The sequence below is a fragment of the Lytechinus variegatus genome, chromosome 2 (assembly GCF_018143015.1).
Source record: "Lytechinus variegatus isolate NC3 chromosome 2, Lvar_3.0, whole genome shotgun sequence".
In the NCBI taxonomy this organism is placed as follows: Eukaryota; Metazoa; Echinodermata; class Echinoidea; order Temnopleuroida; family Toxopneustidae; genus Lytechinus; species Lytechinus variegatus.
The window spans coordinates 81469040-81613218 of NC_054741.1; the positions used below are offsets into that span (position 1 = coordinate 81469040).

General features: G+C 36.2%; 5 protein-coding genes across 6 annotated transcripts in view; 2 read left to right on the forward strand and 3 right to left on the reverse strand.

The window, feature by feature from the left end:
- Nucleotides 1–623: 623 nt before the first annotated feature.
- On the reverse strand, nucleotides 624–30838 carry LOC121409240 (gametogenetin-binding protein 2-like). 2 transcript variants are annotated; one of them, XM_041601111.1, is made up of 14 exons: nucleotides 30746–30838; nucleotides 29931–30075; nucleotides 20134–20235; nucleotides 18913–19025; nucleotides 17968–18114; nucleotides 17370–17465; nucleotides 13986–14096; nucleotides 13263–13466; nucleotides 12849–13023; nucleotides 10928–11158; nucleotides 9867–10095; nucleotides 8693–8841; nucleotides 3999–4115; nucleotides 624–3055 (listed from the first exon to the last, which is right to left on the reverse strand). In XM_041601111.1, the coding sequence occupies exons 1-14, from the start codon at nucleotides 30772–30774 to the stop codon at nucleotides 2852–2854; spliced, it is 2052 nt and encodes a 683-aa protein (XP_041457045.1). In that variant the 5' UTR covers nucleotides 30775–30838; the 3' UTR covers nucleotides 624–2851. The 2 variants fall into 2 exon arrangements, with proteins under 2 accessions (XP_041457045.1, XP_041457044.1); XM_041601110.1 differs by lacking the exon at nucleotides 30746–30838 and adding an exon at nucleotides 30212–30569.
- A 17530-nt stretch (nucleotides 30839–48368) lies between these two features.
- Nucleotides 48369–62414, reverse strand: LOC121409241 (selenoprotein M-like). Its single transcript, XM_041601113.1, has 4 exons — nucleotides 62156–62414; nucleotides 54165–54235; nucleotides 52454–52532; nucleotides 48369–50297 (listed from the first exon to the last, which is right to left on the reverse strand). Exons 1-4 carry the CDS (start codon nucleotides 62264–62266, stop codon nucleotides 50154–50156), a joined length of 405 nt encoding a protein of 134 aa, XP_041457047.1. The 5' UTR covers nucleotides 62267–62414; the 3' UTR covers nucleotides 48369–50153.
- Nucleotides 62415–67513: 5099 nt separating this feature from the next.
- On the reverse strand, nucleotides 67514–98187 carry LOC121409242 (rabankyrin-5-like). The gene is made up of 23 exons (XM_041601114.1): nucleotides 98109–98187; nucleotides 90592–90787; nucleotides 90048–90166; nucleotides 88553–88688; nucleotides 87744–87867; nucleotides 87291–87440; nucleotides 86162–86327; nucleotides 85550–85754; nucleotides 85087–85155; nucleotides 84024–84175; nucleotides 83133–83230; nucleotides 82046–82412; nucleotides 80782–81034; nucleotides 80007–80175; nucleotides 76326–76444; nucleotides 75792–75948; nucleotides 75272–75472; nucleotides 74713–74889; nucleotides 73754–73901; nucleotides 73075–73165; nucleotides 71893–72164; nucleotides 71203–71293; nucleotides 67514–69427 (listed from the first exon to the last, which is right to left on the reverse strand). The coding sequence occupies exons 1-23, from the start codon at nucleotides 98122–98124 to the stop codon at nucleotides 69298–69300; spliced, it is 3606 nt and encodes a 1201-aa protein (XP_041457048.1). The 5' UTR covers nucleotides 98125–98187; the 3' UTR covers nucleotides 67514–69297.
- Nucleotides 98188–98224: 37 nt separating this feature from the next.
- On the forward strand, nucleotides 98225–116502 carry LOC121409243 (NFATC2-interacting protein-like). The gene is made up of 8 exons (XM_041601115.1): nucleotides 98225–98367; nucleotides 106979–107117; nucleotides 108101–108254; nucleotides 110098–110226; nucleotides 111000–111183; nucleotides 112243–112387; nucleotides 114396–114529; nucleotides 115003–116502. Exons 1-8 carry the CDS (start codon nucleotides 98281–98283, stop codon nucleotides 115162–115164), a joined length of 1134 nt encoding a protein of 377 aa, XP_041457049.1. The 5' UTR covers nucleotides 98225–98280; the 3' UTR covers nucleotides 115165–116502.
- Nucleotides 116503–128465: 11963 nt separating this feature from the next.
- The window catches only part of LOC121409244 (cyclic nucleotide-gated cation channel alpha-3-like), a 16249-nt gene continuing 535 nt past the window's right edge, over nucleotides 128466–144179 (forward strand). Inside the window, exons 1-10 of the mRNA XM_041601116.1 lie at nucleotides 128466–130811; nucleotides 137353–137411; nucleotides 137784–137845; nucleotides 138378–138466; nucleotides 139210–139312; nucleotides 139798–139952; nucleotides 141399–141485; nucleotides 142023–142119; nucleotides 142620–142756; nucleotides 143030–143240. Coding sequence (XP_041457050.1) covers nucleotides 129370–130811; nucleotides 137353–137411; nucleotides 137784–137845; nucleotides 138378–138466; nucleotides 139210–139312; nucleotides 139798–139952; nucleotides 141399–141485; nucleotides 142023–142119; nucleotides 142620–142756; nucleotides 143030–143240 — 2442 coding nt within the window. The 5' untranslated portion in view covers nucleotides 128466–129369. The remainder of the gene's footprint in view (nucleotides 130812–137352; nucleotides 137412–137783; nucleotides 137846–138377; nucleotides 138467–139209; nucleotides 139313–139797; nucleotides 139953–141398; nucleotides 141486–142022; nucleotides 142120–142619; nucleotides 142757–143029; nucleotides 143241–144179) is intronic.

The following is a 144179-nucleotide window of genomic DNA, read 5'->3' on the forward strand; positions in this document are numbered from 1 at the left end:
CCCTAGGAAACAGCAATAGCACTAACGCATGCAAAAGGTGTCGACTTCTTCCCATGAGGAATTGTGAATTTCAGCCTGTCAGCTCCAACAATACACTGTATGGTGCATCGTATTGTGAATCCACCAAATGGCTCGCATTGATTCACGTGCAATGCAGCAGTGAAGAAATGAACGAGCAGCTGCCATCTTAAAGAGGGCAAAAGCATTTAGTTTATAGCTAATGGAAGAAAGTTAGATGTATCAACATTTTCAACAATTTTCACATGAGGGACTACAAATTTTGATATCTATGTAATCTGCTGGACACTGGTAGTTATAGTTGGCAAAAAAGGTGGGGGGGGGCATTGGCGCTTGAATATGCAATAATGTAAATGATTTTATACGCTTTAACCCCCTCCTAAAAAAATCTTTACAAATAAAGCACTCATCCCCATGTTGCAATAATTCTGTGTATGATTCTTTTTAAAGGTCTAATACACATTTTTATTTTATCTGGATCTTTAAATTTTCCTAAAAATTTAATCAAACTTGCTGATATTTGGCAAATTGGGGGAGGGATGGGCCTTATGGATGTCAATCCATAGTTGATGCCCCATTCTTTCAAAATTACCTTTTTATTTATGTTCATATCCTTAGTCCTATATCAGGCAAAATCAGATTAATTCAACTCTAATTTTGACTTTATTGAGATGATTCCTAATGAGTTTGATCACAGGCTAGTTGCATTTCATTAAAAAAACCCAACTGTCCCAGAGGCACTTTCAGTAACTTCCCCTACAAGCTAATTGATATTTATAATATGAAATATAGAATTATGATCTGTATTGTTAAGATTTAGAAAATGAACATTCGATTATAAAACGGGCACTATGTAGGTGGTCTGTCATATATATGATAGATCATCTTTCTTTATTGTTTACTTTAATATATAAATTTTGTTCCTACAATATCTTGTAATTGGGCGTGGCAATTTCCTTGATTTTCACTTCATGTCATAGTGGACATGTCCTGCCAATCTTTTCAAGGTCATTGGCATATGTGTACACGTGTCTTTGCCCATGATATCATTATGCAGCATGAATCTGTCCATTACATTCTGAGCAATTTGATACCACATTCAGCTTTTTTATGATCAATTATAGGAAATGTGCATCCATAAAGCATGCATGTGAGCTCTAATAATAGGTCATATATAGGCCAAAATATGCCTATATAAAATTCATTACATAGCTCATCAGAAAAATGGGGGCCCCAATTTTTTTTTTTCAATAACATCATGATGGCATCAAAATCTGATTTTGAAAATACAGTTTTGCATTTTATGACGTCATCACATTTAGGTAAATTTGATTCTAATGAATTCAAATGCTCTCAACTTTCTTACTATTCATTCAATCTTCCTCAAACTTTCTTCATTCTGTTATATAAATTCAAGTGGTTTCAGGGGTTTCATTCTCCTTAAAAAATATTTTGGTCTTTATGTGGGTTACACAAAGGACCATGGTCTCCTGCAATACAATTAAAATGTCATCTTTTCTTTACCAATCTTTTGTCTCTTGTTAGCCCTTTTCTTCAAGTTCCCTAACATGGACAAAACAGACTGTTCTTAAGTTCAGCTGGCTATGTTTGCAACTTAGACACATGATGCAGACTGGAATGCATTTCAACCTTATAACACTGTATTGATTTGTTTTACATGCTTTAGCTTTTCTTTAATCTTTCTACAGAATCCTGCACTGCTTTTATAGTTCAAGAGAGGTTTCTTCTTTTCATTCTTTTTTTTTTCATTGCACATGGAGTAAGAGAGACATAATAAGGTGATGAGAAGGCAAGGGGGAGGAGGTTAGAGAAAGAGAGAGAGGGGGAGGAGAAAAAGAGAGAGAGAGAGAGAGGAAAAGGGGGAGGAGACAGAGATAGAGGAAACAGAATAGTAGATATAAAATAAGAAAAATAATAGAGGAACACATTAAAAGACAGAAAATTTACTTGCCTGTAAGAAATACACACTTCTTTCACTGCAAAAAGTCATACTCTTCATAAATATCTGTTATAAATTTAATGCATTGCTCTTTACAACCATTCATTTCATTTCCATAACTACATTATCTTTCACTTTACCGACCCCGTTTAAATTTAAAATGGAAGCAAGTTTATCCATGGAAAGTTTATTTCTCACGTTATTCAGTAAGTACAGTGCCTCTTGCTCTTCAACTCTTGTCCTCCTTATATCCTGATCACAATGGAATGTAACAATGTTGGTTTTCTTGAACTATTTTTTTTCATAGTTTTCTATGAATCAGACTGTAAGTAGTCATTACATGATCATTCATATTACACACAAACTTGGTTTGAAAGACACAACCTGCAATAGTGTGTTACATAAGGCTTTTCTTATGTTAAATTTCAAAATGACTTGGAATTGAGAAGAGGTGCAAATACTGAAGGATATTTCAGGCTCAAGTCAGGATATAATTCATTTGTTTTACTAACTGAAAAATATTTTCAATGAAATTTATTCATTTGCCACTTTGAACTAGGGCAATCAGATACTTTCTAATAATATTTTATTTGTTTTATGAGTAATTTGTAAAGCTGTGTGTTGGCAACATAAGGACACCATGCATGCTTTGTGTCGGTCTTGTGGCTTCCAAAAATTAAATTCATGATTGATAATATTTATATTATATCATTAAAAAGAGAAAAGACCATAAAATCCCCCATGTATGAAATTCTTTTATGCCTTTTACCAGTACTTAATAAATAGTCTATGCTAAATTTGGAATTACATTTGCACATGAGTAGATGAAATTTGTGTTTCAAGAGCCCTATCCTAATCTTAAAAACTTGATAATTAATCAACAGCGATAGTTAGCTGACCCAGCCGATAGTCTGTAGCACACAAGGGTTCCCGCCCCTGGAAGCGTCGGTTAAAGCGCTGTTGGAGTTTGGCCCGTAGCTGCTGGCGCTGCCGGTGAACAGATTTGTGATTGGCACGGAAGTCTCGGATCTCCTCCTGGGAAATGAGTATCTCCTCCTCAGCCAACACAGACTCAGGCTGGAAGATAAAAAGATCATATGTCATATGATTTCTAACATTTTTATGATAATTTCAGTTATTTGCAGACGATGGTGATGATAATAAAATAAAGACACAACAGGCCTAACAATGCAAGATGAATCTGCTCTGACTTACAAGGAAACCCAACTCTATTGACTAAGATCTTTCGTCCCTTCTACACTTTCAAGGATGGAACATGGATCATCAAGGATATCAATACATGGTGATCCAGGGTGCCAAATTGTTGTTTCCTAGCATTGCCAGAGCGAAAGCAAAATTAACTGGATATTTATATGCTTGATACGCTCCCGAGATTGAACACTAGAGCCTGAATTTTGCCACTTCTTATCATCGGCATCTTGTTAGATTGAAGTTTCTTTCCTTTACAACATCTAAAGCACATGGCCATGAACACAGACTAATGTTCACATACGCAAACGAAAGAAAAATTTTGGCCCCAGATACACCCAGTGTCATTAAGGGCCTCCTGGTTCTTACACGGAGCCTCCCAGATGCATTCGGTAGCTATACGGGATGTACAAGGTAGCTACAAGGATGAACACAGATGATTATCTGCCTGTGTTATCCAGAATGAAAAAGTGAACATGTTCTATTTTTCTCCCAGATATGCTGGTACATCAAGGATGGCTCTAGATGAGTAGCTGGTATGTAAATGTTAACCCCAGACAGTAACACAGATGACCCTTGATTGACAATCCAGAATCATCTGTGTTCCTTCCGCGAAGGTGGCTTAAGGGGCTACATTGTGTGACTTTGTTAATACTGTTAATTCATGCATTAAATTGGAATTTAACATCCCATCAATTTTTTTTCGCAATTTGGATTTATTGCGCAAATTGTTGATGGAGAAGGGGGGAGCTCTAAGCTTGGATTGTGAAAGATCCATTTATAAGACTGGAAATTCTCTCTCTAGTCTTACCTCTATCAGCATGTCCTGTAACCGCATCGTCCAACCTACTGCCCTTCTAAGTTGGTCTTCATTAGCGCACTGACATATTTTCTGTATTTGGGAATTCTCTCCCCTGTCCTCTTGAATCTGTATGATTAAAAGTAAATATTCAGTAACTAGAAATATCACTAAAGTGATATAATACCCCCATCCTTTGTTGTTACCATGGTTATGCAGTTTCCAACTCATTGTATGTCTTTACCCCAAGAAGAATATTTAGGTCAACTTTCACAAAAATTGTGGAATGCCTCTGGCCGTCTCACCTGCATCACGCGGTTCAATATAGCAGCAGTGCTGACTTTGAATACTACTCTAACTCGCACAAGATGTTCAGTGATACATGGTTACTCTTATGTCCACTTTTTATGAACTAGACCAATAAACTTACAGAGATATGATGGTTATTCAACAAACAAGTGGAATGCCTCTGGCCGTCTCACCTGCATCACGCGGTTCAATATAGCAGCAGTGCTGACTTTGAATACTACTCTAACTCGCACAAGATGTTCAGTGATACATGGTTACTCTTATGTCCACTTTTTATGAACTAGACCAATAAACTTAGAGATATGATTATTCAACAAAAAAAAACAACATGGCCAAAGTTCACTGACCTTACATGACCTTTGACCTTGATCATGTGACCTGAAACTCGCACAGGATGTTCAGTGATACTTGATTACTCTTATGTACAAGTTTCATGAATCAGATCCATAAACTTTCAAAGTTATGATGGTAATTCAACAGATACATCCAATTCGGAGAAAGTTCATTGACCTTTGACCTTGGTCATGTGACCTGAAACGCGCACAGGATGTTCAGTGATACTTGATTACTCTAATGTCCAAGTTTAATGAACTAGACCAATAAACTTTCAAAGTTATGATGGCAATTCAACAGATACCCCCGATTCGGCCAAAGTTCATTGACCCTAAATGACCTTTGACCTTAATCATGAGACCTGAAACTTGCACAAAATGTTCAGTGAATCTTGATTACTATTATGTCCAAGTTTCATGAATCAGATCCATAAACTTTCAAAGTTATGATGGGAATTCAACAGATATCCCCAATTCGGCCAAAGTTCATTGACCCTAAATGACCTTTGACCTTGGTCATGTGACGTGAAACTCATGCAGGATGTTCAGTGATACTTGATTAACCTTATGTCCAAGTTTCATGAACTAGGTCCATATATTTTCTAAGTTATGATGACATTTCAAAAACTTAACCTCAGGTTAAGATTTCGATGTTGATTCCTCCAACATGGTCATGTGACATGAAACTCTAATAGGATGTTCAGTAATACTTGATTAACCTTATGGCCGAGTTTTATTAACTAGGTCCATATACTTTCTAAGTTATGACGTCATTTCAAAAACTTAACCTCAGGTTAAGATTTGATGTTGACGCCGCCGCCGCCGTCGGAAAAGCGGCGCCTATAGTCTCACTCTGCTTCGCAGGCGAGACAAAAACCCCAACATGGCCAAAGTTCATTGACCTTACATGACCTTTGACCTCGATCATGTGACCTGAAACTCGAACAGGATGTTCAGTGATACTTGATTACTCTTATGTACAAGTTTCATGAATCAGATCCATAAACTTTTAAAGTTATGATGGTAATTCAACAGATACACCCAATTCGGCCAAAGTTCATTGACCTTTGACCTTGGTCATGTGACCTGAAACGCGCACAGGATGTTCAGTGATACTTGATTACTCTAATGTCCAAGTTTAATGAACTAGACCAATAAACTTTCAAAGTTATGATGGTAATTCAACAGATACCCCCGATTCGGCCAAAGTTCATTGACCCTAAATGACCTTTGACCTTAATCATGAGACCTGAAACTTGCACAAAATTTTCAGTGATGCTTGATTACTATTATGTCCAGTTTCATGAATCAGATCCATAAACTTTTAAAGTTATGATGGTAATTCAACAGATACACCCAATTCGGCCAAAGTTCATTGACCCTAAATGACCTTTGACCTTAATCACGAGACCTGAAACTTGCACAAAATTTTCAGTGCTGCTTGATTACTATTATGTCCAAGTTTCATGAATCAGATCCATAAACTTTCAAAGTTAAGATGGGAATTCAACAGATATCCCCAATTCGGCCAAAGTTCATTGACCCTAAATGACCTTTGACCTTGGTCATGTGACGTGAAACTCATGCAGGATGTTCAGTGATACTTGATTTACCTTATGTCCAAGTTTCATGAACTAGGTCCATATATTTTCTAAGTTATGATGACATTTCAAAAACTTAACCTCAGGTTAAGATTTCGATGTTGAATCCTCCAACATGGTCTAAGTTCATTGACCCTAAATGACCTTTGACCTTGGTCATGTGACATGAAACTCTCATAGGATGTTCAGTAATACTTGATTAACCTTATGGCCAAGTTTTATTAACTAGGTCCATATACTTTCTAAGTTATGACATCATTTCAAAAACTTAACCTCAGGTTAAGATTTGATGTTGACGCCGTCGCTGTCGGAAAAGCGGCGCCTATAGTCTCACTTTGCTTCGCAGGTGAACTTTGACAAAAATTGGGGAAGTACTTTGATCCAAAATGAGTTTTCCTGGATTTCTTGCCATAATATGTGGTCACCATGACGACACACTATCTGACAAATACCAAAAAGGCGTCTTGCACATCTTTAGCTCAAGAACAATGTATGTGCAATATCTCATGGGCATAGGCCATGAAATGAAAAAGAAGTTCAATCTGCATGTTTACACATGAACAAAATAGTGTCTTACCTATCTTCATCATAAGACATATGTGAGCTAAATTTCATGAGAATTGTAATTGCACCAAGTTCTGATAACAACAATTACTTCTAAGTACAATTGCATCGCAGGCCAGCGCACCTCCCCTTTTACGCGAATGTTGTCAGCGCTGAAGCAACGCATCAGATCGGTCTTGATGTCATTGTCTACGGTAAATCTGATTGGCTCAAATTATCAAATTCAGAGAAGAATCACAGGAAAATTTTGCAGTTACAATGCATTGCAATTGGCTCTCATTGGAATTGTGCAGCATAGAGTGCACTGGGCTTAAAAAAACTGAAGGCAAAATAATTTGATTTGTTTACTCCATACTAAGATGAGAGGTGAACGATATAACAGGAATAAGGAAACATGTGACACAGGAAATTAAAGGAAGACAAGGAAATTATTTCATTTCCTGGGAGAATCTGTTTGCAGAAAAATAAACCATGTGAATTATAAGAAACCATCTGCAGTAATTCAGGGGGCAATGAAGAAAAATGGGTTTTAACCCTAGGATATTTTAGTATCACAACTAAGCCACCACACAAAATTCTATGACTGTCTTGCTTGCCAACTTTTTATTTCCAAGTCTTGCTCATCTTTCGAGACCATTTTCCTGACACACTGTCATGACGCTGTGTCACATTTTATACATGCATGTCAACCCTAAATTGCTCAAAAATGTTTTTCATTTACAAAATTAATATTAACTGTGTTTTCAAACAAAAATACTAAATGTATGATTTTTACTTTTGTTAGTTCAAATGGATGAATTTTATGTTGCTTATGATCACAAGAGAGTCCCATACAAAGCTCATCAAAAACAAAACAAATCAATATACAAAAAAATCAGCCTTTTTGGGGGGGTATTTGTGTCAAAATGAAAATTTTCACCGAAAATTAGCATTCTCCAACTGTGAGTTTAAGGCAAAAATTCGTGCAGTTATTGGGATAATTAATTACTTTAAAAGTATAAAAACTTTTACTTCACTTACTAAATAGTAGTTTACATTCATCTATTTTCATACAATTTTTTTTGTGGTGATTGACAGCCAAGATGAGGGGGGGGGGCTCAAATCAACCCCACCCAACAAAGAACCCAGTTAAAATACGGTTAAGCAACATTTTCAAAAATAAAAACAATCTTTTTTTTAATGTGAGGGAGAAAATCAGTATATCTGAATAACCGTTGATTAAAATCACAATCATAACAAATATTTGTCAAACAAATAAATGAATCTACATCTCTCACTATTAATGTTGTGGTCCTTAAAGAAAATTCATGTACCGTATTTGTCATTTATATCTTAGAATGTGTGGGTGAAAGTCAGGGAATCAGATGTTTAAATTCATTTTCTATCAAAATTATAATACTTGCTATATGAAAAAATTGTTTGTTCCATCTCTACTTTTACTACATAAAACCACACATGTATGTACTTGTAGGATTCAACTAGGGGAGCTAGATACCATGCTGTGTATGATGTGTACTTTTCAGAATATGTGGGGGTGAACGTTAGGATATCGAAATAAATAAACATTGGTTTATTTGACAACACAATTAAAGTCGCTGGGGTATTAACCCTAATAGTCCAGGGGTAACATGATTCTTGTCATTCCCTTAAGATCTCAGTCGCACGATTGTTAACAAAAAATTTGCAAGATGGTAGACAATGACATAATCTATGTGGTTGCTTAGGTGAATTGCATCAATATACTTTTTTAAAAATGAATTATGCAAATTAATTAATGAAATCATTTTGATTCCTCTAATTCACTGAATAAAGCTCCTAGCATGCTATTTTTTAGTGAAAATATACATTATATCATTGCTATTTCCCAACTAGACTGTATCAAAGCAGATCAGGCCCATACCTCTGAATGAGAACAATGTGTTGTTGGTAATGGTTGACCACCATTGCATTTGAACCGTCCATTGACCACAGTAGCATCACCATTGCCTTGGTTGACATCACAGTCTGCACAGATCTCATCGTCACCATTACATTGGTCTACATCTTCACCTGGTCCATAGAAAAGATAAAGAAAAAGATTAGGGGTACCTTGTACCTTGAAGAGTAATCCCTTTCAGCAGCTTCAAAGCTATCCAGAACATAAACAGACCTGTATTTCACCAATAAACAGGTATGATACATGAACATTATGCACAAAGAAATTTGTTTAACAATCAATAAATGTCATGTACTGCTCTGTATATTCCACACTTTGCCCCATATGTTCAAGTCCTAGTATTCCCGCAGCCAGCGGGGTCAGCCTTCCTAATAGTCCGGTAGCCAGTGGGTTCAGCCTTGCTATAAAGGTTACAAATTTTCATCTTCATGGCAATTTCGTATGTATGTCCCTTGGTAATGAAATGAGCGTCTGGCTGGTCGTTGATGGTGGTGGATATGGCCAGGAGGGCCATGAAAAGAACCTCTCAAAAACTAGGCTAGCCTAGCTGAAAAATTAACCTCATGAAATTAGTGATATTGTTGTGCATAGCGTCAGGGTCATTGAAAAAAACATTTTTTTTATGGTGGCGGGAAGCCAAAAGATGCAAAAAAGCGGTGCGTCAAAATTTATGAATCTTAAGTGGTCTGAAATCGTTGACTAGCATAATGCAAGACCTTTCCAGCTAGGTGACCCCTCCCTGGCTTGTCAACGCCTGGAGAAGGCTCGTTTGTCCTCTGCCTGTATAATTGGCTTAGCCCTACAGTTTGCAGCTTAACGTAAGTCTAGTGCTTTTTCACAAGATCTGATATAATAAAATAATAATCCATTACCAAAAAGCTAAAAAAAAAGAGAAAAAAGAGAATGCCTTGAAACATTCTCAACCCCAAATATGAGTAAAATGGATATTATAGAAAATAACATAAATAAAAAAGATACACATTTCCTATGAATCTACACAGAGATAGAAAAGGATGGTTCTTTTAACCTAATAACAACTTTGAAAATTGTTTCATGGGTGATGTACATGCCATCATCCATGATATAAACTACAGAATGTATTCAAATTAATTGATGATATATCAACTATGCTACTTACCTTGCATGATATCATCATCACAATGATTACACATGCCTTCAGAACAAGCAATATCTGAACTGTCTCTAGAGCTCTGGCCACAGTCTTCTCCACACTCCACACCACTGGAATAGTCTACATTGTCTGTACGATAGGTAGATAGATGATGGACGGCATCCCCTTGGCTTAGGGAACATGTACTGCATTCTAGGTTGGCTGTGTTATCATTCAAATCATTGGCAGGATCACACTGGAAAAAAAAACAAGTGAAAATAGTCATAATTAATGGTTCTTCTCTTATTCAATGGGGCTATATTTTAAAAATACCAACAACATGGTCAAATTGACCCTAAATGAACTTTGATCTTAATCATGTGACCTAAAACTCATGCAAGACGATCAGTGATACTTGATTACCCTGATGTCCACATTTCATGAACTAGGTCCGACTAATTTTTAAGTTAGGACATTTCAAAACTTTATCTTGGTTTAGATTTCAGTGTTGATGACTGTGCCACTGCTATAGTTTTAACTCTGTTATGCAGGCGAGACAAAATGACCATGAAAATTAAAAAATCCTATTAAACCTTTGTTTACTTATTTTTATTGATCGCCTAGTGACCTGAAATTACATTAATCTATTTGCCGATACTAGATAACCATTATATGTACCATATTGAAATAGATGGATTATCAGTGATACTTGGAATACCTATATGTCCATGTTTCATGAACTAGGTCCATATAATTTTTAAATTATGATGACATTTCAAAAACTTAACCTTGATATCAATGTTGATATTGCCCTCGCCACCGCCATATTTGTAAAAGTGGTGCCTATAGTCTGGCTCTGCTATGCAGGTGGGACATAAATAAAAATGAATAATTTTGGACCAACCAAATATCATATACAATATATAATATACATCACGCGTGTCAATTTTCATTGCTTTTATGCAATCAAAAGCCAAGATATGAGTTGATGGTGGGGGGCATTCCAAGTCTTTCCAGACTCCCAAATAACAGTCTTATTAAGGTTAATGTGAAAAGGTGTATAAATGATAAAGAAAAGTTTTAATTACCTCGCATGATCTTTCCTGAGGAATGATAGAAACTTCCACTTCCTTCATGACCTGTGACCTTTGACCCAAGTTCTTCTCCGTTTCAGGTGAAGCGTTGCTTTTGTTTTTCTTACGAGCTTTCTTCTTGAGTTTCTTCTGTTCTTTCTTCTCCCTCTTGGCTCTGTCAGCCTCTGTGATTTCTTCACATACCAGCTCTAATCTAGACATGCCTTCCTTGGATTCTAAAGCCATCTGTTGAAGAGATTAGTTTTAATTACTCCATTGTAACTGCATCATACATTATGAGGGTACATTCAACTTGGTTAAAGATCTAATCATTAAGTACACTTATTTATTATCCAGAGCTGTGTTATATATAGTAGAGGCTTTGTGATATGCTGTATTGGGATGAAAATGCAGAAAATCATACACAGAGATGCCAACTTTTGGAAATCAGAATTAGGGAGGATTTGCAACTGCCACCAAATTATGTGCGCATAGCGCTCGACTCTTGCGGCCGGGGTCTAGATGGGTTTCTAGATGCTCTCTGGTGCAATCTGACCCTTATTTTGGGGCATTTCACGTGTTTTTAAATAAACATTGTTCCCACTTTTTTAACATAAAAAATATCAAATATGCATTTTTACATGTAAAAAAAATGAGAGGACAAAACTCAAAAGAAGTACCTGTTCAACAATTAATAATAAGGAGGAATTATCACTATCGGCTATAGGCAGGTTATGTTCCACTATAAATCCAGTAAAGAAAAGCTCAGCGCTGGTCCCTTGCTTGGTGAAATAAAGACAACAGGGTACTAGTGGAGCTCGAAGATCTTGTCATCGCAATGTCCGTAGGCCTACATCTAGCATCTATGCCGTTTGCTCCCGAACGAAAGTGCTTCCGAATTATCATCACGACCTCCCTGCTAAACTGAAATGTCCACGCTGCAAATTGCGCAAAATGCATGGTAAATTCCTCTTTCCGACCACACAGGTACTGGAGACTGTATTCAGTCTTATACTTCTGAGACCATTTCTTGGTCTTCTTTTGTTGATTTTCCGCCATTTCGTGTCAATATCAACCCATCAATACGCCGAAATCACACACCGATATTCCACCGCACGACTCGACAAATCCAGTGGCCGCGAGCGCACACGCCTCGCGAAGCTAGCCGGGCCTACCGGCCTGGTGCACAGTGGATTCCCGTTGGGCATATCACATGCACCAGCTTTTCGCTGCTCCTTATTTGTCTACTTTTCACACAGAATTTAGTAGCAGCGAACGTAATGGAGTTACTACATGCTAAAGTTAGCAGACGATACATGTCCTTCCAAACCAATTTGATCAATGCAAAAAAATCGTAATTTCGGGAGGATAAGGATGGTAATCGTAAGGGCGGGAGTTGGGATGAATTTTCGGGAGCCTCCCGATGAAATCGGGAGGGTTGGCATCTCTGCATACATAAGAATGCACATTTATTCGAAAATTTGTGGATTCTACTCAAAGATTTGTGGATTGAATACAGTTGAAACCAGCTGTATTTCTTACTACACACAGGCGAAATTTATCCCTCTCTCATTGCCAGATCTGTACTGCATACTTTGTTCTGATATAAAGGATGTTCCCCAGTTATGTTTGTGCACATCCCTATCTGTGCACATTTTACCCCATGTGCATTGATGTTATAATAAGTGAACAGGTGTTTAATCAGCTACAGGTATTAGCTGATTTTCCAAGCCTCTGCACTCTAACAGCAAATCTTGCTGAGTAAATTTACAAAGCTGTTAGCTGAAAATAATATATGGACCAACTTTTAAAATGCCTGTTCCTCCTAAGAATACTTTAATCTGTAGTGCTGCAAAGGATGACAAATATGACCTCCAATTTGATGAAATGGGATAACCCCTCCCCGGCTAGTTAGAGTTAAATAAAGGATTAGTACCTCAAAAGATTTTCGCAACTTGATTTTGCCGAAGGTGAGGAGTAGGTCCCAGGTTCGCTCCTCTGCTTTCAGCTTTTGATGAATCTTCTGGAGCTTCTCAAAAAGATGAAGACCAAGACAAGTTAACACCTCCTCCTGGGCGATATCAATGGTCTTTGCATGCCGCTCACGCCGTCTAGGATATACAGAGAATCAAAGATATAAAACATAGTTGAATGAATTTCCATTGGGGTACCATTTTTCACAAACTTCACATACACCTTGGGAGTGCACATGAAGCACCCAAAAAGCAAGTCAACTATAACTGTTCTTGAAAATAGTTTGTTGATACCCTACAAGCTATGCAATATTTAGCTGATTGATGTGTATAGTGGAGTTTGTCATAACCTTTTGAGTCTTTAAGAAGATACTTACACTCCATGTAGGTCTGGTTCAGCCCTGCTGATGAGCCTAGCAACAAAGTCTGTATCTGTTGATAGATGGATATGTCTCTCCTCCCGACACAATCTCAATCCTTCATACACTGCTGGATTGTAACCCTTCTCTGAACACGGTTTCACATCTCCAAATAGAATGTTGAAAGCTGTCATTACCTTTGCTTTGCAGTCTGTGCAGAACCTAATGAGTTGAGAAATCATATAATATAGACTACTTGTAAGTTACCTGAAATCACATTCATCCAATCACCAAAAATTATGTAAGTTTTTTTTAAAATAGACATGTAGATGACGATTTTTCTTAATAAAACACAATTTCAAAAAAAAGAAGAAGAAAATCCATAGTGCCATATTTTGGTTGTAGAAACATAATGGTTGGCAGGTCTGTTGTTCTGTGTTGGAAATTTCATCAAAACTTTATAAATATTTTGATCTGTTTTTCTACTTTATGAAAACCACCTTATCGTTAGGTGAATTACCCCAGTAAGCAAATCTGCCCACACGCAATTCCAAATAAATGTGTTATCATATCATCCTTATTCACAATCCATGGATCTTTTTAATATACATGTATTAGTACTTTAACCCATTATGATACTAGACTACAGAGGTGTATTGTGATTTGTACATATGCCATGGTTGCATAAATCTCTTGGTTCTACACATGAGTAAATTTTTGGTACTAATTTTTCATGCTCACCTATGTTTTTGTAGGTAACTCTCTGTTGTTTGTAGAAGCCCTTTTTCTGATAGTATGGTTACTTCTTCTCTACATGGTTTCTTCATCACCTCCCACACATCTATCCATACTCTATTACAAGAAATAACAAATCAAATCAAACACTATATACTCCATATAAAGAAATCAAATATGAGGTCTTCAGAAGAGTTCACAAGTGATGCACAGGGTAACTATGGAAGCTAACAATGGAAACTGAGAAAGAGGGGCAGCAGAAAGAGTAAAAAGCATTTCCATAATGAATGCATGCTCACTAGTCCTACCCATGCACAAACAAACCTGTGTATAGTGGAATAGTTTGTGAACAAGTGCAGCGCCTCTTGTAGTCTTGCCTGCACTACGTGATTCAATACAGCAGCAGTGCTGACTTTGGAAACGAATATAGAATAATCATTCACAAATACACCATTCACATGATGATAAAATACTAAAACTTCAATTGACCTTAAATGACATTTGATATTGATCATGTGACCGAAGAATTTTGCAAGACAATCAGCGATACTTAATTACCCTTATGTCCACATTTCATGAACTAGAACCAAAAACTATAAGTTATGATGGCAATTCAACAAATACCCCCAACACGGCCAACGTTCATTGACCTTGGTCATGTGACCTGAAACTCAGGTAGGATGTTCACTTATGCTTGATTAGACTTACATGTATGTCCAAGTTCCATGAACTAGATCCATGGACTTTCAGAGATATGACATTTAAACACTTAACCTTGGTTAAGTTTGATTCCCTCAACATAACCTAAGTTCATTGACCCTAAATGACCTTTGACCTTAGTCATGTGACCTGAAACTCACATGGATGTTCAGTGATACTTGATTACTCTTATGTCCAAGTTTCATGAATAGGATCCATAAACTTTCAAAGTTATGATAAAAATCATCAAATACCCCCAACGTGGAAAAAGTTCATGGACCCTAAATGACCTTGGTCATGTGACCATGAACTCTGGCAGAAGGCCCACATAATAAAAATTATAATGACATTTCAAAAACTTAATCTTTGGTTAAGACTTGATGTTATGACACCGCCTATGTTGAAAAAAGAAGCACCTGTAGTCTTGATCGGCTATGCAGGCGAGACAAAAATCTTTTTTTTTGCAACCATGCCAAAGTAATAATACATGGCTAGCCACGCATCTAGTAAATTTACAATGCATTGATTACCGGATGCATGACAAATTTACCAGGTGCACAGTTAGCCTAAAATTATACACAGACCCTTTGTGAGAAAATGTGACCATGAACTGATCATATCTATGTCAACTGATAAACCTTCCTTGTGAGCCTATGCCTTACTGCACTCAGAATACATACTCTCACCTAAGCTAGGTCTTGGGGCTTAAGGCTAAGGACAAGCTCAGGTTGCCTGGCTCCCAAAGTGGCTGGCGGCTCCGAAAGCCTTTGCAATGCCAATTTCATCCACTGGTTAGCTACAGGTAGCTATACGTAGCTGCAGGCAAAGCCTGTACATGTAGTTTGTCCCTTTATGTTACCAGTACTTACATGTTGCTACACCATAGCATAGAAGGGCCTACTCATAAACAGGACAGTGGTAACAAGGCATAAATGATTTTACTTAGACTTAGTACTGATCCCGGCAAATATGAGTTCCTCAAACCTCATTGTGAATCCTGCGAAACATATATCATGCCCAATGATATCACAGTATAAAATATATTTTTGATAAAAATTCAAACTCTTAATTTGACATGCATATTTAGGTCTGATTACTTTGATGATACAAAATGGCTGGATTCTCGATTTCAAACGGACAAATCTATGCCTCTGTCATTGCTAAATCAAGAGTATATGTCACACCTACCAATTACCTCTATGACCTCCAAAATCATCATCACCCACTATGCATACATGAACCAGCTTAACATGGTTTGAAGATATTTCAATATACAGCATGTTCCCAAAAAAATTTTCATGGTACTCTAAATACGTATAATTTGAAAATTACGGAACAACATTGTACATATTGTTGTAAGCTGGGATTTTTATTTTATACAACTGGCTTAAATTTATGTGATATAGGCGTAGAACACAGAGATATGAGCCTTCTTTCAGCATTAATCAGGATTTCTCTCAATCCAAGTTTTGTATTTAATAGTATGTGGAGCCAGGTTCAGCTAAGATGATTTGTTTTCTATTCAAGTGGTTCAAATTATATCTATTCATGTTCAACTTAGGGAAAAAATATGAAAGACATATCTATTCATCAGAGGGGGATAAGTGAATAGGTCATCTCTAAGTAGTGAACAAAAGAAAATCCTTGCAGATTTATGCCCTTGGGTGCATGCGAATCGATATAATTTGCACCAATATCGTAAGCTTAACATGACTACACAAACTACTTAATACAAATCTTGAATGGAGAGGTTGACCATAATACATTAAATTCAATCCAGTTGTAGATCTTAAGATACAAACAATACAATCTTGTAATTTTAATGTTATACATATCTTGATTGCCATTAGCAATATTTGTGGGACACACTGTATGTAGTGAGCTCTGTGACCTTGGACCTCTTGACCCCAAACTCTAATCAGATAATTGTTCCTCCTATACACATACGCATACATCTAAATCCATATTTTATTGTTCAAAATAGACATCAGAAATGAAATACTCAAGAAAATTTGATTTGCCCAATTGATCTTGGGCCCAGCAAGTGCTGTGCAGCGCCAGATCAATGAGTCTCTATCCCTTTAATCGTTGAACGCCAAACAATGAAGCAGCAACTTCCATCTTTTAACGTCTTTTGGTCTGACGAGGCCGGGTTTGAACTCCCAACCTCCCGGTTGTGAGTCAGACACTCTACCAACTGAGCTAACACACCAGTTGATCCGAATGATCCACAGTTGAATCCTCACACAGTTTTTTTTTTTTATTGTTGAACCCAAAAATATTTTTCTTTATTGCAAGAACATCATCAACATTTGATGTCTGACAAATTATCAGATCTGATAATTTTCCTTGACTTTGTTTGGCTGAGAAGCACTGTTACTGTAGCAACTGTCTGTTAAACTCATTTCGTAGGATAAAATATCTGACAAGCCCTTTCAAGAAATGCTCCCCAGGTATACAATGACATCTGTGACCTTTGACCTTGTGACTCTCAAATCTAATCAGATCATTATGGCTTCTATATGCATACTTGGACAAATTTGATTCTTCATATGGTTTTTTATTTATTGTGAGAAACAAACAGGTCAGATGGATCACCCCCTCCAAAAAAAAGGCCTCTGTAAAGCACTTATGGTTGGTGGAGGCACTGAAATACAAAAAATGAAGAGAAAGGAAAAAATGGCTACTTACGATATTTGTTTTATTTTATGATTGTCTAGAGAGTGAAGTGGACATCTACGCTTCTTATTTTTCTGCAAACTTTCCAAAAGTTGTTTCTGTCTATCCCTGAAAGGTAAAGAAGGAAAAGGGTAGTATTAAAGAGGTACTCTACTGAGAAGACATGGAGAAGGAACAGAAGAGTAATGTCACATGTGAACAACTTTCCCTTTGATGGACTGTAAAATACCCCCAAAATGTCTCTTCTTGCTTTTTGGTATTGTGATACACTCCTTATCCATGATGCATTCTTTAAAACTCTGTATTACATGCCCTCCTATAAAAAGAACACATGATCTACTGATAGATGCAATATAAGAGGCAGTTTAAGTGAAATATATACTAAAGTAATAGGGAGAGTTGTTAACAAGTGACATCACACATCTTTGTCGCATTGCCAATGTGAGGATCTCCATAGCATTAGTGATTACAATGTTCAAATGCTCATAACTTTCTCATTATTTGTCCGATTTTTCTCAAACTTTCGTTGATCTGTTTCGTTGATTTTTCTGTTTTCACACAAGCTATTTTATTCCAAAGTTTTCATTCTCCTTTAATTGAGTATACTGACCTTTGTACGTAGAGAATGTTATGCAGCATACGAAAGTCGTAGAGCGTACAAGAGGTTACAGAAAGCTCCGAGTTTGGAGTAATGACCAGGGGCTCTAATACATGCACATGTTTCTTGTCTCGTAACCTTGTGAACATCTCCTCCATGCTAAGAACACAAAAAGAGGTAAGAATGAAAGTAAACAGGAGGTAAAAATGACAAAGCAAAATGTGAACTAATGAAAACCCACTAATATCCTGTTTAGATCTACCTCATTCTGTGTCACACCAAATGACTGTCTGGGATGAAATTCCTTATCAGAACACAAAGTGACAAAGGCAAGAACGTATGTCTCCCTGTAACCAGAGGCACTGTGTCATGGTAACAAGTCCTTTTTCTTTTTCATCTTTTCCTTAGTAATTTCTTCCATCGAATCGTATGTTTTTTTTTTTTTCCACCTTCTATCAATCATCAAATTTTAAGTACATAATTTTACAATAATATTGTTGTCTGATCATCAAAAAAAAAAAAAAAATCCTGTTTTTTTTAATTTTGTCCATCCAGTGGAATTTCCACCCATACCTTATAACCTAAATCACCTTTCAAGCAAAGGTATCTTTTGACGTAAAAATTCTTAGATGAATTTTTAACTTCTTTCCGCATGTTACTCCCACAGATTTTTGCTAGAATTTTAATCTAGAGATTCTGATCTGCACAGTGATAGCAATGAATTCTTTGTGTGATTGCATGCGATGTACTTCAAAAATACAGAAATGGAAGGCTGTTTTCTTGCTTAAATGTGTGGGAGCAGTGCGCACTTCATTTTTCCTGTCGGTTAGTGACAGCATGATTTACAGCTTCATTGAGGAGCATCAGACAGTTGCACTTTGTTGATAAAAGGACGGTTCATACATCAAAGGAGCGGATTCAATGTTTGTTGTAGGTCCATGATACAAGCAGTATTACCTTCTTCTGCACCCGACACATGTCACAACGTCTTGTAAGGATGAACCAAACATCTCTTTACTTGGAACCATGAGTGCTGCAGCAAGTTCATCTCGATTTAGCACACTACATTTCTGAAAAAAGAAAGAATTAAATGAAATCATATATATAATGCCACACAACATATTGTTTCATACTATAAAACATTGCAAAAATGCAATAACACGAGTCCACTGTTTAAAGGTAAATGCTAGTTTTGGTAACGATATCAAAATGAGTTCGTACAGAATCCATTGAAATGACCACCAAAGTGTCTGTTTGTATAAATAAAACGCATGTGCCAAAGGATTCTGGAAGAAATTGTGTAATTGCTGAGAAATAAGCAAATAAGCACAAGATTCGGGTAGAGCGTCAGGCCCGACGCTCTAAGCAATAATTATACATTGTCCCATGTGTGCTTATCCGTGTTGAGGATCTTCGGTGTGAACATTTTCAGCGTAGATTTCAAGATTCACAAAGTTCAGTTAATGTAACTGTACCAGATCTATCTAGATCCTTGATGATATATTGACAATTAAGCCTTGTTTTACAGACTTTCTCATATCAGTACTGCAACTACTGGAATTTCTCTTTAAAGAGTGGACTTATGAATAAAATAGCGTATGTGACAAAGCACACTATCAGCATTCGACAGTTTTTAATATACATGGTAAATAAGCATAATTTATACAGGAAATCTACATAAACCATGGGTTCAAGCAATTTTTATACAAAACACCTTTGTGAATTCTAGCCTAAAAGTTTGATATCACTTTAATTCAATGAAATGAAGAATAATTGTCAGAGTGTGCTGTAAACCTGTAATAAATATTTGTTCAGTAAATGACCAAAATGACCAGCCATGCCAATATCTGAATTAAATTTGATTGTTTCATACATACTGAAATTATAGGGAATGCAAAATTAGACATCTCTAATAACATGCTAAAATTACCCGGTAAGAGCAACAGAATCACCCAAAAGGATGATAAAAGTAAATAACACATGTAAGGTTTTACTAGCACAACTCCTGATTTATTCAAGTTCAGTTATCACTCTTGAAGTACACTGTTCATCATAAAAAATTTTATGAAAACAAAAAAACAACAACAGTAGAATGCAAGAGCTGAAATACAATGTAGTTGCCTGTGCAGAAAATGGCTCACAGGTGAACAAATGCTGAAGCATGCATTATAAACCTACCTGACGGAAACTATCAATGACAGCATGTTGGTTCTTGCTCTGTCCTTTGGAATGGTTGCAGGCAGATAGAGGCGGTTCTAAGTCAGGAAGCTCCACTACCATCTGAAGAAAGACAATGAATCCAAATCCCCAATTTAAATTAAACTCTTTAACAAATTTAATATGGTTTCCACATAGATCAAATGATCAAATCAAAAGATCTCTTGCAAAGTAATCTTTTCTCAGCCATGGTTAATGCCTGGTGTAGACAGTCCCATTGTACCATTGATAAGAAAGTGATTAACATTGACATGATTTTTAAGGGATTATAATGGTGGATACTTATTCAACATTCAAGAAGATCGCCTCTTGCAGTCTTGCTTTCTCACACAATTTACATTTGTAATATAGCAGCAGTGCTGACTTTGGAAACACCACCATATAAGCTGAATATTTTCAAGGAAAGAGTAACAAGTGGAATGCCTCTGGCCGTCTCACCTGCATCACGCGGTTCAATATAGCAGCAGTGCTGACTTTGAATACTACTCTAACTCGCACAAGATGTTCAGTGATACATGGTTACTCTTATGTCCACTTTTTATGAACTAGACCAATAAACTTACAGAGATATGATGGTTATTCAACAAAAAACCCCAACATGGCCAAAGTTCATTGACCTTACATGACCTTTGACCTTGATCATGTGACCTGAAACTCGCACAGGATGTTCAGTGATACTTGATTACTCTTATGTACAAGTTTCATGAATCAGATCCATAAACTTTCAAAGTTTTGATGGTAATTCAACTGATACACCCAATTCGGCCAAAGTTCATTGACCTTTGACCTTGGTCATGTGACCTGAAACGCGCACAGGATGTTCAGTGATATTTGATTACTCATATGTCCAAGTTTAATGAAGTAGACTAATAAACTTTCAAAGTTATGATGGTAATTCAACAGATACCCCCGATTCGGCCAAAGTTCATTGACCCTAAATGACCTTTGACCTTAATCATGAGACCTGAAACTTGCACAAAATATTCAGTGATGCTTGATTACTATTATGTCCAAGTTTCATGAATCAGATCCATAAACTTTCAAAGTTATGATGGGAATTCAACAGATATCCCCAATTCGGCCAAAGTTCATTGACCCTAAATGACCTTTGACCTTGGTCATGTGACGTGAAACTCATGCAGGATGTTCAGTGATACTTGATTAACCTTATGTCCAAGTTTCATGAACTAGGTCCATATATTTTCTAAGTTATGATGACATTTCAAAAACTTAACCTCAGGTTAAGATTTCGATGTTGATTCCTCCAACATGGTCTAAGTTCATTGACCCTAAATGACCTTTGACCTTGGTCATGTGACATGAAACTTTAATAGGATGTTCAGTAATACTTGATTAACCTTATGGCCAAGTTTCATGAACTAGGTCCATATAATTTCTAAGTTATGATGTCATTTCAAAAACTTAACCTCAGGTTAAGATTTGATGTTGATGCCGCCGCCGCCGCCGTCGGAAAAGCGGCGCCTTCGCAGGTGAGACAAAAATATGTTCATATAAAAATTCCTAAGATCATTCACCTTAACTAAGAAACTAAATAGGGTGTGTCATAGTGCAAGAAATATAAGGCACACAGTGCTAAAAATGAAAATTTTGGCTTTTAATGTGTTAATTACTCTCTTTACTAAATATGAGCAAATTTGGAGTCGGTACAATTAAATTTTCACAAATGATTTGCCATAGAATGATTGATATTTTGGAGTTCAAACTTAGCAAGGGTCATAAGAAATTTAGGAAGTATCAATTGAAATCATGGATTTTGCAATGCCCCTGGAATATTCTTTTCTGATGGGAAGGGGGCAGCAATCAGGGTCTGCAGTACAATAGAAGACAAGTTTATGTATCATATGATAGCATGAAGGGGGCCCCCCATGTCTCATTCATTTAATGTACAAGGTTATGCTATAACTTGTCCTCAGTTAGGACAACTTGAGTATACAATTACACATGTATCAATTATGATTTTTTTTTGCAATATAAACTTGGTGATCATATTTGATTTATTCACCAGAGCGCTCAAGTAATCAAATTTTGATATTAATTTTGTGTGGGCCCTCTATTGGTGGAAACTAAAGTTGGTCTGAATCTGAACAAACACTCTCTTTTTATCTAGTAACAAGTGGATCGCCTCTGGCAGTCACGCCTGCATTACTGTACGTAAGAAAAAAGTAGGCCTATTGAATAATAATTCACAAAACATACCATTTATAAATACTTTGTTCAATGACCCATAATGACCTTTGACCTAGATCATGTGACCTAGGACTCATGCAAGACAATCAGTAATACCTGATTACCCTTATATCCACATTTCATGAATTAGTTTTATGGTCATGTGTTTTAAGTTGGGCCCATTTCCATAACAACTCAAATTTCCCCTACCGTTTTACAATTTGATATATTTCTTATGTTTGACATCATATACCAATATATATTCTGAAAAGAAATTGTCTGAAGAATTCAAAAATGCAATCAGAAAAGGCATAGGGTAATGTCATAAGAAGAGGTCAAAATATGTCGAAAATTGCGAAAAAAATTTTACTTCACATTCACAATAAATCTTAGAATCAGAAAATCTTTACACCCTATTGGAAAATAACATGCATATTTCAACTCTTTAAATTGAGACCTTTCCAAAAATTGATAAAACTTGTTAGTCCTTGTTGTTTGAAGGTTTTCATGGTGGCATGTACAATTGCACAACAAGAGAATCACCGCATAGAATGGGAGAAGAGCCACCTAATCACCAACATCCAGCACTGGAATACCAGAAGGGTCAGGGAAGCCATTGAGATACATCAACACAACGCTGTGCCTCAAGACCCTGGCCTCCACATCAACAGCATCTGGCATCCAATCCTACGCCACCATCAAACTTCTAACCAATCCACAAACAACCCGCCGCCCACTGTCACCCCTCCTACCCAACACAGCAGTCTGATTGCATCACCAACTCAACCAGGGACTCCGCCGACGCACACACCGCCGCCACCGACACCTCGCTACAACCTCCGCCGACGACCCAACACCTCATCCGTACACCAGGCCACCCACTCACTCCCGCCGAAGCTTACCCGACGAGTCCGCCGACCAACACGCACAGAACGCCACCATTGATGTACCTACCACACCGCCGACACACACACACGCCGCCGTCTACTCACCGCGTCCGCATACCACGCCCACTCGTTTCCCGCCAAACCGCCGACCCACGCACAGAGCGCCACCTACGACGTCAGCCCGCCGTGACCGCCGGCCTAGAGCTTTCCCCCACGTCCGCACGCCACAAGTACCGCCGCACGCCGAGCGAACACTCACTCCTGAAGACGGACAGTCAACCTGTCCGAAACGTTGAGTCTCTCTACTACTCATCATCTCTACTCGCCGACTCAAGCCAGCATCTCCTCATCAGCTCTACTACTCAAGCTGTTCTCACTCAACATTCCTTCTGGTTTACAGTCCTTTTCAGGACTATTTTCAAGAAAGAATACTCTACTCTCAAATCTCCACTTTCTCGCCTATCCACTTCTTCTCTTCTTCTATCCACTGTTTCTATAACACTTCACATGGTGTACTGTAAACCACATCAGCAATTGTTAGTCCTTACTAAAATAATTTTGCACGATCATCTTTTAAAAACAAAATTTCACGTAGCAATTTTTCAGGTAAATATGTAACAATACCAGATTTACCCCCATAATGTAGTTTTGCCTTTAGTTGCATGAATATACTTGCAAACCCCTTTACACTACAGTGCGTATCAAAAAAAAGTTCACACTTTGAAAAAAGTCCTGTAAAATTATATATTTGCAATATCCTGAAGATTTTTCCACATTTTAACATTGGCACGATCCATTTAAGCAAATAATGATACAACTGTCGAAAAATATTTACGCTTGAGTGAGCACCACTTACTTTTGAAAAGTTAGTGAAAAATGATTTGCGCAGAACTTTGAAATAGTTATGCGAATAAAAGTAGACCTTGATCACGAAGAACACGTGGAATTTAGTTAGAAAAATTGATTTGAAGATATCTTTTAACTTGTTTTCACTTGTTTCCTTGCCAAAAACGCTTCGAAAAGTGCATTGCGCCCCACCCACTACCCCACACACCGAGGCCATCGTGACAATAATTTGCTTTACACTGAGCTGTGATTTACATGAAATGGCTAAGGCTTGATTTTTGTTTTGATAATCATTGTCAAGCTTGGAAAAGTGTGGAGAAGCAAGTATTCAAATGAAAAATTAAATGTAAACCCCTTTTAAGTTATAACAAGTGGAATGCCTCTGGCCGTCTCACCTGCATCACGCAGTTCAATATAGCAGCATACTACTCTAACTCGCACAAGATGTTCAGTGATACATGGTTACTCTTATGTAAACTTTTTATGAACTAGACCAATAAACTTACAGAAATATGAATATTCAACAAAAAACCCCAACATGGCCAAAGTTCATTGACCTTACATGACCTTTGACCTTGATCATGTGACCTGAAACTCGAACAGGATGTTCAGTGATACTTGATTACTCTTATGTACAAGTTTCATGAATCAGATCCATAAACTTTCAAAGTTATGATGGTAATTCAACAGATACACCCAATTCGGCCAAAGTTCATTGACCTTTGACCTTGGCCATGTGACCTGAAACGCGCACAGGATGTTCAGTGATACTTGATTACTCTAATGTCCAAGTTTAATGAACTAGACCAATAAACTTTCAAAGTAATGATGGTAATTCAACAGATACCCCCGATTCGGCCAAAGTTCATTGACCCTAAATGACCTTTGACCTTGGTCATGTGACATGAACCTCATGTAGGATGTTCAGTGATACTTGATTAACCTTATGTCCAAGTTTCATGAACTAGGTCCATATATTTTCTAAGTTATGATGACATTTCAAAAACTTAACCTCGGGTTAAGATTTCGATGTTGATTCCTCCAACATGGTCTAAGTTCATTGACCCTAAATGACCTTTGACCTTGGTCATGTGACATGAAACTCTAATAGGATGTTCAGTAATACTTGATTAACCTTATGGCCAAGTTTTATTAACTAGGTCCATATACTTTCTAAGTTATGACGTCATTTCAAAACTTTAACCTCAGGTTAAGATTTGATGTTGACGCCGCCGCCGTCGGAAAAGCGGCGCCTATAGTCTCACTTTGCTTCTCAGGTGAGACAAAAACTTAGCGAAAAAATGCTTGAGATGTCTGATATAAACTTTTGTTCAGATTCAGTTATGTCCTCAGTTCCAGCTGGCACAAAATGGGTAAAGGTTGTGGTAAAAATACATGTATTTACTTCGTAGGCTTACTCCCCAACGACGCCTGGTAGTGGATCCCATTTATCTCTGTGTAGGGATGAGATTCCCACGATCAAAGTAAGGCTAAATCAACACTTGTCCGTTACGTTTGGAGCCCAAACTAACGTAAATGGGCCCAAACCATATTAACCCCCCGTTAATAATAAATTTCCTTATATTTATTAAATAAATAGTATGGTCAGTTCCCCCATGTCTGCGCGGTCTCCCAAGTCTGCGCACCCGCGTATCTGCGCGATTCTAGTAAAAGAAGATACGCAACGAGCGCGAACTTTACACATGCAATACATCGACAGGTATTCTTTAAAAAATCTGACTCAAAATGGTGGAAAAATATTGAATTCAGGGCATCTCATGTGACAGCCTCAAAATGCAGCCTTTGTCATCAAAATTCCCGAATCGTGTGCAAAGTGAATGAGTGCGCAGACATGGGCTACCATTTTTTTTTCAATCTGAAAATGACTGCAAGAGGTTTTTTCCAAGAAAATCATATATTTCTTTCAAATTTTTATGAGATATTTGGCACACTAACTCATTATGATGTAAGGAACATTATCATTTGTGAAATAGTAAGAAATTCATGTTAAATCCTAACTCAAATTGTTAGGTGCGCAGACTTGGGGCCCACCATCATACTAAATTTGAAAAAAACATAAGAGCACGAGCGTTAACTTACCCAGTCTCTTTACGTCGCCATTTTTTAATCTCTTGTTATCGATACCAAGATACCACACGCGTGTAGAGCTGCAGTCTAAGATTTAAAAAATACTAGCATCGGCTAATAAATATTACGAATTGTAAAATATTTGTTTCAGTCAAAAAATATCATTTAGCACTTGTTCTGATATTTATTGACAGAAAAAAGTATTTTACGATTCATGATATTTATCGGCCGATTCAAGTATTTTTTAAAGGAGAAGGAAACCATTGGAACAAGATAGCTTGTGTGAAAACAGAAAAATCAAAGAAACAGATCAACCAAAGTTTGAGAAAATTCGGACAAATGAGAAAGTTATGAGCATCTGAATATTGCAATCACTAATGCTATGGAGATAGCAAATTGGCAATGCGACAAAGATGTGTGATGTCACTTGTGAACAACTCTCCCCATTACTTTAGTATATATTTCACTTGAATTGCCTCTTTTATTACAACTATCCATAGATCTGTGTTCTTTCTACATGAGGGCATGTAATACATATTTTTTAAGAATACATCATGGATAAAGAGTTTGTATCATCATAAGAAAAAGCAAAAAGAGACATTTTGAGGGTATTTTATAGTCCACCAAAGGGAAAGTTTATCATCAGTGACATCACACATCCTTGTCACATTGCCAAGGCAATAGGAGGATCTCCATAGGCATAGCATTAGTGATTGCAATATTCAAATGCTCATAACTATCTCATTATTTGTCTGATTTTTCTCAAACTTTCTTTATTCTTATTCTTTGATTTTTCTGTTTCTACACAAGCCTATTTGTTCCAATGGTTTCAATCTCCTTTAAAATCTAAGTTGGCAGCTCTACACGCGTGTGGTATCTTGGTATCGATAACAAAAGATTCACTCAGTATATAATGCATAGTGGGTATGTGCCGCAGAGGGGACCCCCATTTTTACACTTGAATTTTCGTTCCAAGGCATTTTTGTCTTATACATTGAGAAGAAGAACAAAGAAAGCCGCTCCAAAGCTTTTTTGTTAAGCCATTCCGATCGCATTGATCTGCTACAATGAGCTGCAATTTTGGTGAAAAGCGGCGCGCACTGTCCTACCATACCATCGCCTCAGCTCTCCGCGAGTGCACCCGGCACACATTCCATCGGGATGCATACGCACTCATACGCTGGCGATCCGTTCCAAGGACCCCCATTTTCACAAACATTTGATTGTAGTTCCGAAGCCCGTTCTGAGGCACCCATGGGTTCATATCGTCTCGCGAGCGAAGGATTATCAGTCATACGAACGCGACACACCACTACACTTCGAAAATACAGTGGGCTTTTGCCCACATAAAATATTATGTATAAATAAATATTCCACATCCTGCTATGACACTTACCGAATCATTTAGATCCTTCCGTGACTTCTCCTTGAAGTTTCTTTCGAAAAATATGTATATTTTCTTGATCTTTAGTGAAGATTTTACGGAGATAGAAATCAGTCAGCGTTGATATCAATTTTCTCCTGAAGAGGGCGCGCGATTTATATTCATATCAAAGACACGACAAGGGAAAGAATAGGCACCTACACTATTTTACACGCATATCGACGCAAGGCATTACGCAAAGTCCGTGAAGTGTCCAATCTTTTTCATTGTATAGACTTTGGTATACCGTATACGTATTATTGACGTTCGTCAAAGCTTGTACTGCTGGTTTCTTTCCAGGCACGTATATTATTTCATTTTTTTTTATCAGTCATCTTTTTAAATTAATGCAAATGAGTGTTATCATCACCAATAATAATCATTAATTATGTTTTTTGAAGGCATTTCATTAATTGGTGCCCATAATTAGTAAATTAATCATGAGGATTGCGCATTCAAAGAATTTAGATACAGTTATAAAATTATCGAGGAGCTGAATCAAGGTTGTGAAATTATTAGCGCCACCAACGGGCTTCCTTGTATTTCCGTGGAAGAGACAAGCGAAGTCACTTTCGAGGCCGAGGTAAGCAAAATGTGCTTTTTTTATCGGATTATTATTTTATTATTATTATTATATTCAGCAAAATCTTGCTACTTACCGGCAAGAGCCCCGGTACGTAGCGAGGAGCTTCGGCAAATATTACTTCAGCAATGAAGCGATGTTTGCCGACTACTTCGAAATCCAGGGTCAAACACGGTCTATTGTACGAGGTTAGTACTAGGGTGTCTGAAGCCACACTGAAAAGTGTCAGCATAAAACAGGCTGATTTAGGGGAAAATGTGGCACATATTTTTCGGGAAGTTCAGGCTATTAGAAAAATGTGATCTGAATTGATAATTAACTTGTGTTTGGCATGTATGGAAAGAGAAAATTCAGGGGCTTCTTTTGACAGTAAGGACAAGTTTATATGATCATTCTAACTAAGGATTTAGAGATAAATTGCAAACCCTTATTTTTGTGTGTGTTGAGATTGCCATTTCCCCATGCGTTTTCTATGGGAAAATGAAATTTCTGTTTTGCACAATTTTTTCACTTTGTCGCAATTTTTCATTGTGATCTGGTTTCCAAATCTTTATAAAAATCATACCATCAGAAAGAGCATAAAAAATCCTATTTGACTCTTTATGGACAAGTTTTTGGCATAAACAATAAATTTATAACAGCCCTTGGAAGCTAAAAATTTGGATTTGTGTGTGTCCATTTCTTAACTACACAGTCTATGGCAGAGAAATGCTGAAAAATTACCTAATTTCATTCTTCTTTTTTGCAGCCAATAATTGGATTTGTTTCAAAAATGTTACATTTCTGTAAGTCTGAAGGTCATTTCTTTTCAAATTCACAAAGAAAATGTGATATTTTCTTGAAATAAGAAAAATAATTTTTTTCTCCAGACACCCTATTAGTATGATGGGGTGTCCAAACTTCGCGCACTTTTCAAAAATATTCATCAGGCTTAATTTTGTCCACAAATTATTGATAATTTATACAAAACCAATTCAAGAAATAGTTACCACATTGATGGCAAGATCGTAAACTATAAAATCATGGACGAAAATGTAAAGTAGGTCACGGGGTTTCGCCGGTATCGCGATCTCAAAATTCTATTCCGATCGGCGAATGCGGGCTGTGCTGGAAAACCGTTCAGAAAAAGTGTGACCTAACTTCGCGCACCAAAGCTTTTGTGGAGATTTAAACAAAGACTCGAGCTCAAAAAGTGAAATATTTATATCAGATTGATGGCAAAATGCTATGGAATCGGTTAGTACTACATTTAACTCACATTTTTTATGATTTCTGCTTGTAAAATGGTGATATCGTGATGCTTGTTGCTTTCTTCAAAACGGGCGCTAACGGTGACAAATTTGCCGATCTTTTGCCAATATTTTCATGAATACTGGACTAATCCTAAAGAAACTTTCAACGAAGGGTAATTTTAGGTCGCTTTTCACATTGATGATGTCAGATTTTAAGGATATTGGCTAGTTTTGGAGATAATGACCGTCCGCGAAGTTTGGACACGCGCGAAGTTTGGACTCACTGCCATACATACTAACCTCGTACAATGTGTGAGTGGTTCTGAGGACCCTCCTTTTTACAATTTGCCAGCTCCAAGGCCCCCGTTTTTTTTCTCACCCCCGGCACACCCCTAGCATTTTTTTGGTCAAACGCCCCCCCCCTGGGCCTGGGCTCACTCCTCAGACTCTCTCGTCATAATTTAATTAGGCCTAATTCATTGGAAAGTGCATTTTCAAGGAAATAAACTTACCGTAGTATTGCCTTCTGTTGTAAGAGGCATCTGTCTTCTCAAATACTGATAAATATTCTCTGATCCCGGAGGACAGACTGCCACAAGTTGAGCTGTATTTTCCATTCTAACTGCACTGGCACAGTCCAATTCGGGACACCTGTGACTGTGTATTAAACAACACGTAAACAAATGGGAAAATTCATGACAGTGACACATTATCACACTACACTAAACGTTAGACACGTAAAGAATTACACAAGCTAAACTGAAGAAATAAAAAATAAATGATTTATATTCACCTTCCCCCGCAACTTGCACACGTTGAAAGGGGCATCTGGCGAGACAAATTAACTTTTACAAGGAAAAATACAGTCAATATTTTCAAACAGTACGCGATTCAATGGAACACTTGGCGCGCCGAAGCACAATGTAGTTTAAGAAAATGTACTTACGCAAATAAAATAGTTTTTTTTTTAATCAAAGAAAACAAAAGAAAAAAGTAAAAATATGTCTAATCCAAATACTATTATTCATGTCAGCAAAAATTGTGTAACCATAGATGTTGTTTTACATTTTAGAAGGTTTCATCGAATTCTAACAGCAAAAAGAATTAATATCATTCCGCGGAAGGAGTCATTACACGCAGTTCAATGGAGCTAGATATGCGCCATTTTATTTTTGCACACGACACTAAAATTTTCTTGAAAAGTGGGGAGTTCCCCCAAACTTAAAGGGTAAACGAAGCGAAAATCAATTATACTTCTTTACACATTTCAATAAATTCATGTATCAGGCTAGAAATATGCATTTGAATGGTTAAAAAATAGACTTACCTAAGAGCTGCACAAGGCCTATGCCGCATCGTTGTGGCGCGAGACGTGGATCATGCAATTGACGCGTGCATGCACTTCAAATTCACATTACATGTATGAGTTTTGCGACCCTGAAACTTGAATAGGAATTTCGTGAATGTCCAATAGGAGCGCTGCAATGCATGGAAATGGGTCCGCCATGAATATTAAACAGAGCGGGACGGACCTGGAGGGGAGGCGTGGAGTCAGATTTGCATCCAGGGGCGGAACAGGCCCAGTGGCCAGGGGGGGAGACTAAGATCCAAAAAAATTCTGGTCATCATGGAACAGGCAATGGCACGTCATGAGGCAAACACTTTGCTTTGCTTTTATTTTTTTATTTTTATTTATTTATTTATTTTTTTTGGGGGGGTTACCGTTGGTTGTAGAACTTTTTGGGGCCATGGTCCAAACTCATTCATACAGCAGTGCTTTTAAATTGATGAGGTCCGGGGCAGTGCCCCGGAATTCCCTCTTGATATTAAAGTCATTTTGAACAGATGGCCACTATATTCAAATTGCGTGTATATTTATATAGCTTTCACACAACACAAAAATTCAGTGCAGTTGTGTACCGTAATCATCCAATATTTTGAGAGGTCACACCAGAGCAAATGTGGGGAAATTTGTAAAAAGTCGCCAGCGAGCGAAGCGAGCCAGAAAGAAAATGGCCTTTTGAAATGAAAGTATAATAATGTCATAGATTTTACATCATAGCAAATACATGTATTTTTCATTCATCTCATTTCGCTGCCTGCTTTATTTTCTTTTATCCCCTTGGCTGTGGAACCCCCCCCCGGCCACTGCTTCAACGCAAATTAAGCTTAATACAGGAAGGGTCCATACTGAGGCCTGTTGTAGAGACTTTTGAATTTTACAGATGAAGAGTCCACCGCACGGGGTCTTGACTCTTGGACCCGGGGCGGGGGGGGGGGGGCACTCGACCAAAAAGTGGTGGGGGTGTGCAGCCGTCGACCCCCCCCCCAACATTCATGGCCATCGGCACAATCATGTACCAGTTGGCAAAATGAAGGAGAGGGGAGAAAAAGAAAGAGGGAAAGAAAGGAAGAGAAAAAAGAAAGAAGGAGAGAGGGGAGAGAGAGAGAAAGAGAGAAAGACAAAAAAGGAAAGAAAACAGGAAAGAAAAATAGAGGTATTTACTTTGAAGGTTACGACTTATAGAGTAAAGACAACCAGTTGAGTTGGCAAATCCCGGGGCAAATCCAAGTCCATGTAGCCAGGCTTAGAGCCCTACTAGTCAGCAAAATACAAAGGACAAAACAGATGGAGCTATAATAAGCCCCCGGTCCTCCCCCAATATAAACAAGCTTGTGAGTTTGCAAATTATACCACAATTATTGACGATTTAACAAACACATTAGTTTTGTAAAATTAGAGGCAAGACTAGGTAAAGAAATATGGGGTGGGATGAATTTCCAAGGTTTAAGTTGAATAATCAAAGCCAAAGTATAGTTGGCAAATTATAAAGTGGGCCTATATTAAAGTGGCAGAACACTATACACTCTACCAGTCAGCAAAGTGATGTACAAGTACTGCCCCGTTTCAGATCTGAAAAGAACAGAACACACGGACTTAAAAAACTGGTAACTCTGCAGTTGGCAAATTCATGAAGACAAGTCTACAACTTGATTCCCACTTGGTGCACTAGTGCCCTTTGGTAAGGCATTAATCCTCAGTACCAGGTCCTTCGGAGAGGACCTTAAGCCGTCGGTCCTCTGGTTGCTTGCTTACAAGAATTCATGCTTTCTTAGCAATCAGGTAAAAAATCACCACCAATCAATCAAGTTATTTTTTACTAAATTCTGTCTCCGAAGATTTTTTTTTTATTTATGGTGTTAGAATGGGTTTGGTTACAGCCCGATAGACCGCGGGTCCGATAGACCGCGGGCCCGATAGACCGCGGGTCCGATAGACCGCGGGTCCGATAGACCGCGGGCCCGATAGACCGCGGGTCCGATAGACCGCGGGCCCGATAGACCGCGGGTCCGATAGTCCGCGGTGTGTGAAAAATTATGATCAGGACAATATAGTGAAATCCATGTCATCGAGAGGTCAAAAGGTCATCGATACGAGTCCATGGGGTTCTATAACGATGACCCACAGGACAATCGCCCCCTGACATCTACTTCAAGGAAAATATTATCTCTATATTTTTATCGTCGGGGACTGTTACCCCCCCCCCCCGGAAATATGCCCTCTAGACGCCATACGGAGCCTCTAAAATGCCATCGACTTGACGACATGGCGAGATACTTTATCTTGCCATGTCGACTAAATAAGCTTATTATGTCCGCATGGCGAGATACGTTATCCTGCCAAGTCAGTCCACTTATAAAAAGTTATATGTCAACATGGCGAGATATTGTATCTTGCCAATTAAGTCGACTTAAATATGTTACATGTCAACATGGCGATATATCGGGATTCTTGCCGGGACTTGTACACTTCATATCTCGCCATGTGGACATATCGACTTGACAAGATAGAATATATCGCTATGTCGATATAATAAGCTTATTAGTTACTTAGGCGGCGGAAGCGGGGGGGGTGGCTTTCCCCCCTAAATTTGAGGTGGGAGGACGGTCCCCCCTAAATTTTTAGTTGAGAACTTTTTTTTTCGGTCGTCAATTTCTTTTCTACTTCTCCCCCCCTAAATTGAGGGAGAACACCCTTAAATATTTTGCCCCCCCCCCCAATTTTGGTTGATAACCTTTTTTTTTTCCTTGTCAAAATATTTTGGTGGTCCCTCCTAAAATTTTGGTTGATTTGCTTGTCAATTTTTTACCTGTGTCCATCCCAAAATATCAGGTGGATCCCGCTAAATGTTTTGCCTTCGGCCGCCAATGATTAATTAAGACATGGTAAGAAAAAAAAAATTTGGTTGATTTGCTTGTCATTTTTACCTGTGTCCATCCCAAAATATCAGGTGGATCCCGCTAAATGTTTTGCCTTCGGCCGCCAATGATTAATTAAGACATGGTAAGATAAAGTACCACGCCATGTCGTCACGTTAAGGCATTTTCACAATTATTATTTTCATAATTATCTGGGGTAATTGTCTGGAGAGTAAATTTCCGGGGGGTAACAGTCCCCAGCGGTAAAAAAATATGGGGATAATACTTTCCTTGAAGTAGTTGTCAGGGGGTGATTGTCCTTATTGGGTTATTGTTATAGAACCCAGGCGCGGATCCAGGATTTCAAGGGGAGGGAGGGGGAGCAAATTTGACCTGATGTTTGGCGCCCATGTGTACTTTTCGAAAAAATGGTGCCCATTCCCTCCCGGCCAGGCTAACTTAAATTATCTTATAATCACATTAAAAAAATGAAGACCACTTTTTAATGTGTTCTTGAAAAAAAATCCATGAATACATAAATACCAAAAGGTAGGGGGACACAGGGGCGGTTCCAGCCTTCGCCAATAGGAGGGGGGGTGGGGCGGAAATATGTTTCAGCCATATTTTCCCCGATCGGCAGCTCGAAGATAATTTTTTTTTGTTTCTTTGAAGGGGTAGTCCTCATTAGTCACTTCTTGGCTTTATTCTTATAAATTAATACATAATATCATAATCCTCATTTATATGATGCGAGCGCGAAGCGCGAGCTATTTTTTGGGGAAATTTTATGTATTTTTTTCCTAAAATTTGAGCTGATTCTGGGAAATGTTTGTTATCCTGAAAAAGACATGTATGCAACTTAATAATTGCTACGAACAAAAAGCGCGAGGGGAAATGAACTGATGAAAAAGATACCTGTTAAAGTAACATTTAACAATCAAATAATGCGAGCGCGAAGCGCGAGCTGAATCTTTTTGAAATTTTCACCCAAAGAAAGGAAATTTTAAGCACTTTTTTTTCAAGCAGAATAGGTATATGAGTAAACAATTAAAGCAAGCACGAAGCGCGAGCGGAAAATTTCTAGATTTAGTCCTATAATATTTACTGAACGAGACACTCTATTCATGATTTGTAAATCCTAAAAAATATGAGTATTAATAATGCGAGCGCAAAGTGCGAGCAAAAAAAATTATACGTTTTAAACTGGTACCTGTTAAGGACTGCTTGCACTTAGCCATGAAGGCGTCACATATTTCAACAATCAAAAAAATGCGAGCGCGAAGCGCGAGCTGAACATTTTTGAAGTTTTTTAAAGAAAGAATGGAAAATTTCAATCAGTTTTTGTAATCGTGAACAGGATAGCTATTTAATTTAACGATTGATGTGAACGCGAAGCGCGAGCAGAATTTTTTTTTTTTGACATTTAGACCTAAAAGTGGGCCACTGTGTTCATGTTTTGTAAATCATCAAAAGGATGAGTAATATGGGGCAAGGGCGCCGGAAGCGGGGGGGCAGGGGGGGCACTTGCCCCCCCAAATAAAATTTTTGGGGGGCAAAACGAGATTTTGCCCCCCCCCCCCAATGTGCCCCCCTGAAAGTAGAAAAAAGATAAATTATTTAAGGACAAAAGCAAACGAATGCGCTTTTCTGCCTAAAAATTGTCATTTCCATTGTCAAAAATGAAAAAATTTTGCCCCTGACGGGGCAAATACATTATCATAGTAACCCTCGCGTCTTTCGACGAAAAGTTCCTCTGTGAAACATACCTTTGATAAGCCCCTTTTCCATCTTATTAAAGTGTAATAACGTTTAACTTTTAATGAATACATTCCAGACTAAAAGCGAACGGCAAATTGATAGTGGTCCACCAATGATTAGGCTTATGACTCTATGATGCTGGCTGTGTCGTCTAACAAACGCGCGGTCGCCCAGAAACGCTCAGACCGGACCCGATATCACTAACGCGCGTGAACACTAGTTACTCGAGCAACATATGGAATCTATGTCATAGCTGTCAAGCCCAGAAACCATAACATCTCGAGAAACTTGTTTCAATTATTTCATTTTCAACTAAATATAAATTGAGTTAGTACAGTGCTAACAAGTCAGTGCCCTAAAGAAAATACCAAGGTCATTTCAACTCAATATAGACATGTTATCAGAAAATTACACGCAGAATAATCATGTGTAGAGGATTATAATTTATAATTTGTGAAAATGGTGAATCCCACTCGAAAGCAACTTGAGATAAAGTTTAGACATGAAAAAAATAAAATCATCTGTGAAAGTGTCTTCTTGACCGGACTCATATTATCCGAGATATGAATAAAAATGTAAATAAAGAATATAAAAGAAAAAAATAAGCGTTACAGTACTGCTCTACTATAAAAAAAATCTTAAGATATTTTCACAGCCCCGTATTTTCCTCTAGTCCTTTTCATTGGCATGATTGGAAGGCGCTTTGTCTGATGTATTTTAGATTCCAAAACTTCTTCCCATTACCTGTTACTAATCAGATCGAGATGGCAGCTATGTTCTCTGGTTCATCCCAGCTTTTGTTATTCATGGACGTTTGCAAAAAAAAAAAAATCCGGGAGTGGGTGGGGCTGCAAGACCTAAATTTTCGAAGAAACTTAAGAGCGAGGGGGTTTGTGATGGGGGAGCTTAAAAATTTCTAGAATAAAATTGAAGGATTTCGTGCACACTTTTGGTGAATTTTGTGAATTTTGCCCTCTCGATCGGCGGCCCCCGGCTGCGTACGGTCATGTTTGTCATCTTAAAGTCTTTAAAAGGCCTATATTACATTGGTTTGAAACAATTTCGTTTGCAATAAGGCTCGTAATTTGCTGGAACTACGACCCTGATCATGAAGAAACACCAGTCTGGGTCAGAAGGGAGGAAACAGAAGGAGCAAAAAGAACTCCAATACTGTTTAATTCTCAAGAAATTTATTTTGAATGCTCTTAGAAACGCAACTTTTATACTCCATTTTTACACAAAGTCCTTACAGTGGGGGGGGGGGGGGTCCCACAGCCTCTTCCGCTCGATCGCTTCGGTATCTCACACTGTCAAAAATATTGTGCCCCCTTCGGGATTTTGCCCCCCCAAAACTGAAAGTGTTCCGGCGCGCCTGATATGGGGTCTTCCTACATTAATAATGCGAGCAGAAAATTTTGGATATTGTGATCTGAAACTGGATAATGATTTGAAATAGAGAACAAGTTGGGTATCTGAATAAACATGCGCGAGCGTGTTTCATATTTAGACCTAGAATCTAGGCATTCTAAATACAACTTTAATCATGAAAATCATGAAACTTTGATAGTCCGATCTGAAAAAAAGAGTCAATTTCAGCTTTATATTTCTAGCACTTTGTAGAAAAATTGTAAGGTGGATATGGTTCGCACTTAAAAAAGAGCTGATATTATTATTACTTTTAGTTTTGACATAGGACCGGGACATCCTTACGACATGCCATCATATGAAAATGATGACTATCTTCCTATTCATCTTGCTAAGCGCGAGATGAAACAAAGGGACAATTTAATTATTAAATTGATATCATATTTATTAATGCCTAATGAGGGCGCGAAATCTGATGATATCATGGCATAAAAACTGGACATTTCACTTTTGTGATTATGAATACGATGCATCAGTTTATATATTTTTAACCATTAATGCGAGCGCAAGTCGCTAGCTATAATTTTTGATAAACTGTCATGAAAAGTGGATTTTAAGTAGTTTGTTGTATAAACAATATTGAAACATTTATATAACTCGCCAATCAAAATGCGAACGTGCAGCGCTCTAGCTGATGCGCCTTAACAATCAGACCAGAAAAGGGATATTTTGAAAACTTTATGGTATGCACGAAAATATAGGTACCTGATAAATCAAAATTTGCGAGCGCGTAGCGCAAGCAGCAAATGTTAGCATTCAAACCATAAAATTGACATTTTTACAGAGCACTTTTTAAAAACCAATTTGTAAATTACACAAAATAATGAAAGTTCGATTTCCGAGGTGAAATATGTGTTGTATATTGACTTCCAAACTTGATATTCGAACTCTATATTGAACAAGATATGTAAATCACCTAATAGGCAATGTGAGCGCGAAGCGCGAGCGAAAGTTTTATATAGTTGCACGAAAGATTCTTTTTATTTTCCAAGTCTTCCCTTCATCTTATTTTATGCCTTCGTCGTCCTTCTCTTCCTTTTCTCCTCTCTTTTTCCTCCTTTTTTCCTTCTTTCTTTCCTTTTTTTTCTTTTTTTGCTCCGCCAAGACGGGGGGTGGGGAGCTCGGCCCCCTGGATCCGCCTATGGGGACAAGGGGCGGGAAAATATGACAAGCAAAAAAAGGTTATCATCGCCAAAGTAAGGTCATCTCGTCCCAAAATGTTTTATTTCGATTTAAAATGATGTATTTCTATGATTATCAAAGACCAAAATAGTAGGTGGACATTTGATATCCCCCTACTATTTTGAGTAGGTGGGACACGTCCCCCCTGTCCCCCTGGGATTTCCGCCCATGATGTAATATTAATGGGAGCGCGAAGCACGAGTGATTTTGGGGGGTTTCAATTTGGTTTAACTTCTAACCAGAGTAGGCCCTACTAGAATATTGTGAATGGGAGCTGTAGTTTCTGTACTGTTGTGTTAGAATACCCTTCAATAATATTAATGATAACCTCTTGGGAATAATGCAATCTCGACTTATCCTCATCAGTGGCGTATTTATTCAGCATGGGTGCAGGGGGGGGGGGGGGGCGAGGGCACCAAGATAAAAAAATAAATGAAATGGGAGGGGGGTAGACGTTAAAGAAAATCTGAGATTTTATTCTTGAAAAACACACTGAGGTATCTCACAAGGCCTAAATAAATAATGAGAACGCGAAGCGCGATCTGATTTTTAAAAGAATTTTCCTGTATTTTATCCTGAAGCCTAAGTCAGGGGCAGACCCAGCTTCCGCCAATGGGGGGGGGCATTTTTTCACCCATATTTTCCCCGATCGGCCTCTCAAAGTTGATTTGTCCAAGTGCCGTAATGAGCCAACAATATCGAGGGGGTTCGATATGGCGTATTGTATAAAATTGATAAGAAGTTGGCAGTGAGCAAAGCGATCAAGCAAATATGTTGACACTTTTATTACAAAAATACAAGGTTGTGATAGATTTTGACATAATATTTGGAAAATAATAGTATATTTCATCCTAATCCCTTTCATTTTCTCTCTATTTTTTCTTACCCTTCATTCTCTCTCTCTTTTTGTTGGGGTGGGGGGGGGGGGGCAAACACCCATGTCCTAACAGTCATTTCCTAAATTTACTTTATAAGCAACATAAATGTGTTATAATCTCATAAGCAATATGCAAGCTAAAAATTAAATTGCAATGTTTGTGAACCTGAACAGGACGCGTATGTAACTAGATAATTACCACGAGCGCGAAGCGCGAGCAGAAATGTTAAATATTATGGACTGGTCGAAAAGTTAGTCATTCAGACGTTACATATTTCAACGATTAAACTGAATTTTTTTTTATATTCCAACCTAAAAAGATGAGATTTCAAATCCCCCAATGGGACATTCGACATTCATTTCCATCTCTCTTTTTCTTATCTTTCTCTCTTTTTAATATAGGTTTTCCCGTCCAATTTCATCAGAGTTGCATTTAAATTAATGACAGGACGTTTAAATTCGAAATATTTTGTCAATCCTCTGCACACATGGTTCATTTTCATTTATTCAGCATTCAATTCGGTTCTATATCATTCCTTTGAATTTTTTTAGAAATTCAATTTAGAGAGAAATTCGTTCAAATTAATGGCTCAAATTTGTCATTTAATTTCGCGACGACGAACTGATCGTTTAATTCCGCCTAAAATGCCATTTTCAGTTTCATTTATCGGAACACATATTTGCACTTTAAACGTCCAAATCAAGATATCATGTTTCTGTCTTCAATTTGTATTACGTTATACAATATTTTTTTCCAAACTTTACTTTCTTTCTATTTTTTCTGATCTTTTCAGTTAAAATTATTTTATCCCATTATGTTTGATAAAGACGTAATTCAAGTAACCCTTATAGGATAAGGTTGTAAACGATATTTGATGAGTGGATACAGGGGCGGATTCAGGATTTTCCAAAAGGGAGGGGCGCAATTTGACGAGCAAAAAAAAAGAAGGTTTTTAACCAAAGACTAAGGGTATTTCGTCAACGAAAAAAGCAAAAACAAACAATTGAGCCTCTTAAGGGCAGCCGGCAAGTATAAAAAAACAACTACGAAAAACACTGTCCATATCCTATGAGTGATTGCATATTAATGAATTTGAAAACCTAAACGTTCGCAAGGAGGGTAACGGTGCGAATTTGAAAACACTTCTTCAGCTACTTTAATTTGATCGTTCTTTGTTCCTGTTTGAATGGGATAACCGTGAAATCGCATACCAATAGAATTAAATTGAATTAAGTATTTGGCTATTCAAATGTTGATCTCATAGGTCATTCAAATCAGTTGCAAATTGAATTATTACATCATTAAATCGGTTGAAATTTTGACGAAATTGGGCGGGAAAACCTATATTATTCTCTTCCTATTTTTTCTTCTTCTTTTCATTTCTTTCTTTTCCCTCTTCCTCTTTTCTCTTTCCCCCATTAATTATTCCTCTTCCTTTTTCTTTCCTTTCCCTTTTTTCTCATTTAAATCTTTTTTTCTTCTCTCCCTCCCCCTTCCACTCTCTCTCTCTCTCTTTTATTCTCTTCTTTTCCCCTCTTCCTCTATCTTTCTTTTTTCCTATCTTTCTTCCCATCTTCCTCTCTATTTAAATATTCTTCTCTTCCTTCCTCTTTTTTTCTTCTTCTTTTTCCTCCTTTTCCTTTCTCCTAGCTTTCTTTTCTTCTCTTCCTTTTCCCTCCTGTCTTTTTTCTCTTCTTTCCCCCTGTTCTTCTCCCTTTTTCTTTGTCTTTCCTTTCCCCCTCTTACTCTCTTTTCTATTATCTTCTTTTCCCATCTTCCTCTCTCTTTTTATTCTCTCCTTTTCCCCTCTCCCAATCTTTTTTGAGCGGGGGGGGGTGGGTGAGGCAGTTCCCCCTCGCCCCCCCCCCCCCACGGATCCGCACCTGATAGAACCCCATGGTCTCGTATCATTTGACCTTTGGACCTCTCGATGACATTTGATATATCTGATCATAATTTTACACGCACTGCGGACTATCGGACCCGCGGTCTATCGGACCCGCGGTCTAACGGACCCGCGGTCTATCGGACCCGCGGTCTAACGGACCCGCGGTCTATCGGACCCGCGGTCTATCGGGATGTCCCCGTTAGAATGTGCTTGGGGTGGGGATGGGTAGGAATGGGGGCAGGTTGGGGTTGCAGTCAATACTGCAATTCAAGGAGAAAATGCAGCCAACACTTGACAAAGTGTAGACAATGTCACGTTTGCTCTTGCCTCCAACGCCAGCAACTCCAACTGACTATGGCAGATGTTGTTGACTTTTGTAAACTCTTTCCAAAAGAAGTAGATCACGAGACATTGAAAGTGGAACTAGAATGCTTCCATGACATGGAAGTGGCAAGAGATCTGCAAAGTGTTGCTGACGCAGCCACTTTGGCATTTGACAAGTCTATTCTTCCTCTCTCTTGGAACGCTTACAAGCTTCTCATGACAGCACCAATATGTGTTGCAAAGGATGAACCTTCAGCCATATGAAGTTTATTAAGAACTTTTATAGATCAACCATGGGAGACCGGCGCGGCGACTGGACAACCTGCTACTCCTGAACTGTGAAAAGGACCTTACAGATACTGCCGACTTAATTGGTCATCAAATCCAAGACGATTACATACAAGATAAAGGTAACTTCAATAATTTATGTAACATTTTAATGGCTGAAAGAGATGTTAGCATGCAGTCAGTGGCGTAACTACCCCCCCCCCCCCAGTCGGCTGGCAAAAAAAAGAAACAGGGAAAAGGAGAAAAATATAAAAACTTAATGGGGAAGAATAAATTATTGTATGTTATATTATTTTGTATTATTGTATGTTATATTATATTATAATCATATTACATAAGAAATATTTTTTCCATAACTTTATGAAACATAATTTGCTTAGGACCTATATAGGTCCTATGTGTTCATCATTCCTGGTGCTCGCATCGTCTGACTAATGAGATATATAGTCCTGTTGTATTTGGTGCATAAAGGTTATGCACCAAATTATCTCATCGCACTTCAAGTTATTATTGTTTTATGTAGTGACATATGTTTTTTTTCATGACTATATATTTAAAATGATTGCCCCCTTTTAAGGCCTTAATATAAAACGTTTCCAGTCTGTGCTTACGTTCGCATTGGTGTGGACCGATATAGATACCGGGCCGGTGTTAAATCAGTGCAGTGCACGAATTCCTAAAGACAGTCCTTAAAATGTCCCTTTTTCTGATCTATTTAAAACAAATTTTCAGCTTGCGCTTCGCGCTCGCATCACTAGATTAGTGAAATAGTAAATTCCTACAAACAAGCCATAGAATGCGCTTCGCGCTCGCATTGTTTGTTTTGTGAGACAGGTACGGATCATGATTACAAAACTTTGCTTATAATGTCCCTTTTTAGGACTGAATATAAAAAATTTCAGCTCGCGTTTCGCGCTCGCATTATTTGACCACTAAGATACATATCCGTTTAATGGCACAGTCCTTAAAATGTCTCTATTAGGTCAGTATACCTTGCAATTGTGCGCGCTTCGCACATAATCTTTAAAGATTACAGCAGATGATGATGAGACAGTAATTCAGTGAAAGTATTTTTTGTAATCATAATCTGCTTTATGGGATGTATATCAATGGAAAAATTATGTCCCTCTTCTTTCATTTAAAGCAATCTCAAAGTTCATACGAATTATGGAAATGGGGCTACCAAATTTCCATTTGCTATTGCAAATTGCAAAATATTGCTATCTATTCAGAAAGCAAAGTTCATAACTTGTTTCACTTAAAAGTCAACTTTTTCTTCACCAGATGCATCAATCATTTTACGCGTGCCATGAAGAAGAAGAATTGATAATTAAGTTATGAATTTTGTTTTTAAAATAGATAGCAATAAAAGCCGGAAAGAACTACATGTATCTTAAAATGGTAATTTGCTCGTGCAAATGGACATGGTAGCACCACTTCCTCTAAACTCAGTCATGCGTGCATCATGGACGTATAGAGAAGGGACACGCGCAGGCGTAAATCCCAGAGATGGGGGATATATCCTTCCCCTTTTCTCAGGTGGGCGGCATGTGCAACCATTCGCCGGCCGGCCGCCCATCCCCCCTCTTTTTCAAGACAGAAAATATATTATTATCATCAAATAATTAATATTTCTGTTAATGTGTGAATCATGCAGCCAAAGTGCTCGAATTGGCCCAATTTTGCGTAACTAAAAATGAACATTTCTCGCGCAGTCGCTCCGCTCCCGCCGCGCTTTATCTTGGCCACGACAATTAATCACTATATTACAGCTTATTGCAAAGGTTATTTCCGTGAGAATATGATTATTAAACGTTTTATGAACTGAACGATACCAATGGCTTTTCAATATGGTTTGATCAAAATCCACTGTTTGCCAATAGACCTACACTGGAGAGGATGTGCATTAAGCGGGGGATAACTTGTACAAACAATATAGGCATACCCATAGTTAAGGTTTAGTGTGCGATGATGACATTAAACAAATCGATGACTGGTGCCATTGATCAAATCCCCCCTCCAAAATAAAATACTGATATAATAACCAAATAAAAATAAGAGAAAAGGAAAGAAAGAAATAATTTGAAAGGGTGAAATATGATATAATTTTCTAAATGTCATTTCAAATCTATCACAAAATTGAATTTGTGTAGTGAAAATGTAGAAATATTTGCTCGTTCGCTCTGCTCACTCGTTACTTTTTTTAATATAAAGTTTGCCTTATGCGCCATAACTGGCCCGGATCAAAATTTTTGGCTCATGACGCCACTGCTTAGTTACGACAATCACGAAACATTTATTTTTATTCTCATCTCACCTTTAACCAGTGAGGAAATTGGTTGAACAAAATCTTAACTGTTTAATTCCTGGTTGCTCTTTACATTCACTTTTCTTTTTCTTCTAATGTTTAAGGTACTGATCATCATCTGTTAATGCATTTGATTTTGAACAACTGAAACAACTTTTTCAAGACTCGCTCAATTAATTCACTCGCTGCATTTCTCCAATAATTGCACACCCCTAGAAAGACGATTTTGATCAGCACCATTCTGTCTTCCAACTATTGTATATTTGCTCGCTCGCTCGCATATTGATATTTACTATCATTACCTTATATAACCAGCCATAGATTTTTTGTATTGAGCCTTTAAATAAAAGATGGTAATATCACATTTACAGTATATAGACGTATAGATTGCCCGGGATGTGATAATTACATACCTGTTGAAGAAGTTTTTTGACACCATTCGAGGGGGGGGGGAGACCAGTGGCGTAGCTAGGATTTTTTTCCCGGGGGGCACTGGGGGGTCCTTGCTTTTTCAGGGGGGCACCGGCCATTTTCCCGGTGTGTGTGTATGTGTCCACAAGGGCGGATCCGACTTTCGCCAATAGGGGACGGGGCCCGAAATTATCTTCACCTATATCAGTCACTTCTTAGTTTTATTCTTATAAAACAACATAAACATAAAATAATCTCATAAGCCTTATAAAAAGTGCGAGCGCGAAGCGCGAGCGATTTTTTTTTACTTTAATGTGTTTTTTCCTGAAAATTTAATTTTCTGGGCAATGTTATGTGTGATCCTGAACAAGATTCGTATGTACCCCCAAGCGCGAACAGAAATTTTTATCAACTGTTCTAGCATTATCGAAAGGGACCTGTTAAGGACTGCTTACAGTTACCCACGAAGACGGTATATATTTCAATAATGCGAGCGCGAAGCGCGAGCAAATTTTTTGAAATTCCGACCTAAAAAAATGGTCATTCTAAGCACTTTTTGTATTAATTAATGGGATAGGTATGTAACTAAACAATTGATGCGAGCGCGAAGCGCGAGAGGAAGAAAATTGAGATTTTAGACCTAAAAGTGGGACACTCTATTCATATTTTGTAAGTCATAAATAGGATATAGTCAATTGGGTATCATTAATAATGCGATCGTGAAGCGTGAGCAGACAATTATTGATATTCTGATGTAAAACTGGATTAAGTACATTTTAAATAAAGAACATGCAGGCCCTATCGCGCATGTTTTAGATTTAGAATCTGGGCATTCTGAATACATTTGTTTAATGGAACATTATGGAATACACGTAGACAATATGAACTTGGCAAATCAAACAATGTGACCACGCAGCGTGAGCTTAAAATGCTGATATGTAGACCATAAAACGGACATTTTACAGAGCACTTAAATTTGCAAATGAAAAATAAATAATGAAAGCTCGATGTCGGAGCTAAAATATGTTTTGCATATTGACTTCAAAACTTGCTCCACATCAGCAGGATATGAATCCCATCGAACAGGCAATTATGGCGCGAAGCGCCAGCAAAAATTTTATATACTAACATTAAGATTTTTTTTTAATTGCAAGTCTTCCCCTCACATTATGTCATTCACTCGTCTTCCTCCTCTTATTTTCCTCTTCTTTTTTCTTCTGTCTTTCTTCTTCTTTTCCTTTTTCATTCTTCTTTCTCCCTTTTTTCTTTTTTTTGCTCTGCCAATTTTTTCTGGGGGGGGGGGCACACCAAATCTCAGGGGGGGGCACGTGCCCCCCCCCCGTAGCTACGCCACTGGGAGAGACATTATGTAATTAGGTATAATAAAACATGGCAAGCAAATTGGGGGTTTTATGTCACTGGTGACCGGGTATACAATTTTTCAAAGTGAAACCTAGCATTTAGAGCACTCTATTGTGAACTTGAAAATAATGTAAATGTACGATTCTTAAATTTGATATTCAGCAAGAAGATAGGCTGCAAATGACCCTGGTATAGTTTCCCTGTATAATCCTCTGATGTCATATCTCCACTCCAGTACAAAGTTTTCCCTCTAGTACGTGTACATAACACTACAATGTTTCAATTAAAAGCCTACAACGTTTTTTCCCGAAAGCTGTATTGTAATGGATTTGTTGTGATATGAAATAATGAACTACATTTAATTCCATTATTTTGAGCTAGAGAAGCGAGCGAGCGAATTTTCAATAGTTGAAAGACAGAATGACAAAAATCGTCTTTCAAAACGGGGTTTGTAATGTTTGAGAAATACGGCGAGGGAGCGAGCTTTGGAAAAGTTTCTTCAGTCCTTATGCATAATTTTATTACAGAGATAAATTATCAATAACGCAAACTTTCAGAGGGAAAGAAAAGAAATATAAATCTGTTCAATGAAAACTCATTTGGTTAAAGGTATTGTTTAACTTTGTGAGCAGCCAATTTAAAAAATTCTCAAACCAAGATGAAACATGCGTATAAGTGCATGTATTAGAACTAATAAACCCTGAAAACAACCATTATTGAGAAAGAAAAGCTAAAGCTACAAGGCAAACCCCGATTTTGTAAATAGGCGTCTTGTAGACGCCTAAATAGTACACATAAGTGTATGGAATGAAATTAAGATGGAATTTCCGGTCACTTTATATTTCAATTTTTGAAGCACTAAATAATTATTTTTGAACGCTATTTTTTCTGGGCTTCATTTTTGTAACATATCACAGACACAAGTGACAAGTGTGACCTTCCAGCTCAGATTTTTTAAAAGTCAAACCAATGTTAACCAATCACTTTAAAGGTGAGATGTGAATGGAAAACATGAGATCGTGATTATTGGGAATAATTTATGATTCAAGATTATATTGTGGGGGATAATATCTAAAAAAAAAAACATGAGCATAAATCCCGGGGATGGGCTCCCCATAATTTAATTTGTGTCCTCGGCTCACTTGCTAAAGCGATCTTGAAAACTACATCGTGATGTGGTTTTACGACCCGTTTGGAAGTTCGCTTCCGAGACCACTTTGACCTTCTCATTACACGTTAAACTGTTTTAGGACGGTAATGTGAATGGGGTCTTGGATCTACACCTATTGACTGGTGGGTCTTGAGCTTGAAGTAAATCTATAGCACTAGACCCCAGGGAAAATGAGCAATTCTGACCAAACATTTTGGTAAATTGCCAATTTGTCTATTGCTAACTCGTCCTGTCATCAAATGGTCTACCTTCATTTAGTCTAATGCCATTTTGTCCATCAACATTTTGTCCATCAACCATTTTGGTTCACTAATCTCTTCGTCTAATCACCATTTCATCTATGACCATTTCGTCTCATAACCAGTTGGTTTAAAAACCATATGTATTTTCATTCATTTCGCCCAGTTAACACTTATTCCAATTACGGTAGACCAAAATGTATAAATGGCTACTTGACCCTCTGAATAGTAATCAAACTGATGGTAGACCAAGTAGACGAGTTGGTAATCGGACCAATTGGCATTAAAAACAATTGAAAACTAGAACTATCACTAAAGGTGATTAATACCCCTGCCCTACACCGTTACCATGGCAACAGTTTCAAACACATGGAAAAAAATTCTTGTCCATCTTTACTCCAAGGCCTGTGTGAGAAAAATATAATTTGTTTGAAAACTAATCAAGTAGTTCAAACCGAAAGATTTATACATGATTTGAGGCCTATACATGTAATATGTTATTAGCATGGCAACATAATTTCCGACACACACACAAAATATGTGTCTTGCATATCTTTACCTTGAACCAATTATGTGAGCCAAATTTCATGAAAATTGATCGAAAATTGATAAATGAAAAGTGCAAGTTTTTACACAATTTTTGGCATATGTCATTACCATGGCAACATGATTCCTGACACACACAAAAATATGTCTTGCACATCTTTACATCAAGAAATGTGTCTGTGCCATATTTCATAATTGGTTAAAAACTGAGGAAGTAGTTTGAACTGCAAGATTTTTATATCGATGTTGGCAAAATAAACTGTTACCATGGCAACAAAATTTTTGACACATGCAAAAAAAGTGTCTTGCACATATATGTTCCAAGTTTTATGAGAATTGGTTAAAACTGAGGAAGTAATTTGATGCGCAAGATTTGCAACAGACTGACCGACTGGATGCTGATTCCTGTACACCCCCTTCAAACTGTGTTTGGCAGGGGTATAATCATCCAATATTTCCATGAACCAAGGAATATGACTTCATAAAAATTCCTCTCTTTCCCCCCTCTCTTTTTTTCTTTTTGCAAGGGGGGAGGTGTGGAATGAAAGGACGATCTTTGCATAAAAACATATACACAGATAAAAAAGGAAACTTTCATTTATATACTCCAGCAGACAAGTCAAATCTAAGAATCAAGATTTCTTGAAGATTTAAATGACCTTGACGGAGAAAGGGATGATTTTATCCATCATTAATCTACGTGAATATACATTTCCAGGCAAGTTTGCGCCAAAAATGTTTCTTGCAGGCCTATTTTTATAGTTCATCATATTACATGTATATTTGATTTACCCCCAAAATGTTCACAAAAAAAATAGATTTTACTCTTACTCAAATAATAAATTTGTAATAAAACACATTCCATCTATCCCTGAGGTTCCTTTTTTTCTGGGACACACTAATAAATACATAGAAAAGCTATTGGGGAACCCCACTGAAAATATCAATACAATAGAATGTAAGCCAAACATTCTGTCAATTTAGAGTCATTTATTTTATTCTGTTTATATACATGAAACTGGCATTATGTATTGTTCAAATCATTATCTAATACATTTATAATTCATAGCATAATCAATTTGCCTATGTTGAAGCAAGTTCCATTTATCTATTCAATATTTCTTACTTCATAATCTAATACAAATTATATATAATCAAATAAAATGCATTCCAAACAATGAAGACAATCCAAAAATATCTAGATAACCTATCTGAAATAGTTTCCATCAACCAGAGACAACTTTTGAGAAAAGTTTGTGCCACTAGCATCATCATAGCAGGTTTAGCTAGATATCATTGTTGGCTTATACAATGTTTGAAATGATCAACTAAATATCAAAGCACTTGTATGGGAATAAAGAAAATCAGAGAGAGAGAGAGATAGGGGTAGAGGGGATCAATTGTGCCATGTAGCCACATAATACACAATCATGGTAAAAATACAATGCAAAATTTTCAATATCACATAGGCAACTATTTTAAACATTAAAATTAGAATTAAAAATAAACTCAACAGGGGCCACAGAAAAACAGGAGCTATGCAGGCAGTAGGTTGACAGTACAAATTTAAACTGTCCCAGTTACAGCACATCACAAGTCAACAAATAAATTTTATGGGTAGACAGTTGACAATACAGATTTAAGCTGTCCAAGTTCACAAATTCTTACTAATTCATACTTCCAGCTTCCATATCTTACTACTTGCAAGAATTAAATGAAGCACACAAGTCACCAATAAATAATTCACAATTTGCATGATTTTCAAAGTAGACTTTGCTTTTCACTTCAAACCTTTGAAGAAAAGTACAAAATAATCAAAAGCAGTGATTGAAATGTTGCTTGGATAAAATCAATATTTCCCTGGCTCTCCATGCAGGTCCATGCTGTTAGGCACCAATTGCAATTTAAAGATTGACAAATAGACTACACAATAGAAGAGGATCATATACATATTCAAATATATTTTGCAGAATGGTAAAATCATTGACTTTTCACAAGAAACCTCTCCCTTGCTCTCTCCCTCTCAATGTTCAATAATTCTCCACATTAGAATGTTATTACTTGGAAAGCAATGAGAATACTATGACATTTGTTCCTCAGGCAAAGAAATCACATGTAAAGACTGTACTTTAATAAACCCCACATGAGAACTACATGTACTAAAAACATATTTCATGCCACAGTAACAAAACAAAACTGTCTTCTAATAAACTGATTGTATGTCATATAATAGTTTTGATCCGTCTGGAAGTTGGTACGCTTGTTGTGATTGCACTATGTAGCATATCAGATTCAAATTGTATTTAATTGCAAAACCTGAATCTATATCAAAACCTCAACAATTAGGACTCGACAAATCTATGATAGCACCATTATTAATCAGAGGAACAAATGTCATGTAACCAATTTGTACATTTCATAATACATGCATTACCAACATTCATTATTATAACAGGAATGTGGGTCGACAACTTTTCCAAATACAAAATTAGACATGTTTAACTGAGAGATGAATCCCTTGTATGGAAGAATAAGGACTAATCAGTAGAATTACTATACAAGTGTAATTCCAAGATACTATTTATATTAAGTTTGAAACCAATTTTAAATGCTAACACTGTGACTGAGCTTGATGCATGGTGTTCAGCTCATCAGGGTCTACTAATATCTCATGATTACAATGAAGGGGTAACATCACAATTAAGGCACAACTTACATGCATGTATTATGAAACACACAAATTAGTTATGAAGAATTAAAGTTCTCTCTTGATGGAATAAGGGCCAGAGGAATATTCTTCAGGAACATCTTCTGCAATGTTGGCTTTCCTATAGAATCCCAGTTCTTCTGTCATCATTTTATTCAGTTCGATCTGCTTCATCTTGGACAGGTCAATCCTCTAAGGGTGGAAAAGGGGACAGAAGAGGTAAAGGAGAAGAAAAGAGAAAGGGAGAGAGAGAGAGGAGAAGGGTGGATTTTAAAACCAAAATGATAAGATGAAACTAATGTACTGACAGGTGTATTGGGATACATAATACAAATTTCATATAACATTTTACAACTAAAAAGTTAGCCATGCTGAATTCTGCATTGAATATCATAAAATGTTGATTATTCTAAAATTCTTCTCATACTTTGAAAGATGACCATAATCAAAACTATCTATAGCAAGCACATGAAACAGAAGTTACATTTTGATTTCAAGGTGGGATATGTATTACAGTACTACAATATTTTGAAGGAAAATATTTGAACACTAATGGGGAGTTTTCTCAAAAGTAAACTGAAAATTAAAGTTGATAAGAGAAGAAAAATTCAATATCCATTAATTTTCATCAAAGCAAAGCCTCCAAAAATCAAGGCACTATCACTATCAGATTTTGAGAATTTAAAGAGAAAAAAAGGTTGTTTATTAATATTGTGTAATATCTAAAATCAAACATACGAAAAAAGACTAACTGCTTTTTGTAAAACTTATTTTTCAATTTTCCCCTGCATAATGGAAATTTGATAAATTTATAATATATGGACTTCTTTTGTTTGTTTTGTCTTTGACAAAACAGAAAATTGAACTTTTCTCCTGATTTTTTTTCAGCCAGTTCTTGTTTTCGCTTTGACAGAACAGAAAATTGAACGCCTCTTCTGCTTTTTCATTTTGGCTTTGACAAAACAGAATATTGAAGACTGCCATCTAAAAGTAAGGTTTGTGCAAGCTAGCTCAGGGATAGCTCACCAGGCCTAATTCGCTTTGCGAATTAGGGAATCCCTTGCTTCGCTCGGGAAGCAGTTGCCAGGGCCTCAACGAGAGGCTACTATAATCATGGCTGGCCAAAAAGCAAAATAAATGAGAAGAAAGAGTTGAATCCCAGTTTAAAGTAATTTATCTCATATACAAAAAATCATGATATGACTACTACTTTATTAAGGTTCATGTGATTTCAACATCTGTTCAAACATGTTATATTATCATTAGATCTCTATAACTGAAGTGCTTGTTTGCATATCATGCAAGCTGTTTAAATATGCAAAAAAAATGAACCTCAAAATAAGAGTTAACTATACATACACGTATGAGCAAGACTGTGATGGTTTCTGTTAACTCTTGCCAAATTCATATTCATGTTATACATTGCCTTGCTGTAAAATAATACATGTTGAATATTGAATAATACATGAAGACCCCTTCTCGGTAGACCAGCAATACCATGACTGATGCTTCTGAGTAGGTGTTTCCTCCCATTTTCATTTTGTTAATTTCACATTTATTACTTCATTTGTATTGTTACAAGTTCTTGTTTTTTGTTTTGTTTACAGAACTAAATTCTAACCAAATACGCAAATGCAATTCTAGTAAAAAAAGGGGAAACCATTTATTCCTATCTTCTTGATTTCTTTGAGACCATAGGCCTACATAACATAATGTTCTTTTGTTTACCATTTTTATTATGCAAAGTCGTCACTTAATACTTAGACCAGTAAAAATCATAAATTTCACATCTGATAAATACAAATCTCATGATCGAATCATTGCCCTTTGGTATATATTCCAGTATACAGGTGATGCACAGACTTACGTGCATGCCATCAGTAAATTTTGTGAGCCAAAGGTACACTGTGTGTGCTGAGCAGATTTAGACATAGTTACCAATGCTCACTAGTACTACTGAAGCAAGAACAAACCTGTGTATCATTTGTTTTATCGAATGGTGGAATATTTTGCCCCAAAACAGGTTTTTTTTTTACTTCATGCCTACTACCGGACGCATGGCAAATCTGCCAGGTGCATGGCTAGCTTAAAATCAAATATAGAGACCTTTTGTATGAAATTGGAACCATGCATTAATCATACTTATATCTAAATAATCAAGTACCTTACTTTACTTTTAGATACCATACTTTAATAATAATATGAGCCCATGCCTTATTACACTCAGATTAGTTGCCAGATACATACTCACCTCTGCTAGGCCTAAGGTACTCGAGTTAAAGATTTTTATTTACCAAGTTCTCTGGATCCATGCATGATCTAATCCAATTACTAGGTTTATAACTCACCTGTAATATACTGCCTGACTCATCAAGAAGGAGTAGATCTGGATTTGCCCCAGGAACTGGCTTGAACATTACATTATGACTGGAAACATGTGAGTTAAGGCTGACATGTAATATATCCATTCCATTTCTTTTAATCAACTCAGAGGCCAGAAGACTCGCAACTATGGCTTGATACTTTGCCATTATGGTTAACTGCATGTCTGTGTTACCATGATGGCTATGGTAACAGGGCTCAACAGCCAATCATGATCAAGGTCTTTACTATGGTAGTGCAATAAAAGTTATATGTGAGTCATTCTGAAATAGCTCCAAGAACAACTCTTTTAAATGAAAAGGGGGGATTTAGTCAGTCTAAATTAATATAAAGTGTTGAAGTGCACTATTTGCTAGTGTTTCAAAAGTGCTTTGCCACTGTGAAAGTGTAAACTTTTAAATTCATGTGGAATAATTATTGAAATATGTGGATCTAAGGATGATGCCAAAATCTCAATGGAAATAAGTTCAAAAGCTGCCTGGTTAAAATCACTGAAAATATGCTCTGTATAGCCTTGAATAGCCTACATGTAAGGATACAAGAAATGAAGATCTTCATAGATGAAAGCTTTGGCTTCAGGCCATCTCTTCAAACATCATCCTGTACAACTCTGTGTTTGAATGACATTCAAGAGGTAACTGCAATCATCTTGTGACATTCTAATTTTATCTCATTCATTCCATGATGCAGATGAAGTGCATGCAATTCATATAACTCATTCAGTACAGACCTCTTTTGTGCTGTTACCTGACTGACCCAGATAGACCTACCCTTTTTTTATTCAAGTTTGGAAAAAAAATGAGCCTATAGACCCTTACTTTCATAATTATATTTACCAAAATTCTTTTTTACACAATTTAAAAGAATTTATATAATTTCCAAAGATTCAATGGAACATATGGTAAGTAGAAGATTTAACCTCCATAAAAATAGAACTCGGAGCTCTTTGATATGATACCTAAGCAACTATCTAAGATGAATAATATTTCACAAGGGGGGGGGGGGCAGTATTATACATGTAGATCAGTTCATGTTATCATCATGTAATAGGTAAAAAACATTTTGAAAAATTGTCCTCAGACTCTTGATACAATAATTTCTACATTTCATAAATTCAAAAATCAAAATCTTAAATATTGGTTTTAATTTTTTTTTTAATGTGATATCAGTTTATCCTCAAATAACTCAGTGATCTGAAATTTCATTCATTTATTTGCCTCCAAAAATACATGTAATTTCTATGCAATTGGGACTTATAATTTCATTATTATCTTGAAAATTAAAAATCATAACCTTCGTAAAAGTTCATTGACCCTGATTACTTTGATTATGTGACCCAAAACTTGTACCAATAGAGTACCGAAGTGATGACATTTTATATTTTTTTTTTGCATTTCAGAATTTTTGATACCATATTTTGGTAGAGCATGATGAAATACATGTACCTCCACTACCAAATTTTGGTGCGAATCAGTCCATGGGGGCCCATGACCTCATTAGGAACCAGGCCAATAATACATTGACTTCATTTGGGCTAATTATGTATTCATGAGGTCATGGCCCCCATGGACTGATTCTCACCAATTCCCTCCATTGAGGTAAACTTGTACAAGTGATCCAGTTAAAACAATCATGAAATACTCCCCAGAAAAAATAGGGCTTGCACTAAAAGGATACTAATATGGGACGTCTTCATGGATGAAACGCTTCACTTCTGGAAGCCTATTCAAACGTCATCCACTGCAGCTCTGAAAACAAAGAGTACCACAAAATTAAAGTTAAAAAAATTGCACATGAACACTGTATGTACAAGATTTAAATCTCAAGTCCACAGAGGCATCAAAGTGGTTAAATTAAGGTTTGCGAAAATATCCATTGAATTATTCAATTTTTGTCATGTCAATTTTGAGTTGCCCCATTTTTTTTATGTCTTACATGTATGAAGAATCAACAGAATTCCGAAAAGCATGAAATACTATAAATGTGTCTGATTTCATTAAAGGTCATGACATTACCCAGAAGACATTTTGTAAAATCACATTTCAATCATATCTTTGTAACTCCTAATCACACAAGCTTACAGGGTCAACAGGTCATGTCATGATGTGCATATGCTCGCGTCAAAATTTTCAAAATGCTTAAAATCACTTTATGACCAGTCGCTCCAAAACCAACAATAAATCGCCAGAAAAGGATCTCTGTGTATAACCAAAATGGTAATTTGAAATGGTCTCCAAAAAGCCAAACTTGAAAAATAAGCTTATCCCCCAAAAAATCCTCTACTTCATACTGTAAAAATTTTAAATTTTAATAATTAAAAAGGGGAATCCAGCCTTGGCCATAAAATGTTATGTTGGGAAGGAGAAAAATAAATTAAACAGAATGGTGAAAGTTTGAAAGAAATCGGACAAGCAATGAGAATACTATAGCTGCTTTAAAATTGAGATCACTAATATTATGTAGATTTCAAATTGGCAACTGTGTAAGTAAATTATGACAAGGGGCAAGGACAACTTTCCCATAGACCATGTACTTTATTATCAGGGATTTGTGGTTTTCTCCTAAGTACCCATTCCCCTGGGGCAGTAATCTAAATGTAGCCCAGGTAGTATATTGCAGTATGTTCTCATTAAAGAAAAATATAATTTGCAATAAAACTTTTGGGGAAAATGACATTTTAGCCATAATATGTATTGGAGTACATGGAAGAGTAGTCCTTGCCTTACATCACTATGACATCCCATATGCAGCCAATTTGAAGTCTCCATGGGTATAGTGATTACCAATATTTACAACTTTTAAAAATTCATAACTTGTTGTTTGGCCAATATTGTTCAAACTTTCACCTATCAACTTGTCTGATTTTTCTTTTCCTTATAAAAACAAGTTTTTATTTGGGTTGGATTCCCCTTTAAGAATACATTTATAGTTTCTTTTCAAGCCACCATTTCTTTTTTGGGGGGGAGGGGGAGGGAGCTTTGAAGTTTCAGCGAGATTGCGCACCTCTCATGCTTGAGTGAACCCCAAACTTAGAACCATGTTTTCTCTTTATTTTTTTTAAAGCTCTAGCTGACTTTCCCCTACATTCAAGTAAATACTTACAAGTGAGGATCATTATAAATTGATCAATTTTCACAAGTATCATTTTAAAGCTTAAGAAGTGCTTTTTCAAACCCAATAAAAATCTTGATATTCATTTTGGACAACTTATTTTTGGTTTTGGGGTGGCTTATCTCAAATGTGAGTACATGTACATTTTAGGCGATTTTAAGCATGTCAAATAATTGACCTACATGTACAGTACCAGTCAGATATATTTAAATACCTGTTTACCTGTTTCAATCAGAGAACAATAGATTATATATTGTTCTCTGGTTGAAACAGGTAAACAGGTATTTAAAGATATCTGACTGGTACTGTACCATTAACATAGAATCACAGAAAGCATATAAAATGAATTCAGATCAATACCTAGCTACATGTAAGAACATCTGTCATACATGTAGATTGCAGCAGGCATGCATGCATGCTCTCACAATAGGCCATATGGGCAAAAATGTACATGTACATACTTAAAATTCACTGGAGCACATCAGAAAGAACAGGAACCCTCAGTTTCTTTTTTTTCCATATTTGGATAGCATATGAATTAAAGATATGATTTCAGGTCTCATTTGACCCTCAATTATACATAAAATGATGCCATCAAAGTGCATCAGAACTCTATGACGTTATGACATCACAAGAATTATGCAAATTTGACTTTAACTTAAAATGGTGGATTTTTGCCAAATTCTCAAGATGTTAAGCTTAGGCAATACTCTCTTAATTACTGGACCAATCATTGCCTTCATTTTTCATTGAAAGAAATGCATCAAATGTTGTGAACAATAGCTAAATTAAAAAATAAAAAAAATTTCCAATTCAAATACATGTAATTCAAACATTTTGAAAGCATAATCAAATCAATATTCCCATGCATAAGCACACAAAACACAATTTTTTTTTACCTTGTTCTGCCAAATCAACATGCAATGCTAAAAAGATCATTACTAAAAATATTAATGGTTGACACAAGCATTCCTTTGATGCAATGACAGCCACTTTCACCTGATTACAAAGTGAATTGTTATGAGAACATACGTCCAAGGACAATAGTGAATACCATGAGTCATGACTATCAATATCAAGGCATATCTGATTATTTACAAAGGAACTGTTTTCCTAGTCTTGGTTTTTGTTGGCTATGACCCATTTCAGAGTATGCCTTTTATTTAATATCATTCATTTAATTTACACCAAATTAAAAGAAATACTTGTAAAGCAATATGCAAATACAGATTATGGTAAATTAATGAAAAGCTTGCCACTTGCCAGGCTTGTGGATGGCCCAAAGTGACATTCATAACATACATAATAAGGGAGAGTGGGGTGAGTAATCCCCTTATTTATAATTCCAATCACATCTTTTTAATTCAAAGCAGCTTAGAAATATCATATGCTATATTATCAGAAATTTTTAGAATTTATCAATCTTATTCCATATTAAACTGTTAAAGAGCATTAAATATTGTAGTGGGGGTGGCTTCATTTGCCCCTCCGAAATGGGCCAAATGAGGCCCCTCACTAAAAACTATTTTCAATTCAATTCAATTTATTTTTCTCAGTATAAAAACAATACAAATATAGAACAAACATTAAATAAATCAGACATGGATATAAATAAAATATTATACTGAAAGGGTAGCAGCCAAAAAGAAGTTAACCTTATGTACGGCCGACCCAAATAAAATAATACATTATTTGAACAATTAAAGTAGAAAAGGGGAAAGAATTACCTAACTAACCCAAACAAACAATCAGAATAATAATTAAGTAAAAAATGAATAAGTAGTGATGATTTTATATTTACAATTTCTCCTAAAAACATTAAGAGAGCAACTATCCTTAAGGATCCTTTGATAAAGTATTCCAAATTAATGGTCCCCTATAAAAAATTGAGTTTTGAAATAATTTTGAAATAAAATTACTACTACAGCTGACCATGTTTACCATGTTTGTATACACATTCATGGAATGTTTACCCTTTACAGTCTGTCCAAGTCTCTCTTTGAGTTGATTTGTTTCTTTGACTCTGCCATTTTGTGTTGCTTATCAAAGGAAAACAGTTCAGTTGAATCTATATTTCATTTAAGCCTACTAATTCAGTAATAATTATAGTATTAATATATGTTTATTTACCATTTAAAGCTCTCATTTTAGGGTTAAAGCAGGGCTCCACACTAACCCATTTTTTCTACTGGTCCAACCTATTCATGTCGGACCAGTAGATACCCAGTTTTTCAAATTTTTACTGGTCCGAACCTAAAATCTACTGGTCCCAAAAAGTAAAGAAAACATTTAAAAAAAGGCGCAAGTTTATTTTTCTAGCCTTTCGTGACCCCCCCCCCCCCCCCCGTAAAACGAAGGAATGAAGGACAAAAAGAAAGCAAGACAGAAACGAAGAGAGTAAGAAAGAAAGAAAGAAGGAAAGTCAGAAAGAAAGGATGGAAGGAAAGAAGGAAGGAAAGAAGTAAGGAAAGAAGGAAGGAAGGAAAGTAAGAAAGAAAGAAAGGATGGAAGGAAGGAAAGTAAGAAAGAAAGGATGGAAGGAGGGAGGAAGGAAGGGAGGAAAGAAGGGAGGAAAGAAGGAAGGAAAGAAGGAAGGAAAGTAAGAAAGGATGGAAGGAAAGAAGGAAGGAAAGGAGGAAGGAAGGAAAGTCAGAAAGAAAGGATGGAAGGAAGAAAAGAAGGAAGGAAGAAAGGAAGGAAGGAAGGAAGGAAGGAAAGAAGGAAGGAAGGAAGGAAAGTAAGAAAGAAAGGATGGAAGGGAGGAAGGGAGGAAAGAAGGAAGGAAGGAAAGTAAGAAAGAAAGAAAGGATGGAAGGAAAGAAGGAAGGAAAGAAGGGAGGAAAGGAGGAAGGAAGGAAAGAAGGAAGGAAAGAAGGAAGGAAGGAAAGAAGGAAGGAAAGAAGGGAGGAAAGGAGGAAGGAAGGAAAGAAGGAAGGAAGGAAAGAAGGAAGGAAAGAAGGGAGGAAAGGAGGAAGGAAGGAAGGAAAGAAGGAAGGAAAGAAGGAAGGAAAGAAGGAAGGAAAGTAAGAAAGGATGGAAGGAAGGAGGGAGGAAGGGAGGAAAGAAGGAAGGAAGGAAGGAAAGTAAGAAAGAAAGAAAGGATGGAAGGAAAGAAGGAAGGAAAGAAGGAAGGAAAGAAGGGAGGAAAGGAGGAAGGAAGGAAAGAAGGAAGGAAAGAAGGAAGGAAGGAAAGAAGGAAGGAAAGAAGGAAGGAAAGAAGGAAGGAAAGAAGGAGGAAAGGAGGAAGGAAAGAAGGAAGGAAAGAAGGAAGGAAAGAAGGAAGGAAAGAAGGAAGGAAAGAAGGAAGGAAGGAAGGAAAGAAGGAAGGAAAGAAGGAAGGAAAGAAGGAAGGAAAGTAAGAAAGAAAGAAAGGATGGAAGGAAGGAGGAAGGGAGGAAAGAAAGAAGGAAAGTAAGAAAGAAAGGATGGAAGGAAAGAAGGAATGAAAGAAGGAAGGAAAGAAGGGAGGAAGGAAGGAAGGAAAGAAGGAAGGAAAGAAGGAAGGAAAGAAAGAAGGAAGGAAGGAAAGAAGGAAGGAAGGAAAGAAATAGAGAAAAAAAAATTAAAAGAAAGATTGAAAAGAAAGAAGGAAAGAAAACAGGAAGAAAACAGAGGAAGAAAGCTAAAACTATTATCATAAATAATTTATGTTTCTTTTTTGGCTCAATTAAAATAGCTACGAAAGAAAGTCAGAAACCAAGTGTATCAACACACACATAAATGCATATGAGGGGCTAATATGTATTCAGACGATACCACCCGAGACCCGATCTGTTTGAACCAAACAGAAGTGAAAATTTACCCTTTTACTGCTTACAGATGACAGAGTTACTCCAATTTTTAGGAAATATGGACATTATAAGAGCCTTTCATGAGTATGAACCGTGAATTTTGACAGTTCTGTGAGAGATTTCTGCCAGAGTTTAGCCAGGCTTCGTTCGTGCGGCCAGTGGAGAATTCACCATGTGGATTGTGTGGCTGACTACATGTACACTGTATGCATGCTGTATAGTACTCTAGTAACACGTGCGATTCATTCTGTGTGTATTCTGTGTGTGAATTGCAGAATTTAACGGGGGGAAATGGTTTGCTGTGAATTTGACCATTTCTGGAAAAGTTATTGGCCCAACAATGGTTTTTATTACTGGTCATGTCGGACCCTTAAATCTTGCTATTTTTGGAAAAATTACTGGCCCGACAATGATATTTTTTACTGGTCATGTCGGACCAGTAAATCTTCCAATTTCTGAAAATCTACTGGCCCAGCAGCGATTTTTACCGGTCTGGGACCGTCGGACCGCCGCTAGTGTCGAGCCCTGGTTAAAGGATAATGAAACCTTTGGAACAAGATAGCTTGTGTGTAAACAGAAAAAATAAAGAAACAGATAAAAAAAGTTTGAGGAAAATCAAATGAGAAAGTTATGAGCCTAACCCTAACCCAAAGGCCTAGCTAAGTTGATTTTTTTTGGTGCGCTGACATGCCACCCCTCCCCTTCATTCCAGAGCTGGAGATTGAAATTAAGGTTTTTTGGCTTTAACTGAAACTGTCTAAAAGTTACAACTTAAGTACAACGCATTGATTCCTTTGAAAATGAAAGTTACCAAGTAAAATCATGAGGCTTTTGACTTTGTTGAAAGTTGGTAGACTGGGACAGCACTGAGCTGACACTGATTATCCAAACTTTGCCAAGGAAGAAGTCAGAACGATGTCATTCAATGAAATATGTTGTTGTCAAGAATCAACATGATGATGATCAAGAGATTTTGATTTGATGCTGCCCCAGGCCCAGCTCATCAACTTTTGACTAAAGCCTTTCATTCTCAATCTTAGACCAAAAGCTTCAGTCTCTGTTATTTTGGTTGTTCAGCTGAACTTCGTTGGCTTCACTCACCAAAGACCGAAGTTCTAGCGTGATCTGTACAGGGGACTCAATGGCCATATGTTTATGTACTAAGTTCAGATAAAACAGGGAAGTTAAGTTGCACGACAGCCGAGGTAAGTCACTATTTTTGTTCCTTTTAGTTTTAACTTGATTTTCCCCCGTTTTTTGGTATTAATGCCAAGAGGGAATATTAATTTGCATTTCAGTCGCGTTAATTTTCAAAAGTTGGTTACATTAAAGAAACAAGTGGAATGCCTCTGGCCGTCTCACCTGCATCACGCGGTTCAATATAGCAGCAGTGCTGACTTTGAAAACTACTCTAATTCGCACAAGATGTTCAGTGATACATGGTTACTCTTATGTCCACTTTTTATGAACTAGACCAATAAACTTACAGAGATATGATGGTTATTCAACAAAAAAACCAACATGGCCAAAGTTCATTGGCCTTACATGACCTTTGACCTTGATCATGTGACTTGAAACTCGCACAGGATGTTCAGTGATACTTGATTACTCTTATGTCCAAGATACATGAATCAGATCCATAAACTTTCAAAGTTATGATGGTAATTCAACAGTTACACCCAATTCGGCCAAAGTTCATTGACCTTTGACCTTGGTCATGTGACCTGAAATGCACACAGGATGTTCAGTGATACTTGATTACTATTATGTCCATGTTTCATGAATCAGATCCATAAACTGTCAAAGTTATGATGGGAATTCAACAGATACCCCCAATTCGGCCAAAGTTCATTGACCCTAAATGACCTTTGACCTTGGTCATGTGACATAAAACTCATGCAGGATGTTCAGTGATACTTGATTAACCTTATGTCCAAGTTTCATGAACTAGGTCCATATATTTTCTAAGTTATGATGACATTTCAAAAACTTAACCTCAGGTTAAGATTTCGATGCTGATTCCTCCAACATGGTCTAAGTTCATTGACCCTAAATGACCTTTGACCTTGGTCATGTGACATGAAACTCTAATAGGATGTTCAGTAATACTTGATTAACCTTATGGCCAAGTTTCATGAACTAGGTCCATATACTTTCTAAGTTATGATGTCATTTCAAAAACTTAACCTCAGGTTAAGATTTGATGTTGACGCCGCCGTCGGAAAAGCGGCGCCTATAGTCTCACTCTGCTATGCAGGCGAGACAAAAAATTGAAGAGCCCCGACGGGGGATTTTGCATTGTACTTCCCCTAATGCCTGGCTGCACGATGCGATGGTGAGCCGTCTGTGTATGACGAGAAATTTAAAAAAAAAAAAAAAATCCTCGAAACAGACGGCTGCCAGCTGTCTGACTCAGTATAGGCCTATATATCTCAATTCTCAGCTCTCTCTCCAATGTGATTTGAATTGCACTTTCAGTAATCCTGTGACTGTTCAGGGGCGTAAAATATCCGTATATTACTGGCCTAAAAAAGATTTGGTACATTTATTGTAGAGAGTATCCTCATAACATTAGGAAATGCGGAACAAGGTCCGGATTCTGACTCAGTCAGAGTCAGTGACTGATGCCTGCCGCTGGCGCTGAGCCTGAATCTTGCCAATTTTTTGGTCCACTGAATTATGAATGACTGGCAGTGGCAGGAGCTCCAATCGAACTCTACAGTCAGTCATTTCATAGTCATGATTATAAAATAGGGAGATAATCACCTCAACTCTGGCGCTCATTACTTGTCCATCGGCTTCAACAGATGTACAAATGGCGGTCAGGAAAATGAATCCCAGTCCCAAAACTGTCGAGAGTTCCCGTGTTTTCGCCATGTTAACCGGATCAGAGCAACTCAGCCCTACGAATGGTGCCGGTGCGTGAGGTAAAAAAAAAAATCCTTGAAAGTTGTTGTTGAATATGATGGCGCTGTTCAATCTCTCCAGATTATACGTAGTCTGCTATGCAGACTCTGAATGGCTCGTGAGGTGGGATCTGCTGGTTTGCAAAGCAAAAAAAAAGGGCGAGCGAATGCAGCCTCAGTAGACCTAGTCTGCTATGCAGACTCGTTGAATCAGCTGAGGTACACACACTGCAGATGTGGGTCTACATGGTAGACTAAATTATACGCGCCAGTCGTTTTCGTAAGTACAGTAGGACATCGTCGGCAAAGGCGATCCATGCGACGTCAAACCATTGGTGACGATTATGACATATTAATATAGATTAGTCACCCATCCACCTATTATATTAGTAGGTCCTACAAGATTAAACACCTCCGAGGAATAACACTTTAATACAAATAGAGAAATTAAATATCGCGCATGCTAAATGATTGTTTGTGGAAAAGGGCACACCAGCTAACCAATCGGCTACCCGGGTCAGCTACTAGTTATATATTTATAGAACTTCTTAAAATCTTTGTCAAATAACAATTCAAATGTGAAATCACATACATTTTCACGTCCTTCTTATTCTTTTGTTTTGTCTTTTCTTAGTTTCTTATTAATAAGAATTATAAATCTTTCTTTCATGTCTTGTGTTTGAAAAAAAAGACTCACACCTAACTGTCAAAACGGTTAGTAATAGTGGCATATATAAAACATAGTAGTTCCCGTGTATAATCAGGATTAATTAACAATTGTTTAAGATTCTGGTCATTCATCTTATGTTTATTAAACATAATGCGTCTTTCCTTTACATATTTTGAACAAAATAAAACATAATGTTCAATAGTCTCAAATACTTTGCACACCTCAGAGAGGCCTAAAGAGTGCTGTTTAATTTGAAACATATAATAGTTTAATTTGCACTTACCTACTGTGATTTGATGAAGGAGGCATTGCTCTTTCCAAGAAAAACCTTTTCTTCAAAGTTCAACGATTGATTTACGAACGTTGAGACCAGCAACACCAGGCAGCGACATGGGCATGCAGCTGTTCACTGTCAAGTTAGAAGTTGCAATTCTCTGAAGCTTGTTTTTACACGTAACTCCCATATTCTACATACTAGTAACCGCGAGGAGTCGCAAAAAAATGTTGATATTTGGCCAATCGATGTACACACCTAAGTAATGGTGTTGGGCTTAATAGGGGCTGGGCACCATTCCACATTTCTGAGGGGCCCCAATATATTTCAAAATTTATTTTAACTCCTCATATCAGGGGAAAAAATATGTGAACTATATGAAAAAATTACTATTATTTTGCTACAGGCCTATTGGACAATTTGAGTTTGATCACAATCGAGTTGCATTTCAAGAAGAAAAAAACAACAACTATATTTCCCGGCACGGACAATTTTAGGAACTTTGAACAATCTGAAATTATTAATGACCTATATGATACCAGATAAATACATTGACATGATACTGAGTTATTGTATTGGAAACTGAATTATTTTGAATAACACCAAACCATATGGGATTTCATCAGTTTGTTCTAAATTTGTTCCTAATGCTGTCATAAGGCACACAATTGATTGCAATGTGAATTTGACAATACAGAGGACCGGGGGGGGGGGGGAGGTCTCCCTCTCCCTACCTGTGATCACAATATTTGTTTAGGAGGTAATTTATTTAAAAGATCATAATTTGAACCATAAAGAATTCACACATTGTGCTTTACTCTCACTTTTAATTTGCTGAGACCACCCCTAATACACAATATGTGGCAGTATATGCTTCTTTCATATAAACCCCTCAAAAAAGTTATTCAATTTTACTAGTGTGTAGTTTTGTTACTGAAGTATAGAAAGGTATACGAACCTGTATCATTAGAAACTTTCCTATTGTGATTATATGTGATCATGGAGTGTGCAGTTGTTAACGATCAGCCATGCATGAAGTCTTTTGTTAACTGCGATTGCTCGGAAGGGAATCTGTGAAAACATATTTGTTTACTAAAATTATGGAAATACAAGCATTATTTCAAAGGAACAAAATGCTTCTTGACCATTTTCTGTGATTGAGGTATCAAATTAAAGAGCTGGTACTGAATTTTTGAACATGTGATTTTCTATTTCAATCTCAGATACCGCCTGCCAAGTGACCTTTAGGTATCATTTCTTCAAATTGTTTCAACTCATTCATGAGTGAATGACAAATTTTCTATGTTATATTCTAATCTACAATGATAGGTCATATGTCTGTTGTATTTGTGATTAAGTTATGATAAATAAATAATATTTCTTGTTTTTTTTTGTGGGACACAATGTATAAGGACAAGTACCTGTAATTTCAAGAAAGTCTTAGAACACAAAGACAACAAATATACACAGATAACCAAACATAACTTTTCATGCATCAAATTCAGTTCTTAATTTCAACTTGTGACATTTTTACAATTTAGGATGCATACTCATTGAACTTTCTTCAAGTTATACCAATAATATGGATTACAGACATATATAAACTTAAACAGAAATAAATAAAAATTTGGTCACCTCAAATCACCTTCCATTAATCATCATAACTTGGGTAGACAAATACATGCTAGAGTTATATAAAACAATACATAGATATTAGAAAAGACATGGAACGTTTCTATAAATGTACATATATATATCTTCTGTAACTTTTTACATCATTAATATTTCAAATCACTGAGTAATAGGATCATCTTAATGGTCGTAGCACAGATATAATTTCATCTTTAAATTAACTAGATAACCTATCTCAATCAAAACCAAACACCATTTCAACTTTTTCTTAAAAATGCAGGAAAAGAATTATTTTGAGAATCGCCAACACAATCATAACACAACTGAAACTACTAATCCCAATTCCAGTCAAGCAGAAAGCAGTATTTGGTGTCATAGTTGCGCACTAGTATGTCAAAGAGTACCCTTGTAAAATTGCTAGGTTAGCATTTGCCACTGCTATGCAATTTGCAATTTATTGCTACTTACTACTTACTGGATTTTTCAAAGGAGATGAGTTAGATAATTTTACAAAAATGCATACTGTATATGCTAAAAAAAAACGTTTTAATAAGGCTGATGAAGAGACACTCAAGTGCTTGCAGAATATTCATTGTATAAAATGAAACACAAAGCAACAGAATGAGGGGAGTCTGAAGTACACAAGACAAATGACACTAAGCATTGGGCTCACTTGAAAAAAAGATTGTTCTCCATGTTTTGTGAAGAATGCCAGAGTTCCACAATTTTGCTTGTTCTACTCAAACAAGTTCTACGCCACATGAGAGTTCAGATTAATCACTTCCTTCCATGTTTTGACAGAGTATTTTTGAATCTTACATGCATGTAATGTTAGGATATAATTTGCATTAAGGTAATTTACTGGCAAGCGTTAGAATTTTTAGGATAAACATATTGGCAGATGATAATTATTTTAAATTGAGATTACATGGAGTTGTAATATAACCTTTCAATTTAGCATGAACATCAACTCATAATTGTGAAGGAGAGTTGTTCATGCATGAAATGTGTATTTTCCTGATGATCAATCTGATGCACCTGGTGGGTGTTTCATAAAGCTGTTTGTAAGTGACTTTAAGAACAACTGGTGAACCTTTCGTATGTGCTAAATAATCACCAATGAACACGTAATGGTGAATGTCATTTATCACAAGAAAGGATCACCAGTCATTCTTAAAGTTGCTCTTAACTTACGAACAGCTTTATGAAACTGCCCCCTGAAGTCTTATCAGCAACAATTGTACCTTCTAATTCAAAGATCAAAATCCTACAAATGAACATGGAATAATAAACAAGCAATACTTTAAATATCACTTTGTTTGAAAGACCATCTAATGCCTTACAAAGAAGTGAGTTACAAATTTCCTGAAAATGCAAAATGACACTGTGATATTTAGACACCTATGCATTCAACAGCATGGAGGCTCACCAGCCTTAGCTTGGCTCAGCACGATCTGCGTTTTCTATGTATTTAGCTTGAGAGACAGAAAAATTGATTTGTAAAATGTAATCACATTAAAACTCAATTTCTGCCTGATTTTAAGTTTGAGGGCTGTTTTACGAAGCTGTTCATAAGATATGCATAATTGTATTCATGTCTAGTGACCATTTCTTGTACTACATGAATCTGATGAGATATCCCAAGTTATCCTTGTTTTCACATAATGGGATTGTTTCAACTTTTGGAAAATTGAGAATTTTCCCCTTAGCTGCTTCCTGATGATGAGAAATTCAATCTACAGGGATCATACTTTGACTGTGGCTTATGGAATAAAGAAAAAGTTTAATTATAACCCAAGAAAGGTACACTAGTTGTGAGTACAGTTGTGTGTTACTTGTGAACAGTTTTATATGTCATCCTGTTCCTGGTTTCTGTTCAAGTCACATGTTCAACATCTACCATGCAAAAAAAATCTGGCTCGGACATGATAAGTCCTGATTCAAATTTTCTAAAAGGTGGGTAGGAAAACAGAACACATTATATGGCAAGATGATGCGGGTCAGTTGCTCAGTCCCACCATTATTAAATTATATAAAGCTTTTCCACAAGACTTTTCACAAAAAATAAGGAATGAAAGTGATTCAAGGTATCAAAAAAAGAAATCAAAGATAATGCAATAATCACATAATCAGTAAAGAGAGCCCTCACCCCCAAAAAAATGATTACTGGGCAATTCCATAAAATATGTACGTCCGACCCCCTATATTTGTGACCTCCATGAAATTTTCTGGCTCTGATTTCCAGTTCTTATGACAGTCTGTAATGCAGTCAAATGACTATGACTTGGTCATTTTATGAAGTAAAGTAAAACTTGAGAAAAATGGGGGTTGGACGTACAAAAATGTTGATCATTTTATGGAATTGCCGTTCTGTTAAAATAATGTATATATACAAATAAATCAATTGTAAATTAAGATAACAAAATTTAAGATTTAATAAGAATTGAAACATCTTACTGATGGATTGAGGAGGCATTAACTTATTGTAGACAGCTATCATAAAAGTTATTTATTCATAGCGTTGTGTATTATTTAAAAGCCAACAGAAGCTAAATTTCTTTGTATGCCTGCATTCATGGGCCAATAAAATAATCTTGAATAAAAAAAAAAAAACATTTCTAATCATTTTATAAATGTTGTGTAGTCATGATATATGCTTTGAAGTTAAAAAAAGAAACCACCTTTGGAAATATTACAAAAACAATTATCACTATACAATAAATAGAGTACAAAATGATAGCAACATACATCTAACAATAACAAATGCTGTGATTAAATCAATTTGACTACCCTGGGAGTTGATCATCTCTTCATATCATTCATAAGAAATCATGATATATTGCAAATTTGAACCAAAATGTAGGGGGGATGGCAGGATCAACCAATGGAGGTAAATTCAAATCCAAATCAAATGCTTCGAGAACAAAAAACAGTATTAAAGATTACTCAAGGATGGATGAATTTCTTTTTAGCACTTTAAAACAAGGCCATCAAAGGCCATTCCATATTGACTGGATCAATGCCCTTCTCATTGGCCTTAGAGGTTGGCTATGCATTCTTTTCCCCCATTAATGCTGTCTTATAGCCATGAGCCCTATGGAAATGTAGACTTGCCCATAAAATTGGTATATCAAAGCATAGAATAATACTCAAGATTCATAACATAATAAAACAGTGTGAATAGGGTATCATCTTCAGTTTTCATGGAGACAGTATACTACGAGATAGTATTCCATAGAACTTAATACATTAAAACAAACTGTCAAAGTGCTTTAACCCAGTCATCAGATACTGATTTGCAATGATTAAATTCTTTGACTCCGGAGTTGTGAAAAGATCCGGAAAGGACTGACAGAAGTTAAGTCAGTGGATAAAACTTACTCAATACAGTGAAATACAAGCTTCACCTTAGCCTTTTTGGCTACCAAGAGTGAGATAATTACTTTTAAATATTGATATAATTGTATACAGAGCATTACATAAAGTTTGTATTTCATAAAACTCTTTAGACTGTTGGTGATGGACAATTCCTGTTTCTAGATGAAACCTGACAATATAGCTTCAATCTTGACTGTAAGTGATGCAGTATCAGTTGGGTAGGAAGTAATATCAGCTGTGTATTCTAACAATGATCAATCTTAGAATTATTTAGAATAATGTGGCACCCTTTATACCAAAGTGTTATTGGATTATATCACAGAGAAATTGAACCATTAAAATACTATCTGTCATTAAATAATCAAGTATTCTAATGTATATCAGTAAAATTGAACAAGATTATATTTCCAGTCATTTATAGATTCAATCAGTGGCTAGTGTTTTGTATTTTCGTAACAATTTTACTATATTTGCTCTACTTATCTAGTTTTTTTTTAATCAAAGGCACTGAATCCTTGTTACACTGCTAATGTTATTTCTTGGCCAGAGTATCCAGGACCTTGCTCATGACATTCTATAAATGCTAATCCATTTTGAACTTTAAGAAGACATGCACAACAAATCATAAAATCAAAAAATTATTTGAACAGATAAACTTCACATCATTGAGAATAGATTGGCAGTGGTATTCCTGTTGATATCTTATGGGAGTTTGCTCCATTAATGACTTGCAGTAGCATCGAAAGACCCAACATCAAATGCTGTGGATTACCCGCTACACATCAGCAGGTAATGAACTATGCTCCCCTAGAGGAGTGTGAATAAGGCTGAATGTTGATCAGAGACACCAGGAAGAGAGTACATCCTAGTCTGTCAATCAGTCTGTGAAGCAGGAGGGGTAAAGTCATGTAGCGGATGGTTACCAATGTCATCCTCAAGCTGATGATGGGTGTGTTTGGATCAACTGAATGGCAGGGTTGGCATCGGATTGAGCGTGACATCTCTGGAGGGTGACATACACCGATCAGGAATGGAGTCGATGGACAGTTCACATGGCACCCAGAGAAAGCACATCAAAGCATACATTACAGACTCTTACAGGACGAGAGAGGTCGTATTTGACAATGGGAACCATCTTTGATGAACACTTGCTGCATAGGATTCTACCACAGTGTCGACTGTAAGATAAATCAAACAAGACTGAATCAGACAACACCAGTGGTACCTTCACGTTGAAACTTGTTATTCATTAATACCAAGCTTCAAGGAATATGGAAAGAATACATATGACAACTTACTTAAGGAACATTGACAAAATTCAAATTTTCATCACGGTTTTGGACCTGAAATGACCTTTAGTCTTTATCCAATGACCTGGAATTTTACTCATCTAACAGTTGATACTTGATCCCCCTTGTTTACAAGATTTATGGAATGCACAAACAAATTTAATTAATAATTTTTTTGGGGGAAAAATCAGTGAAAAAAAAAAAATTTGTGACCAGCAACTCTTACACAAACAATGAGTCGCCAGGAAAGGTTATCTGTTAATAGCCCAAATAATAAGTTGGTCTTTAAGAACTAAAAACAACAAATTTAACATATCTGCAATTCTTCTTCTTCATACTCTCAAAATTTGAAGTTGTAAAGCTGAAGTAAAGAAAAGATTTAAGAGTTTCTTTCACACCCTTTTTTGGACTGCTTGGAAGTTTCTCAAGATTGATCAGTGTGCATACTTGAGGGAACACCAAACTTCAAACTTTGTTTTCGACTTTTTTAAAGATAAACCTGAATTTCCTCTGTATTTGTATTATTGAGTATTTGTCAGGGTTATTGTTGATCAATTTTTACAGTTTAGATTTCATTCTAAAGCTTGAGATGTGCTTTTTTTTCAAGCTAAATAAAAAATTTCAAATTTCATTTTGGGCGAGTTATTAAAGGACAAGTCCACCCCAACAAAAACTTGATTTGAATAAAAAGAGAAAAATTCAACAAGCATAACACTGAAAATTTTATCAAAATTGGATGTAAAATTAGTAAGTTTCGCTTATTTTCAACAAAATAGTTATATGAACAAGCCAGTTACATCCAAATGAGAGAGTTGATGACATCACTCACTCACTATTTCTTTTGTATTTTATTATATGAAATATTTTTATTTTCTCGTCATTGTCATGTGAAATGAAGCTTCATTCCTCCCAGAATACGTGGAATTCCATTATTTTAACATTTTGTGCTTCAGGCAAGGAGGTCCTAATCGTCAAATTCATAAAAATTGAAATATTGTATAATTCAAACAATAAAAAACAAAAGAAATAGTGAGTGACATCATCGACTCTCTCATTTGGATGTAACTGGCTCGTTCATATAACTATTTTGTTGAAAATAAGCGAAACTTTGAAATGTCATAACTTTCTTATTTTACATCAGATTTTGATGAAATTTTCAGCATTGTGCTTGTCTGATTTTTCTCTATTGATTCAAATCAACATTTTTCTGAGGTGGACTTGACCTTTAATGGTATTGGGGGTAGCGGGTCAGATTAATTGGATAATAAAACTCAAAGTTCATTAACATTTGACCTTAACTTGAAAATGCATTATCATTCATAATGACTTTTGTGATATCCAGTAACAATATCATTTAAGTTTCATTTAATATGATGAAAATATTTTCTGGTGGATGAACAAAAGTCAATTTAAAGTGAATTGATCTTAAATGACCATTGACCAGAGAAAAATACATAATTATACAAATGATTATACCAGAAACAAAATTCATACAAGTTAAGAAATAAGATTTCAAAATTATCTTGAAAATTAAAATCTGAAACCTTGAAAAATTTATTATTCTTTAGAATTGCACATGGAGAGATTACATTACAGTCAACTCCAGTGAAACTGTTCTTAACACCATGAATCAATTGAATATTTACCATGACCTTTGAACTTACCAGTGATGTTTTCTTGTCTTAATGCTGAATTTAACCTGACATTCTTGACAAAGCTCACTTTCTGACCATGCTGGCTCCTTTGACAACATATCTGAAATCATATAGATGGAAAATAGATAATCAGTTGCTAAATAAGAAAATATGTGTGATTCTCGGGAGAAGGCAAGTAGTTCATTTCGAAGATCTACATTCATAAAAGAATTAATGGGACGATTTTTTTCAGTTATACAATATAATACCTTCAGCAACCATCTACAGTGTGTTGAGGCATTTAAAACAAAAAGAATTTAAGAAATCTTTGAAGTAAGTAATTGTGACCTTTTATTCTGAAATTTTGGAATAAGGGTCATTCATTCATTCGTAAACAGATTCACAAAATCAGTGATATAATAACTGTTCATTAATTAATTAATTCATTCATTCATTTATTCATTCATAAACAGGTTCACAAAATCAGTGATATAATAACTGTTTTGCATTTGAAATATCAATGAAATACAAAAAACATGGAATCATTATCAATGGTCTCAGTAAAATGAACAGTAAAAGAATCAAATAGGTCTATAATACAAGTATATAACACCTGAGCAAATATACAACAAGAGCAAAAACAAGTGGGGTTTGACAGCTATGAATAATCATAGACAGATAAAATATTGTTTTGAAACATATTGTAGTTGAAGTACATACCTAAGAGCCTAAAGAGAAGTTGCTTGGTGGCCACCTGAGCATTAAAGATAGACACGCCTTGTTTGTTCATGATACCAAGACTAGCCCCTGCCCTAACAATTGCCCTGCAGATAGCCCCATTGCCCTTTTGGTAGGCTAGCAACAAGACAGTGTTGCCCTCGGCATCCTGCTTGTCTAGAGGATACTGGGGCATGCATTCCCGGAACAGGTCAAAGATGGCTGCAGCGTTGTCCCTGCCGTACTGCCCCAGTAAATGCATGGGTGTCTGACCCCTGTAAAGAGAGAGAAAAAAAAAAGATTTAGTATCACTTGAAACACTCACTTAATCCTAGACCAATGGAAACTTACACAGTACAATTCATCATCCCTTATGAATCTAATTGTGGTATCCTATAGTTTCAAAGAATTTCTACCCATGTACTCCTGGTATGTTGTTTACAGTGGGTTAATATTCACTTGGTCTCAAAGCAGTTGGTCAACTTCTCAGTGGGTCTGATACCACATGGGCTTAACCCACATATGTCAACCTCTTGACAGAAAAGTGAACACGGATACTATTATTATATTTTCAAGATGATTTATGGGGCACCATGCTGCATATTAAAGTCAACAAATACCCAACCATTAGCATTATTGCATGCAGCACGCACATATATGATGAATTTGAGGGGCAGAAATGAAAGAGAACAGAAACTCAGAAAATCCCATTTTTGACAGGTAAAATCATACTTGATTGATACAATTGGATTAAATTTTTAAAAATCCCGAATGGTTTGCAATTTTTGTAGCCCCACTTGGACTACTACCAATTTGGTCTAATTCTATTTGGTCAACACTTCACTTGATCTAATACTCACTTAGTTAAACCTCATTGAGGTGATTTGATCTTACTTCAGCTTCATTCTAATTAGTATCTTTCATTTTGTAAAATGATTCAGCTGTGATAGACCAAGTGGATACTAGACAAAAAGCCTAAGTGGAAATTAGATAAAATGCAGCATGGGTTACATGGCAATTAGACCAAATGAGTAGTAGGCGAACTGGTTGTAGAAAAACTAAGATTAGACCATGTTGGATGAGACGAAACAAAAAGGAAAAACAGAGGGTGTGGACCATGTGGCAATCCACCTTACATAGCACAAACATCTTTACAGTGCAATGACTGAATGCTATTAAACTCACCTCATGTTGAATGCCTCAGCATCAATGCTAGATTCAGTAAGGAGTACTCTTGCACTGTTCAAGTTTCCATATTGCACTGATATGTGGAGAGCTATACAAACACAATACAAGGAGTGCAAACTTTAAATAAAGTTTTCTTTTAGTTTTTGGATAATCGCATAGAAGCATAATAAATACTGTACTTATATGCTCATGTTTCAAGTTATTTTCATCTTTAGGGAGTAAATTATTGAATTTTCTGAAAATTAATATTAGTAATCAATGCAATATCCAAAGATGATATTCAACTGATAAAGTTATTCAAACCATATGAAAATACAACCAAGTAGATAAATGAGGTTAATATGGATTTGTTTTTTTAAAGATTAGAGTATGCAAATATTATCCTCATGATATTACATGAAAAGTTGCATACTATCACAGGCACAAATTGGATAGTAAATGAGTTGGGGATACAGGTGTTAGGAATTTCACCTTGCACAAACCTCCAGACTACAAGCTGAGTATATTAGTTATCCGCTTTTATATAGTGTTTATCACACTGGAACAATGTCTATTAGCAGATATATCATTGCCTTAGGATATGCACATAGGATTATGTTTTGCTCACATGTAGTGTACACACAATCTATACTCCAGTATTTCAGTAATGTAGACATAGTATAATTAAAATACTTACCACTGTTCCCATTGTCATCTTTGGAATCCACATTGATGCCATTCTCAATGAGGATACTACAGATTGTTGAATGATCTTTAGCTGCAGCCATATGAAGAGCATTCTGTTTATGGTTGTTCAGATCCATCACACTAGCACCGGCTAATAACTATAAAAAATAATCATTTTTAATGAAAATGACAAAAAGAAAGGTGTTTGCGTGTACAGAAAAGGGCAGGAAACTTCTTAATGAATCGGTTCAGAAATAGCACCATTAGTAAAAGAAACATTTACAAGTTACTGGAACTAAAAATGATGTTGTCTGTCCTCTTGTTCAACAGTGAGAGTCGGAGATTGAAAATATAAATGTACTTTATTGTGATCAAAGTAATAATATATGGTGGTGATTTTTTACCTGTTTGCTATTAAGGCATAAATGCTTGTAAGCAAGCAACCAGAGGACCAATGGCTTAATGTCCTCTCTGATGGATCTGGTAATGAGGATTTAAATGCCTAACCAAAGTTGGAATTGAACCCGGGTCATCAGAATCTCTACCGAATGAGCTATCGCACCTTCTTGTGTATATGATACATGTTTATTTTAGAATAAATTAATTCATTCACTGAAGATATTGAAATCTGAACAAATCACTATAACTCCTGAATGCATACAAGAGACAAGTTTGAAGTTGATCTGTCCAACAATTCTTAAGCTCTGGTACAAATTAGACATTGTCAGATATAGAATATATATGAACTTTAACCTTGATACACAAAAAATAATCAGATCATTGTCACTCTAATCTGCATACATACACAAGCCTAGATAAAGTTGATTGATTTATAAAGTGATCACAGAAACAAAGCTGGGGTGGATTGAAGACTAAAGATATAATGCCTCCAGCAACCACTTATGGCTTGCAGAGACACAGCAAAAGCAGAGAAACTGAGAAAAAAAGAAATGTTTGTAATGAACTTACCAGGTTCCTCACAATGATCTCAGAACCAGCTTGGACTGCAAGGTGAAGCGGAGTGAGTTGAGATGAATCTTGTATACGAGAAGTGACATTCGCCCTCACACTGATAAGAAAGAGAACACTCTCTATGTCTGACTTCTCAACGGCAACATGGAGAAAGTTCCTGCCCTTGTTGTCAAGCTGTCATGCAAATAAATTCAAAACAGTCATTATAAATATTGCTAGATCACATGGACACTGCAACCTAAATTATAAATCAATTGCACATTTAAGCTTAAATGTAAGTCTAAGAAAAACAATATACAAATTGTTATCATCAATATTAAAGCATGTCCTATAGCTTTGGCTAATCCCCTAAATGTTTATCATTACTAGAGTGTAAGAATGTGTTATGTGTGTGCCCTGAATAAGTTTTGATGAGGAATATATGAAATGAAATTTTGTTTTCCATGACACATAGTGTGAGTTTACATAAAAAATACTTTTCCATGATAAATTTTACGATATTACATGAAGTCTATTTTGATTGGGTGCCTGATTATTCCCATCAGCACCACCATACCTGTTCCGCTGCTCTTGGTTCTCTATCAAGTATAGCCTGTGCAGCTTTGTTGTTCTTGAAGGTGAGGGCAGCAGCGAATGGTGTCAGACCACCCTTGTCTCTTAGCGTCAAATCCAGGAGTGGATGAGACATGATGAGACTGATGATAGTCGGGTGTTGGTTGCTAATGGCTATGTGAAGAGGTGTCCTACCTTCCGAATCCTGATATGGGATGAGACGAAAGTAGCAACGATGTTAATTCAAGCAGCGATTGTTAAAAGGAGAATGAACTATTGTGTCATCCCACCCTCCCCTTGAATAGCATATCATATATCTACACCTGTAAACAAATATATATGTGATAAGCCTAATATATTCATCTGTATTTTCTAATTCATTTGACAATGTGCTGTTCTCAATTATCATGGTTTAAGCAGTTTACAAAGTAAAGGACAGACAGAGGTAAATGGTGGCCTTGGAGGCATACATAAGATTAATTATCTTAAATACAGACTTATTCAACTGTCCACATGAAACTAACCTTGGCATTTATATCTGCTTGATGCTCAATAAGGCACTGGACCACTTGTTCCAGACCCCATTCACTTGCATGGTGAAGTGGACCTTGACCATCAAAAGCCTCATCTGGACCTTCTCCATTTGGTCCTGGTCTTCTAGGACTGTTCACATCGCACATACTAAAAAAATACAAATAAACTAAAATTACAAATGATGAATAAAACTTGATTTTTGATCAGTCAATCAACATTTAACAAATAAAAATACAATATTTGCTTTAAGTATAATCCATTTTCACTGACAAATATTTCAAAGATTTATTGAAATTACTTCAACATATTCCCAGTTTTGATGGACTAGGACAATAGCAAAAAGAAAAGCACTGGACAGATATCCTACATATTCAGAATGATTCTTTGTTTTCACAATACATTGATGCAAGGTTCCTATTTCAGCAATTTCAGCTCATACCAATGTAAGAAAAAAAAAAGTAGGTAGAAGCAAACATAACTTATTACTTTCTACAAAGTCTTGTATAAAGTTTTTAGAAGCTCACCTCCTAACAAGAAAGCATGACACTGTTTGATTGTTTTCATCAATGGCTCTGTGGAGTAATGTCTGCTGCATTCCTCCTTCACCTAGACCCCAAGCCGTAGTATCACAACCATGTCGTACCTACATGAATAATCATCAAAGATTACTAGCTGAATAAGATTTGAACCACATACACCTAGACCCCAAGCCGTAGTATCACAACCATGTCGTACCTACATGAATAATCATCAAAGATTATTAGCTGAATAAGATTTGAACCACATACCCCTGGAACGCAAGCCGTGATATCACAACCATGTCGTACCTACATGAATAATCATTGAAGATTACTAGCTGAATAAGATTTGAACCACATACCCCTGGAACCCAAGCCGTGATATCACAACCATGTCGTACCTACATGAATAATCATCAAAGATTACTAGCTGAATAAGATTTGAACCACAAACCCCTGGAACGCAAGCCGTGATATCACAACCATGTCGTACCTACATGAATAATCATCAAAGATTACTAGCTGAATAAGATTTGAACCACATACACCTAGACCCCAAGCCGTAGTATCACAACCATGTCGTACCTACATGAATAATCATCAAAGATTACTAGCTGAATAAGATTTGAACCACAAACCCCTGGAACGCAAGCCGTGATATCACAACCATGTCGTACCTACATGAATAATCATCAAAGATTACTAGCTGAATAAGATTTGAACCACATACACCTAGACCCCAAGCCGTAGTATCACAACCATGTCGTACCTACATGATCAATCATCAAAGATTATTAGCTGAATAAGATTTGAACCACAAACCCCTGGAACGCAAGCCGTGATATCACAACCATGTCGTACCTACATGAATAATCATCAAAGATTACTAGCTGAATAAGATTTGAACCACATACACCTAGACCCCAAGCCGTAGTATCACAACCATGTCGTACCTACATGAATAATCATCAAAGATTACTAGCTGAATAAGATTTGAACCACAAACCCCTGGAACCCAAGCCGTAGTATCACAACCATGTCGTACCTACATGATCAATCATCAAAGATTATTAGCTGAATAAGATTTGAACCACATACCCCTGTAACGCAAGCCGTGATATCACAACCATGTAGTACCTACATGAATAATCATCAAAGATTACTAGCTGAATAAGATTTGAACCACATACCCCTGGAACCCAAGCCGTGATATCACAACCATGTCGTACCTACATGAATAATCATCAAAGATTACTAGCTGAATAAGATTTGAACCACAAACCCCTGGAACCCAAGCCGTGATATCACAACCATGTCGTACCTACATGATCAATCATCAAAGATTATTAGCTGAATAAGATTTGAACCACATACCCCTGTAACGCAAGCCGTGATATCACAACCATGTAGTACCTACATGAATAATCATCAAAGATTACTAGCTGAATAAGATTTGAACCACATACCCCTGGAACCCAAGCCGTGATATCACAACCATGTCGTACCTACATGAATAATCATCAAAGATTACTAGCTGAATAAGATTTGAACCACATACCCCTGGAACCCAAGCCGTGATATCACAACCATGTCGTACCTACATGAATAATCATCAAAGATTACTAGCTGAATAAGATTTGAACCACATACCCCTGGAACCCAAGCCGTGATATCACAACCATGTCGTACCTACATGAATAATCATCAAAGATTACTAGCTGAATAAGATTTGAACCACAAACCCCTGGAACCCAAGCCGTGGTATCACAACCATGTCGTACCTACATGATCAATCATCAAAGATTATTAGCTGAATAAGATTTGAACCACAAACCCCTGGAACGCAAGCCGTGATATCACAACCATGTCGTACCTACATGAATAATCATCAAAGATTACTAGCTGAATAAGATTTGAACCACATACCCCTGGACCCCAAGCCGTAGTATCACAACCATGTCGTACCTACATGATCAATCATCAAAGATTATTAGCTGAATAAGATTTGAACCACAAACCCCTGGAACGCAAGCCGTGATATCACAACCATGTCGTACCTACATGAATAATCATCAAAGATTACTAGCTGAATAAGATTTGAACCACATACCCCTGGAACCCAAGCCGTGATATCACAACCATGTCGTACCTACATGAATAATCATCAAAGATTACTAGCTGAATAAGATTTGAACCACAAACCCCTGGAACGCAAGCCGTGATATCACAACCATGTCGTACCTACATGAATAATCATCAAAGATTACTAGCTGAATAAGATTTGAACCACAAACCCCTGGAACCCAAGCCGTGATATCACAACCATGTCGTACCTACATGATCAATCATCAAAGATTATTAGCTGAATAAGATTTGAACCACATACCCCTGTAACGCAAGCCGTGATATCACAACCATGTAGTACCTACATGAATAATCATCAAAGATTATTAGCTGAATAAGATTTGAACCACAAACCCCTGGAACCCAAGCCGTGATATCACAACCATGTCGTACCTACATGAATAATCATCAAAGATTACTAGCTGAATAAGATTTGAACCACATACCCCTGGAACCCAAGCCGTGATATCACAACCATGTCGTACCTACATGAATAATCATCAAAGATTATTAGATGAATAAGATTTGAACCACATACACCTAGGCCCCGTTGCATTAATGTTGATATTATAGTAAATGTGCCTTCCAATGGTATCTTTCATGGAATGCTTGAATCTGATTGGCTGTTGAGCCTTGTTACCATGGTAGTTACCATTGAATGGCAAAGATACCATAATGGTAACTTTTATGCAACAAGACCCTGTCTGGATATATTTCCAATTAATGGTATCATGGAAGAGGACCAGAGCCCTCCAGTAACAGAGATCAAATGAAATAAATCATTGCATAATCCAGTATACACTTTGCACCCTTATTGTGACATCATTCCAGCTCATTTATCCAGAAATAACAGTATACTCTAAACCCAGTACTACTCATCTTGTTTCTCATCTTTTATAAGCAATTACAAACCTCAGTTTTGGCAAACACTGCAGTTTTCCTTGGATATTACTGCTAGTTTAATCCTTATCCTTTCCTGGAGGCCGTTTCATAAAGCTGTTCGTAAGTTAAGAGCGACTTTAAGAACGACTGGTGATCCTTTCTTACGCGCTAAACCATCACCTATGGTGTATACATGTACCATTTACCAAAAGAAAGAATCACCAGTCGTTCTTAAAGTCGTTCTTATCTTACGAACAGCTTTATGAAACACCCACCTGGGTTCTGTTCCTTGTTCAATTAACTATTTCTCACTCTTAGCATAAATTTTATTTTGGCATACATTGAGAAACACTTGAATTATTCAAAGAAATTTGACTGCATGGCTACCTCATCCAAAGAGTCACAAAATATTGCAGATATCATCAAACTGAATGTGTGTTTTCTGTAGGAAAAGTTGAAAAATCAATGACATCAATGATCAGCTATTTTTACCATTTCTTTATTTTCAGAAAATAAAGGCTGTAAGGAGGTATTTTTTGCCCTTTTTATCATCTTTCTATTCAAATTCCCTTTGGGAAGGATGTAGCAAAGTTCTAAAGCATATGAAATAATATTCTGATGTTTAAATGCATGTGTTCGGTAATAAAACAACTCACTATACCAATTAAAAAGCACCCTTACCAGAGTTGAGGCAATGTCTTCCTGGCCGCTCTCTAAAGCTACCCAAAGGGGTGGGTTTCCATTCTCATCAGGGGTGTTCATGTTTGCCCCTCTCACACATAGAGCATCAACCACTACTGGTAGATGCCTCTTGATTGCCAGCTGAAGAGGGTTTTCACCATCTCTCGTCCTATAAGAGGTCAAAGGTCAAAGGCAAAGGGTTATTATATCACAGGAAGTGGCATTGATCTAGTCGGGTGTTTCATGAAGTAGATGGAGACAATGTTTTATGAAGGGAATCATTCTTTATGTTGATTAACTTAGGTGTTGAATTAATCAGTAAAGATTATGAAAATCAATCTATTGGCATTTTACTTAAGATTCTGCTATATTCATTGCAACTGTAATACTTGTATTTTTGAAAGCATTACATAAAAAACTCTGGTAATTTTGCACACATAACATACAAAGGCCCATATTCTGAACTCAGGTTTAAATTAAACCCTGGTTTAAAGTTTAGGTTTAACTATGGAGAGCCAATTGGAACACAAATCTGTATTAGTACATGTTCAATTTATTAACTCTTTAAAAACATTCAAATCATTTATATCTGTCTCAGAATGATAGATGAAATATTATTTCATTATGAAAGCAAAGGAAAACAAAACATCAAATATGAGAAATATACAATATAAGCAGATTCTTTTTTAGTTTTTGGCTTCCCATAATTTTAGCACAGAGTTATACCATGGTCTGACTTAAGAATGCAGGCCATTGAGTAAAAAGTACTACTAACTTGATATTGATATCGGCCTGGTGCTCAAGGAGAAATAAAGCACTGGATGTATCCTGCTTCTGAATGGCAAGATGAAGCAACGTTAGACCTTCTCCAGTAGTGTAATTGATGTTGGCTCCAGCATGTAAAAGCTGGGCTGCAAAGCTGTGCAGTCCAGTCCACAGGGCCAGGCCAAGAACAGTCTGATCGTTGGAATCGCGAAGATTGAAGTCTGGAATGATCTGGATACCGTCTCGAGATTGAAGGGCTTGGGCTTTGAACGGGAAAAAACAGAAATGATTATTCCTCTCAAGAAAGGCAGCCACTAGAAATCTGAGACTGGGTACTACCTGTGTAGTGCATCAATGTCTCAATGTACAGAAGAAATACAAAAAGTACAAGTATATAGAAAGTGTAGACAGAAGTTGAAAACACATGAACATGATATTCAGAGGATTCATTTATTGAGGTTGTTTTTTTTAGAGATGTTGGGTGATTCATGAGCATTAGGATCAGGACAATGTTTCATTCATGAAATTGATGTAAACAAAGATGAACTGATAATGATCGGCTGTTTGTACTGGAAGTACCCCTCATAACACATCTGGGCACTTGGAAGGAAATTTCTACTATTGATAGTTGATATCGCTGATTATTATCTACATAGTGTTATAGTGATACATCAAAAATGCGTACCTCAGTCTGCAACAATTGGCCTGTTCAATACGAGAGAGTATTGAACAAAGAATCGAAATCCAACAAATATCCCATTCTGTACAAAACTTGCTGTTCAATATGGTAACGTATTAAACGGTCTAATGTGCATTTCCAAAAATTACAACACGTACACAACAATCAATGCAATTTGATGTGCAGCATAGAGCACAGCATACTTAATGACGTTATAAATAACTAGATGTTTGTCACATTTCTATGATCTATTTGATTTTATGAAGTGAGGCTGTATTAATTGCAGTGACACGACTTGCTAAATTATTATTTTTTTCTGGGGAGGGAGTGGGGTAGATTTAAAGACAATTATATTGAATGGCTTTATACCAGAAATATTCTACTTGATGGGCCCAGGATACTGCGCTCATCTTCAATAACTCAAAAATCTTGGAATATCTATGGTATTTCATTCTGAACCATCCAATATAAGTATCAGCAATATGTGACAAGAATTGTGTACAACAGTCTTTATCAGCATTTAATGTATTAAGGAGAAAGTCTGAGAGAGTATGTTTAGAGAGAGTATTTGTACTGAATATAAGTGAGAGCTTACTTCTATGTTCCATGAAGACACCAACTACTTCTGCATGCCTGTTTGCCACTGCCATGTGAAGTGGGGTCTGTTTGCAGGCCACGAGTAGACTACTATCTCCTCCATTTCCTCCTCCATCCCCTCCTCCTGTTTCTCTTCCAAAACCACCATCACCCCTTCCAAAGGATCCCTCATCCGTGAATGGGTTGGAACCTGCAGAGGACACGGTTTCTGATGGGGTAGAGCCAAACCCCATGGAATTGAACTGGGAGGTAAGGTCACTACCGGTATCTCTAGTCTGGGTGTTGGGGTTGGCCCCCTTCTGGAGGAGGAGATCAGAGAGCCGGGCGAGGCCAAAGCTGGCAGCAGCATGCAAGGGCGTCTCTCCCTGTTCAAGAGATGGACATATATTTTTACATAAATACCCCAAAAATATAAAGACAGCCATTAGAAAAAATAATCCCTGAAAATTAATAACCACAGTACCACACATGATGATACCAAATACAAAAATATATTAAAAAAACACAGTTAAGCCAAAGTCACTTTGGCGATAAGTGTTATACGCATTGAGAGACATGGGTAAAAAAAAATAATATGCTATATTGCATGCCATATCCCTGTCTTTCATTCCGAAATTAGTTTTTATTTTTTGTGGATGTTTGTTGAATTCAATTTGGGTCTGTGTCTTACAAAGTCTGCAGAACTTTTCATTAAACAAATAGTCAGTGATTTTTCCCTATTTGTTATAAGTAACTAAAAAAATCTTTGCATCTGGGGCCCATTTCATGAAGGACTTACAACTGTTGTAACTTTGACACTATGGTAACTACCATGGTAATCTTGATTGTGATTGGCTGCTGAGCCCCGTTTCCATGGTAGTTGCCATAATGGCAAAGTTATAACAGTTGTAAGTCCTTTATGAAATGGGCCTTTGATTTGCTCAGAGCAAAGATGCATTATGGTCACTACCCAATTCATTTTGGATACCATTCTGCAAGTGGTTACCAGTATCCTTTCAATAGTTCTGATGCAGACTGTACTTTTCATATTTCGATGTACTGCTTTAATGACAAGAAAGATAAAGCGTATTAAATTTCTTACTAACCTTGAAATTGGCAAGATTTGGCGAAGCACCATGTGTAGCTAAGAAAAGAGCTCCTTCTTCATTCCCTGACCTGGCTGCTCTATGCATCAGAGTATCACCTGAAATCACACATATTACATTCTAATTATATCAGAACAAGTAATAAAACCTGAATAGGGCATTTTGGAAGCAAGATAGAAATGGATTGAGGAAGGAGGATGCACTGATTGAAGTAAAGTGGAAGGAAAGGTAAGGGTGATTTCTATGAGAAACAAGGTGAATCCAACCCACGTAGTCTGGGACTATACCAAATTTAAAACATGGATGAATGACTGACACTGTGTCTGTCCAATTGATTAATCAACACAAAAATACATCAAAATAGCTCAGCTAGGGATCAGCTGAGTAGCTACTGATTAAACATTCATACACTCCTTCCTGCAAAATTTATTATTTCTTATTTTCCCTCTTTCGTAAATTATTGGTCCATAATATCCATATTCCAGCTGATCAAAACCTATTGCAAGACTGTATGTAAATGAAATAAAAATATACTCATGTACTTGATCATATCTGATAACCATCATAATGTGAATTAGGAGTTAAGGCTTCAAAATCATCTTGAAAATTAAAAATCTTGGTTTACAGACCCTCAAATGACCTATCAACTTGGCCTTGTCACTTGAAGTTACACCCACCCATTTGCTGATTCTTGGTATATTTTCAAAATGATCTTTAAAAATCAAAATCATAACTTTGATTAAGTCCTTCAATTTTTGATAAACCCTCTCCTAATGATCTTGGCAGGTAGACTGTCATAACTATAGCTAGAATTAGTGGCATTAGCATCAGTGGCCAACAAAGGGAATAATCATTACAATTACTCAAAAGGTCAAATTTTAAAGGTCTTACCTGTTTGTGGGTTGATTGCATCAGGACTACATCCTCTCCTAATGAGCTTGGCAGCTAGACTGTCATCATTGTAGCTGGTATTAGTGGCAGTATTATCCAGAGCCCACCAGAGGGCAGAATCACCATCATTGTTCAATAGATCAAAATTGATCCTGGAAAAGAGACAAAGAAAGAAAGATAGAAAGAAAGAAAGAAAAAGAGAGAGAGAGAGAGAATATATCAAGTGTATCCTTGTCATTCTTCAAAACTAGAATAGGTGCCCGTTTCAATAGTGACAATGACATTCCTGCCTTGTACCACTAGCTTTATATCTCTGCTGTTGATCATTCAAGTAAACAGCTTGCATGTCATACACACAAAAAATGCAATCAAATTTATTTGTGCAAGTTTTAATCTTCATGGATTTATCATGAAATCTGGTGAGTGAGGGACATAATTAGACACCCATTGCTATAAACATGGTCTTATTAATGGAAATTTATATTGTTCAAAATGAGCTGGATCCAGATACTTTTACAAGTTATAATAATTCAAAAACTTTAACCTTTTCAATGTTGATACCCTCAACATGGTCAAAGTTCATTGAGACTTAATGACCTTTGAACTTGGTCATGTGACCCGAAACTCCTGCAAGATGATTGTCAATACCTGATTACCATTATGGACACATTTTAGGAAATAGGTACCTATAGTCTTGCTCTGCTTTGCAGGGGAGACAAAAATTATTTAAATATAGCACAAAATTTCCAATAAAATGTATGGTCTTAAAACCTACAAAGAGAAATGCACAGTATAAATAGTATTGAGTTATGGTGAAATGTCACAATTTGTACCCTAAATTCATGGAAAGACCCACTTATGTGGCTGATATATTTTTCAAACACAGAAGTCTTGTTGTTGTTGTATATATTTCTATTGGAAGAAGTAAGAATGTTAATGTATCCTTGTACTAAATTCTATTTATGTGTTCACTGAAAGTATCAATAAAAATATCATAGATATATAAAAAAAACTTAATTTATCAACTGGAGTCATTCGATAAAACCCACATAGATATACTTACGATTTGTGGCTGAGGAGTTTATCAAACACAGCAGTGTTTCCGCTTCCGATCGCAATGTGAATGGGTGTGCTGAAAATCAAATGTAATGTTAACAATATCAGTTACGGAAATTCTCAATCTAAATATATAATTTCATTTTCCATAATCATAACATCTGGACTTCAATAAGGCAAGTATCAAGTATGAAATTCATCTTTACCATCGTCATCATCATCACCATCATCAATGCTGCCATTACCATCAGCATAACTAAGCATGGTAAAATAAAATTCAATTATAAAAAATGTCCATACAGCAGTGTAGAATACATTGCACAGTACTATCATTCCAATAATTTTTTAGGTGTTCAAATGATTGGTGGCCAAGATCTCAAAGTGGGTGGGGGGGTGATTCACCTCCCCCCCCCCCATTCCTGACCAGTGAACAACTGAAAAAAAACCCTGTCTATTTTGAACCTACTTACTTTCCCTTGCTATCCTGTGCATTGGGGTTGGCTCCACCCTGTATGATCTGTTCTGCTACCCTAACCATACCTTCTAGCTGGGCTGGGTCAGTTACAATGGGGTTAAAACCAGACACCATGTGAAGGGGGGTTTCTCTGTCACCCTGGGTAGCAGCATTTACATTGGCCTTAGACTTGATCAGGAAGTTGGCAGAAAATTCATCCACTAAAAGAAATAAAGAGCAATATAACACCCCAGATCATCAAGTTTAAGTTATTATTGCTGTAGACAGGAAGGTTATTCTCTTCATACCACTAATATTAATACTTATACTACTACTACTACTTCTACTTCTACTAATACTACTTCTAATAATAATGTGATTTGTAGGGGACCTTATGATTCTAAACTTACATGTTGATGATGCATATGTATAACAAATAGGCAAATATGAGAACAAAATCTGAATTGCTATATAGATTTGAATATTGTAAATTCAAACACACTTAACGTGCTTGTCTATTTATCATGTAAGGAGAAGGGTCAAGTACTGTTTTATCCTAGCCACACAAGTGCATGCAAGCTAATGCTAGAAATTTCCCAAACACTATCTAAAATTGTAATAAACTCACCTCTTTTGATTGCTTTGTGCAGCAGACAATGACCCTGACGATCTGCCCTATCTATGTCCACTTTGTGCTTGACCAGTTCACTGGCAATACTCTCTTGCTTGGAAGACAAGGCCAAGTCCAGTGGAAGATCACCTCTGTCATCAACCTCATTTAGTTTCCCTGGTAACTGGATTAACAACAATACACACACTTCAGGGGCAGCGGAAGCAATTTTTTGCATGGTCAGCCCCCCCCCACTTTGAAAACCGTTCTGCGGCCCCTGCACTTCACAATTTTTAGAATTAAAGTGTTCTTAGAATCATGTTTAGACACAATAGAATCATTATTCTCTAGACTCGATTTGGTATCAGTGTGGATAGGGTAACCATCAGGGTTTTCATTGAAGAAAAGACTCACATAATCCATTTTTGCTGGCACTTGAGAGAAATAAATGTTAAAAGGAGATAGCAATAAAGCTATATCTTACTCTAGGGCATGTTTACTGACAACCTGGTAAAAAGGACCCCTTACCGAGTGTTTAAGTGTTTCTTGTTCAGAATGTTACATTATACATAAGTTATTACGAGAGTAACTAAATCTGAATATTAGACTTGATGATTTCCCCAATCAGTAATTAAACAAAATGATTTAACATGAGGAAATGGGTTGGCCATGAAGATATTCTAGAAATTGTGTATCTAAAATGGAAAAAATTAGTACTGAAAATGTCCAGATATCACATACTGTACATACTAGAGTTAATGAAAAATAAAAATAAATGAAGCTACTGTCTATGATCTAAGTGTGTCCAAATAATTACTATACTGAATTCACTACTATATAGTAAGGTAGTTGGCAACCACACTCGCACGCAAACATTCCGACAGTTCATCCCTGTAACTGGGGATTTAGGCCTAGATGATGGCTGAAAATACAAGTTGATTTGTTTGCTCTTAGTTTTAGTCAATGGACTGGTTGATGGCATAGCATGATTAGACTAAGAGGAAGTGGGTTTAGACCATGGTAAAAATTAATAAATATCATTCTGGGGGTACCTCCTTAGCTCATCAGCCAAAATCTGCTTTATTATATTAGAATTTCCATCGGCACTTACACAGGGCTTCTACAATTTAGTGATTGGTATTCTTACCTGTGCATCATATTCTACAAGGTACAGAAATACAATATCCTCTCTCCTATTCCTGATAGCTGTATGAAGAGGGAATGGGGCCTTGGTCTTGAACATCTTGTACAGAAGAGGAGCAGCCATGTTGCCAAAGTCCTCACTCGTGAAATCATTCTGGAAAAGAATTGTAGAACATTAATACACAATACGAAAACAGGTCACCAAGAGTTTAATTCCAAAATTCCCAATCTTAGCGACAACCTGTCTCAAGTAGCCACTACTTTTGTCTCCGAAAAGAAAGGAATGTGTAGTTTAGAATCTGTATATAAAGGCCACCCTGTCAGCAGTTACCACTACTTCTCTATCCCTTAGGCGGCTTTAATAAACAGGTTTGATGACAATGGACTGTGCAATCAAACTGTATAAAACCCAAATTGGCATGACTATTCTGCGCATTTCAATTACAACAGAGCTTACCCAGTGACTTGAGATGAGTTCAGAGCAGTAGCCTTTGAGTTGCATGGCACCGATGTCCTCAGCAACCTGGTAGTAACGGATGCAGTTCCGCACATTGACAGAAGACATCAGGGTCTTCTCACATCTATAGAGGAAAATAACATCTTTGAATTTTACTGTATTTTTGTGGGTGTTGGGATGGAGTAGGAGGGCTGAAAATGATGGGATCTTTCTAAATCCTGGTATCTTCTTGAAGATAACATTGTGATCAGTCTTTCTGAAGCGAAGAAGTATTTTTCCCACTGTTAGGCTCTTCCATTAATAATGAAGAGCTTAAATAGGATACCAACTTTAGGGGTGGTTTCATGACTCCTTCCATTTGTATTGAGTTCCTATCTTTATATCCAGGCTTTCAATTTGCAATGCAATATTGGTGATACAAAAGAGAATAAAAATAAGATGCCAATGACTTGCATCACAGAAGTTGTATTGCAAATGGGAGATTCAATGGAAGATTCATATTGACCAAAAAGTTTAATTCTGTTTGAGGTGACAAACATTCCATTTTTAGAGCATGATCATTCAATGGAAGTGAGATATACCATTTGAGAGTTATCACCTCCTTTTTCAGAATTGATGATTATAATAATCCAAAACTCATTTATATCAATTCTGTAATGGTTTTGAGGGAACTAGGGGCCAATGCAGAACGACTCATGGAGGCGTAATGTTCTTTTAATTGGTTGATAAGGAAGTTGTGATCGATTGTAGTTTGATTACAAATCTTATTACAACAAGTCCTATATAGGAGCCTGGATCATGAAACTGACCTGTCTTGCAATGGTTCTAAATGGAACCTACTGGCTGCTCTAAGAAGATCTAAAACAAACGTATCATCTTGTCTCAATGTGATCACATCAGTGTAAACCCACTTCAGCAAGTCCATACCAACCTCATGACCAATATCTGAAAAGAGAATTGGTAACATACAAAGTATAGGAAGATTACAGGAGATGGGAAGAGAGAGGGAGAGAGAGAGGGGGGGGGGAGAAAAAAATAACAAATAATGTTCATTGATATTATTTCTTTATTTGTGACAATAAACTGTATAACTGAGGTAAGCATATAACCAATAATAATAAATGGACTATATAAAACATGAAAATAGACAAAGTGTACAGTGTAGATTTACAAATTAGTGGGGTCTCAAATGAACCAAGTCTATTGGCTGTATGGACAAATGACAGGTTTTTAATACATGTTACAAACCGAAAAAAATGTGCTATGGTAATTTCTCACCTTAGGCTTTACCATGCGATAAAAGTTGTAAAATTTCAAGATTATGAATTTTGATATCATCCAAATGTGACACCTATTAGTAATGTACATACATCCTTTAAAGGAAGGAATTAGGAAAAGGAAAGTACAAGAGCTTTCCTGTCATGCCTATTGTATGAACCACAACGGTCATGATGACATGAATCGTACCCTTGCAATTTTCCCATACTTGATTAACTAATGACACTCGCCATACTTTGGGATTGGCTTTTAAGTTAAACTTTAAGAAATGGTCACATGGTCCTAGCAGCATATTGACATTGTTAATGATGACTAACTATAAAGTATAAACTTCATTTAATATTGGGTTTTCAAAGGCCTCCACATCTACCTGTCTGTAAATAAAATGCACTAAATGATATTTTTATGAATTAAGAAATACCAATTTGTGTATCTCATAACATACGACACCAATGTTCCTTATTACGAGAGGCCTGGTGGGTCAAGTAACTTACGTTTCCCTGCAGCACCACTGCAAGTGAAAATATTAAGAATTATTTTTTTAAAACTACAATTCCCAAGTGAAGAGAAAATTGAGGATTTTCCAGTAATGTACAAGCTGTGCGATCCCAGGAAAATTGATGCATTCCCAAATAGAAACATTGATTAATTTATGGTGTTAAGTATTCTTTGGTTATCCGATCTCTCAGGATTATACATGTAGCATGTGAATGAAATCACAATTAAGATGCAACCGACATGCATGTTTGAACTGCACTAAAATAAAAACTAATAAGAGTACAGAATACATGCATTCACTGTATACTGTATCTCTGATAAAGATGATGTTTTTGTTGAAAACAAGTGTCTATTGGAAAATATGAAAATACATACCGTACTCAAAGCCCTTCCAAATATAATGGATTAAAGTTTAGAACAAGGCAGAATAATGCATATACAGACAAAAAGGTTGTTAAACACTTGCCTTAAGATTTTCAATAGACCAAAAATATTTTGCAAAGAAAGAAATGCAATGTACATATATACCTGTAAAATCAATACTGTGTACTTCAGCCAAATTGGGTACTCCCCAGTGGTCACTTCGGGCTGCAAGGACAAACTTGTGAGCTTTGACCTCTTGACCTGCTAACCGGACAACCAGGTCACTATTTAAAATAATGTTCATAGATTCATAAATGTAACATAGCATGTATAGAAAATTTCAATGAACATGTCTAAAGGGACTATGAATATTTCAATGTTATAGCAGGTATCTAAAAGAAATAACATGTCTGTACATGTATACTGCTGGGACCACTTCTGCAGTGTACATGTAGTAAGTACTCTGCAACAGTGCAAATGAATTTGAAATTATCAATTCATACAAACAAAACTTAGTTCAGAGATGAGTCATGAAGTATATTTATAACTTGTTTTTTATAACGTTTAAGAAATGGCAGGAACAGCATTAAAAAATCATGTCACTGTATTGTGGACTCTATACAAAGAATATGATCAGCATTCATCAAAATTGATTAAAAATTGACAAGTATGTATTGTGGAGCAAATACAAAAACTACATTTTCAATACCTGTATAGCTCCTTATCAAACAGGTCAGCAACAGTGAGCAGGAGTCTTGACACAAAATTGCCTTCTTCCCCTTTCCCTCGACCGCTGTTAGCTGCAGTGGCAACATTGTACTTCTGTTCTACCTCTGCCAGACGATTCTGCAGCTTCACATACTCCTGTCGCAACAGGTCCAGATGACGCTGCAGCTTCTCCGCTTCTGCAAGAATGGTCAACAACATGACAGCAGATTTTTCGAATGAGTCAGTATTGGAGAGGGAATTCAAATCCTGGAATTAATTCTTAACAGGGATCTTCAGATCTAGAGACTACAGATTCCAACAAGTCTAAGATCACATCACTGACGGTATAACTAAATCAATCCGATTTTGGGTGAGTATTGAAGATAACTCCTTGTTATAATCTGCTAGGAAAGCAAGTGGATCATGGAATGGATAGGATCACCCTCTCCGTGGACCGCGACGGATCATAGGAACCAGTAAATATGTATCAATTTCAGCTTGAATCCTTGTCATCCATGTAATTGACTGTCCAATAACTAGACCATAGCGCCTTTAGACATCATAACGCATTATATTGAAATAGGGCACTGAGACAAAAAAAATTCCTGGTTCCAATATGAGTAGTTTAATACACCAGAAATAACCAATCTAGTCTGTTGCAAAAAAAATATGTTATTCGCCAAAAGCATAAATTGTTATGACAAGCAGTGCTAATTAACGTAAGCAACACTGTCCTAAAAATGCTTTATGACTAAAATATGCAATGCTTTAGATTTAGATAATTGTGAGAGGAACAATTAGATTAAACTGATTTAGCTGATTTAGAAATGTTTTTATCCCACATGGAGATGATGATTAGGAACACACCAAGAGCTGACAGGTGGGATTATCACATCACAATGGGGATTATCCTCTATGAGGGGATCGGAGAGGGATGAAGGGCCCATGGATATTGTGGAGGGGTCCTGAGGGGAAATTGATGAGTTTCAACAATAATTTGAAGGGGGTGATATATGGGGGGGGGGGGTGAAATTGAGTTCAAAGTGCTCATAAACTCTTAAAATGACTGGAATCCCCCAAGAACAAAACTATACTTATGTGCACTTGCACATTCTTGCCTTTTAAAATTCCTTAGCATATTTTTATCAATTTAATTCCTTTCAAATTTGTTTTCCATCTTTACAAATTACCATAAATAGTAAATACATTATTACTGACATAATAGTTAATACACATAAATATGAAAATGGGGGATACCCTTAATTAGGAGGTGGCTTGTACACAGGGACTCAACATACATGAAATTAATAATGACATTATAAAACAAATCATACATAAAGAAAATCCTCTACAACCATGCAAACGCAAAAACACACACACACGCACACATACATATGAGAAAACTGAAAGAGAGAGAGGTAGGGAGAGACAGCATAAAAAGAAGTACCGGTAGTAAGAATGAATCATAAGGAAATGAATTGAAATTGTGAAAAGAAAATAAGGGAAATTTCCAGTACATGAAGGGAAGAGGATGATAAGATAAAGAGATAATGGGATTATAATATTGTATAAAGCTGCTTAACATCCAGTAATTTTAGAAAAATAAAATCTTTTGAGTTTGAATTTGGAAAGAGTTGAACTTTGTCGATTACTTTGAACAAGATTATTCTACAATTTGATTGTAGATCTACCCTAAATGAATTTGAAAAAAACATGGAATAGGTCCAGATGAAACCTAAAATGATGAAATGATTTACGTTTAAAAGTGTTGTAATTATGTATGATTGAGAGTAAAAATATTTTCAACAAATGTTTTTTGGTAATGAAATACATAAAATCTATTTTTTTTAGATTTAAAAAATTGGTAAAAAGTTGTATTTTGCTCTATTCCATGGCTTATTTTTATCGAGCAATTAGTTATGAGTGACTACTTTTGCCACATTGTATGTTAGGCGAGTCAATTTCTTTTTCAATTCTGACATTCTTTTTTCTTTCTTTTATTGTTTTTCTATTATGATATAGTATTTTATTTCAATCATTAAAGAATGAGAGAAAAATACCAATGAAACATGTCATCAGCAAAGCTGTAGCCTTGTAGGGGGAGTACTTCCCGATGTTCTCCAAAACAATAAAGGTTGTTGATCTCAGTGAAATTAAAAAGAGAACTAAAAAACTAATTGACGAACAAACATTTCGACAATCCTCAAGTCCCTATAAAGTGTTATTCTCAGTGTACCAAACATCATCGATCGATATAAATGATTAGTGATAACCAGGGAAGTAGCCACTTACAACAAGTTTCTAGACAGGAATAACCGTTGTTTCTGGAGATTTGTTTAAAACCTTCTGACATTTTACTATCATCCCCATTGGAGGCTTGGAGCCAACGTAATTCAGCAGAACAACCAATGTACAGAGACATTTTGGTCTTCTTTCTTACATTTATAGTTAGGCCTAACGTTAAACTCTGTTTTTTTTTTTAGATCATTGTACTGAGTCGGTTAGAGCACCTGTTTTGAATAAGATTGTATATCGTGGGGTCCCACGTAATGACGTACGCTGAAGCCAAAACACATCAAAATTTGATGCTCTAGCATTGTATACTACTACTTGCAAGCCTGAAATTCAGGGTAGGTTTGAATGCAGTTGGTTGGAAAACACTGTGCATCAGAGAGGATGCAAACATGTTAGTCCCGTGTAAGAGAGTCATAACCTAGATCTACACTACAGTATGACATGCACCTGATGACATGTGCATCAACACTATTCATAAAAAAGGGTGTGCATGCATGGTGTTTATCCGGCCAGTGTACTGCACTTGCCGGTCCCGTTGAGTATCAGAACTAAAAAAGCAGGTCAAATCAATCTTACATTTTATTCAAGTTCAATTGACATAATATAATCAATGCCTGGTAACTATTGTGAGCATTATTTCATATGGAAAAACAAGACAAAGTTTTGCTTGGAATAGTACCACACTTAGTAGATCTAAAAAAAGATCTAATGTTAGATCTACATAACAAGTACAAGCTATTTCAAGTTGGATCTACTAGTACTACAGCACGGGGACGGGACAACTCGGACCACGGGACATCTCGGACCGCGGGCCGAGTTGTCCCACCCAGTACGAGATTTTTTTTTCCACAAGTTTGCGTCTATTTTTCCGTCATTTCGAAATTTCTTGTAAAGATTTTTTAGAGATATGGTCTGATGGTAATGTTCTTCACATTTTATTACTTTTTTTTCGCTGAAATAAAAAAAAAGTGTAATTTTAGGCGTTTTTCGACAGCTCGCGATTCCCATAGGCGAGCGTGTATTAACTGTGTCGGTGCTCGGCTCGGCCCCGCTCAATAACTGACTTGATTTTGTGATCATTTCTCCTCAAAGTACCACTTTTATCGCAGAAGATGGACTTTGTTGTATTCCATTACCTCCATTTTCTCATCACAAGGATAAAATTTGGTGTATTTGCACGATTTTGTTCAAGTTTTTCACCTTTTTCTCTCTGGTCGCAAGAAGCGAACAACCGATGAACGGTCCGCTGCTCTTCATCGTAATTCTCCGTAGCTCGGCCGCCTAAACTGGCGGGGTGGGATTTAGCCCGAATCCACAATGGAAGTGGGCGTGCAGTCAAGAGCTGAGCTTGACTGAGTGAGAGAGAGTGAACTAGAGTTTGAAGCTTGGCAGTGTCGTATAGGCTCTGCCTTTTTTTTGTAAATATATATTTTTCAATTTTTTCTATATTGATTTTCCCTGGTTTCGAGCTCTAAGATTGTAATGATATAATTATGCTTCAATTTCTTTGACTGAGTGTGACTGTGGTGTGGATGTTTGAGTTGCTCAAAAATAAGTTACGTGGGTGGGGGCTCGGGGCGATTTCACTCATGCCCCCGAAATGAGAAAAAAATATATTTGGGGTGTAGCTGTGTGGGCATGCCATGCTGAGGCTAGCCATCAATAATTTTTTTTTTTTTTTGGAGAGGGGGGGGGGCTTAATTTTTCACTTTAAATTGATAATTTTTAGGCCTTTTTTTTCCATTTTATTTTTAATATTGAATTTCCGTGGTGTAGAGTTGAGTTTTAAGTTGCAATAATCAATATGCTTTAATTTCTTTGACTTTGAATGTGACTGTGGTGTGGATGTTTGAGTCGAACAAAAAATACTTTTACGTGGGTGGGGGCTCGGGGCGATTTCACTCCTGCCCCCTAAATGCGAAAAATATTCGGGATGTAGCTGTGTGGGCATGCCGGGCTGAGGGTAGCCCTCAATAAAAAAATGTTGGTTTTTTTTTTTTTTGGGGGGGGCTTAATTTTTCACTTTAAATTTATTATTTTTTAGGCCTATTTTTTGTACATTTTATTTTTCATATTGAGTTTCCCTGGTGTAGAGTTGAGTTTTAAGTTGCAATAATTAATATGCTTCAGTTTCTTTGATTTTGAGTGTGACTGTGGTGTGGATGTTTGAGCCGAACAAAAAATACGTGGATGGGGGCTCCGAGCATTTTCACTCCTGCCCCCGAAATGTGAAAATGTTCTAGGTGTATCTGTGTGGGCATGCCAATTTCACTTTTAATTTTATATTGAGTTTCCTTTGTGTAGAGAGCAGAGTTTTGGATATGGGGTAAAAGGGACGACGATTTGAGGGATGGCGATGATAGCATACCGGCGATAACGAGGGGTGGGCCTTGATGAGAGGGACGAGGAGGTGAGAGATGGTGATAAGAGGGATGAGGATCTTTGATGACTCTTGATGAGGGGGGGGGGGATGATGAGAGGGACAAAGGGAAAGAGATGGAGATGAGGATAGGCGATGATAAGAGGTGGGCCTTGATGATGAGAGGGAAGAGGAGGTGCATGAGGGATTTGAATAAGAGAGATGATGATGATGACTCTTGATAAGAGGGGTGCACGAGATGGTGAGAAGGACGAGGATGTGAGGGATGATTATTGACGACTCTTCTCCTGTTTTTAAAACCCAGACAAGAATGACTTGTTGTTACCCCCCCCCCTCCTTGTACCTGTCATTTCTTTGTATTTTCCCTCTTTTTCTTTGTTTTTTTTCTATTGATCGATGTTTCATTGTTGAGTATTGTCTTTTTTTATTCCAGTAATAGAATATAAATTTAATTGAAATGAGAGTGATGAACATAATGAGAAAGGGAGACAATAATAAGATAAGAATGGAGATAAAATATGATTTGAAAATATTACAATTTACAGAATATAACATATTATTTTCTATTTATTCAAAGTTCATAATTCATTTTTATTCAGGTTTGCATTTTAAATTCAAACAAGTTAATTAGGTGATGCATTTTGGAACAATACTAAATTAAATACATTTTACTTGAATAAACAATAATTGGTAAAACTTATTTAATTTGGTATTCTTTCCTCCTGTAAAAATTAAAACTAAATAATATGGACATAAGTTCTAGTGGCGAATCGAGGGAGGGGGCACATTCGCCCCCCTTAAAAAGTACTGAAAAGGCAACTTACAACTTTTTTTTTGCTTGTCAAATTTTTCCTGAGAAAAAATTACTGTGATTTGGCAGTAAAGACCTTTTGTCAAAAATTCCTAGACAAAATGCCCCCGGCCCTGTAGGGAAATTTTGGATCCGGCCCTGATTATATTTCAAATGGGAATAAGACTGAGTGGCCTAAAACTTGATTAAAAAATATTCTAAGCTGTAGGGCAAGGCTTCAGTCTCCAAGCTCACGACTGTACAAGTATGTCCACTTCCATTGGCAATTGTGGCTGAATTCCATCCCGGCAGCCTGACATCCACCCTTGAGACCAAGAAATGAAATTAAAGAAAGTAAATCAGTTTTATTTTAAATCCTGTAAAAAATACAAATAATTAATTTAATTAAAAATCAAGCCCCCAAATAAAACACTTTTTTTAATTGATGGCTACCCTCAGCCTGACATGCCCACACAGCTACATCCCGAATATTTTTCGCATTTAGGGGGCAGGAGTGAAATCGCCCCGAGCCCCCACCCACGTAAAAGTATTTTTTGTTCGACTCAAACATCCACACCACAGTCACATTCAAAGTCAAAGAAATTAAAGCATATTGATTATTGCAACTTAAAACTCAACTCTACACCACGGAAATTCAATATTAAAAATAAAATGGAAAAAAAGGCCTAAAAATGATCAATTTAAAGTGAAAAATTAAGCCCCCCCCCTCTCCAAAAAAAAAAATTATTGATGGCTAGCCTCAGCCCGGCATGCCCACACAGCTACACCCCGAATATATTTTTTTCGCATTTCGGGGGCAAGAGTGAAATCGCCCCGAGCCCCCACCCACGTAAAAATATTTTTGAGCAACTCAAACATCCACACCACAGTCACACTCAGTCAAAGAAATTGAAGCATAATTATATCATTACAATCTTAGAGCTCGAAACCAGGGAAAATCAATATAGAAAAAATTGAAAAATATATATTTACAAAAAAAGGCAGAGCCTATACGACACTGCCAAGCTTCAAACTCGAGTTCACTCTCTCTCACTCAGTCAAGCTCAGCTCTTTGCTGTGCACGCCCACTTCCATTGTGGATTCGGTCTGAATCCCACCCCGCCAGTCTAGGCGGCCGAGCTACGGAGAATTACGATGAAGAGCAGCGGACCGTTCATCGGTTGTTCGCTTCTTGCGACCAGAGAGAAAAAGGTGAAAAACTTGATCAAAATCGTGCAAATACACCAAATTTTATCCTTGTGATGAGAAAATGGAGGTAATGGAATACAACAAAGTCCATCTTCTGCGATAATTAAAAGTGGTACTTTGAGGAGAAATGATCACAAAATCAAGTCAGTTATTGAGCGGGGCCGAGCCGAGCACCGACACAGTTAATACACGCGCGCCTATGGGAATCGCGAGCTGTCGAAAAACGCCTAAAATTACACTTTTTTTTTATTTCAGCGAAAAAAAAGTAATAGAAAGTGAAGAACATTACCATCAGACCATATCTCTAGAAAATCTTTACAAGAAATTTCGAAATTACGGAAAAATAGACGCAAATTTGTGAGAAAAAAATCTCGTACTGGGTGGGACAACTCGGCCCGCGGTCCGAGATGTCCCGTGGTCCGAGTTGTCCCTGATTCCTACAGTACATGTACATGATGTACATAGCCGGCGGTACGGTACCGGTACTAATAGTCTAGATCTTTTCTACTACCATGCCATCCCAGTATTACTAGCACTGCAGATGTAGCAGTACCGGTACGTGGTAGAAATCTGCTGTGTCTATTTTTTGGTAGATCCCACTCATTCAATGAACAAGGTTAATGTACATGATGAAGGCGGGCCTATAAATTGATCCACTCGTCATGCTCGTTATGAATAAGATTCATTGATACTAAACTAAAAATAAATGCATCTGCAACTGCAAAACAGAAATAACGGTTTCTCAACATTTACAATGCCTACCCTCATGCCTAACTCACATTAGAAAAAAAAATAGTCAGAAATAAATACAAGAAACAACAAACAAGAGAAAACACGCCCATACCCTCCGCCATGATCATCCAATCCAAGCATAAATGCAAGAGCTGTAATATACTGTAGGCCTATACCGGAAGTGATAAGCGCGCGCAGCACGGTTGTCGGCGATCCATGCATTCACGTTTAGGCGCGGGGAAATCCCTTAACTTTCGAACTGTATATGGTGTGCAGTGTTGTGCATGGAACTGTTAACTCTTCCGAAATTTACGTTGTCGTTAGGGGTTTATATTTGTCAGACTTGGATAGTTGGATCATTGTGGATTGAAGTAAGTCATTACCGGTCACTATTTTATTTTTTAAATTAAACATCTTAAGACATGCAAGGTATTAATCATTTTTTTCCATCGGCCTTTTGACTGGAGCTGAGTTTGACGCAAAGACAAAGTCACAAAGTAGGGCCCCTTGCCATGGGCGCATGATGAATCAACCAAAAACTTACGCGACATTAACCCAGGGAGCTCCGGCTCGCGAAGCTGGCCTGAGCCCAGGGGCCTGTTGCATGAAATGGTCTTTCGTAGAACCATTCTACGTAAGAACGAAATATCGCTCACCTGTTTCACAAAGCCGATTTGGGCGATACGAAGAATGGTCCTTGGAAAGACACCTCCAGACATGTCCTACGTAGGCATGATCTTCTTTGCACACCGCCCGCCACCGTCGGCATTGAGAGAAAATGCGTTTACGGCAAGCCACACTGACATATCACCTTTAAACATATTTTTAGGGGGTTGATGATGCATTTTGTCTGGGATGGCGCCAAGTTATTTTTTATATGGGGGCTAGTTGTCATCAATTTCACGTCGACAAGACGACCAAAAACGGATGTCATTTTAACTTCTCCGGGGGTAATGCAGGGGGGTAATGTAGGCCCAAATATTTTTTTTAAATATGTCTTCGTTTATTCTTCCTCCGTCCTATCCCCACCCCTTTTCCATTAAAAAAATAAACTTGAACTATCGAAATGGGCGGCACTATCTCTCTGACCCTAATTGAACAACATGAAAGACTTCTTTAAAAGAAATTTTGTAAGGGAAAAATACATGTTTATAACGTTAAGCAAAAAACAACAACAACAAAAAAGATACAAAACTAAAATTTTAAACATCTAAATCATTTATTATTTTTATTTAATTTTCATTATGATTATTATTTTTTGATGAGATTAATTTTAATCAATGAAAATTCTTGGATTTGGGATAACTTGAGATGTGAAACAGTGAAAAAAAAAATCTGCAGTATCAAAATAGCTAATAAGAATTTAAGATACAGATTAGGCCTATATACGAATCCATCACATGAAGATAAGTTCATCAAATAGAATATTATGAAAAGTCCATATGAAGAGGCGCATTTTAAATTGTAGGGTAGGCCCCCTTTCGGCTCCTATGTCATGTTAAAAGAATCACAGTAGTCTCTACTCCTTAACTTTGAAATGTTTAACATATATATATTGTATATTCTTAAACCTTATATTCTTATATAAACTTCCATAAATCAAGTGATCAACTTTAAATATGACCAACGTTTATGATCGTTGTAATTTTTAGCATTTTTTCTGTTAATAGTATTTTCTCCATTACGGATTGCACAACTTCTTCTGTGTTTTAATTATTATTGAAGCACTACTTTATTCACTTGGAAATGTTTGCAGCAATGTTCATATTTTCCTTCTCTTCGGTTACTCATCATGCAACTGAGGTATGTTTATACTCTAATCACTCACATTTGTATTTCTTGCGTTATATCTGACAAATAAAATAAATAAATTAGATTTTTCACACGCAGCCTCTCATATTTTCCCCTTTAGTCTCATACAATCAGACACTGTTGATTTTGTTTACTACATTCAAACCCTATTTTTACTCAACAAATAACATATTAACGCATAATTTGCTAAATTATAATTACACATAAGTATTCTATTAAAAATACAGAATATTGAACTAATAAAATGTCGAAATTACTTAGTTAAATCAATTTTTATATCTGACAATGGTCTCTTTCGATGAAATATCAATGAAAGGTGTCTCTAAAAGGACACCATGTTCTAAATAAGTGAAATAATGAAAAATTCGATTTTATTCAGTTATGTTTGTGAATCTTTAAAGTTTTTTCTCTTTTTACCTCATAAACTAAGCTCCATACTTAAATTCTACAATCAGTAATAAATAAAACATCATTTGATCTCCTTGTATTGAAATAAATGATTTTATGAAAAGTCATCATTCTGAAATAATAGGTTCAGGTGACGATGAAGACTAAATATTTTTCCGATACTATCGATATCAAACGATGTCGCGGACTTGAAAGACAAAATTGCCTTCGTGAAACGGAAAGTGCTGATTTGTCGCCAATCTTCCTATCTCGGAAGAATGGTCCTAGGACGTTCCTACGTATCGCTCATCTCGTCATGCAACAGGCCCCAGGACTCGTCCGTGTATTAGGCAAAGTGTACTCTCCAAAATGGGGTAGAATGCGGTCACAATAGCACCCCAAATAAAAGGGGGGAAAAAAAATTATGAACTTAACTTGATTATTATCATGGATGAAGGTCTATCATGTCTATTGTCAATCTTGACACAGAATTGGGGCCATATTCTGAAAATTGTCTTGACTTAATTAAGAGAAAATTCTTGTACTTGCATCTTTGGAGTTACAATAAAATCTGTATTCTGAAAATTGTATCATTTCTTGTAAATTTTCTTGTAACTTTCATTGAGCGCGTATCATGATGTCAGAGCTATAATGATGCGTAAGTTAAAAACAACGCTATCTATGTGCACAAGATAACACATCAAGATAAAAGGTATTCTGAAAATTCTCTTATCTTTGCATTCTGTTAACTTCCTTGCAAAAATAGAAGAAAATTTACAAGAGGTAGGGGGCTATTGTAACTTAATGTTGCATCGATCATTTCTCGATCAAAAATAATTATTTCTTGCTGCATCCCGCAAGAACATTGTGTTTTACTGCAGGAGATATTCTGAAGACATTACAGAGATGGATTGGTAGACTTTTCAGCAATTAAAAATTGGTGATCGAGATGATGAATCTTTTCAAAGAGAATATGACTCTGAGATCAGCCATGTGTATTTTTAGCACAGTGGCGCACATGCATAAGCGTCAGGGGCGCAAGGGAATACAAATACGCCTCATCATGTCAACAATGCCCTTATAATAATATTCAGAAAAGATACATTCTATTGGTTGGCCTGAGCATATAACAACTTTAATGATTGGTTGATGACAGAATATTGGGTGTGTCAGAGATAGAATAGGGGACGTCCTCACAGAGATGAGACAATTTTCAGAATACCGATTTAAGACAATTTTAGCGAGCTGTTATCTTGTTGAGTTACAAGAAAAGTTAAGACAATTTTCAGAATACCACCCCTGACATATTCGAGGCACACACTGGACCTTCAAAAAAAAGGAAAGGTTTGTCTCGTTCGTTCTCCTTTTTCATTATTGAAAACAAAATGTCCGATCGATACTGAGAATGAATGCAACATGGAGGTCTAACTTTTCCTTTTTTTGAGGGTCCAGTTTGTGCCTCGATGTCGGGATTCAGTGTCACATTAGACCTTCATCCATATAATCAAGGTAAGTGCATACAGTAATTTATTTTTCCCCTTTTATTTGGAATGCTATTGGGACCCCATTTTGGAGAGTACAGTGTACCCATGTCTGCCTACTGCCTATTATTACGTGGGCCGGAGCTCCCCGGGTCCTACTCCTGTCCTAGTCGGGGACGTCTCCACTTTTCGTAGCGACGTCCAGAGTCAAACTCATGGCATGATGTGTAGGCCTACATGTATGTGATGTCTGGAGTTCACAATTTTAACCGAGGAGTAAAATGTTCCTTTTTAGTTTTGCTTCAGCCACCTGGCCACTGCACCTTATTTCCATAATCAGGATTAGTGCTTCCTCAGGCGATGGTTCGCCTCCTCTACACTTCACTCCCGCTACTCTCCACTCCTATAGGTGGAGGTGGAGCAGAGAGTAGTGGTAGTGAAGTGTAGTGGTTCCCTAGAACCATCGTCTGAGGTAGATAGGGGCCTATCCTTTTTTCACTTTGTCTTTGGGTCGCTATAGCAGAAGGACCTCTTCCTCTAACAGTAAATAATGAACGTTAAACATATATATTTCCGATGCCACTTGAATAGTCTGTATTACGGGTCAGCTGTCCCCAACACTAATTGATTTAGTGAAAAAATTTGCACGATTCTTGAAGTTTCTCTGATCCGTCATGTTCAAAGAAATGTGATAAATAAGGGTGAATGAATATTACATGACGTCCCAATGCCCACAGTTGTTGCAAGCTGTGATCCTTGACTCTCTCGAAAGTCTATAAAGTTAACGTTAGTTCTGGACTCTATGTAACGTTACATAATTCTTTATTTGCCGACTGTACCAAACTGAGTAAACTTGCAATTGAACAGTATCGTGTGTGCATGATATTCGGCTATATTCAATTCAATTCAATTTCAATTTATTTCATTCATAAAAAACACATAAATATACAGTAATAAACAAAAATATCAAAATAAGAATGTGGAGACAGCTTAGAAGAACCAAGTCTTATACAGTGCTGCCACCAAAATGCAAGCGCAAACACATTTTAAAATCAACATTTTAACATAACTAGAAAATAAAGATGATAAAAACAAATACAAATTATATTCCAAGACAAACCCTAAACAATACTTGAACAAACAAAGCCTCATAATTTTATAAGTGATATTTTTTTTAAATAACTGTTTTAAAGAATTGAGTGATACACTTAATTTAATGTCATCAGGTAATGCATTCCAAATTTTAGGACCCTTAAACAATATAGAATTGATACCAATATTGGTTCTCTCAAATGGCAAGTGAAAATCTAATGGCTTTCGCATATTATACAAGTAAAAATCAGAATTCAATTTGAAAAATGTTGAAAGACTAGATGGTATGATTTTATTAAAAACTAAAAACATGAAAACTGCAATATTAAAGTCATTCATATCAAAAATATTCATTAACTTCAATTCTTTGAAAATTGGTTTAGATTGGGCAAGATAATTGGCATGAAAAACTATTCTTATGGCTTTCTTTTGTAAGAGAAATAATCTCATCATTGAATAATTTCTAGAATTGGCCCATACAATATTACAATAATTTAAATAAGGTGAGATTATAGCATTGTAAATCATCAATAAAATTTTACGTGGAAAATGCCTCAACCTATAAAGTACGCCAATGCATTTTGAAACTTTGTTACAAACTTGATTGATATACTCATGCCATAACAGTTTATTATCCACAATCACCCCAAGAAAATTGATAGATGTAGCAACATTTATTTTAGTACCATTCATTTCAATAATAATGTTATTGTAATCAATTTTCTTATTGGTGAATATCATACATTGAGTTTTATTTACATTTAAAATCAATTTATTTACAACAAGCCACTGAGATAGTTTGCACAACTCATGATTGAAGTTAACCATTAGATTATTAATATTTGCATCAGACATAAAAACACTTGTATCATCAGCATACAAGATAAAATGTAATTTCTCAGAAATATTGCATACATCATTTATGTAAATAAGAAATAATAGAGGTCCCAGGATGGACCCCTGAGGCACTCCACATCCTACTGTATCTAATTAAGATTTAACATTATTAATAAAAACATATTGTTTACAATTAAATAACTTTCAAATAAATCTAAGAGTACACCACAAATACCATAATTTTGTAACTTATTTAAAAGAATATTATGATCTAAAGTGTCAAATGCCTTACTCAAATCCAAAAACAACCCAAATAATATTTCTTTATGATTAAAAGCAGTTGACACTTTACAAACTAAATCAGCTAATGCAGAGGATGTGGAGTGCCCGGGACGGAATCCATACTGGGATTTAACAATAATGTTATATTTATCCAGAAAATATAAGAGTCGATTGTATATACATTTTTCAAGTATTTTTGAGAAAACAGGTAACACAGATATACATGTAGGTCTATAATTTGAGACATTAGCAGGAGATCCATTTTTAAAAACCGGAACAACTTTGCCAATCTTTAATTGATCCGGAAAAACACCAACAGATAAAACAGAGTTAAATATATTGCACAGAGGATAGCAGATAATATGTATAACTTTTTTAACAATTGAAATATTTATTTCATCAAAACCTGCACTAGACTGATTGTCAAAGCTAGAAGTGATTTTTATTATTTCACCGGGGGTGATTGGATTAAAAAATGCAGTATGAATATTACGTTTTAAGTACTGTGTAAAATTATTGCCAGAGGTATTGCACTGTATATTATTAGTTAATGAGGAGCCAATCTCAATAAAATATTTATTAAATGTTTGTGCTTTTATGAAATCGTCAGTAATAATTTCATCATTAACATTGATATTTTCAATATTGTTTTCTTTTCTTTTATTACCCATAGCTTTGTTAATAATTTTCCAAGTTCTTTTTAAGTTCGTCTTTACTTCAAAAAATTGATTTTCAAAATATTCCCTTTTAACACATTTTATTTCACTATTAACTTTATTACGGAAGGATTTATACGTCCGTTCTCTATACTCAGTTGGATTTCTAATATATTTTTTATATAATAGAAACCTTTTATGACACATTTTGCGCAAGTCTAGATTAAACCATGGCTTATCTTTCCTAGATTTGTTTTTCATTTCGACCTTTGGAAAACATTCATTATAGACTTGCATAAATTGATGCAAAAAATTATTATAACTAATATTTGGATCCTCATCAACTGTGTGCCAGACGACATTTTCCAATTTATTTGTGAAATCAAGAATATTATGATCATTAACGACACGTTTATTTAATTTGATTTTTTTATTAGGTATAATAACCTTTGAGTGTATACAAAATATGGGGAAATGGTCGCTAACATCAGCAAGGAAAATTCCACATGACACATCATTTAAATCATTAGTGAAGATATTGTCAATCAATGTTACAGATTGATCCGTAACTCTGGTTGGATAATGAATAGTGGGATAAACAGACTTTGTCATAAAAGCATCCAAAAAATCATTAACATTTGAGCAAGAATCGGCATTATACAAATTAAGATTGAAATCTCCAATAAAATATAATAATTTGTTTTCGCTATTTACATTTTCTAAAAGAATATTCAAGGATTCGATAAAATTAGGAAATGATGAATTTGGAGGTCTATAGATAACATTAAATAAAATATTCTTTGGGCAAGACTTTATTTCTATGCAAATACATTCAATAGATTCAGAAAAAATATTGTATTCGTTTCTATGTACAAAGTTAAAATCATTTCGAATAAAAGCTCCCACACCACCCCCTCTACGTCCTGTGCGGGAAAGACCTATAAATGAATAACCGTCAATTTTGTAGTCAGAATCATTTTGTTTAAGCCAAGTTTCGGTGATACCAATAGCACAAAAATCTAAATCAATGCAATTTAAAAATGATGTTAAACCATCAATGTTTTTCTTTAAACTTCTACTATTTATATGCAAACATGAAAATCTATTTTTGAAATTAATAAAAGACTCGCAATCTTTTAGACATGTATTGAATTCCTTTGGCAAATAATAGTTTTGATTGGGGCCATTAAAAGAATCACTACCATCAATTGGAGACAACAAATCATTGATCCTTGATAAATCAATATCTTGTAAACATTGTTGATAAAAAATGTAGTCAGGCATGTAAGTTAAAAAAACATAAAAAACAACAAAACAAACAACAAATATAAATGAGTTAACACATATACAATTACCAATATAGTTGGGAATATTGGTAAAATAGGTCAAGTATGCAGATGTTCTATTTGTGATTGGGCATGGGATCTACAGTAGTCAAATTCTGATGTAAAATCTGTAAATTTATCCAATAATACTCATTTTTAGTTTATATCCTTCACACCAAAACATTTTTTGGTAGGCCTACAATACATGCATGAATTTGATCTACATTGTAGTGCAAATTGAAGAGTGACATGGGGGTATTTTACCAAAACTATAGCTTGAATTCCAGGCCTTTATTATAATAAAGTAGATAACTAGATTGAATATTCATGAGTATCAAACAACATTAAAAAATTGATATGAAATGCTGTAATTTCATCGAGTGTACATATTATGTATGCAGAGCTGATATGTGGACAGTCAGTTTTGTTATTTAGTGTTATTTTTATTGCATTTAAATCCTGTTTTTGTGCTAGATAATTATGATCATTGACATTACAAATTATGACTTCCAGATGAATCCAGAAGTTTCCAGTGTTTCACTCATGGCGGCACTGACGTATGATCCCCCCCCCACACACACACAAATTTTCACCACCGAGAAAAAAGAGAAAAGGAAAAGCCTTTGAGATATGATATTATTTTCTGATTATTATGTCAATAGCTATCACAAACTTGGAATTTTGTAATAAAAATCTCGCTCGCTCACAGCCCCCTCAAAATTTTTGGCTCATTACGCCACTGTATGGTAGCATGACAAGAGTTAGGTTTACTGCCAGGGCTAGAGCTCCATTTGTTACACTCATGAAGATTTCATCTGTGGGCATTGATGAAAGATCAGAGCACTAATTTTTTAGGATATTTCGTCCACCAAAAATAATTTGACAAGCAAGCAAAAAAAAAGGTCTTCAGGTTAAAAAGAGGGGGCACACATCTGTTTTCATTGCATTTTTACATTACAAATTATGAATTTAGGGATCAGTTGTGACTCGTCAGGGGGGGGGGCAGACATAGTTTTCATCATCATCATCAAAGAGAAGGAGGCAGAGGTTTTGTGAGAGGTAAACATTAACAGAACACCAAATATTTCTTTGTTCTCCATTCTCTTCCAGAATCAATTTTTGAAAATGGCCCAGAAGCGAACAAGATGTGTGCAATTAGATCAGTTAAAGTCATTCAACCTGTTTACTGCATTTGGTGAGGATGGCAAGATGAAGGCTCTCCGACCAAATCTCCAGGATTTAGAGACCGGTAACATCTTATTTTTAAAAGGAAAATCTAATGTGAATGTAAAAAAAAATGGTTCTAAATTTAAATCAAGTTATAAAAGCAGAAAATTAGAAAAACATGTCGACAGAAGTTTGATCAGAAATGATTGAGAATTAAAGCTTTTTATTTATTTTTTTTTTTGGGGGGGGGTTGTCATTTGCGAGCTACTTTCCTGTATGTATAAATTCAATTAGATTCTATCAAGGTTTATAGATATTTTAAAAAGTGTGTAAGAATAAATTTATTGAACGTATATTTACAGGGGAGGTTCACTCTGACAAATAGTTGATTTCAATTTAAGAAGAAAAATTAGAGTAAAAGCTTGTTGGTGGAAGTTTGATGGAAATCTGTCTTAGAACAGAGTTATGAATTTTGTAAGTTTTGATTTTGTGACGTCATAGTCAAGCAACTCTTCTGTTGCATGTTATAAATTTAAAGGATGTTTCATTTAAAAAAAAAAATTGAAAGTGATTTTATTTGTGTATCTACCCTGTAATGCTCCTATTGAGCTTGACATTGTTTTCTAATTTTTCCCCCATTGGCTTCCCCAGCGAAAGTGAAGGCACAATCAAGGCACAGTGAAGGAAATCAAACAGTGTCTGTTTGACATCTGTCATAGATGTTCAAGTTTTCCTACAAGAATATCCTGTCATTAATAAGTGCACATCAGTTTTTCAGAAAATAAAGCATACATGTACTTGGGTTACAAGTAGTTTCACTGGAGTGGAGTTTCTTCATTTGATGGAAGTGTCTGTGAGAGATCACTTACCTCTTAAGGTCATAGTCACAAGATTCTTGTGACAAATAACTAAGGATTAGGTGCTCAGTTAACAACCAAACTTTGGTCAAAGATGCATCAGGTTATATTAATTTTATGGTGTTGTTAGAGAGTCATTTGGTAAGGTAAATGTTGTAAAGCCAAACCCTAACAGGTTTAAAAGCACACTGTGATTCTTGTCTTGCAGATGAGGATGAGGATGAAAACATTGAAGATATCAGGGCAAAGCTCTCTGGACGAAATAAAGGGAAGGCAAAAGTAAAGACTGCCCAAAAAAGGAAGCAGAAAAAGTATGAGGACAGTGATGATGACGATGACAAGGTCATTGATGTCACAACAAGGTATGGTTTTGGTTATTTTCTTTTGAAAAAAACACAGATAAGATTTTCATTTAAAAATGTGCACCAAATTTATTCATCCCTCATGTTATGGAAGTGTCACTTATAGTCAACTCTCAAACTTTGGTATATGGCGATGTGTCTTGAACTTGCCCTATTTGTGTTACGTTGCTGAAATCCAATGATCGCGCACCCATCAGGATAAAAATGGTAATGACTTTGAAATATTTACCGTTTCCATAAAAAGTACATGTATACTTTTTCTTAAAGGAAATTTCACAAGGGTTCCAAAAATGGCATTAAAATTACAGTAGTGTAAACAACTCGCATCTTATGAGGGAACTGTTTGACTTTTTAGGACCCCAAAAATAATTTCAATTAAAATGCATTTTATGTCCATATTTTTTTTCTTGGCCCCTACCATAAATTACTTACCATATTAGGATTGCTCATGAAATTTCCTTTCAGATGATAACAGGGGCGGATCCAGGATTTTACAAAAGATGGGCACATTTTCCTGAGGAAAAAATCTGATGAAAACAAAAGTTTTTTTTTTTAAGAGATTCATCCATTTCATAAAGGTCATATTTTGATATGTAAATTTCAAATTTGCAAAATTTCAATTTTTGTCTCACCTGCGAAACAGAGTGGGACTACAGACGCCGCTTTTTTCCGACGGCGGCGTCAACACCAAATCTTAATTGAAGGTTAATTTTTTGAAGTGACAGCATGAGTTTCAGGTCACATGGCCCAGGTCAAAGGTCATTTAGGGTCAATTAACTTAGACCATGTTGGGGAATCAACATCAAAATCTTAACCTAAGATTAAGTTTTTGAAATGTCTTCATAACTTAGAAAGCATATGGTCCTAGTTCATGAAACTAGGCCATAAGGGCAATCAAATATTACTAAAATCCTGCCTGAGTTTCAGGTCAAATGTCATTTAGGGTCATTGAGCTTTGGCCAAGTTTGGGGTATTTGTTGTATTACCATCATAACTTCAATCTTATTCATAAAACTTGGACAAAAGAGTAATCAAGTATCACTGAGCATCCTGTGCAAGTTTCAGGTCACATGACCAATGTCAAAGGTCATTTAAGGTCAATGAACTTTGTCCAAAATGGGATATTTATTGTATTACAATCATAACTTTGAAAGTTTATGGATCTGATTAAAAACAACTTGGACGTAAAAGTAATCAAGTATCATTGAAGATCTCTTTCGAGTTTCAGGTAAAATTACTAAAGTCAAAGGTCATTTAAGGTCAATGAACTTTGGCCTTGTTGGAGGTAAAATTGTTGAATTGCTGTATAACTTTCAAAGTTTATGAATGTAATTTGTAAAATGTGGACATAGGGGTAATTAAGCATCACTGACAGGTCTTAGGTCACATGATCAAGGTCAAATGTCATTTAGGGTCAGTGAACGTAGTATTGTATCATTATATGAATGGTGTTTTTTTAATAATTTTTTTTTAGTAGTTTTCAAAGCCAGCACTGATGCTATATTGAATCATGTAATGCAGGGAAGACTGCCAGAGGCACTCCTCTTAGATTAAGTTGAATTTGCTTTGTTAAAGTATTCATAGTAATTTTTTTTGCCCCTCAAACAGTTTTTTCCATTAAATTATGTGTTCTTGCTAGTAATGAAACCCTAGTGATTAACAGTTTAGAAATGTAGTTTGGAGGGGGTGTGAGCTTGGGTGCACAATTGATGGAGAATAGCTGTTTCCTTTGAACATGCATGGTTGTTTGCAGAGAGCTCAAATATACACATACATTGTTCAGATTACCTATGATACTTAGCATTTTGAATATAATGTTAATTTCCTCTTATTGATTCTGCAGCCCAACAAGGAATTCCAATGGTAACGTAGTGAATGATGATTCTCCATCTCCTCCCCCGCCTCCAGAGTTTGATGATAAGATGGTGGCTGAGATTAGGAGAAACAACAAGGAAGCTGCAAAGACATTGCAGTAAGAAATTATTTAGTAGAATGCATCTTTACTCTTTGTTCATAGATGATGGTGAGGAGGAGGATGGATGATGATGGTGGTGGTGATGAGGATGATGATAATGGTGATGATGATGAGGATAATGATGATGAGGATGAGGATAATGTTGATGAGGATGATGAGGATGATGATGATAAGGATAATGATGATGATGATGGTGGTGGTGATGATGATGATGATGATGATGGTAATGTAGAATGGTAGTGGTAGTGATTTTATACCTGAATGATTATGATGATAATGGTTGCTTTCAAATCTCTCAGATTTAGTTTTCTAAGAACCATTTTATCTCTGTAAGGCACACCTGCTTACGAAGCAACATCCAATTAATAGCACTCTCACCTCATTTATCCAATTTACATCCATTCTGTCAGGAAACGCGGCAAACGAGTAAAACTGCGTCAATTCATGAAATTCAGATGCACTTCCTCTCCACATTTACCAGGATTTCTTTTTAAAAATGAGCACATTTATCATCTTCTGTAAGATGTCAGTATATCACATCATTACATCATTTCAAGAAAATAAATTTACTAAACACCTAAACAAAATACTTTTTCAATTCATAATTCTACAGGAATAATATTAACAATATTACTCTCAATGATATTTGAATTTATCAATAAATGCCTTATGACCTAGTTATTAAAATTAAGTTTCATTAAAAAGAAGTATTAACAGTGCAGTGACTTGAACTTTAATCCAGATGTTGTTATATCTCTCTTTTTTTGCAGTAATCTTGATAACAAGTTGAGATCTTACAAAATGTCAAAAGCATTAGCAGCAATGGATAACGTATCTCCAGTCATAGCAAGCCCTTCCGAGTTAATTGATCTTGACGCACCAATAACCAGAGAAACCATTACTGTCAAAGTGAGAAGTCGGAAAGGATTGATTCGCTATGAAAATTATCCAATGGTAGGGATGCTGCTTATTATTAATGATGTGTTCAAAAGATTTCTTAAGCTACAATTAAATATTAAAATGTTATATTAAACATGGTTACTGAAGGAGAGCATTGACACGATTTTTCATCAATGTAAATATTTCTTATTTCAATACTTGCAATTGTGCACTTTACAATCTTAGGGAGTGGTTCATAAACTTTTTCATCTGAAAACTTTCCTTAATTTTGGTTGGCTGAGAGGCAATGTTGCTATAGTAACTGTCAGATAAAACAGAACTTGTGGGATAAAACATCTGACATGTCCTTTCTTGATTAACCAAAGAAGTGTACACAATGTAAATACAAACTATTGTATGTGATCACTACTTAGCAGTGAATGAGACCTCTATAGCTGAATGCCACTTTTTTCTATTCTTGGCAAGTATTCCCAGCCCATTCCAGGTTTGGTTAATTGGTTTCATTTCCTGTGTGATAGTTCTTCTTCATGTCCTTTTTGGTCTGCCCCTTTATCTTTGCCCATGTGGTGCCGTATAATGATGTCTAGTACTGTCCATGCATCTTCTTTGAGTTATTTATATTTTTATGTCATCGATCCCAGTTATTTCCCGAACTTCCCCTTTGATTATCTCAGGAATCGTAACATGTCCATCACTTTCAATCTATTTCATATGACTCATGCTCTGCAGAATCACCTACAAAATGCATTAATTTGCAATGTTTTGGGGGTTGTGTTTTGACAGTTTAGTTTTACGACCTGGGGACCGTTTCATCAACATTTTTGTCTGACAAGTTGTCAGATCTTACATCTTTCCTTGATTCTGATTGGCTGAGAGGCACTGTTACTATAGTAACTGTCGGATAAAATGGGACTTGTCAGATAAAACGTCCGACAAGTCTTTTCATGAAACGCTACCCAGATGAAAATACCTAAGATTCTTCCATATGTAAAACCAAAACATCTTTAATCTCTGAATACATTTGAACTTGACAAAATGGTGTAGACAGGTCTTCATAATAGGAGAGGTGGATGAATCCAAACTGGCCTACATCTAACTCTCTTTCTCTTATAGAATCAAACATTTGAGAAGATATTCACAGACCTTGGTGTGTCTGAGGGTGTTGAAAGGAGGAGAGTAAGGATAACCAGGAAAGGTGATGATATCTTGCAGGAGGATACGCCCAATTCTGTCAATCTACACATAGCAGATATTTTAGGTAAGCAATTATTTATTACTTGTGAATTTGGTCAGAACAACTTTTTAAGATGAATGAATTAATGAAACTCGGTAATTTCAAGTTTTTTGTTAGTAATGATCTAGTTGCATTATCTTTTCTGTCTTATATATTACTCCATTCTCAAGAAATAGTATGCGTCATTGCGACCTACCTTCAGATGTCATTTTCCTTTTCATGGCATTGGCCTTATTGTTAGTCATGTTCAAAGTCTATTGGAGATTCGTTTATCATGTCATCCGTGTTGTGCTACATTGATCTGCCCGAGTGTCTTATCTCTATTTGTTATGATCTTGTTTTCTTACAAGTCTGAAGGTTTCAGACTGTGTGTCACTTTCTTTGGCTCAGCTCTCCACCAAATTTCATAAGCTTTAAATTTTTGGCATTCCTCACTTCCCTGTCCAAATTATTGATGTTTTCCACAAAAGAGGTGTTGATCATTCATGTACTGTTTGTTGCTGCAGAAAGCATCTTGCAGTCTTGAACAAGCAAGTCACATCATATTCCACTGTTCGGAGATCACTTGCGCCTGCTGTGAAGAAAATATGTATATTATGATGACAACCGTTCATAGAAACAGTTGAAAATGTTGAATATGTACATTAAATTCAACTCACATTTATTTATAGGCCTATTCATTCCCGGGGGGGGGGGGCACTCACTATATAATGCACAGTGGGTATGCGCCGCGGAGGGGACCCCCATTTTTTCACTCAAATTTCCGTTCCAAGGCATAGCATTTTTGTCTTATTGAGAAAAAGAACAAAGAAAGCCGCTCCAAGGCATTGCATTTTGTTCTTATCAAGAAAAAAGAAGAAAGAAATCCGCTCCAAAGCTTCGCATATTTTTCGTTACACTGTTCCGATTGCATTGATCTGCTACAATGAGCCGCAATTTTGGTGAAAAGCGGCCGCAGAGCTCAGCCGGCGGAGGCGGCGCTAGCTGCATCATGCACAAATGACAGTTCCATAGGGATGCATACGCGCTCACACGCTGGCGATCCGTTTCAAGGATCCCTGTTTTCACAAAAGTTCCAAAGCCTGTTCTGAGGACCCTCCTTTTTACGATAAGCCCGCTCCAAGGCCCCCGTTTTTGTCTCGTCCGTGGCACACCCCCACCATTTTTTTGGTCGAGTGCCCCCCCCCCCCCCCCCCCGGATTCATTCTTTGATAAAAAAAGAAAAGTTGTGAAAGATACATGGATACATCCATGCAATTATATGTACATCATATAACAGGATGTCATAAAACAATCTACATCCATGATGGATGTAAATGGCTTTTCCAAAAAAAAATTAAATGAATACAAAAAAAGGGTTTTGTCAAGAAAGTCTCCATTTTAAAATAGGATTATACAACATTTTTGACAAGATAGGAATATAAACATGTAACAAAAGAATAATATAAGCACAATAAATAGCTGTATTTTGAACCTTACATGCCCGAAGTACAACGTGTAGAAAACAAATAAAGCAATAACAACAAAAAGAAGAGGAGAGGGGAATTGAGATTGACGATTTTTATGTAAATGTTTAAGCTTACAATGATTGCAGAATGATTTAGAGGTTAAGTCAGTGGGTAATGAATTCCAAGTCACAGGTGCATCCCATTCTCACCTTCATAAGTTCTAGATGTAAATATCAATATTTGGAGAAAAAAGTTAAGATGACTGAATGTCACACAATTATAAGTTCTCTGTTTTCACATTTTGTACATTAATTGTTTGCACCTGGGACTTTAGGCTTGGGGTGTAACATCACCTTTGATGTGTTGACAGGCCTTGTGTAATAATCTTTTCTCATACAAGTTTTTGATAGATAAAATGGATGAGAAATTTCAGATAGTTTACATTTTATCATCTCTGCTATCCTGATACAACAAAAATATGATGAAAATATGATATGATAAAAAAAAAATTAAAAATTGTTTTCACTGGCTCCAGAGTGTTGGTCGTAATGATGTTCTTCAATTTTCCATTTGTCACTTTTCAGATTATGTGATAGTTGATGGAGTGACACCAGCGTTACCGTGGTATTCATCCACACTCACTGAGGAGGATTATGTCAGGGTCACACTGAGGACAAGGGAGAAAAACTGTAAAACCATCACCAAAAAATTAGCCAAGGTGAGTTGAGAATTATCACTGATATTCCCGTCGGGTAACTATGACAAATGGGGTTAAACAGCAACTTGCCCATTAAGTCTCATAGGAAACCCTTCTGCAGAGGAGTAAATTGCAGTTTGATTCAATAAAAAAAAATCCAAGTCTAGAAATTGTATATAGCCATGCTGACAATTGCATGATAGTTCCATTATGATGTCATGACTCAAATCAAATGGTATAATAATCCTTATGTATTGGTTATTTTGGATGATGTCATGAGTTTGTCTTTGCAACTGTGAGAGATGTCATTTGCTTTAATTTGCACTAAATTTTCAATTCTTCCTAAGAGGAATCTCAAGAGATCACAGAAGTCTAATTGACCTGGTAGAAATTTGAATTATACCAAATGAAGAGCACAATCGGGTGTGAAAATTACTTTGAATAAGCAAAATGTTTCATTTATTCAATATGAACTTTGTCTTCTACCATGATAGATTGAAACCTTTGAAGAGGTGTTCCGTGCCTTTGCAGAAGTTCATGAAAAGCCTGTTCATCAACTCCAGTTTTCCTTTGATGGTGACGACGTCTCCCCAACCGCTACACCTCAGGACTTAGACATGTCCGAAGAAAACGTCATTGATGTTGTTGTTTTATAGAAGAACAACGGAACTGAGAAAAAAACTTTGAAACGGAATGAAACCTCATCGGGTCAAAATGATCGCAGTGCAAGAGCTATGTGTGCTTTCAGTTCTGAAGGTATCTTGGAGACTCTTTGGAACCATTGATATTACATCTAGTTCTTCCTTTTGTAATGGTGCTCTTATACAACTCCATCTTTTGATGATTATGATACTTATGTAGGAATATATGTACTTGAAGATCCTCTTGTAAGAAGCATGATTTTGCAATCTTCAAGGAAATGAGTACTTGCTTCATCAAGCTGTTTGTAAATTATACAGAGAGTTGTGTTAAACCAGCTGTAGTCCTTTAAAGTTGGGCCTATATGATTTCTAATACTTACTAAATGAAATTCATGTCTATGGATACCATGGTTTAACTATGATAAAGAAATGTATGGGCCCATGCACAAGCATTATATAGTCGCTATTGTACCCAGACAATTTTGCCCATAAAATGCTTTGTATGATCTGATAATGGAGATGCTCCTGATGACAGTAATGAAATCTCTTTGATGAATGGAATTTACCCCATACCAATTCGCTTCGTATAGGAAGAAACTATGTTGTTGGTAGTTAGTGCTACCATGTATCATTGGATGAGAGTTGAAGGGTTTAATTGTCTGAAAGGGAATTCATGAGATTTCTCTACTTGATAGTGCCTTATCTGATTAAATTTGAAAATATTGATGTCTTTGAAAGGGAAGAGAAATTCACTCTACTCTTTGAGTAACAAAATTTTCTCAATTGTTTTATTTGGTAATTTATGTGTGTTCTAATCCATGGGTGTCATTAAAATGTGTCTTTTGATTGGAGATGGTACATGCCATTTGCATCTTGGGTAAACATTTTGTTTGTATATTTTAGCTATAGATATTAATAATGGACCTACCTCTTTTTTTATAACAAAAAATTAATTAGTCAAATCTATGAGGACTAATTAAATGATTTTAACTAAGTAACAGTTCAACAAACATTAATTATTTCTATGATTAGTATGCAATATTCTACTCAAGGTTAAACCTATGCAACTTTCAGGAGTTCGATATTTATCTCGACTGCATGGCAGAGCAAGACTATACGGCTAAAGGCTTTTCAGACAGAAGGATCGTCAACTTCAAATCTTAACCAAAAGGCTAAGTTTTTGAAATGTCATCATAAGAAAGTATATGGGCCTAGTTCATGAAACTTGGAAACAATTGCTATCAAATATCGCTTAACATCCTGGCAGAGTTTGAGGGCACATGACTAAGGTCAAAGGTCATTTAGGGTCAATGAACTAAGACCATTTTGTGGGAATCAACATCAAAATCTTAACCAAAGGTTAAGTTTTTGAAATGGCATCATAACTTAGAAAGTATATGGACCTAGTTCATAAAACTTGGACATAACAGTGATCAAGTATTACTGAACATCCTGGCTGAGTTTCAAATCCCATGACCAAGGTCAAAGTGCATTTAGGGTCAATGAACTTTGGCCATATTGGGGTATTTGTTGATTTCCATCATAACTTTAAAAGTTTTTGGATCTGGTTTATGAAACTTTGACATTAGAGTAATCAAGTATCACTGAACATCCTTTGTAAGTTTTGTAAGAGATTGGCAGAGGCACTCCACTTGTTTCTTACAAGTGTGTAGAATATCCTACATGCTGACATTGTAGGCAGAATGGGCAGAGGAGTCTCTGTTATCTGATCAGGCAAGAACAATGCATGCATTTTTACTGGTGTGCATTTAAAGCTAATTACTATTACCCTGTAGTGCAACTAAACTATCTTGTGCTGAGTATATAACTAGGAAAAATATTTTAGTGGTCTGTGAAGGATGCTGACATTAACTCTTAACATGCCACGCACACTACTAAGCCAATGCCACAGTGCTAATCCGATGCTAATCCCCTGTGCCAGCCACAAAACCCCCCTGTGCCACATTGATTTTGGGATCGCGAGTCGTATTCACTCCTTCCAATAGTCATGATTACAATTGCTTGTAACTCTCTAACGATTAGTTTATCCACAAAATATTGTGTAGTAAAGTTGTAGGAAATTTCATACCCCTTATAATGATGTCCTCATTATGTGGATTGGTTATTATCTTTACCGCTAAAATATGAGTTGTATCAAGTAGTTCCATTTTGTGGAGTGTTTTGTATGGATCAAAAACTTAGGTCTCTTCTCTCTCAGAGGCGGAGCCATATCTTGTAAAAAATGTAGAAATACTCGAAAAAGTCGAATGTAAACCGCGTGAGTAAGTTTATCTGTCAGAAAGCAGAGTTCACACTGCACACAATAGTGCTAATTACGGCGTGCATGCGATGCGCAATACAATGCAAAACAGCGTAACAATGATTGTTATTCCGAATGTGCGCAGTCATGCACGAAGCAGGCGAGGGTAGGAAACAATGCAAGCACAAAGCAATCAATAGTAGGCGTGCGAGCACGAGTGTGGCATGTTACAGTAGGATACGTAGCGTGCACGAAGCACTCAATGAGTTAATAATGCCTAATTTACCTTAAATTCACTCAACCCTGTGCATCATTTGTATTAGGTACTCATAACATATGACAATAAATCTGAGATACTTCTCCTCATATAAAGGAGGCGCGATAGCTCAGTCGGTAGAGCGGGGGATTCGTATTCCGGTGACCCGGGTTCGATTCCCACTTGGTGCGCTAGTGCCCTTTGGTAAGGCATTAATCCTCAGTACCAGGTCCTTCGGAGAGGACCTTAAGCCGTCGGTCCTCTGTTTGCTTGCTTACAAGCATTCATGCTTTCTTAGCAATCAGGTAAAAACTCACCACCAACCAATACTACAGAGTGTGAATATAGTATACCCTAGAATGGCCTTATAAATGACAGAACTTATTACTTGGTCATAGATATTATGACAATGTATGATTGTTAGCCCTTATTTTTTCACATCTCTTTGTTTATCTATGTGAGCATCATTAAGAAATTAAAACAGTAGTTATAATACATATTGCATTCAGTAATTGATTATGAAATGAAGTTTGCACAACAATAATGAACTGTTCTTGAAGAGACTCAGCCATTGTATAAGTTCAATTTTCCATTCCATTAGAGAGAGATCAAAAGCTAGGGAAAGGTAACTATTTGTGCAACAGTGCTAGGTGTATAGGAATATAGGTTTTGTATAAACACATGTATGATATGTATACTTATGTAAAATGTAAATAAATATAGTTTATAACCTTGTTTTGATAACACAATAGTGAGGACATATTTTTGTATCATATCCTTGTAGGATATGGTCAAACCTGAAATCTAAAGTGAACGGAGAAAAAAGCAAATTGCACATAAATTGTTGAAGGCTTATTTCACAAAAGGAAAATAGATTAACAAACTCTAAGTTAAAATCCAGTATCATTCTCCAATGTTAACCAACTGGCAATGGGATTGCTGTACTTCTAGGGACTGCCAGCAATTCTTAATTTTAACTTCAGTTTGTGGTATACGATTAATAATCAGATTGCAAGTACTCTTTAGTCATGTGTATGAGATCATTGTCCAATGTTAACCAACTGGCAATGGGATTGCTGTACTTCTAGGGACTGCCAGCAATTCTTAATTTTGACTTCAGTTTGTGGTATACGATTAATAATCAGATTGCAAGTACTCTTTAGTCATGTGTATGAGATGACTACATGGGGAAATGATATGGTTGCTTCAATATCTCATTTTATGTGAACAAACCTCGATTGGTGCTCCCAAAGTAGTCTGTTTAATGATGGGTGAGTGACTGATTAAGACCGGTTTGCAAAGAGAGTTGCAATTGAGTGTAACACCAAAAAACAAATTCAACTTGATTTCCTCAGAAGCATTCATTTTGAACTTGCATATGAATTTTTAAGTGACTGACTCCTGCATTGTATTACTGAGAATTCTTCTTGTTAGGTCTCGGTATAGTCTAATTTGATTTCCCACATCTGTATGATGATAGTTTAGTGAAATTTTCATTTAAAGGTTACCTAAGGGAGACAAGAAAAGTGGTTTATTTTAGTTGAGCAGGTGATCCGTATGTACAGAAATACATATTTCAGTAATAATAGTAATTAACAATTAGTAAGCTCTCAAGAAAAATAGAAAGGGGGAATACCTCTAAGAAACCACTTTCTCAGAAAAAAATGTAAAAGGGAAACCAAACCTTTTGTGAGTTAATTAAGATGGTGCTTATACAGGTTGTTGCTAGAGCTGTTTGAGCATGTAGCAGGTATGATTCTAGATGGTAAAGATGGTCAGATTTGTCTATCATTATTAGGCCACAATGTTCTCTCACCTTTCTCAAACATGAGAGCACCTGAAGAAAGAAGTGCCATTAATGTTTAGGTTCCCTTTCAGAAATGAGAACACAGAAAAGGCACATTAGTACATATAAATCTACCAAAGAAGTTCAAATATTAGGATTTATTTATAAAAATTATTTTTCAGGAATGAGTCATTGAATACAAATATTTTTGTACTTGTTATTTTGCTCCTTACTGGTGATCTTGATTGATTGTCCTAGAAACAGTGATCATTTTTATTTATTTTATACATAATTTGAAACTTTTCTGCAACAGATATATTTGTGTACATTCATTTGACAGAAATTTATGCATGCTTGTATTGTAGATCAATGTACATACCATAATTATTTGTTATTAAAGTGATTAATTACTACAATTGCTGCTGTATTTCACCTCCGGCGTAAGTGTGGGTGAGATAGGGTGTGTGTGAGGGTGTGCATGTGTAAATGATTCAGGGTTGTGGTGGTTAAGTGTGTGGCATGGTATGGGATGATATGCTGGGGGTGAGTGGTATGTGTGAGTGTTTGATGACGGTGCATGGTGGTTAAGTGTGTGGAGTGGTATGTGAGTATACGCTGTGGATGTGTGTTATGTGTGAGTGTTTGATGAGGGTGCATGGTGGTTAAGTGTGTGGAGTGGTATGTGAGGATATGCTGTGGATGTGTGTTCTGTGTGAGTGTTTGATGAGGGTGCATGGTGGTTAAGTGTGTGGAGTGGTATGTGAGTATACGCTGTGGATGTGTGTTATGTGTGAGTGTTTGATAAGGGTGCATGGTGTTTAAGTGTTTGGCGTGGTATGTGAGGATATGCTGTGGATGAGGGTATGTGTTATGTGTGAGATTTTGATGAGGGTGCATGGTGGTTAGGTGTGTGGTGTGGTATGTGAGGATATGCTGTGGGTGTGTGTTCTGTGCGAGCGTTTGATGAGTGTGCATGGTGGTTAAGTGTGTGGTGTGGTATGTGAGTATACGCTGTGGGTGTGTGTTATGTGTGAGTGTTTGATAAGGGTGCATGGTGTTTAAGTGTTTGGCGTGGTATGTGAGGATATGCTGTGGATGAGGGTATGTGTTATGTGTGAGTATTTGATGAGGGTGCATGGTGGTTAAGTGTGTGGCGTGGTATGTGAGTATATGCTGTGGATGTGTGTTATGTGTGAGTTTTTGATGAGGGTGCATGGTGGTTAAGTGTGTGGTGTGGTATGTGAGTATATGCTGGGGGTGAGGGTATGTGTTCTGTGTGAGTGTTTGATGAGGGTGCATGGTGGTTAAGTGGGTGTGGGTGTGTGTTCTGTGTGACTGTTTGATGAGGGTGCATGGTGGTTAAGTGTTTGGTGAAGTATCTGAGTATATGCTGTGGATGTGTGGTGTGTGTCATTATGTCAAGAGTATATGGGTGTAAATGCATTATTTTGTTGGGATCTGTGAGTACATGGTTTGGGTGAGCATGATAGGTGTGAATGTGTGTGTTTAAGTAGATGGATGTATTCTGTGAAAAATGAGTGTGTCAAGTTTGGATGTAATACTAATAATTGCCGAATGATTTGGGTTTAGGTGGATATTGATTGATTCTTGTATAGAGAGTGAATGTGGCCAAAGTATCTCAGATGTAAGATATTTTTGGTCCAGGGTGTGAGATCTGTGCGTGGAAAATTGATCAGTGAGTTAGTTACCATAGGGTGTCTGGGTGTATGATGGGGATGAATTAGACCGGGGTGGGAATGTGTACTCGTGGGGATGAGATAGGTTTGGAAAGGTGTGTGTGCATTGTTCTTTAATGGGAGTGAGAGTGGTAGTCTACACTAATCGTGTGAGTTAAACTCAGTTTGAAGGTGTGGTCGACAGTTGCTCTGCATTATTTTATATAGATCAGCAATGTAATGTAGAAGCGTGAGCTGAGAAGTATATGTTCTGGAAATTGAATTAAAATGGGGGAAAACAATGTAGGCATACAAGAGCGTTTATATTTTCCATCTAGATCTTTTAAACCGGGGCATCAAACATGGGCATGGGCCCGTAGGAGGTCCATACAGATTACAAATTGTCCTTTAATATGAAGGGTTTTTTTCATCTGTTGTATTTGGTCCATAAGGGTATTTGTTCAGTACGTGCTATCCGATTGAGGTGTTATCATCTACAATCCACCCTTCACCCTGTCCTCTGGCTAATGATGATGCTATTATTGATGCAGCTATATGGCCTTAGCAAACAAACTAGTGTCCTTTTGCACTGGATAATAGCACTTGTGAGGTAATTCTTGCAAACTGTCTGTATTGCCCACCGTTTTCTTGTAAGTGTAATAATTAAGTATTTGCAAGCTGTAGAGTGTTAAAATTGGGGGTAAAGCTGTTTTCAAATTAATATTATGATTATTATTATTATTTACCAGGGATAAATAAGTTCCTGTGTATTCGCGAGTCATCGACTCACAATCATAGTCTCCCCATAGACCTCTCTATAATAATAATAATAATAATGGTGGCTACTTATATAGCGCACAGGTCCACCTTTCGGTGCTCATGGCGCTTTAAAAAGGCACTGCTATTATTATTACCCCGGCTAAGCTAGGCAACCGATTAAGGCGCACACAGCTTTTTGAGGAATTACTTCCTGCCGGTACCCATTCATATCACCTGGGTCGAGTGCAGCACATAGTGGATGAATTTCTTGCTGAAGGAAATTACGCCATGGCTGGGATTTGAACCCACGACCCTCTGTTTCAAAGTCCGGAGACTAATCCACTGGGCCACAACGCTCTAGATCAAAGTGCATGGAAGAAAGATGCTATGTGCAAAAAAATAAGAAAAAGAAAGACGGAAGCCTTTTCTCTTTCCTTTTCGCTATTTTGTTGTGATACTAATGTCGACATTTTTCATTTAGGTTCCTTTTCAAAAGGAGAACACAGAAAAGGCATATTAGTACCTTTGTAAATGTTTTATAATTTTTTCCCGATACGCCATACCTTACCCCCTCAAAAAATTTTGGCTCATGATTTGGCCACTGATGTTCATATATTGTAAATTCATTTTGATCATCATACAATGACTGAAAAAAATCCTTTAAAAAGATGTTAACTACGAGACAGAAGTCCAAGCAAAAATATCGATGCATTTAATCCCCCCCCCCCCCATCTTAAAATGGAGTAACCAGTAAGTAACCAGTCATAAACCATTAAAGTCTTCTACCTGAAGTCACCTTGACTGGATGGCTATCAAATCTTTCTATTGCCAAACATTTTGGTGAATGTTAGTTCAGTAAACAGTTCACCTTTTAGCTTCTACCTTTCATTCTCACCTCCTTTGAATGTAAATTTCAATCCACTTTCATTGATAACTATAGGTGTAAAAAGGCCTGCCCCGCGGGTGCTATGTTGCCAGTTTCTCTGTAACAAATGCGCGCCCTCATTTAAGAACAAATTCAAACAGAGTACTGAATAGATCCTACTGCTGAATGTCTACGATGTTTGAAGATTCATTTAACGCTGTTTATTATATGAACCGTACAGTATGGTTGATTTATAATTAAATTTCTTGGTTTTATTTATCGAAGATTGAATATAAGAAATTAAAAACTTTCTTAAAACTGTTAAACGGCTATTGTAAGGTTCATCATCGTTCAGAAAAACGGAATATTGTACCGGGTGGCTCTTCGCTATTATAACGAGCCCATTTAAAACTGATTATTTCGGATCCTTTCAAATTACAATAAAACTATCCTAAACACCGACGGGAGGAGGAGATGTGGCATTTTCTTTTAAATGATTAAAGCCTTGGAATCAACTCCAATGTATTTGGTTATGATGATATAATGGTGCCAGGTAAAAATGGCAGAGGTAATAATGGCAGAGGTAATTATGGCAGAGGTAAAAATGGCAGAGGTAATAATGGCAGAGGTAATAATGGGAGAGGTAAAAATGGCAGAGGTAATAATGGCAGAGGTAAAAATGGCAGAGGTAATAATGGCAGAGGTAATAATGGCAGAGGTAAAAATGGCAGAGGTAATAATGGCAGAGGTAAAAATGGCAGAGGTAATAATGGCAGAGGTAAAAATGGCAGAGGTAATAATGGCAGAGGTAAAAATGGCAGAGGTAATAATGGCAGAGGTAAAAATGGCAGAGGTGATAATGGCAGAGGTAAAAATGGCAGCAAGAGATTAAAACTGGCAGATCGAGGTAAAGGTGGCAGAGGCAAATATGGCAGAGGTAAAAATGGCAGAGGTAATAATGGCAGAGGTAATAATGGCAGAGGTAAAAATGGCAGAGGTAATAATGGCAGAGGTAAAAATGGCAGAGGTAATAATGGCAGAGGTAAAAATGGCAGAGGTAATAATGACAGAGGTAAAAATGGCAGCAAGAGGTTAAAACTGGCAGATGGAGGTAAAGGTGGCAGAGGCAAATATGGCAGAGGTAAAGATCATGACATGCTAAAAAAATCTTTCAGGAGCGGATATGAAATGATTTGTATGTTGACATACTTAAAGTACAATAAAAGACATTTTCATGTTTCTTTATTAAACCATATATGGGAAAAAAAATGCTCGCAAATGACATCACCATTAAGATACAAAATTTTAGTAGCTTTTGAAATCTTTGATGGATTCCCTAAAACTCTCATCAATATCATGTTAATAATTTTCTGTTATTTTTACAATAAACTTTGTTATGTCAGAGTGAATTTCCCTTTAATTAATTAATTACAATACTTGGGATTCAAAGTGAGCTTCAGAATTTGAGTATTAGAAGAGCGATTTATATAAATCCAGGAAAAAATAAGAAATACCAACTCAGGTGTTATCAATTCGGTGTGATTTAGATATATAATCCTTTCCATTAGTCCAACATTCTAATTCTTATTTTCTACTCAGAACCTTTCTTATTTAATATACTGTGGCTTTGGGAATTTTTGGCATGGGAGTTTAAGACTCGGCATTTATACCTCTGTCATTTTTACCTCAGCCATTTTTACTTCTGCCATTCTTACCTCTGCCATTTTTACCTTTGCCATTTTTACCTCTGCCATTTTTACACCGAGCCGATATAATGTAACCTTTTGGGCTTAAATTATGGACTTTAACTTCATGCATTTTACAATACATCCGGAGACAAATATATGTATAGACATTATGTACGAGCTTTGTTCAATCGTCATATTTAGATGTTGTAAGACTTTGAAAACCATATTTGCTCATAATTAGATCATGTCCAGTCCCTTAAAGAAAATCAGGCAAAGGAAAATCCAATGCCCCTAAAAAAATTATAGTTTCTTTCTCTGAATCTTGTTGGCCCAATTAATATTCAGTCAAACTCGCTTGCCCCCCCCCCCTCACTTTGACATTATGCTAATCTTCATAATGTTAATGTACCCAAATATCGTCAGAAGATTAAATGTCAGTCAATTTTATTTCCACCAGAAAAAAAATGGAGTCACAATGGGACGTGACTGAAAGAATACGAGGTTAGAGTTATATACAATGATAACACACCTGCGCTTTTTATGAAATAATTGTCTGAACATTAAACGTTTAGGAGGTTGAGGAACACGATTGATTTTATTGGATTAAGTTTCATCACAGATCGATGTGGATTGTAACTTCATGGAGGGGTGTAAACATTCTTCCGAATTTTAAGGGGCTAAAACGTGACGACTAGCTCCCGATGTTTTTACTTTGAGGTGATGAAATAGGAAATGGATAAATTCCTTTGTTTGTGTCATGTCTCACTTACATAGTTCAATATTTCCATGCAAGAATATAATATAGGCCTACATATATAGCCATAGGCATCGAGACCTAGATATATTTGGGATAATATACAGGTTGTAATGTATGCTTACAAATCTAATCCAGCTGTTAATTTAGTGTTCCAATTTGATTAAATTAGCCCGATACATGTTTAATGGACGAAGATGAATTAGTTACTACAACAAAAATTGTTGGTGATCCTCGTGTTATCAAAGTGCCTATAAAGGTGAGAAAAGTACACCAAAGTTATCCCTCCCGCAGAGTAATGCTTAGCATTGTTCTACTATTTGATTATTATGTTTGATTTGTACGGGATTGCGTTTGGACGGTAGAAATTAGTGTCTTTTTTATGACATGATGGTAAAATCTTGACTGAACAAATGTGAATAGTCTCGACCTAAAGGTCTGGTCTTGAAAAATCATATATGCAGTTTATGCACAACCCTCTGATTAAAAGTCTGGAGACTAATCCACTTGGCCGCAACGTACCAGATTTTTGGTTAATTTTGGCAATTTGATCGGGCACTTTTTCACCCACATAATTTGGACCACTCGTCTTCTCCGCTTTTATTACATTCTCTCTGTTCTCTATTCGACATCAGTACACAAGAAAGTGAGTTTGGCTAGCGAACATAGCCGTGAAGAAAATTGTTATCCCATATTGGTAATATATTTATTAACTCAGCAGGCAAGCATTACCATTCATGGTTTCCATGGTAACTACCAACATAGTTACATAATAAAACGATTCTTTATATGGAAAGGTAGTCTGGACCACAGTATATCTAGATGTGGCGCGTTCAGAAACATGATAAATACATAACCCATGAACTAATATATTTGTTCACGAGACTCAAAGAGAATTCACCGAAAGTAACTAGTGGTATTTTACCACTATTACCAACTTGATTAATGTAAAGAGATTTTGTACAATTTTTAAAGCTCTTCATATACATTACCTATAACCACCCCTCATCCCCTTCGTATTATCATGATGATTACTTGAGAGCAGTGGTTACTAGGCAACATGTCAACAAGATTATTTACGGTCTACAGTTATGAGATTAAGAAAGAACGGCATAATATAATCAAATAAAGTCTTCCTATCCCGTAATCGGCTTTCCACCTATTGTATCTGAGATTAGTGTACAGTATTTTAAGGTAAAGAGAGTGTATATCGAAATAGTAAAAAGCATTGCGATGGTCTAATAAATAGAAATGTAATCATATTTCAACAAGATTCAAACAAGCGTGACATTATATTCTGGTTGACAAAAAATAAACATAAGAAATCGTTTATATGACAAATGACACAAGTTCCTGTGAACTCCCGGGTGAAGTCAGTGTTCTTGATTGCCGGTATGTTTGTCTTTTTTAATGATTGCCGTTATGGTGATGGTGACGATTTTGATGATAATGATGATGATAATGATGCTGATGATGAAGATGACGATGAAAATGAAGATAATAATGATAATGGTTTTAATTATTATAATGATGATGAAGATGATGATCATATGAAAAATATGAAAATAGATGGATTTTCATGATAATGATGATTATAATTATAGAACTAATCTAAACAATATTACTGTATATAATTATAGTAGGCCTATAATCAGTATAGGTTGTAACTGTTCTTTAAACGTGCATTATCTATAGCTATTTGGCCCACAAACTTTGTGCTATTGTGCGAGTGTGGTGTTATTAATCCCGATCCGTTATATTCCTGCACATTTAGTGAGGCCAAAAAATACGCCCCTTCTTTTTTTCTTGCCCGGCAGGTGTCATTCGGGCTTTGTCAAAGCTTTTAAGCTACTAAGAAATCGAAAGATCGATCTATTAGCTGCTTTATAAATGAGACAATTGGTCCGTTTAGATCAATATTCGTAAAAGACCTGCTCTTGAAATAATTCTATTAGAGAACCGATGACCCCATAATTTTTTTAACATGCAGTTTTCGCATTTGAGCTTCGGTGGTTGGATTATCAAATTCAAGTTGTTTACTTCTTCAGAAACAAAGATTTTGATTTACTTCACAGTCACTATAACAATGATATTGACAATCATCATCATAATCTTCCGCATCATCATCATCATCAACAACATCTTTACTGGTATACCATAACATTATGAGAGGAAGAAGATATGACTCAAATATCATTACCATTAAACCATGTACCTACAACCGCCTATACCCATGTAGATTTTCGTCTTGTTGCCATGACAACTTGTAACGCTAACTACGGTTATACCGGATTACATACCGTAATAACATGGGACATGCATGCAATATTAATGTAGCCTACTCGCAGGAGCATCCATGTGGCTCAAGGGCACACGACATGAATTTTACTGCAATTGTTGTTTTAATTGTATTTTCATTTATTATGGGTTCTAATTTTTAGCTTGCATATTTACATGTGAGTTTACTATTAATTTATTCCTCGGGGGGGGGGGGGGCAACAACAACAACAATAAAAAAAACCCTGAAAAAGTGTCTTTTTCTGACGACGTATCCCTACTCCTCTCTCAATTTTAATCCGCCTCCGAAGAGAACAACAAAACATAGAATCAAGATGTCTTGTTTACATGTGCCACAGCCGCGGGAAAATAACCTTTCTTTGAATTGGAGCGAATATGAACCCTATTGAGTGCACCACTCTCTAAGATTTAGATTTATGGACTATAACCCTTTCCTCATGGTCATAAACAGTGTGTTTGGATATATAAACTAATTACGTCTTATATCATAACTCCCTAATATAAAACATAATTTGACGAGTTATTTTTCTGCGTACCATCGTCTGAACACCTTTAAAATCCTTAGCTTATTTCCAAGCCCAAGAGGACGCAGTTGAATTGGAATAGAAGACAGAAGATTTTCTTCAGAACTCAACCAAATCAATAATCCCTGTGAATAATTCTATTTTCGGTCTCCTTTAACCGGAATGTGAAGATTAAAAAGCAAAGATAAAAGGCGAGAAGCATGCACTGACTTTCTAATCTCTTGATATTTCTGGATGGTTTTATGTGATTCATTTCTTCATTATAATTTGTTTGAATTCCGTATTCAACGTTGGTTTCGATCTAGAAGAGTAAATATCCATCTACCATGCTATTTGTTTTTTTATGATGTTCAATCTTCATTATGTAATCATAATAAAATGATAATGGGGACATTTTTACGTTTTTTCTTCAATATGACATTAATTCTGAACATATTTCGTCACCCACAGAATTTCGGCGCCACTACTTTAACCAAAAATCTCACGCGTTTCGAGAACGAAAGGCGTTCATTTAACAACAGAGTTTGCCAGCCCTCGATACAGTGACTGCTTGCTTGTGTTAACAGTTTGTTTGTGTACTCGACGTATTAGAAGACGCTTCGATTTTTATCAAATGGGGTAAGGGTCTTCTTCAGAGTTGAAATGTCTTTTGTTTAATCCGCAGAGTCCCCCTTCGTTTGTTCTTTCTTCGTGACGGTCCACGTTTGTGGGATTTGCCCCGAGCGAGCGGCGCAGACAAGTCAAACCAAATTGTAACAAGCGATGTGACCAAACAAGAGGATGAGAGGATGAGCTAGTCTACATTATTCTTACAAGGTATAATTGCGTCAAGAACATGAGGAATAATAGTCTCGAAGATAAAACTTGAATATTTTGTGTTGCTTTTCTTGGATACCTCTTCCAGGCTTTAAACTTTATACAATTGTTTTTGTGGTGGATTGAACGACTTAGATGGTTTCAACATTTTGTTTGATTTTGTTGATTATAAAAAAGGACATCACTGTCGCTGTTTTCTTGCGGGCATGTCTGTGGTGATAGTCGAAAACAATAGATAATTATTAAAGTCGTGAACACTTAAAGAAGGAAACATGTTATGGAAACACTGATATTTGGATTGGGAAAAATAGAAGATCATTCAAGGAAACCTTCTGAGTCGGTCCTTGAAACAAAAATTAAACCTGCTAACGGATAGAATCTTTCAAGAATCATGCCCTAAAATGGATATATAAGCATGAACTGTTATGACCTTTGGATAACTCTTCAAGGGTGTAGTCTTCACTTCTTGTCTTTGGCAATTAGCCATCGTTAAGCTGTCTGTATTCGATGTTTTAATTAGAAATCAAAGCTGACGAACATGTCAGTGGAACCCGCGATGAGTCAACCACGAGACCCAACGCCAACTAAGGCTACGCGGGTTGCCAGTCGAGAGAGCAATGAGCGGCAAGCCTGGAGTGAGTCGCCATCAGACCGAACTCAACTACTTCCCGAGGCAATTCGATGCTCTTCTGAGAGCTTCGTCAACGAAATGGTGAACGATGACAAGAGTGGTACAACGACAGGTTCGAGCTTACCGTCACATGAAGCAACTAATAGCCATGATAGCGAACATATTTTGCCGAATGAGGCAACAAGAGAAAACGAATATGAAGTTAATTTGAAACCAAACAGGAGAGTGCCAGATCTTTCTAATGGAAATGTTAAACCAAGTACAAATTCTTCTGAACGAAATGGACAAGACATACTATTAGAAAAGGAAAAGATTATAAAGGATTCGAAAAATTATCTCGACTTAATAGATGATTCCAAGTTTCTTCCTGCGCCGGTCATCCAAGATGGTGACTCCAAAGAGGCTGTTCAACTGGATGAATTCGCTTCTGCATCAGATCTTTCTACAGGTCCTACTTCAACCAAAGGTTTTTGGACATCTATCAAGGCGGTGAGTCGTTTAAAGTCAGGAGTCAAGTTAAGGGAAAAGAACAAGCGGAGGAATAAAAAGGTTTCAACACAACGCGTTGACTCTTTCTTGGAGAAATTCACCACGAGGCGAGGTGATCTGACCAACTACCCCGATGACGAGAAAGCCAAAAGCGAGGTTGTTGAAGACGATGATGAGGACGAGGATGAGCAAACGAAGATCATCGTCTCACCGGATAGTGATTTCCTAATATATTGGCTGACCATTGTTAGCATTGCCGTCATGTATAACTTTTGGGTGTTGATCGCAAGGGAAGCATGGCCCGAGCTGCAAGAAAAAGGTCGCATTGCGTGGTTCGTCATCGATTACTTCTGTGATTTTATATACATTTTGGACATCGTAGTCCAGGCCCGAACAGCCTATCTCGAGCAAGGTCTCCTTGTCTTAGATAGTAGAAGACTCCTGAGACATTATGTAAGATCATGGCAGTTTATCATCGATATTCTCTCACTCCTTCCAACCGACCTCTTTTACCTCCTGGATACCAGTCGTCTGCATCCAATTGTCAGGTGTCCCAGATACCTTCGAATTTACAGATTCCATTTCTGGTACATGAAAGTTGAGACTAGAACTCAATTTCCAAACACATTTCGTGTTATCAACCTTACACACGTACTTTTATTGCTTCTCCATTGGGCTGGAGCAGCTTATTTTCTCATATGCGAAGCCATTGGTTTGACTTCAGAATCAGATGAGTGGGTTTATGCTGGACCAGCAGGAAGAAATGCTACCTTGCCTCACAAATACCTTGCTTCGTTTTATTGGTCGACATTGACCTTGACAACGATCGGCGACCTCCCTGCTCCCGACAACGAAATTGAGTGAGTATAAAACAAAATATGCATCATTTCGCTCCTTAAATGTTTTATCTTATTATTTTCATCATTGCATCGATGTATTTGTTACAAACTTATAGTCTGAACATGATAGTCTGAAAAAAAATATTCACGACATACTCAATGAAAAATGACAATAACATCCAAAATGTCAATGTTAATCAATGGCATTTCAATTTTGAACGATTATGATCTATCACGAATTATATATTTTCAAAAGATATCATTGTAATCATCATTCTGATGAAATAAACTTTAAATAGATAACAACACGTCTCATTAGAACACCTGATAAATAACTGATAGGCCTTGCAGGAGACAAAGACGTAGATATATCAAATGCGAGACAATTCATGCTACAAACACTAATAAACTATATATCTTGTTGTACGTTTGATAACTTTTAGAGTAATGATGATATCAAAAGTGACTAATACAGTTGTTTTGATACGCCGTCTATGATAAAATTATTTTACTGTTTAGGGAGAGGATTCCTAGATTGAATAGTTTTGAATTATAAGGGGGTTTAGGTGATTCTTTTTACATTGGTACCGCAAATTCAAAATTATTATTATTTGTACTGCAGCGGTGGATGATACGTAGATAAATAAGTGAAATAGTTACGACAGTGTTTGTAGTGTGCAAAAATTCCTTTTTCAATCTTGGAGGCCTGTAAGGAAGGAAACACTATTAAGCGATTAATTGATAACTTCCATGAATTAGGTTAATGTCGACCTTGCCTTAGTTTCTTATTGTGTTGAATCAACATCTTTCCGTGTCTATCTGTTTTGTCTGTCGTCAACGTCCCCTTCAGTTGAGAATTATCGATAAAAAACGTTAATCATTATACGGTTTCCACTTTCCAATGATAGATATTTCCATGGAATCCTCAATTTCATTACCCTGAAATACGAAATAGACCACTGATGTAATTGATGGAAATTTTACCATCATAGTTATATATTACTTCTGAGAGTTAGCAAATTAATGCGTAATCTGCTTTGATTATATTTATAGATACTTCAATTTTGTTTTATTGATTTCTAACCATATATTTATACAGAATCATTATGTGTATTGCTTTGATTTGAAAGCATAATTGAAAATTAAAAGATATACAAAGAGACAATAATTCAAGGTAAACACTGTCAGAGAGAGAGAGATCCGTTAATATATGTGGAAATACACTGTTAAAAAATATTAGGTTAAAACTTTTACCGCCACGAGGGTAATTTTGACCATGGACCTACTAGCAAAGTAGGTCCATGTTTTGACCAATCAATTTTGGGCAGTATTTTACCCGAATGCGGGAAGCATATTGTCGAGTAAGGTTAAAGGGGAATGAAACCTTTGGAATAAGTAGGCTTGTGTCGAAACAGAAAAATCAAAGAAACAGAACAACGAAAGTTTGAGAAAAATCTGACAAATAATGAGAAAGTTATGATCATTTGAAAATTGCAATCGCTAATGCTATGGAGATCCTTCTATTGGCAATGCGACAATGATGTGTGATGTCACGTGTGAACAACTTTCCCTTTGATGGACTATAAAATACTCCCAAAATGTCTCTTTTTGCCTTTTCTGATGGTGATTCAAACTCTTTATCCATGATGTATTCTTTAAAAATATGTATTACATGCCCTCCTATAGAAAGAACACATGATCTACTGATCTACAATTTAAGTGAAATACTATAGAGTAATGGGGAGAGTTGCTCACAAGGACATCACACATCTTTGTCGCATTGCCATGCAATTTGGGGATCTCCATAGCATTAGTGATCGCAATATTCAAATGCTCATAAACTTCTCATTATTTTTCCGATTTCTCTCAAACTTTCGTTGATCTGTTTCTTTGATTTGTTCTAAAGGTTTCATTCTCCTTTGATAAATAATCAGCAAATACTTTATAATGAGCAAAATTTTCATCACACTGGACGAATAAAAATGCCAAAATAAAAGCTCAATGTTGGTTGGACACATAATTACCCTCATGGAGCACTTTACCCAATATTTTTAGAGTTTACAGTCTCTAATTAACCAACACCACAACCAATGCAATTAATATATCCAACTTCTCTGTTCTTTCTTTCATGAGGGTTTACAGCTTTTCTGTTTTGTTGAGAAGACATGCACTCCCTAAATATGTTTTCTCATGACAAAGGAAACTAACTAATGATCTGTTTAATGTCCTTCATATCCTTCGTGAGGTACCCCTTCCTCCTTTCCGTATAAGTAATGACGTCATCAGCAACAAAAGGAGCATGGCATACATCCAAACTTCCAGACATGAACTGATATTCGAGTGTTGTTGATTTCCATTTGATTATGTTTAATTACCATTATGACTTTCGAATTTGAAAGAAGTCTAATTCTAACAGGAATGAATTAAATAGGGGGCATTGCGATATGTTTTAGTAACACACCGCGCCAGACTAGCCCCGTTCGATAACTTATCCAAGTGATTTTGATTCGTTTCTCAAAAAAAAAAAGGTTTCCTAATTAGAAAATAAGATGTTCTAAGAATGAAGTGTTCTTTAAGTAATTTGAACATTGACTAGCAATTCTATGTATTCTATGAAGGGATTGTAATTATAAATTATAAATGCTTTGTCCAACTTACATTATATGTTAAGAGAGCTGTGCAAACACGTATCGCGCCTTTTACCCAATTTCATGACCTTTCCACTTTTGAGTTTCTCTCTTATTTTGACATTTATTCCAGTAAATAATTCGTTGCTAAGCATAAGTAAACAATCTATTTTATAGTTGATCTTGTTACCTGTTCGATATATGAAGTGGATATCACAGTTCAAACAATTACTTCTCAAATTACCGACCAAAGTTCGACACTAGGTCATATTCTTCTCATTCCGTTAGTGATCAAGTTCTCATAATTAGCGTAATTCAAATTTGATTTGGAAACATTATGATCACAATTAAAGTCATCTTACAACATCAACGATTGTGATTGTGTAAATTAAGCATATTTCTTGAGATGAATTATAGTTTGTGTTTACGATAATAAAGTAATCGTTTTGAGGACACAAATACCCCTCAGGGCACTCACACAAGCATGGAAAACTGACGGATGCTTCACATGGGCGAATATAAACATTTTATTATAATTTTAGATTCTACTCAGAACTATCTTTGTGGAAAAGGTGGCTGACACTTAATTAACTTATACCATTCTTCGAAGGGTGTTTAGCTAAACATTCAAAATCAGCAATTTATACTCGTAACTTGCAAGACTTGTAGACTAAATAATAATCAAAATGAAGAAATTGCTTTCAACATATTTATTCATGCACTTAATGACGATTTAACGGTTTTTAAACATACAGTTGGAATAATTATAAGGGAGGGGAGGAGGTATCATGATACCCATTGATGATAGGGATGGATGGATGAATGCGCCTTCAAACTCTCTCTCCAGTTGGTCTAATTATCGATTCTTTCATTAAGTGTTTGGGATTCTACTAATGATGACGTCATTCTTCTGTACTTTCAAACATTGATCTATACCATGTGGGAAAATTCAAATAATAGAAATTTTGAAGACTGGAATCTTAAATAAGTGATGATAATTTCCATGAAAATGAAAAGTGGTATTAAATTTTAACATTCTAAAGTCAGCAGGGTATAGGCATAATACATAATTTTTAACTCATTTCGATTATATTTTGAATACCATGTTATTTCTTTAATACCGATTGATTAAACCAATATACAGGGTTTAAACTCAATTCTAAATCCAGCTTCACTTTCTCGTTGACAAAACCGGGAAATAATTTCCCTTCACTAAAAATCTGACAAATTTCTCCCCAGGAATACATAAGATGATTTTAATGAAAAGGATTATCACACCCAAAACTGTTACAACTTTCTTATAAACAATCAGGCAAGCATGAAAAGGGTGATCGCTGTAAGCATTTTGATTAAAAAACTGCCCCATTTTATACCAATTTTCTTTAATGCAATTCTCGTTAACCCGAACCCCATTTGTAAGGCCAAGTGACGTGAACTGAATTATCAAATCATTGTCAACAAACGTGAAAATCTTTACATATCTACACTAATTTTTGTTCCTATAGCTCAATCCAAAGTTGGCAGTAATCATTCTTTTAATAAACATGATAAATGTAGATAGATGACAGACTTTTCAAGTCAACAATCTTGTTTTATATTCATTCATGAAAATCGAACTGAGATGTACCGGAATATATGATTTTTATAAAAATGTGTAGTAGATAATAATTTGTGGATGAATTAACATTCACTTTGTGTCTTTCTTACAAAACATAGTCCTACACATGGAATGTTTAATTTTACTTTGAAAACTGTAATTCCTATATGGCACGATACCAATAAAGCCTTTCTAATGATTAGAAATGAACAATTAATTGGAGCTTCAATCATTGTTATCAGTGTAATAAATCAGTGAAAGCATTTATCAAATAAAAGAGTTGTATTTCTTAGAAAGGAGGGAAAGCCAGTTACCTAGTTACCCTTGCCATGCTTGCAACTTTTCAATGGGATTTGGAAAGCTAAAACATTACGTAATGGTTTTCTCTAACACTAGTCCTCATTATAATGTAACAGTACCTGATCTATAAAAGCAGGCTTCAGTATAATTGATTTCTTCTTTTATGGGTTCTTTTAAATTCCTTCAATTTAGTTTTAGGTCTTTCTTTCTCAACCGAGAAAGGTAACACATCGATCGATCACCCTTTGAGAGGGAGCAATTAGGAACCTTTTATATAGATCTGATTCCTTACACCAACTCAAACCATAGAGCTATTAACAGATAGCTCCATGCTCAAACTACTTCTTTATTTGTGAACTTAGCTGTTCTTATCTCTGATGCTTGTTGGTAAAGAATGTCCCATCCAGTTGAATACACGGGAAGCTTTACATGTGTATCAGGGAAGATGACAATTCCCTGTGTGTACTAAAGATGTATTTATACTCAATTATATTTGCTTTCGATAATCTAAGCCGAAGTGAGACCCCCAATTTTCATGGGATTTTTTTTTTAAAGATAATGAGGTGTTCTCCTCCACTGCAGGGAGCTTTTAGCTTAAAATGATGATGTACTATAAAACAGGATAGTTAAACTCATATTTGCACAAACTCCCTAAGTTACTATGGTATTTCACGAAAGGGCTCGTAGAATGTTTTGTTCGATAGTCAGACGTATACATTAATTCTAGCCAACCAGATTCAAGGAAGACTTGTCGGATCCAGGGGCACCACCGGGATAATGAAGGGGGATATGGGGGCTATAAAGGTGACATCATTTTTTCCTCAGTAATAATAGGCTTAGGCGTCTTACACGGCTCGAAAATTTTCTTTCTTCCCTTTTCTTATCCTTTAAGTTTAAAACGCTTTTCTGAGAGTCTACATTTTTATTGAGCGTTCTATAGCTTTTGCGATAGGTGAAGTAAGTAGTGCACCCCGGAGTACACCAACCTTGCCTATGATGATCATGATTCGTTTAGATAGATACACACGGGAAAATATATTTACATTTCTGTGTTAGTTAGTTTGCTTAAGACTCTTACCTGAAAATCCTTAGACAATCAATATTTACCAGATGCTTGAGGCGTGGAGATTACCTCAAGGAAACCCTTTCTAATATTGGTTAAAACCTCTCGAATCATCAAGCGTAATCGGCTCGTACAAAAAGAATCGAAACAATAAGCAAAGTTCACACAGTGATTTCCATTTACATGTCACTGCGACATACGAATTTAAGATTACAGAACTTCATGAAAAATGCCTATACACGCTATTTTATCTTGGATTTTTAGTTACAATTTTTTATACTAAAAGTGAATGCATAATTTGAACTGTGACATTGGCTTCCAGTACGTCAGCGAATAAATTTCAAAATAATGCTCCTAACTTATAAGATACTACATGGCATGGCCCCCACCTATCTCAGTGAACTCCTTAAATCACCAACCCAGTCATACAGGCTTCGTAGTTAATGCTCCTCAGTCTCCCACCAGGTAAAACAAAGATTACACTAGGTGATCGTGCCTTTATCATTGCTGCACCCAAACTCTGGAATAGTCTCCCTTCCTCAATAAGAAATGCATCCTCTGTCAACTTATTTAAAACTAAACTGAAATCCCACCTCTTTCAAGAGAGTTTTTAATAAATAAGTCACTTTTTTGTTATGTATTTTGTAGAAATAATTAATCTTTACTTATTTTTCTTCGATTTATTTAGCGAACTTAAATTTATTTCTAAAATTTTTGCATATCCTGTTAATAATTGTTTTTCTGTTTATCTGTATGTATTGTAATGCGCAGTTGAGTATATCCAAATAGAAATTGCGCAATATAAATTTACAATTATTATTAATTATTACTGTGATTACGTTTGAACCGCGAATGTATACATTTATGTTGTACAAATGTGAAATGGATATTGTTCGTTCTTCAATGTCATCAAACCATTCAATCAAGATTGATAATTTTGATTGATTTAGATATTTTGTTTCTTCTCTTCGTCAGATACTTTGTACAAATTGTTGGATATCTGGTTGGTATTTTCATCTTCGCCACAATTGTCGGTAAGTTCCCTGTAAGGTTAATTTCACTTTAAACTTTGTAAGCCATGCTTGATCCAATATTTTCGAATTTGGAGAGCTACTGTATAGATTCATGGGCACATGATATTACCTAGAATAATTTTATGTTGCTATGAAATACTTTCAATTTGAAGGAAAGTATCAATAATCTCACAAATAACGAGGATCAATATTGCCACCGAATACAATCTTCATGATCTTGGCAAACTTATAGAGGCTCTATAAAACTAAATTTCTTCAAGCAAGAAGGTGAAGAAAAAAAAGATATTTCAATCAAAAGATACACAGATAAAAAATTCAGGGCGATCAAAAATGTGTTCCCTTATTATCAATCTTTGTGTTAATGCTATACAGGGCAAGTCGGTGCTGTTATTGAGAATCGCAATGCGACACGAATGGAATTTGAGCGTCATGTGGTAAGTAATCTAACCTCTCTTTTGAGTTTTTTTTTTGGGAGGGGGGTAGGGGAGGGGGCTTTGGATTAAAAAATATTGCGATTGCAAATGCCTTTTTTATTCTGTTATTTGGGAGGATATATAATTTTATTTCAAGTGTCGTGGAAAGAGGGCATGTGCATTCTAGACATATACCAACTCAAAATATGTAGCGTCACTTCTAGGTAGACTAATAATTTCTTATTAGTTTATTCAGATTCTTGTTAGTCCTTGCCAGTGATTACTTTGTGAACATAATAAAAAAATATCAACGTCCTGCAGAAAATCATCAAGTAAACTTAACCATTAAAGTGAATTTCAGTCATTGAATCGTTACTACTAACATCATGATTATGTAGTCATTGTTTGTTTGTTTCTTTCTTGTATATTTGCTGATATGTGTGATTATAAAATAAGTTTGAATTAAAATGAAAAAAAAATCTTAAAACAATAACATTTAGCGATTTAGAAATAAGTAGATGTAACAGCATGTTTTCTTTATTATTATTTCTAGGACCACGCCAAGCGATATATGCAGACAAATAATGTTCCAAGAGATGTTCAGTTGAGGGTACTTAGATGGTATGACTACACATGGACTCGGTAGGTATTTAGTCACACACGCTCTCTCCTCTCACCAACACACACTCTCAAACGATGGCACATCCCACGTACATAATCACCGACAAAAACTTGTTTGATTTTGCTTTTATTTAGAGATTATATCAGGCAAAATAAGGTAAATAATTAGAACAAAATTTACAAATCTTCATTTAGTGTTAACAACTTGATGTGTATAAGCTGCTCTGATTTTGTCTTTATTGTTATTTTTTCATTGTTGTTCTGTTATATCTCCCTTTTTCTTCTCCGTTTTTCTTTGTGATGTACTGTACTTTGTATGCATGTAGCCTTATTAGTTTTATGTTATTTCTCTACCTTGCACTCGTATGTGCTTTCGCGGAGTTGTCACTTCTATTATATTATAACCTTTTATGAATGTCTTAACGTGATTAATGCTGAGCCATCAGAAATGTTACTGAATTGAATTGAACATAGCCTACAATTATTATTTTCACTCCCCTGAAGCAAAATATGAGACCGATAGAACAAAATGCATAAAAATATATACTAAGAAAGCCAAACCAAGTCCCGACCAAAGATTTCATGAGGTTTATAATTGTTACTCCGTTTAGTAAGCTTCTACGAAATAGGGATTTTTAACGTTTGTGTTTAGAACGATAGACTAAAATGCAAAAAATAATATAACAATAGGAAAAGCATTAACATCGAAATATTCTTAAGAAACATATGGTTTATTATGTTTTCTTACTATTTACTTTTCACAGTGGTGCTACACAAGGACGAGGTGATGTCAATTCATTGGGGCTACTCCCAGACAAACATCGCACAGAACTAGCTCTCCATGTTAATCTACAAACTCTCAAAAGGGTAACTTGATCATCAACTAATACCAAATTCGTTATATATAACCCAAACTTCACATTACTGATTGATTGATTTTATTCGCCAAGTCACCAAACACATGCATTATAAGAGCAAATTACGCTTGAAGAGCTAACCCAAGAAAGCTCGGAAGCTTTATTTCAGAGGGCCCTCGAAATGACTGTGCACATAATAGAAATATTTGCAGCGATTCAAATTTCAACGTAATCCATGTCATGTCATACCGAGGTTTTACCTGACTGATAGAAAACACGAATGCCTGTGAGCAAGCAACCAGGGAACCGACGGCTTAAGGTCCTCTCCGAGGGACCTGGTAATGAGGATAAATGCCTTACCAAAGGGCACTAGCGCACCACTTGGATTAATACCTAATTTTACTTTTGGGTATACTATACATGTATAGCCACATTTTTCTTATTGACTTTAGATGTTTGTGAATAAGTCCCCTGATTTTTTTCTTTATTCTACAGGTATCAATTCTAGAAGTGTGTCCCCCGGAGTTCCTTCATGATCTTGTCCTTAAGATGCATCTATGTATCTTTACTCCGGGTGATTTGGTCTGTAGAAAAGGAGAAGTAGCTAGGGAGATGTTCATCATCTCAGACGGTCTTCTAGAGGTTATTGAGTAAGTATTCGTTATTGTTATTCTAATACTACTAGTATAGTAGTAGTAGTAGTACTACTACTACTACTACTACTACTACTACTACTAATACTACTACTACTACTTTTACTACTTTTACCTTTACTCTTCTCCTCCTCCTCCTCTTCTTCTTCTTCTTTTTTTCTTCTTCTTCTTTCTTCTTCTTCTTCTTTCTTCTTCTTCTTCTTTCTTCTTCTTCTTCTTCTTCTGATGATGATGATGATGACAGTAGGGGAAGGCGGGGTAAGTTGTGACAGTTTTTGCTTTTTGCATGTTAGAATTGATATGATTAATAATCTTGTCAGAATAAGTACCTTGCCTTGAAATTTAATTCTTCTGAAATATTTTCCACCTATATATAACTTTCTATCCCCACACTGTAAGTCATCGTGACCTTTGAAAAAAACGATGTCAAATGGCTCAACTTGCCCCATACATGGGGTAAGTTTGAGCCACCTTCTGGGGTAAGTTGAGCCACAAAAACTATGTACAAAATGTATGAGGGGAGAACCAGCATGTCAATTTTTTGTTTAAAGTCTTTTCACTTGCTAATTCTCTATAAATACTAACATCCTTTAAAAGGAAAAGAGCAGTCATGTAAATTTGCTCCTTTCAGCCAGCATTTCAATCGATTTTTATGGTTTGTTTGTTTTTTAAGATACATTACCATAGGAATTACCATGGCTCAACTTGCCCCATGCTGTTTGGCTCAACTTACCCCAGTCCTAACTTAGTGCGATAATTTTGTATCCACACATTTATTATGCATCCATCATATAAAAGACTATATGACAAGAATGAAGATCCATACCTGAACTAATAATGTTGTTATCATGTCTTTATTATATTCAAAGACGTGTGTGTTTATAAAGCACTTATCTATTTCACACTCTTTTTTACTTTTTTGGCTGAAATTCATATTTTTCCCTCTAAAAAACTACTTTTTGTTTCAAAGTTGGAAACAATGTGGTGGGGTTAGGGGTTATACTATGGGTCATCAATACATGACACCACCACAATGTCTGACTCATTCATTATTGGACTGGGGCTGGTGGCTCAACTTGCCCCTATGCTCAACTTACCCCGCCTTCCCCTATAGTTGTTATTGCTGCTGCTACTGCATGCTGCCGCTGTACTGTATAAGTGGATAATGAAACGGATAATGATGATCAGGAAGAGGTGGATATTAATGATAATAATGCTTAGATATAACGATCCTAATAATCATCATCATCATAATCGTAAAGATCAAAATACCAATGATAAAAACGGTAACAATAATGATAACACTGTTGATAATGAAAATATTTCAAAAGTATTGCAATTGCGCTGATGATGACAACCAGAGGTAATCCCTTTACAATTAGATTTTGTCATTTCTCTTCTTTTAATGTGATTATCTTTATTTCGTTTCCATTGTTCATTTAGCGAATCTGGTCGAGTATTGGCCACTCTTAAATCAGGAGACTACTTCGGAGAGATTGGAATTCTTGATCTGGAAGGCACAAGCAACAGGTGAAATATATAGCTGTGGTATAATTAATTTCAACACTTCATTACTGTTTTTCGAAATCCATGATAAGAATGACCAGGAGAGCCTTTCAATGAGAGAGTATATCATTCTCTTGTTTAATGACAAAACTAAAAACTGGAATATGATATTTTTCACACGGTTTTTTTTCACATAAGCAAACATTAAGATAAGCTAATAATAACTGATATATATGCATGTAAGGCGGTGTGAATCATATCACATATCACAAATTAGTAGGTTATGAGACGAAAAATACATTTAATTTTGGTAAAATGGCAGAAAAATGCCTTTATTTTTGGCACATCGTATCCCTATAAACTCAATAAAGTCAATATAGTCATGTAAGTTAATAAATAGCTTTTTCAATTACTTGTAATGAAAAACAAAAATGTTGCATCCTTTATCTACAAAGTATATTGTTTACAAAAAAAAAATAAACAATCTGTACTGGAACAAGTTTCATAATTTCTCCTCGAGTACAGAAACTATTTTTTTGGCTGATAATTATATTTTGGCAGACGAATGGCTGATGTACTTTCTGTTGGATACTCTGAGCTGTTCTCACTCTCTAAAGATGACGTCTTGGGAGTGCTCAAGGATTACCCATCAGTAAAGGTGAGTACTCTATACAGCACAACAATAACAGCAGCAAATACTATACTAGTTTTGCTGCAAGACGGGCGAAAGTTCTCTGAAAAACAATTTGACATGCAAAAAGCGGGGCAAAAAGAAGTAATTTGGTTTTGACCGGGGAGGGTTACTGGCACGGGCCCTGTGTCACCGGAATCCACCATGTCTACATTTTTTCCTCCTAAAATAATTCAGTATCACTTCCATGGCCTTCTGTTGATAGCTCGTAATTAAGGAAGTGTATTTCATTTTGACCTTCGTTTAGGTATTTTCATTATAAAATGTTACATTCGTGTTTCCTTATTTACGAATATCTTTATCTTCTCGAACTTGAATAAGACAAGTTATCTTGATCGTAATGTTTATCCGGTGTTTGTCTCTATCAGTAATCTCCAAATTGCTAATCCAATTGTATCCATAATCTTCATGTTATATATTAATCCCAACTCCTAATCTTAATGTTGTTAATCCCAATCCCTATATAGACCGTGATTGAGGATGAAGCAAGGAGAAGACTCAAGACACAAAAGATGAATAAAGAAGAGTCTGACGATCATAACAACGTGGATGCTACGGACATCGACAAGGACATCGACCGTGTTAGCATCTTATCAGAGCTAAGGTACGTCAATCATCACCATTCATTCATCAGTTAAGTGTTAAAGATTTTTTCTTTCTCCATTTACTCTAGTAGATAACAGAGGTAGAAAGGATTCTAAATGCAAAAGAGCTAATCACACTCCTCTTAAAGTGAGCTCAGAGTGATACGAAGGTCCAGTCCGTTTGGAGTGGATACATCATTTGAGAGTGCATTATAACTCCTTCTGGAGTGAAAATGTAAAAAAAAAATATACACTGTTTTTCTAACTCATCCTTGCTCTTTACCCTTTTGCAGTAGTTTCAACGTTCCTCGGGAAAACAGAAGGGATTCCACTAAGAAGGTAACTGGACAGGAAAGCCAACAGACGAGACGGAATCGTGAGAGTATTACATCCCTTAACATCCCCGTGGTTAAGAAACGAAGAGCTTCTGTTTATGCAGGATCTCCAGACGTCGCCATCAAAGAGATCATGGCGATGGTTGAGAAAGTTGTGGCAGAAAAATTAGTAAGTTCTGAGAAGAGACACATTTTCTAACTCATTTTCACAGTGACATTTTCGATGCTCAAGATACCCCATGAGAGATTTCCTGTTGAAATAAACTCAGTAATAATTTGGCTATGACGTTCATACAGTTCATTTTTTAAATTTGTGAGATATACTCGTTTTTTTGTTTGTTGTTATAGCTCTTACCATGAATAAGAAAATATGCTGATGAATGCGTTTCAAAACCTTTTCGAAAAATAATATTGTTGCCTTATTACAGGTCAGGTCTACCCCAGAAAAATTGGTGATATGAATCAACAAAGAAAAATCAAACAAGAGAAACGCTGGAAATTTAATCGAAATCGGATATAAAATAAGAAAGTTTTGATATTTTACAGTTTCGCTTATCTTTCACAAAATAGTTATATGCACAACTGAGTGGTATGTAAATGAGAGAGTCGATGATGTCCCTCACTCACTATTTCTTTTGTGTTTACAGATTTGACAATAATAACCAAGTTTGAAAGAACTAAACAAAATGTTATAACAATGGTAGTTCCACATGTTCAGGGAGGAATAAAACTTATCATTTCATTTCACATGACAATGAGGGGAAAATCTTAATATTATATTGAAATACCAAAAAAAAATAGTTAGTGGATGACATTATCAGTCTCCTAATTTGCATACCGACCAGGATGTGCATATAACCGATTTGTGAAATTAAGCGAAATTTTAAAATGTCATAACTTTCTTATTTTACATCCGATTTTGATGAAATTTTCCGCATTACGCAAGTTGGATTTTTCTCTTTTTACTCAATTGAACGTTTTCTTGAGATAGTTTACTAATAATTTATAAACAGTTGGGAACTATCTACTGAGGGCACCGTATTTAAGAAAAATCTTACAAAATTTATTGTAAAATTGTTTCCATAATACAATAATAAAGTCATACAGT

What these genes read in the sequence shown, in the direction of transcription:
- LOC121409240 (XM_041601110.1), bottom strand. Translation starts at nt 30,246, where the DNA reads ATGCCCCTTTCAACGTGTGCAAGTTGCGGGGGAAG. An exon ending in CAACAGAAGGCAATACTACG is followed by an intron (nt 20,236 to 29,930) that starts GTAAGTTTATTT and finishes GTCTTTCTTCAG; the next exon opens with ATGGTAGTGGAGCTTCCTGA. An exon ending in TCATTGATAGTTTCCGTCAG is followed by an intron (nt 19,026 to 20,133) that starts GTAGGTTTATAA and finishes TTCTTTTTTCAG; the next exon opens with AAATGTAGTGTGCTAAATCG.
- LOC121409242 (XM_041601114.1), bottom strand. An exon ending in CAGGCCGATATCAATATCAA is followed by an intron (nt 80,176 to 80,781) that starts GTTAGTAGTACT and finishes GACCTCTTATAG; the next exon opens with GACGAGAGATGGTGAAAACC. An exon ending in AACCAAGAGCAGCGGAACAG is followed by an intron (nt 74,890 to 75,271) that starts GTATGGTGGTGC and finishes TTTGCATGACAG; the next exon opens with CTTGACAACAAGGGCAGGAA.
- LOC121409243 (XM_041601115.1), top strand. Translation starts at nt 98,281, where the DNA reads ATGGAACTGTTAACTCTTCCGAAATTTACGTTGTCGTTAGGGGTTTAT. An exon ending in GAAGCTGCAAAGACATTGCA is followed by an intron (nt 110,227 to 110,999) that starts GTAAGAAATTAT and finishes CTTTTTTTGCAG; the next exon opens with TAATCTTGATAACAAGTTGA. An exon ending in ACACATAGCAGATATTTTAG is followed by an intron (nt 112,388 to 114,395) that starts GTAAGCAATTAT and finishes GTCACTTTTCAG; the next exon opens with ATTATGTGATAGTTGATGGA.